Source organism: Pinus tabuliformis, chromosome 8, assembly GCF_031772625.1.
Source record: "Pinus tabuliformis cultivar Carrire ecotype Pingquan chromosome 8, CPIR1, whole genome shotgun sequence".
In the NCBI taxonomy this organism is placed as follows: Eukaryota; Viridiplantae; Streptophyta; class Pinopsida; order Pinales; family Pinaceae; genus Pinus; species Pinus tabuliformis.
Window position 1 is genome coordinate 426,344,214 of NC_142294.1, and position 144,179 is coordinate 426,488,392.

General features: G+C 38.1%; 1 protein-coding gene across 1 annotated transcript; it reads right to left on the reverse strand.

Annotated features, from left to right (window-relative positions):
- Positions 1-19,468: 19,468 nt before the first annotated feature.
- On the reverse strand, positions 19,469-92,156 carry LOC149235875 (uncharacterized). The gene is made up of 11 exons (XM_089372259.1): positions 91,818-92,156; positions 90,432-91,582; positions 69,404-69,578; positions 68,252-68,335; positions 48,349-48,590; positions 47,850-48,096; positions 45,995-46,074; positions 44,600-44,684; positions 44,286-44,414; positions 26,811-26,924; positions 19,469-19,605 (listed from the first exon to the last, which is right to left on the reverse strand). Exons 2-11 carry the CDS (start codon positions 90,650-90,652, stop codon positions 19,495-19,497), a joined length of 1,488 nt encoding a protein of 495 aa, XP_089228385.1. The 5' UTR covers positions 90,653-91,582; positions 91,818-92,156; the 3' UTR covers positions 19,469-19,494.
- Positions 92,157-144,179: the final 52,023 nt, after the last annotated feature.

Below are 144,179 nucleotides of genomic sequence, written 5' to 3' on the forward strand. Positions count from 1 at the left end.
CACGTGGATTTTGGTGGCCACCCGCCTATTGCACTTGGACCCCCACCACTATTTCTTTCAGTTTCCTTAATAGTAGCACACTTTACTATTTTTGGTAGTTTTTCAGGTCCTGAAATTTCGAGCCCATTTTGAGGCCCTAAACAATGTTCTTTTGGAAAACAGTGAAACCTGTGGCTTGTGGCAAGCGTTTGCAATCAAAAGTTGTAGTCCTCAGTTAGATCTTTCTAACGAAGTATCGTACGCGCCACATGGAGATTATATGCCAAAGTTATGACCCCAAGAAGTTGACATATCAATTTACCCCAACGAGGCCCACAGACTTTTGGCACTTCATCTCCTAGGGTTAGGTTTTTGGATGTTTATGGTTTCCATTGTTTCTCAATAATAAATAAACCTCCAAGCCTCATTGTGACACAATTTAGAAGGCATGTAGCCGCCACATCTCTTCTCAGATATAAGCTACCATCGCCCAAACTAGTTTATTTCCATTCTGCATATAACACTTTTCAGTACTTTGTTATTAACAAATTGATGTTCTTTTTCACTGTAGTTCTGTGTTTTTGTTCTTGTCTGTATTTCATTTCATTCCTGCATAAATCTAGATCACACACCTAACAAAGTAAAAGGACTCTCAAGGAACATCCCAACAGCGATAAAGCAATAATCTGCCCACTATTAAAGGGTATTATATCATTACTATTACACAATAAATAAATGAAGCTTGTTAACCAAGCCATATCAAGAAAGAAAAAGGCAAATATGTATGAGGGAAGGCAACTCAAGTAGATAAGTGCTCTCTCTACAAATGTGCTCATGGAAATTTTTTTACATAACCTAGTATAAGACTATGACACCTTTCATGAAGTAATCCCCAAGCCATAACACTTATCATTTGCACCTATCACTAAAGGGTCGGCCTAGGAACTATTCCTTGCCTTTGGATTAGAAGCACCTAGTAGGGTTACCCAATAACCCTCCCATACCTAAGTATGGTACCTGCATATAGTCATAAGCTAGTAAGACATGAAGATAATACATGTGTGAAGTACTTTGATGGTTTCTTGTAACCATGATGTTGATCTCACTTAATTCCTTAAGCATGTATTAGATGGTTTTTCTAGGTGCAACCAAGATACCTTCAAGGACGATATTATGCTTCTCTAATGCTTTAAAGACAATGTCCAACCACCTTAAGAACAATGCAAAACAGTTTGATGAGGGATGTTGGACACTTTTTAGGGGCATTGACCTTGAAGTTGACTTGGCACAATTGACAAGACCCTCCCTTTACCTTAGAATCTTGGACATTGATGATCCGGGCTTGAACGTTGCTTAGAGATCTAGTGTGCCCAAGATATATCATGACACCCCTAGGCTAGCAATTGTACCTTCTTGATGAATGGTGCTCTTCTCTTGATGATGATGACAACTTCTAACCCCTTTGGTGGGGATTTCACACCTGTTATAGTGGCATCATGCCCTAGCGACATCACTGATACATCATTTAATGCATTTGATGATGACATGGTATTTCTAGAGAATGATATTGGGCTTGAGAGGGTTTTCTTTAGTGACAAGGCACCATTTTGATGAGGAAACATGACTTTTGGGATGAGAAACCCCATGGGTCATCCTTTACACTTTTTATGTAGAGACATGCATTTTTTGGAGACAACATCACCCTTGGAGGCTTTTTTATTCACATGTGTGGCTTAATTGAGGCTTATTTTTATGTTATTTCATTATTTCCCTATCTTTGGGGTTGGCCTAATGATCTATCCACCTTGTATCATGGATAACTTGGGGATTCTTAGAGAAAATTAGAGCTAAATCAACATGGTTTCCCTCATATATATATATATAGGGAAGTCAATTTGCCTCCCACTCATTGTCACACTTAGATCATAACTTCTCTTGATTAGTGATTTTTCTCTCTTGTGCATTATGGAGGCCTAGTTGAGCGACTTCTCTTGGGTGGACTTGTGATGTGATGTGATCTCTTTTCATGGATGCTTATGGTGGATCTTGGATGTTGCATGGTGAGTAAGTCTATTTGCTTTATATTGGTAATAGGTTCAGGGATTAATGTTCTTGTGTTAAGTTAGTTTATTTGGTATTTGCTTCATCGTCTCTTGTTGAGCTAAACACTCTCACCGAGTATTTGAGGAATAAACATAACTAGGGAAAGAAAGAACCTAAATCTCAAATCCTAGAGCAAGTTAGTTTATTTTCCTAGTTTGTTTGGATTTAGTATCACTGCAATGAAACCCTAGAATTGTTTGTATCTTAGACTCCATGTGCCCTAGATTGAGAAGGAACCAACCCATCTCTCTCGTGGTATTCTTTTATTATATAAAAATCATTTATTTTTAATTTTGTGGTAATTTAGAGTTAATTTAGAACAATATTATATTTTCAGTATTTAATGACTTGATAATGTATGTCCTGTGATTAGAAATTGTGTAAAGTGCATTAGAGAAGTGATATTCAAAATTTTCATGCATTTTTCAGCCATTTTCAAATGTTGACGTCAAGATTTTATTTGTTGTTTTCAGTTTGGGGGATCTAGCAAACTAAAACAAAGATATCACAGGCTAGAAGGAACTTCCCCAAACTCAAACCTAATTGAACCAAGCATGCTTGTCAAGGCACATCATAGAAATTTTGTCTTCAAGGTGGTCACAAATAAGGAACGTAATCTCATTAAAACCTGCCACACTACTAGAATGCAAGTCTCCTATTTATAGACCAAGGACCAATGAATAGCTACAATCCCAAGGGGCATATATGTGATTAAATGTACATGTAATGTGTAAATGTATATGTCATAGGATCATTAGGATGAAGGGGCCACATGTGCAATGTGTGAATAGGTATATAGAGGATCATGTAGAAATTTTGGGGACAAGCAATTTGATGTATTATTGTATTTGGGTATTTGGCAAGTGAGTTTTGTTGAGAAATCCATGGGCAATAGTTAGGATGATTTCTTTCTCTACACTAATTGTGTGTCTTTTTACTATTTCTTACTCATTAACTTCTCTCTTTTACTATGTTCCTATCATCAAACAGCTACAAAACAAGAAGAACAATAATAACAAGAAACAGGATATAGGCTTGCAAGCCAGGGCCAAAATCTCCATGAGAGGAACACCTGTAAATCTCTTTTCTTATAGATTCTTCAATTGACAAATTCCAAGACCTCTAGTGATCTGAAAGATTAAGGATCTAGAAAGGCCAAATTCAAAGTTTTTGGATTTTAGCGAAAGTAGCGCCATCGCATAGAGCTCGCAGAAACGACCCAATGTAACTAGAACGGATGCATTTGGACTCCATGATCTCAGGAGAAATGAGCTCTTAAGCTTGGCCGTGGCACTCCACAGGCACGTGGTAGTTAAACCCATCCAAGTTAATCTCAATTAAAGTTGCAAGTACTCTACATAATACATCAAATAAAAAAAAAGTTTCTGATAGCTGCAGACATCTCATTACAAGATGATGTATCTTTTACAATCCAGATAATACAAGCTCAGTTTGTCATGAAATGATTAAAATGTCCATGTGTAGTTCAAAAACCATATATATTAAACATTTGTCATGGTATTAGTAATTCATAGCACAGCGCAAAGTATGATATATGCCACATACATATAATTATACTAACATCATTATTAACTATGTAATGTTGCAAATGAATGGGAGCGGAATTTTAAAAGTCAAAACCTATGTACATATTATAAATATGGTATATTGTTATCACCGCTCCAAGCCGCGGGTCCAAACGATGTGTCATGCTTCGAAACGTCGGACTTATCACATGCAACAGTTACAAAATGCGCCACGGGATCCACCGCTCCACCATGACCACAAAGGATTATGGCACCGCTTGAAGCCACCATTCACATGCAACTAATGTGACATCACCGTCGGGGGAAGTTGTAACTATATGTTAAGTTTGGAAACCATATAAAACGCGTCAAAGTTTAATGTATTATATGGTTGCTATTCATATATGCCATATTAACTTTGTATAGTTTCGATACCTATGTGCATAGTTTTCATTGCACCGAAAACCAAATGTAATGTTTTATATGGTGCGGTTTTGAACTATATGTTATTTTTGTAACAAATTTGCAACCAATTACCATGTATAGAGTTTCAAAAACTTATAAATTAACATTACACCGATGCACCAGAGGAGGGGAGAGGTGAGCTTGGCTCCTTGAGAGGAATTGTAACATTCTATGCAATAGAAGAGTTTTCGAGCAGCTTTGAAGACTTGGAGGCGAAACTTTGCATGCTTATTCCGGGAGTTGTAGGAGGTTTTTTTTCTTATCCATAATTGCGTTGGAATTCTGAGGTCGAGCAGAACACGGTTGGACCAGTCAAAGATCCTTTTGATGTAACTTTGATGTAATTTTATGGCTTTGAAGATTTAATATAAAGGCCTCCCCGTTGAAGACCAGGGCCCGAAGATGTATAGGTTTGAAGATAGTCGAACTTCGTTAACAATCTCGTCTCATTATTCTTTGCATGTTTTCTGTTCTTATTTGCTGCAAATTTCTTATAAGTTTTTCATGCTTAAATGTTTATGTGCTCGAAGGGGTTTTTTTTTCAAAGTCATGCATTAACATTTTCTAAAAGACAATAAATCACATTTCAATTAAAGATCTTTCAGGGATCATCTAGACCAATCCTAACACCCTTCCAAGACCAAGTCCAACCTTCTTGATGGTGTGATTTCCTTGTCCAAGTCAAACCCGATCAAATCTCTTCCAGCGACACAACTTCGACCCCAGCAACAAAATTTTTGCCTCTACTGCAATTTTGAAATTTTCAACCCTCCCAACAGCGGTTGCTTCCACACGTGTTAGGGTATTTCGGCATTCTATGACTTCTTCAGACCTTCTCTTGACTTTATTTTTCTTCTAGGGCCGGAGGATGACCTAATGAGCCTTCCTTTGATCTTATTTTTGCTCTTCTTCCAAGTTTGATCCTATAGCAACAAACCCTAACCCAACAGCAAAAACCCTAGCTTCCTTCGCACGTGTGAGGAGAGAGAGAAAATAGCCCAAACACTTGATCTTCGTCCTCCTCCTTCCTTCGCTAGCCTCTTTCTTCTTCTTCTTCGCTCACTTGATGAGAGAATGAATTGTGTCTCTAGGAGGTCGAGTTCCCTCCTATATATAGGCTTCCAAGGTGGACGAAGTTCCTCAAATTAGGTCGACTTCTTTGCTGGCAGAAGACGACTTGGTCTTGGAGGGTTTCTTGACACTTTAAAATACAAAAATAATTCTTTTTACAAGTTACAATGTGCCCGAAGGGGTCTTCAACATATGACAATGACTCTTTTGACTTCTTGACCTAGGACAAACCCTAGAAGCACTCAATGGGTGCTTGACCTCTAAAATAAAAGACCTTGAGCATGAAACCCATGCTCCAAAAATAACAATAATAAATTTTCTTTCATTTTACAATATACAAGAATCAACGTACATTTCATATTTATAAAGACCGAACCTTGTCACACATTTTTCAATAGTTAGTGTAACTTATCTCTCATATCTATCTCCGAGTTGTGGTCCACACTCACATTGGTGTACATGGTGTGTACTTATGTTTTTTTAAGTATTTGGATCGTAAAAGATACCCTATAACAACATGAGGTGTTCGCATAAGGTTCACATGGGTCTCAATCATAAAAAGATAGTCTTCTTGTAGAAAATTTGTGTCGTGTAAGCCCACCTGATTTCAAGTTGTTTTGCACATGAAGTTTAATGCCCAAACCCCATTGTTCATTGTTGAGATTTAAACTTGAATATAAAATTAAGCTACCACTACTTTTTCACAGATAAGTTAATAAATTTCATAAGCATGAACAAATTTAGACATTGATATTTGGTCACTCAGACCCCGGAAAAACCCAATGGGTAAACCAATAGGAAGTGGATTTTTATTTGGTTTTTTTCTCAAAGAAATTTACAGCATTAATTACACAAGGGTACTTATTTACCTCCTAGAAATATGGGCTAGCTCCTTAAAAATTCATGCCACAGTCCAACATCTCTTCCCTTGAGATTTGTACCATTGTACATGCTATAGACTTCTCTGCCTCGAATTTTGTCCCACTCTTCAGCACTTCTGCCATTGAAATTCGTGACACTATCTAGATTTCTCCGCCTCAAATTTCGTGCCACTTTTATCCCTCAAATTTTGTGCCACTATTCAATACTTCTATCCCTCGAAATTCGTACCAGCTATCAAACTTTTATGCCCTTGAAATTTGTGCTTGAAATTGACTTTTCTGCCCTCAAAATTCTTGCCTTAGTCTGACAATTTCATCAAAATTCCCATTATTAGATGAGCAATAAATGCGCCCTGACTCCCTCAAAATTCACATTGTCTACTCCTCAATTTTTAGGATGCTTTATCTCTTGTACCTTCTCAATTTGTGTGTTGTTGTACAATCTCTCCTAGTTGCAAGTGCTTGTTGTCTCAACCTTCACCTTCAGTTTTTCCTCTCCTCTTATCCAAATCTACAAATGAAGAAACCCTTTGAGAGAAAATTTCTTTGTGTGTGCACTTTCTCTTCCACCTGAAGTTGATTCTGCTCTAGCAACCACTGCAAAACCCTTTTGCGCCCAAAACAAGGAATTTGGCCAGCAAAAATACTAGATTGTTGGTCCCTTTGTTTGCTAGAATCACGAAATCTGGCAAGTTGAATTTTTTTGCCTACCTACACTGAAAAAACGAACTGCTCAAGCAACTCGCACTGCCTGGCTTAGGCTTTGCGCAATCCCCTAGAAACTCATCCTGTTGCTTCACCTGATAGCGAATTTCTGCTTCCGCTTCTAAGCTTTCCCATCTGATAAAAAACGCTCTAATACCATGTGAAAATTTCACCACTGACATCCTATTGCAGCAACTAGAATTAATAAATTAACAATTTATTGCTACCACAACAACGAATCAATCACACTGCAACCTTCACAAATAAAAAATATTACAAAAGATAAACTAGAATCTGAGAAAATACTGACGCATACACAATAAATTTGACATAGTTATTTTGGACAAAAGTCCGCGGAGAAACACAACTTGGGAAAACTGGTGCAATAGCTGAGGGTTTTATATTATTAAGCAACAATGAGAAATTTTAAGTACAGCTAGATGTTGAAATCTGGCAATCCTACAGAGAAAACACTGGCAAAAATCTAGTAAGGAATTTTCCTCACCCCACAAGAAATACAGGCTTTGACTGTCAACTCCAAGTGAGTTGTCCAAATAGCCTCTGCACACGCCTGCTTCACCCTAGCGCAGCCCCTTGCACGCACTGCCTAAAACAACTACTACTCAAGTTGTCATGTCTGCCACTAACTGAGAAACTGTCTCTCTGGCCCTCTTGAACACTTTCTTGACCTCTGGAACTAAAACTCAGCTTCTCTCCGGCAAAATCAAATTACCTCTAGAGGCTTCTGCACAGCTCCTGAGATTGATATTATTAAGCAACAATGAAAAATTTTAAGTACAGCTAGATGTCGAAATCTGGCAATCCTACAGAGAAAAACACTGGCAAAAATCTAGTAAGGAATTTTCCTCACCCCACAAGAAATACAGGCTTTGACTGTCAACTCCAAGTGAGTTGTCCAAATAGCCTCTGCACACGCCTGCTTCACCCTAGCGCAGCCCCTTGCACGCACTGCCTAAAACAACTACTACTCAAGTTGTCATGTCTGCCACTAACTGAGAAACTGTCTCTCTGGCCCTCTTGAACACTTTCTTGACCTCTGGAACTAAAACTCAGCTTCTCTCCAGCAAAATCAAATTACCTCTAGAGGCTTCTGCACAGCTCCTGCATCAATCTCATTGTGGCTTTTCTGCCTCTCTACAAGCTACTCTCCAGAGTTGGAATTTCTTCCTCCATACTCATTGTCCTTGCCCCTCTCCATCTTTGCTTCCCTTATCTGGCTCAAACTCTTCTAGCAACTGTTTCTGCTCTCTAGAAATTGAATTGCCCAAGGAAATCAATCTCAAGTGTGTATTCTCCATTTACCCATTGACCTCCTTTTATAATCTCCAGTTGGGACTCCAACGACCAAGATTTAAACAAAGTCGATGGCTGAGATCATTTCTAGATTGATCTGTGTGTGTTTCTAGATGATTCACACCTTTCTTAATTAATATTGATTAATTAACCCCTTTTCCTAAGTTTAAACTAAGGAAATATTTAAAAATAGGTTAATAATCTAATTAAGACACTTCTAGGTGAAATTTCCAAAAACGATATATGGGTTATGAAGAACTCGTGTTTTAGCCCCTCCACAAAATTCTGAGACTAGAATACCTTCGATGCTACAAAAACTAACAAATGGCCTCGCAACTGGCCTGACTCTCTGCAATGTACTTTTAACGTCTGTGGCACCTTTGTAGAACTCAGTGCCACTCACTGTTGATAATATCGCGATATTTTCGGCAAAACGATATATCGTCGAGAAAATATCGCGATATTTTCTGTTTTTAAAATATCGCGATATTTTCAAAATATCGGCAAATATCGGCAAAATATCGCGATATTTTGAAAATATCGGCTATATTTAAAAATTTGAAAAAATTATTTTTTATGCTTGCCAATATTTGCCGATATTGCCGATAAGATATTTTCTGGACCCTCGCCGATATTTTGCCGATACCGATATTTTCAACACTGGTGCCACTAATCTCTATTTCTTGTTGAACCACAACACCACTGCCAAACCCAACATGAAATAGCATCCAAATCAGTGTTATCAGAATCAAACCAATCAACGAATTGATAGACCCCCAGGACTGGGAACCCATCAAAATGGGACTATAACCGGTAAAAAAACGGAACAAAAATCAGGTCAACCAAAAACACATAAAATATTCAAATTTTAAAGAAAAAATTAAAACATATATATTCATGTGCCTCCATATGAATCCAAACCATTTATACACAAATAAGCAAAAATTCTCATTTATATAGCATGTAAAGGTGTACATAACCAAAATAGCATTGAGTGAAATCCATCTCTAAACCGAAAATACATCAACAAACAAGCTCCACATGGCCTCTAGCATCCAAAAAAATCATGCTACAACAAATACCTACATATCATCAAAATCATTGCCTATATTGGGATCTTCATCATCAATATCACCCTCTAAGCATTAAAATAAGATAGAAAAAGCATAGCATGTCAAGTCAAGATTTTGTTTGAGTGATGGGTAGTTCTTTTAGTAGGCTCATGATAAAGAAGTTCAACAACCAATCCCACTAACATCAAGGTAAATGGACGGCTTGGTGCTCTTGATTAAATACTATTTCCATAGCCTCATACATGACAAAATAGCCTCGTCCCATAAAAAGAAAGGTAGCCTTTGATCATGTAACATGGCTCTCATTGCCCCTACTATGGCCTTGTTTTTCGTCTCTGCAACCCTATTCTACTAGGGGTTATATGGCACCATGAACTCTCTCCTGATGCCCGCTCTCACACAAAATTCCTTCATCTCATTGGAACCTTGTGAAGACATGATCCTTGGTCTTCATGAAGAAAATCCAAGTCTTCCTAGAGTAGTCATCAATGAAAGTGACATAATAAGAAAATCCACTCAAGGAGACAGAAGACATAGGACCACATACATCAGAGTGAATCAAATCAAGAATACCTACTACCCTGTTGTCACTACTCAGGAAAGGAGTCTTAGTGTACTTTCCCAAAGCACACCCCTTGCACACATCATGATGCTCAATACTGAAATCTGGTAAACCTGTAACTATCTCCCTCAATACCTTGAATGCTCCATGGTGCAAGTGGGCCATCCTCTTGTGCCATAACTCGCACAAATCACTGTTGTTAGTCGCCAACATTATGGCTCTAGTAGGTTGAAACATGAACCTGTAGAGTTTCCCATGGCGAACTCCAATCACTCTAGCAGAAGTGATACTAGATCCCCTAGGATACATGAGTACCTATCCATCTCGGAACACCACCACATATCCCTTGTCCTCAATACTGGAAACTGAAATCAAATTCTTCTTTAGCCCTGGAACATATAGGACCTCTGTCACTTTCAAGGGAGGTTGTGACTCCCTCTGAAAGGATACAATCCCTACACCTACTACTTTGACAATGGAATCATCTCCAAGCACCACCTCCAAATCTATACCAGTCTATGTAAGACTTGTAAAGTGCTCTCTGACTCCTTTCATATAGAGAGAAGCTCCACTGTCTACATACTAGACACTAGGAGATGTAACACGAGTGGCAAGATTAACCCCTAAAGAAAACTTTGTATCAAATCTGGTGGAAAACTCATCCACCTCGGCTGATGTCGCAACACCTTTCTTCATCCCCTTCTTATTGGGGGACTTGTTAGGGTCCTATAAATTATAGGATCTCAAGGTGATTGAGTATTTTGTATTTGTGATTTCATATTGTACATAATTTCAATATTCAAATGATTTCCAAAAGATATGAAAAAGAAAATGAAAAGAGGGTATGTTAAAAAATAAATAAGAAAGAAAAAAGGAAATAAGAACCCCACAAAAGAAAAAATAGAAAATAATACTGAAAGTGTTGCAAGTCTAAATGCCACTACTGATAAGTTAGTTCTTTTAATTCATTATCAAATAAGGTTGTGTGCAAATTGTTTTTGAATGCCACAATGACTAAAATTCTGTTCAAGTCATACAGTTTAATCATGACTGAACACATTTAAATTTCTGTTAAATAGGTTAGTGAATAAAGTTTACCAAACAGTTTAATCTTGGTAAATCAGTAGCTAGGTAGAAATAAAATTGATTCAATAGTTTAATCTGAATCAATGGCGAAATAAGTGATAGGATAAGGTAGATTTTCATAAAAGAAAAATGATTTGGGTCTGCTAGTTTAAGTGCACCCTGCAAAGCAAGAAGAGAAAATGTTAGCTTAGAAAAAGAATTGAAATGCAAAAGGGTAGGTAGAAGCACTATGGTGGTTAGAGGAAAAGCATGAAGATTTTATCCTAAGTCAAATGTTAAATATTATTTTCATGTGCAGAAGAAAAAGGCAAAGGATTAAAGTTTTACTCTAAAGTTTAATATATCAAATAATATTTGGTATATTAATCCCCTATACCTAAGTTTCAATACCCTAACTTCACCCCTCCGCTCATATTTTTCATCCATCCGCCTACCCCACTACACTGCAATCATTCCCCTGCTATGCATTAAATTCATTTTTCCCTACCCCACCAAGCGCCCCACCACATCACCTTAACACCCCGCCACCTTTCCCACCATCCGCACCCACCTCATCACATCCAACAGCCCATCTTATGTTTCAGCCCCCCTCACCATCCAAACTTTACCGTCCGGGGGGGTGTCGAAATGGGCGGTTTTCAAACCCGTGCCCACTGCAACGCGTCACCACCACATGGTTTCGCACCCCCTGGCCGAAACCATTAACCGCCTCCCCCCCCCCTACAAAAAGTGGTTTCTCCGCCAAGTAAAACCACCGCCCTATCCGTTGCACTCCCACCAGTCACCCTTCGCCACATCATCCGCCCATTGCTTCGCCAATCACCTCTGCTCCCTCCAAAATTAATCCGTTAAGCAATTAAATGTCTTAACCATTAATCCAACGGACCCGCGCCACCATCAACGAGAAAGCCAGAAAACTATATAATCCCTCCTTTCACCCATTCACCGGTTACTGATCTTATAAACCACTATTGCTATGTTACAGGTGTGTCAATCCAAACTGCAAAAATTTCACCCAACCGGAGCCATTTCCCGCTAACTCAATTTCAGGCCTATACCTTTGTTTCATGTCTGCAAATCCCAAGCCTTCTCTACACATTGTAAGACTGTACCATCCATATTTTCCCAGTGATTCTCAATTTAGCCAATCATGCCTCCCAAAGACAAGGGACTAGAGGAACCGTGAGTCCTCTGATCCACCCTCCCATTGATTTTCACCACATCCCTTTGGCAGACAGAGACTATAAAATTCATGAAACCCTCTGTGAATTTGATCTATTTGAGAAGTATTGTTGGCTTGAAGAAAAGTTTATAGATAAATTTGACGATATTCAACTGTGGGAATCCAATTTGCCCCACTATATCTTTCCCCGTACCCACAGCACCACTAAATTTGTCAAGAAATGTCATGCATGTTATCTGCCTAGCCAAAGAGCTATTATTGCCCCCACTGGAGAAATTCTATTCACCGTCACTCCCCAAGCTATAGACCAAATGATGCAAGCTCCTACAGCAGAGCATGCCACTCCTTTTTCCCATGAAGCACTTGTTGAATAATATCAGACACTGGACTTTGCTAGAAGAGCCAAAACCCTTGAGCTTTTCTTGACTGAAGACGCCCATTACCCAAGAAAAATCCTCCCTATGCATCCTCCATTTTCCCTGGGAGAGCCAAGCAAATTATCAAAGTCATCTCCTACCTCCTTGGCTATTACTCAGATCAATGGGTAGATGAGGCAACTATAGGATTTCTTTCCATTTTCTCTGCAGATTCCAAGCCTTCCATCTTGTTTAACTTTAGCCAATTTCTTGCCAATTCTATCCATGAGCATTTTATCAAATTCCAAACTGAGGAAGTATTCAAATATGCTTTTGTGTTAGTTTATATGTTTTTATATTTTCAAGGAGACAACCTCAAGCTTGCTTTACAAAAGTTGGATGAAGAAGGGAATCAGCGATCAGTCATCTTCTAGACTACACTGGTGATGAAGGAACAAAAGGAATATTCATAGAGATGTTTGTACATCCAACACTCAGTCTCCTAAGCAGCAGGACAGAACCAAGAATCAGTGAGGAAATCAAGAATGTTTTGCAGTTATCAGACCAAGTCTAGACAGGAGATTGGTACGTTTATCATAATTATACAGAGTTAAGGATATTTGGGTGTGAGCTTGCCCCTTACAAACTACCAAAATTCCTCCCAATGAGGAATTTTGCCTTGGAATACATCAAGAAAATGCTCAATATGGATGAGATTCACTTTGTAGCTGCCAAAAAGAAATCCCAATTCAAAATCAAAACTCAAATAGGGCCTTTCATTTGCAACAGTAGGGGGGAAGAAGTAGACAAATTACTAAAAGAGATGCAGTTCAGCTTCAGTTTCACCTGGTCATATGATCCATTAAGGGTCATCTCTAAGTTAAGGGTAGAGAACAAGTCTATTGCTTATTTTCACACAACCAGACCAAGGATTGAAAAGTATAAAATCCAACTAGAATGGACTGAGAACACTCTACAAGAGGCAGAGGAGCAGTTGGTGTCCATTTCAACAGTACAGGCTCCCATCACAAAGGAGAAAACAACAAAGAGAAGCAGAGAAGAGTTACCTTTAGTGACTGAGATTTCTAGTGAAGGCTTCAAAATCATGTACAAAAAGAAGGCCAAGCTACATTTCAAACTAAGCCTAAACAAGGATTCAGAGCAAGAGAATATTATCACCACTAAGGAGCCACTTGTTTCCTCATTAGTGGGTGATCAGACTACACTTTCTCCTACTACCTCCACAACTTCACAAGATCAGTAGTAAGTTATGCAGACCAGCACATCTACCACAGGGGAGACAGAAAAGAGTATATTTGATCTTTTCAAGGAGATCAAAGTAAGAAATGAGGCCTTGAAGATCAATACATACAATCAGTTCTGGAAGCAGACTTTGATTCAAAAAAAGGCAAAATGAAAATGGCCTTCCTTCAAGCACAGATCCCACAACCTAAGACATCATCAGATTACAAGAAGACATGATTTGAATTTGATGTGAAAGACATACATCCCATTGACCAAATGGAGACGCACAAGCAGACTGGACAAATGATTTCATCCACTCTCACTAACACTGCTATGAGTTTGACTAAATCAAAGGTTACATTAGCCAATGTTCAATCACAATTGAAGATGGAGAAGGTCTCTGCACTTGCCAAAGACACAAGGATCAAAGCTTTGGAGGACTTGGTGATCAAAGTAGGTTATGATCCTGCAAATATCAATGTTGCAGAAGAGCTCGTAAGGAAAAAGAATATAGACATAGCAGCATTAAGAAAGCAATTGAAATTACCAGCCACAGAAGATCCTCTGGCCAAGGACATTGAAGAAACAGAGTCACAGAAAGTAGACATGATGAAGCTCATCATGGAGCAGAGTGCACAATTGAAGCAAATGGAGACAGAGATGGAAAAGATAATCAAAGAAAAGGAGCAAGCTGCCAAAATGGCTATTGTCCCTTTGGAAGCACTGCCTATCACAGCCATTCCTACAACTACATCTTCTACAACAAACACAGGGGCTGCTACAGATCAGTTGGCAAATGCAATGTAGAACATGTCTCTCCAAACTGAAGAAATCAAAAGATTGCAAGCTCAAGTCAATCTTCTACAAGACCAGAAGACAAAGACTGAAACTTTTCATGCAGTAGAGCTACAGAGAGCTCAAAACCAAATAGAAGTATGGAGGAAATCAGCAACTAAGTCCTCTATTGGCCACACACTGGCCCAAGTTAAAGAAATTATCTGAAACAATATTATTGAAGCAATGGATGAGATTTGGCCTTGCATCCAGATTATATTTGAGCAAAAAGAGTTGATGGAGAAAGCAAAGTTCGGCCATTTCCACTATCAACAATGAATTGGGAGAAATGCCTACCACAGCCAACCACATTATCAAATTTCTCAACTCTAAAAACATATATGAATTGGATGATTTGGGAGTAGATGACAGAACAGAAACAATCTTAGAAGTAAAGAAAGTTCTGACAAAGAAGAATTTGATTGTGCAGCTGACAGAAATGTCATACTTTGGAGGTAGCAGTTAACAAGTTTTTCACCAGAATAGAAGCATTAAATAAGAAGGGCTTGCCTTCTTTATTTGTAATCAATGACAAGCTGATGACCAGGGAAGACTATATGAAGAAGTTGAAATACATTGCAAAGGATACTGCCAAGCCTTCCCATATTAAAGGTGCTATGACAGGGAGAGCTTGTTACGAAACTATCCGTAGTATGAGTTTCATCCAGCATGAGATAAAGCACATTTTTGTAGTAAAACCCACATTCACTCAATATACCGAGGTAGATGAGATCTACCGCAAAGTAACAAAAATTACCATTCCAGATGAGGAGCAGTGGGATAAACTGTGTGAATTCCAGGATTAAAGAAAGGGACAACTTCACCAGCACAACACCCAAATAAGTGGCCACTCAGCAACTGTTCTCCACCAAAGCAGTGCCAGATGTCCAAATCACTTCGCCAAATTCACCTCTTTTGGTCGCATTATTTCATTTATGTTAGTTTGAAGTTAATAATAGAATGTCATGTCAATAAGGCATTAATTGTAATCTTTTTTGCAAATTATGTTTAAATACTTCATTCAGTGGAAGTATTGAGGGTCAGTTCCTGATCATCGTAACTCTTTTTATCAAGCATTGTACTTTTTCCACACTACTGGAGCACCATTAATAAAAGGACTTTCCACAATATTCTTGTGTTGCAATTTACTAGTGATGTTTTTCTTGTTGTAACTATTGTTTCCACTGTTATTCTACGTATGTTTATCATCTGAAATCTAATTGTAAAACAGGAGATGTGAAAAATCAGATATGTTATTGAATGCCTTATTTGCACTGCTTTTACAATCTGCATGTTTTCTTCTGAAGTCTGATTGAGAAATTCTTAAATGCTTTTCAATCACTGCTGAAACACACATTTTCTCCATTCTATAATTCAATTTAAAAGATCCAGTAAATGTAACTAGCTTGCCCTATGATTACTCTTTTAAACATTTGGTGCAGCGTCCAGCGTAATTTGACTCCATAGCCCAATGGAAAGAAAGTAATTTGGTCAGATCAACCAACCAACCAATCAAACAAATTCAAACAAACAACCAAGAATAATCATAACTAGCCTAAAATCAACTTAAAAACCAAGCTAAATCATAAAGAGAGATCCCTCTCTGAAGTTGGCAGGGTTAGATCCCACCGCCAAAAGTGGTTTGATGTTGTCCAATATATTTACGCCCTCAACCTCAAAAATATAGAACGATAACAGGACTAAAAGGCATAATGACCCATCTTCTGACAAGCAAAGCATCTCACTTTGCTCATGTCCTTCTCTTGTACTCTCTATTTCCCTTTCTGTTGCTTGGTCCCAATAGTGGACCCCTTCTTGGGTTTCTTCTTACCCTTAGCTGCGAGGGCAACATTCTCCTCCTCATCAACACCACCATGATGGTTGCTACTCTTGGCACTCCTCCTGATCTCCTCCTAGATGAAATCATCCCACATCCTCCTCTAATTCGGAAGGTGCTCTCTAGCCACAATGCCATTAATAAATCCATCCCACTTCTTGGGAAAACCACTCAATGTTGTCCTGACCAACTGGTCATCAAGGAAAGCCTCTCCCACTGCAACTCTAATACCATGTAGAAAATTTGTGTCATGTAGCCCCACCCGGTTTCAAGTTGTTTTGCACATCAATTTTAATGCCCAAACCCCATTGTTCATTCTTGAGATTTAAACTTGAATATAAATGCAATTAAAACACTAGAAGCTACCACTACTTTTCACAAATCAGCTGATAAATTTCACAAGCATGAACAAATTTAGACACTGATATTTGGTCAATCAGACCCTGGAAAAACCCCGAAGGGAAAACCAGTAGGAAGAGGATTTTTATTTGCTTTTTCTCAGAGAAATTTACAGCATTAATTACAATACAGGGGTACTTATCTCCCTCCTATAAATTCAGGCCAGCTCCTTGAAAACCGTGCTGCTATCTAGAAATTTGTGCCACGGTCCAACACCTCTACCCTTGAAATTTGTGCCACTATCCAGACTTATCTGCCTCAAATTTCGTGCCACTGTTCAACACTTCTGCCTTTGAAATTCTTGCCATTGTCTAGACTTCTCTACCTCGAATTCTGCACCAATATTCAGCACTTTTGTCCCTCAAATGTCATGCTAACAGTCATACTTTTATGCTATCAAAATTCATGCCTCAGACTAAATTCTGCCCTTGAAATTCATGCCTCAGTCTGGCAATTTCGTTCTCAAAATTTGCACTATCAGACTAGCAATAAATGCAGCCCGACTCCCTTGAAATTCATGTTGAGTCTTCTCCACAATTTGAGTTGCTGTACCTCTTGTACCCTCTAGGTTTGCATGTTGTTGTACAGTCTCTCCTAGCTGCAAGTGCTTGCTATCTCAGCCTTCTCCTTCAGCTTCTCCTCTACAAATCTACACATGAAGAATATTTGCATTTTTCCCCATTTTAGTCTCCATAAGGATCAGAAGACCTATCCCTACAAACAAGGGCTGAGATTAGATCTCAGCTTCTCTTAAACGAGGGTGGAGATTTTCTCACATTGACCCCCCTTCATGTTTCCCCCATCATTAATGACCCCCTCTAGTCACTTTAACAACTTCTTGTACCATGTACCTTTTGCCTAGAAAAGTCACTTTAAGAATATGACGTCACTTTAATATTATAAAAGTACAATGTACTTTTAGACCTCATGAAGTGACTACAAAGTCACATGACTTTAATTATCTCAAAAAGTTGCACTAAAAAGGTGGGTTCACTTGTTTTCCTAGGCTTAACCAAAGGCACTAGGAAACACCTCATTTGTACCTTTTTTGATACTTCCCAAGAACATCATAAAGCATGCCTAAAGAACATAATGCATAATTATAATTTCTGTGGGTGGAGATTATGGATGATGCCCGCACCCTGACGAGGCCATCATTTAGATACCCAAGGATGGGGCCACCCAAGAGGGTGAATCCCCAATCATTGCTTTGAGGCCACACAACATTACCCCTTCATCCATGAATATATCTATTTTATATTAAAATTTGCATGGAGGAGGGCAGAAACAAAATACCATATTGTGGAGGGGGCATCTAAGAGATTACATGAGGATGAGTAGGTGAAAAGAGAGAAAGAAAACTAAGAGTGAGGAGATTAATGTGAAAACCTCAGCACAACTTTCTACAAAGAGTGGGAAACCCACCAATGCCCATCTATCTCCAGCCATATGCCTTCCTCTATGAGAGGCTAAGCCATTAACTTTTCCCATAGAAAGAGCAAAGAGAGTTGATATATATATAGTATTTTGTATATTTTAATGCTTGCCAGTTCACCGATTTTTCTGTCAACATTTTCAATGTCTCTAGGTCAAGACCTTCCTCAATTGTTTTCTGATGACAATGCTTGAAATGTTGCTCTTTACATCTCAATCTTAGGTAGAGGATGAATCTTTTAAACAAAGCATGTGTTTCTAGGAAGGGAGATTTTACCTAGAGAGAACTATCTGTAAAGATGAATGCTAGTAATTGGAGGTGATACTAATTCTTAAATGTAACATGAACAAGATGATTGCATTTCAATAACCCATTGAACTACATATAAGAAAATCATAAATTTCAAACTCAAATAGGTGGCAAGTGGCATGCAAATTCAAAGGGAACAATGGATGAGACCTTTCAAACGTTTACTTACCCTATCAACTGCTCTTGTAATTTAATCAAAAGCATATTCATGTCCGCTGTAAAGTCATTGCAACTCACTAGTGGAGGGCAAATGAAAATTTGGGCTCAAACATACAAAGGCTATAGTACTGCCGCATAACAATTCCAAAATGCTTCTAGCTCATAAAACCCAAATGCATAGATTCCAAGAGCCATGAGTTCGCAAGAAGATGCATATGTATTATGCATAAATTCCGAGAGCCATGGATTTGAAGGAAGATGCATGCATTACCGTCCGTTCTGTGATATGAGCTTAACCAAATTTCATCTTTTTTGTTGAAAAATACATCATATATTTACAGATAATTATTTACCTCTGTAAACAAAAGAACGAAAGGGTATAAAAGATGTATATTGAATGTTCATCTTTCTAATATAAAAACCTGTAATGCTTAAATTATAGCCAAGCCAAATCACTAGCAAATGTTGATATCCTATTTTGTAAATGATGTCCTTCTTCGTCACTAGTTTCTGGCTCAATCCCATTACATTGAAAGGATTTGTGTGATTCATATACAAAATTACAAAAATATTTGTTTGAAATAATTTTGTGCTTGTTAACTCAACCTTCAATGAAATTTCCATCAACTGATTCTAACCGAGTAGACTTTGGCAGTTGCTTATTTTTTAGAAACGAAGATTATTCTTTCTTTAAGATATAACATGGGTGGAGCTATTGAACTTTGAACCACCTTTTTCTCAATCCCCTGCTCATCTACTTCTAGCATATGTCAAGTTTAGAACATCCTTCTAGAGCGAAAAGATCATGTGGTGCTATGCTTTAACACCCAACTATCATATCCTCTATTAGCAATTAGTTGTCATAATATGAGTAACATGGACATAACTGAGAAAATTGACCTACACACTTGTCACTATTAATAACATGCTAGAATCCAAACTGTTTCATTTACACAAGTTATTGAAAATCTTCTATGACATACTGAACACAAAATACATTTGCTCAAAGGCCATGAATGCAAGGAAACAAACTACCTTACGCCAAGGTCCAGATCTTGATGGCACCAGCTGTGGAGGCTCAACCTATGAAAACAAAAAAGATAGAGAAGATGTTTAATCATCATACAAGTCTTTGACATTTTGATGATACTGATTTTCTATAGGACAATTCAACTCCATCTAAAAATTCCTCATCATGGGAACAAATCGCAACTATATACAGAATGTAAACACTAGGTATTCAACAAGACCACAGTTGAACTATTGCAATATCAACCTGCTCTTTATTTTATTAAATATAGGATATGTTGCACTAATAAAAGAATATGGATCATTCAAAATCTCAAAAAATGGGATATTGTATATTGGATCTGATCACGAACTGTCAGTATCCAAAAGAATCCAACTAATAGCTATGCATGCACAAGAATTCAGTATAAACAATCTCTGTATAACACAATAAAAAACTAACTTCCAAATCATAGAATTCCAGTCTAGAACTCGGTTTATCACAATGTTCCATGGGGATGCGTCCCCCAGGGTCGGGTGCGCGCACCCCTCGCACCCCACGCACCCGGGACGGGGAGTCTCTTGGGGGTGCGGTTTCCCCACGCACCCTTTTTGGGGATTCTCGGGGAGACGCAAGGAGGTGCGTTTCCCCAGTGTGGGAGTCTAGACTCCCCAAGACTCCCCAAAAAGGGTGCTTCTGGGCGTCCCCCTTCAGTGTGGGAGTCTAGACTCCCCAAAAAGGATTTTGCTTTCAATTTAGATTCTAGAATGATGAATGATGAATTTAGTTTTTAAATCAATGTAGATTGTAGAATGATGAACCATTGAATGATGAATGATATCGATCAATGTATTTGAATATTTTATTATTGCTTTTTATTTTTGTTTTTTGAATCTCATGGTATGTATGCATAATAATTAATTCAATAATGAGACTTGTCACTTGAGTATGTCATATGAATGATGTATGTATCAAAATGAATGATGCGGATGGATCAATGATTCAAATTTCAATTGTCTATGTAATCTTTTTATGCTTTCATTATTGAACAGTGAACAATGAATATGAACTTGAATTATATATATATATATATATATATATATACCTCAATGACTCCCCGCACCCCCGAAATTTCCCTAAAATTTGAGGGTACTCCCATATTACTTGCAAGGCTGCTCTTTACAGACAGCTGCCCTTCCAGGGCAGGCCAATGAATTCTGAACAGCTTGGCAACTTGTTTGATCTTTTGCGCCACCCTTGATCTATTGTAACAAACCCATGATCCGAAGTCTGGTCAGGGTTAGAGAGGAGGATGATGACTGATGTGCTCTAAAAACCCAATTTTAGGAATGTACACTGCAAAACTGGTTACAGGGCAATGTTTGCAAAAAACGAACAAGGGAATCCCATCTGGTGGTGGAAACTAATGGAAGATTAGGACCCCAATGAAAACATGTCTACACCTTTATATGGCTAGCATTGAATGATAAGGTTTGAATTACGAAGCACTGCAAAGGAGTAGGCAAAAACCCAATAAATTTGCACTCTAGAAATAGGATCAGGAGACCATTCTTCATCTTTTGTAATGCCCTTTTACAAGAATGGTCTGGTCAGAGATTGAGGTTATGACAGAAGGTAAGGACTTATGGCAAGGGAATGCAGTTGAAGACTCTTTAAAGAATTGATTTGATGTAAGAGACCTAAATTACTTTGGGCTTGGCCTTTGGCTACTGCCTGGGGGGTGCAGCTAAACTCTGCTAGATATAATTAGTAATTACCATCAGATTCCTACATTTCAATGTTCAACTCAGATTAGATTAATTTTTTGGCAGTCTACTTAACCAGTTTGTTGATCTTCTACTTTTTTTTTCTGAACATCTGATCTAATTCCTATTCCTTGTCCTAGAACATTTGTTGTTTCCTTCCGTTTCTTCTCCCTCTATCTTTTTCTGCTCTCACTCTTCTCGTAAAAGCTAATTTCCTGGTATGGGCTTCGATTTAGTGTCATATATATCTAATCTGGATCTTCTCTTCTCGATTTTCGGAGAATCTCAGTAGAGGTCAAAAATATAAGGCATATATCAGAGGTGCCAATTGGCAACACTGGTTCTTGGCGATATTTTGATGATGCCAAGCAAGGGGATCCATCCCTGTGGCACTATAGGGGTACTGCATCTATCTGAAATCCGTTTCATTAGAGTCAAGACTGGATTCTGTTCAGGTTCAAATAACTATGCTAAGCCAATGACCCTGAAATTGTTGTTCAAACCTGAAGAATACAATGTTGAAAAGCTACAAAAAATAAGAAACCGGAAGATGGGACTTTTGAGGACGGAAAACCTAGTACTTGCTCAGATCTACAATCAGCTGAAAACAGCAGAAGATGTCTTTATATAAGTCACATATATGATGTGTAGCAAAAACAACACACAGGTGATAGTAGTGGATTCTCTTTCCAAATAGAGTTTGCAGGTAGAGAAGGGAATGTGGGTCCAAGGTTGGAGAATCGGTACCAGCAGTAATGTGCTCTAACTATGACACTTGATTTGTCCCATTCCATCTTCAAATGGTTCTAATTGTGTTGAAGCTTGTTAGACAGGGCCGTCATTAAAAGGAGAATTTCTCTAATTGTTTAATACGTAATGGTGTAAATAAATTCTTACAGTTTTAGAGCCAGATGAGGCTTACTATGTTGTTTCAAGCCCAGATAGGACAGTTAAGATTTCTATTCCCTTTTTGAAATTATAGAGGATGCCAGTGATATATCGTAGGTAATTATGCTCCAAGTCTTAAAAGGAAATACATGAATGCTGGAATATAGAATTTACTTTAAATATAAGAAACAATGACCATTAGAATTAATTATTTGGAAAAAATATATATGAAAGATATGAGATTTATATATTAAAAATAAATTATCTACATCAAACAAAAATATGGTCCCTAGCCCCAGTGGAAAAGCCAGAGACTAATCAAGAAGCTTCTTTCCTTCAGCCTCGGATGCTAGGGGTATTGTGATAATCTTTTTAATTATTTTCTAGAAATTTCAGTAAACCTTCCCTTCAGAATTCTTCAGAAAATTTATGCAAGTTAATTTGCAAGAGACTTAAATAATACCATGGAACTTTTGCAAAAATTGAGCAAGAAAACCCCATAAACAATAAATCAATTTTGCAATGTGAAACCCAGAAATGCGGCAAATCAAAATACACACGAGAAATAGCAGCAACTCGGCAAAACTCAGTCTTATAATATTAACTGGAATATGATATTACATGGAAACTGTGAAAACACCAGCAAGATATTTAAATGGTTGATAATAGCTGAACACCCACTCCAAAATAAACAATACAACCTCCAAGAATTTCTGCTGCAATACTGCTTTGGCCTCCTGAAACTGCAACTGGAAATGAAATCCAAATTGGAGATCTGGTTGATCCCCACTCCAATCCACAGATCTGCTCAACAACTAATGTCAATGAAGCTCTATGAGAATTCTGAATGAAATATCCACAGTAGTGAGTTGGGGTTTCCTCCACACACCAAGAAACCCAAAGGTTTTCGTCCTAGGCTCTCTAGGCCTGAAAACCAAGTTCTCAGAACTTCCCAAGAAAATATACCGAATCCGAGATGCCTCCAGTGACTTGCTCTCCCCTCTCTTAAAGAGTATGGATCTCTCTCCAACCTTCTAGAAGCACTTTTATTTTATTATTTTATTTCTATCCTAGTAGAATCCCCTTTTTATTTTATTGAAGGGACACTTTATTTTATTTTAAGTCACTTCTCCCCTTTTGGTCTTTTTCTCCAATTTAGCACTTTCCTCTCTTTTGTTTAATAAAGTGACTAATTAAAGTCATTTTTAATCGCAGAGAAAGAATAATCTGCCTCCATGCTTTCTCCGGTCACTGTAAGTCACTTTTCACCAGTGTTCCACGGGGACGCGTCCCCCAGGGTCGGGTGCGCGCACCCCTCGCACCCGGGACGGGGAGTCTCTTGGGGGTGCGTTTCCCCACGCACCCTTTTTGGGGAGTCTTGGGGAGACGCAAGGGGGTGCGTTTCCCCAGTGTGGGAGTCTAGACTCCCCAAAAAGGGTGCTTCTGGGCGTCCCCCTTCAGTGTGGGAGTCTAGACTCCCCAAAAAGGGTGCTTCTGGGCGTCCCCCTTCAGTGTGGGAGTCTAGACTCCCCAAAAAGGGTGCCCCTAGGCGTCCCCCTTTAAATTTGTCTAATAAGACTTAAAAATTCAAAATTCAAAATCAAAAATTCAAAAATCAAAACCATTAATTTTTTTTTTAAACTAAAATTAAAACTAAATAACTAAAACTTAAAAGTCTAAAGAAAAAATTAAAATTAAAACTAAATAACTAAAACTTAAAAGCCTAAACCTTAAAGTTAAAAGCTCATTTCATTTCAACCCAAAGTCATTTCCATTTCACTCTTAACTATTTTTGAGTTTGAACTTTGAAACTTTGAGTTATATAGATTTAGTGTTCAAACTTTGAAAATATACTAGTATGTTTTGCTTTCAATTTAGATTCTAGAATGATGAATGATGAATTTAGTTTTTAAATCAATGTAGATTGTAGAATGATGAACCATTGAATGATGAATGATATCAATCAATGTATTTGAATATTTTATTATTGATTTTTATTTTTGCTTTTCGAATCTCATGGTATGTATGAATAATAATTAATTCAATAATGAGACTTGTCACTTGAGTATGTCATATGAATGATGTATGTATCAAAATGAATGATGAGGATGGATCAATGATTCAAATTTCAATTGTCTATTTAATATTTTTATGCTTTCATTATTGAACAGTGAACAATGAATATGAACTTGAATTATATATATATATATATATATACCTCGACGACTCCCCGCACCCCCGAAATTTCCCTAAAATTTGAGGGTACTCCCACACGTCCCCCCTGTGCGTCTCCCCGCACCCGCGTCTCCCCGCACCAAAGTCTTGGTGGAACATTGCTTTTCGCCATCCCATCCTATAGATCTATGCAGCCTGGTTCCAACGAGCACTAAGGTGGTTCTCCAAATAATCTGCTCCAAATCACACTTTTAGCTTATATAATTAAAATTTACTTGATCATAACCCTGTTTTATGAGAATCATTAGAATGCAACAAAACCAAGAAAGAATTGTGCAGAACTGACCGTGATGATGAAATATATCAAGTGAACCCCGCCAGACCCCAAAAAACTCCTTCAAAACTCTTCGGGCCCACTAATGACATAATCTCGCTCTTGTGACTTGCTTGTCACCAACCCTGGAAGTCCATCATGACCACAACATAGGGAAACCAAAAATGGGGATATTACAAGTATCCCTCATTCCTACCCCAAGATTGTACATACAGACACCTCGTTGAATCCATAGGTCTCCGATAATGAGCCAATGCCACTATCAGCCCCATTGTCATCAACTATCAAAATCAGGCATTCTCAACCAGTTTTGCACAATCCTTCCCCCCCCCCCAAGGATCCAAGGGCCACAACCGCGTCCCATATGGATCCATGGACGATTCTCCAATGGAACTGTGGATCTGATTTTGAGGCAAGCCCGATCTGCGATTTCAGATTCCTGGTCTGCAGATCCGAAAAAGGATCTGCCTCAGATCCATGGAGGTTCTGGCACGGATCAGCACGGACCACAAGGGATCCAAAGGGAGGTGGGCAGTTCCGCGGAGTTCTAAATTTATTTTTTCTTTGACATGACTTGGGTTGGGGCTTCCCAAACACTCCCAAGGTGCTCCCTTGATGCTCCTTAGATGCTTCCTAAATGCATTTTATGTTTCATTTTCATCATTTTACTTAAATTTTTAACATTACCATAAAATGACTCGGGTTGTTTGAGAGTGGTTCCAGCTCATTGGACTTCATATGGAAAAAATGGAATTTCATATCCTATTCAATAGATGCTTCCTAAATGCATTTTATCTTTCATTTTCATCATTTTACTTAAATCTTTAACATTACCATAAAATGACTCGGGTTGTTTGAGAGTGGTTACAGCTCATTGGACTTCATATGGAGAAAATGGAATTTCATATCCTATTCAAAATTCAATAGACTTAACAGTTTTCAGGAATTCAAGATCAATGAGATTCTAGCATTTCATTAGATTATATCATGTATGAGGGTATGCGATTGACATTTAATCAAAAGCACCAAGCCCTATATGTGCTCATGTACCTAGTGTTGGTGGTGTTAATTGTTAAACTCCTTTGTCATAGCCTTAGATGAAAATTACCTTTCAATCAAGTCAAAATCATTGATCAAGCATGTTAAGCTTTTTCCACTATATTTTAAGGCTTGGATTAGGTAGTTTGATCAAAATTGGGCAATGTTGACTAATATCCCTAGACAATCGAGGTAGAGGTAGAGGGAAAGGCAACACAAGAGGAGAAGAATCAAGATTCTAGATGGTTGATGCTTAAAATAATTGATCACTGATGTACAATGGATGCCATATCTATCGTGATTTATGTACAAATATGCATGTTTTCATATCTTCTACAACTAATTTGGTATTTTGGAAATTTTTTTTAATATAAATGCAAAAAAATAAAAATGTATATATAGTAGACACTTCGCTTCCTAGAATTTTAGGAAATGACACTCTTGTGTACCTGCGTCCAAAAAAAGTCCCCACTTCGTGTAACATTGTTCTTGACATCATCATCCTCCAGCCCTGGACTTATTCACTGAGTCTTACAAATCACTAGGGGCCTTTGATCTGGTTATATACATGTTCTTGAGGTTGTCCTATTGCTGTATCCTTCTTTACTTCATTTTATCCTAGTTTTAGCTTTGGCAGTTTCTAGGAGTTGCATTTGCACTCCCACATTGTACTCATATTGGATATATCCTTCAGTCCCATTGACCTGCTTTTGTGGTCATCGTTGGACAATAATAAAACTATCTTATCTTATTAGTGATCCATTTTGAAATACGACATTTTTTAACAAAGACAACAAGATTAACAACCCCCAAAAATATTGCATTGCTTGGGCGTGTAGTAAACATATAGCAGCATATTCTTTTGTATCCACATCCATGAACTACAATTGAACAATCGATGAAAAAATAGATATCAGGCTAACCTAGTTAAACGTTATAGAAAATGTAGCAGTTTAATAAACATTAAAAAGACACTCTTGTTGTCATGTGATCTAAATTTTCTGTTCTATGAAGTATTAATTTAATTTTGAAGTAAAATATGAAATATTAAAAAGAAAAAAAGCAAACTTGACCTTACCTCATCATATTTCTCGAAGTTTTGGGTATCTAACTCCCCATTGACAACAGGTTTGAATGCAGCTTCCATCTCATACAATTTGTCCCACTGAATTCCTCTAAACCATGGGTGTGCCTGGGGTACAACACAAGAGAAAACTAAAGTCAGTCTAAATTACCATCATAAACATATTCCAATAGCTAGTTTGGTTTGGGAAACCCATTGTAGACTTCAATTAATTAAAACGGATAGGCTATACTAATCATACAGTTCATATGTTTGTACTATTCAAATGTTACAACAATTTAGTCCAATCAAATTACTGCTAGTACCAAGTTCCAACACCATAATAATAATATAATATACATCAAGATGTTATATTCAGTGCACACCAATTGTCAAATCCCTAATGTTATATTGCATGTTGATCCATGCCAGCAGAGAGATATTGAACAGTTGAACAGATTACTGGGCTGTTTCTTATCCTATAATATCTTTCCACAATGCTTAAGATCAATATACCTGTGACCCTTGAGGGCTGAAATGATCTCCGCCACATAAAACTAAATGATTTTGGTGGTTAAAGTAGTTATCTTTAAGCAAAAACTAGCATTGGTAGTAGTTGTGACTTGTGAGCTGTTTTAGGATGTTCTGTAAGGTGTCCACTTTCTCAACAACATAGTAATGCATCCATATCCAAGTACTTGTACACGGAAACCGATAAGGAATGCCCATGTGAATAATTATGTTTAATAACATAAAATAGGGTTGCCTATCAATCATGATTTAGCAGGAAAACAGAAGAACCACAGGTTAACTATGTAGTATGGTGAGCCATGGTCATCAAAATTACAATATAAATGTAGCCACATAAAATGTTATGACCATCCGGAGAATGATAATGGAAAGAACAAGACAACAAAATGCAGAGACCAGTCTTACTGCCAAGAAAAGAAAATATATTTTCATAACAAAAGTGAAGCAAAAAATAGATTATTATGTTATGATCCAATACAAGGTTGTCAGTCCATACTTATGCATGCTACCGTACATGTATTTATTACAAGGTCACCTTGTTGCATTGCAATTAATAGCAAGCTGCCTTATTTATGATCAGGCTAACCTAGAGGACACAAGGGGAATAGACATATAAACAGGAAAGCCAGCAGCCACTTTTCTCATCTTGAATCAAGCAATCTCTCACATAATTAATGCACAATAATAGTTGCAACATGTCACTCCTGAACAATAAAAGTCACTGCAATTTTCGTGATTGGGGTTTTTCAATATCTTACCATACCAGGGTAGTCATAATCACACTAAGCTGATATTTTATTGTGTAGCAACTTCATGGTTGAGACCAATTACAAAGTTGTCGCTCTTCTAAAAAGATCCATTGAAAAACTCACATACAAGGAGGAAAAAAAAAGATCAAGGGAAAGTTAGCATCTTTGACCAAGCCACCCAAGAAATATTTACAAACAGTTAATGAAATAAAATATATAAAGTACAAAGAATATAAAATGCAAACATAATACATAATTAGACTTAATTCCAATAGGAACAAGGGACTAACCCTCATCAATTTCTTGATATTAAGAGGAATTTGTACCCAATTTTCCACTCTGATACCAATTAATATGAATACAGTAACAACATACAAAATACTCACATACAAGTAAACAAAGAGCAACTTGCAAGTATGCAAGGATAAGAGGAGATTGTCAAATTATACATCTGTATACTCTATTGTATTAAGCAGTTTATTAGAAAAGTGAAGGGAAATCGTATTTGACCAAATCTCCTGATGTTACAATTATAAAATACATATTTATGAGAGTTCTCATCTGTTTTTTGGGATCAAAATGTTTTTACAACAGAAAATATATACAAAGAGTAGATACGATAATTTTATTAACATCCAACAAGTGTCCACAAAGTTGGTCAATGAGGTGTTGCACCATCTAACATTCAAATCCGCTAACACTGGCCTTTTCACAATTGAATATTCAACACCTGATTTTCCAACCTTTGCCTTGTGGATTGAAGCCAGAATGGTCAAGGGATTATCTACTGCGGCACAGTTCAGCATGGATGTAGCCCAACGTATTCATTGACCAATGTTTAATGGCACAACATGGTTCTGTGATTTCCCCTACCTCAGTCTAGAGTTGCCTCAGGAGTCGGGCAAGCTTTGTCAATCCATGTATTATTGTTTGATTGGTGGATACTAATTGGGGGTAAAATGGGTGTCGTTTTCCTCATAGGAATAAGCCTATATAGGGTAAATGACCTAGGTATTCTTGTCAGCACAATTTTGGAGATCACTGCAAGAAGGATGACACACAATTCAAAGTTTGATCCACATGCATTGAAGAATATATTCAATATAAGAAAGAAAATGCCCTCATTGGAAAATTTATGGGGATTTGGTCCTCTGCGAAGGCCCTCAATGTGTGTACCCAGCAAAACTGGAAACCAAATGGTCTGATCAAGTTTGACCACAGAGTTAAGGGTTTCTTCACCACATTTTCTTTGCTAGTATGGAAGATCCCATGAGGAGAATTTTCAAGAATGGTCCATATTTTTTTAATTTGGTTGGACTGTATTTTTTATTCTGAGCAATCCACCTTTTTTGGACTAGGAGGACTTCACAACTGCACCAATATGGATTTGCATGTCCTACCTACCTTGAAAGTTTTGAGATGAAGAAATCATCATCAATTTCAGTAATACACTGGGGGATTTTGTCAAAATCTCAGAAGCCACAAAACAGGCTAGGTGCATCTCTTATGTGCGTAGTTGTGTCTACATGAACATCTTCAAACCCCTACCATATTCCGAGTTGGTGGATCCCACATTGTACAGGCAGCTGATTGGTTCCTTGATGTATTTGGTCAACACTAGACCAGATATCTGTTTTGCAGTCAACACGATGAGTCAGTTTATGTGTGAGCCTAAGAAGGTTCACTGGGTGGCTGCAAAACACATTTTGCGGTACTTGCAGGGGACAGTGGATTATGGTCTGGACTACAGGCAGGGAGATGGAGTGAGATTGGCAGGATACACTGATTCTGATTGGGCAGGTTGTGCTTCTGATAGGAAGAGCACTTCAGGGTGTTGTTTTGGGTTGGGTTCAGCAGTAGTGTCATGGTTCAGCCGAAAGCAGCAGTCAGTAGCACTTAGTTCAGCGGAAGCAGAGTATATGGCAGCCAGTCTAGCTAGTTGTGAGGCTATCTGGCTTCGCAAGATGTTGTTTGGCTTATTTGGTCAGCCGTTGAGACCTTCAGTGATTTACTGTGATAATCAGAGTTGCATTAAACTCACGGAGAATCCAGTATTTCATGACAGGTCAAAGCATATCGGGATCAGATATCATTTCATTAGAGACTATGTTCAGAAGGGAGCTGTGAAGCTTGAGTATATTTCCACTGATGAACAGGTTGCAGATGTCCTTACCAAAGCCTTACCACGGGGCAAGCATGTCTACTTCAGAGACAAGATGGGTGTGGTGAGGAACACCTTCCTCGGTAAGAGGGAGTGTTGAAATTTGGTACCAGAGGACAGGTGGTTCCCTTAGGCTTTGATCTTTGGCCTAGGGAAAAGTGTCCAAAAGAATTTAATTTTTCTCCTAAAGTGACTTTATAATTTTATAAAGTTAAATCTAATTTAAAAGTGACTTCAAGTGATAAAGTTATTAAGTCTAATTTTAAAGTGACTTTTATAAAGTCAATGAAAAATTAGAAAGGAAAAGTGACTTTGGAAATAAATGACTAAGTGGGTCTTTATTAAAGTGGGGTGAATTAAAAAATAGAAAGTGAGATTTAAATGAGCATTTAATCTCAGCCATTGGATTTAGAGATCACCCAAAAGTCACTTGGATCACCCAAAAGTCACTTGGAGTTATATTAAAGGAGGAAAAGGTCATTCATTCTTTCATGAGTAGATTGGGAGAAGGAGAGCAAGAGAGCAAGAGAGATTTCTGAGCAGGAAGGAGAAGGAGACAGCAGCTTGGCACACATTCCAAGGCAGCAGTTGAGCAGATTTGTACAGCTGATTCAGCACATAGTGAAAGGCAGATTTTTGCACAAACATCGAGGAGCAGTTTGCTGATTTTTCTGCACACAAAACGGAGGTCGTACAGCATTTATTGCTGTCATGTTTGCTGTAATTTCCAGATTGCTGTGAGGCACAGGAAAGGAGATAAGTTGTAAATTTGCTTGCTGATTTTTTGCTGAATAATTCTCACTGTAAAAAGGCAATTTTCAGAAATAAAGAAGAGCTCTCAAACTGGTTTTCCCCAAGAGTTGTAGGGGGTTTTTCCAGGGTCAAGTTGACCAAAAATATCAGTGTTTTAATGTGTTTTAATGGCTGTTTTTGATTGCTGATTTTTTAATTCTGCAATTTCCAGCATTCTGAAAATTTTCCAGAATTTGTGTTTTCAGCAATATTTATTTTTTTCAGTCTGTTAAATGTATGGTTATGGGAATGGGCATTTAACTACATGGGAGAAATAAGGAGAAACTGAAAACCGGGGTGGGAAAACAGAAATTTCTTCAAAACAAAGGAATTTGGAAGATTTTTGAGGCAATTCAATTAGAGGCTGCTGAGGATGCTTCCTAGTGGGGCCTATGATGGCGCGCACACGTGAAGGTCTCGGCTAAAGGGTTTCACCGAGATTGATTGCAGAATCGACGCGGCTAGGGTTTTTTACTGATATCGCACAGCATCACCATCGCGGTCATTGCTCAGGGACACTCAAGCATCAGCTCCACCATTGGATTCTCCACCCGTCGCTTTCGGTCGTCGTTCAGGAGACAGTTATGGCAGACAATATGGAGCTAGAGGCGGTGGACTACTCGGAGGAACCTACACCGGACAAGGTTATATTCGGGAACCCTAGGTTCGCTGCTTGCTCGCAGTTCGCACCTTCCTCATCAACGAATGCACCGGATCTGCCGCAGTACCCGCCTACCGTCTCGCTGCCCGCTCACTGCACTCCTCAGTCTATTGCAGGAACGAACCCTATCGATTCTCCGCAATTTGAGGTGCCCCCGCTCTCGCCGGGCTCTCTGCATTTTCTGGCTACACACACTCCCCCTTCGCCCTCTTTTGATCCGCTCTCCCACCCTCTCCTTTCGGCGCCCTCACCCCCCCCCCCCCCGCCGGTACCCTCTACAGCATTTCCATCATCTTCGGGAACCCGTCCTTCCGGCTGCTTCGAAACTCCTAATGTTAAAATCAAGCCCGCAAAACCCTCATCTCTGGACGATATAACTAATCCCCTGGTCGACCATTCGTCGGCTCCTCGCACCTGCAAAAAAAAGACCAAGTGCATAAAGGCTACGGCTAAAGACATCACCATTAGGTTCGACGAATCTAAGTCTCTCAGCGATCTCATGGACATGGCCAACACTGTTCTGGTAGGGCATGTCCGGGGCAGGGCATACTCGGCGAAGCAGCTCACACAATGGGTGAAGGAAATCTGGGGCGGTGTTCTATTCGACCTTCCTGTGGTCCATGTTCTCCCCAGAGGATGGTTTTCCCTACATTTCTCCAAGGAAAGTCACACAAATCTGGTTCTGGCCAGATACTGGCATATTGAAATGGCCCCGGTCCTCCTCAAGAGATGGAGCCCCCTTTTTGATCCTGAACACGAACAGATCGGAGCCGGACCGATATGGGTGCGCCTGCCAGGCCTCCCACTGCAATTTTGGGCCGAAGAAGTCTTCATTAGGATCGGGAATGCCCTGGGGACATACCTGGATTACGATCGCACTTTTGTTGAATCTAGGAACCGAACCCTAGTGTGTATATTGGTCCATTTAGACACCCGTGATGGACTCGAAGAACAGATCACTCTTCAGTGGGGAAAATGTATCAGGGTGCAGATCCTTGATTATGAAGGAGTCCCCTTCCGATGCAGGCGATGTCACAAAGTTGGGCACCTCATCAAGGATTGTCCACTCATCAAGAAAGCAGAGGAATCTCCGAGGGTTACACCGGCTCCAACCAGAACGGCATCTCCTATCACCACTCGACCTACCTCTTCGGGACTGCCCCCAGCGACAACCTCACCTGCGGTCGATCTGGGATTGCGGCAACCCTCTCCGCCAAGGACCAGGGCTCGCTCGGCAGCAGAAGCTGGTATGGTCTCGGGTACTCTTTCATCCCCCATATTTTCTTCTTTTGATGTTATGAATGAATGTGGCTCCACCTCTCAGACCTCCATGGTTCACTGTGCATTAGCATCCCCCCACCTCATATGCACCACAGAACCCATTATTACCACTTCCTCCCCTTGGCTAGCCCCCCCCTATCACCCTCGGAACCCTCCCCTCCTCATACATATTTCCTCTGATCCAGGTTTCTAGCCAAAGAGCCACCCATCAGACATTCGGGCCTGGGCATTGCGGTACCAGAGGTTGGGACCTTGCCTACCAGGGGTAGAAAATCACATCTTTCAAAGGCTATTAAACAAGCCGGGGCAGAGGTTGTATCAGGTCGGCAATCCACCATTGACGGGGTCCTTAGAGCAGGCCATACCCCGAGAGGTGTTCCCCCATGAAGTGCCTATCCTTCAATTGCAGAGGATTGGCTAGTTCCTCCAAGAAACTAGCCATGAAGAGGCTCATAGAATCTGAACCTATCGATATTATCATGCTTCAAGAGACCCTCTGTTCCGCAGATCAGATTACTCGAGCCATGCAAGCCTTGACACCTGGCTGGATCTACTCTGCCCTTGATGCCGTCGGCCGTTCTGGTGGTCTGGCCATTGGAATTAACCCTCGCTCTATTAAGGTGGATTCGACTAAGGGGGGATCGGGATTTTTGGGGCTTGACATATTCTCAGCTGAACTAGGCACGATCCTTCGAATAGTCAATGTATATGCCCCCTGCACCCACAGAGAATCGTTCTGGCAGAATCTTCTACATCTTACCATGATGAGCGAAGACCGGGTTGTTATCGGAGGAGACCTTAATTTCTCTCTAGGTTACAGGGAGTCATGGGGATCGGCGGCACAAATTGACTCCATTACAGACTTCATGACCAATCTGCTTGAACAATCAAACTTTGTGGATATCCCCATGCAGAAAATTCTTCCCACTTGGAGGAACAGACGGGTGGGGGACGCTGCACTAGCCCGTAGACTTGACAGATTCCTTATGAAGGAGGCACTTCTTCAGCGACTGCAACATTACAAACAATGGGTTGGCTCGGGGGGTTGGTCGGATCACTCTCCAATATACCTGGAGATTCAGGGTCCCTCCAAAAAGCCCAAAGCACCTTTCAAATTTAATCATACCTGGCTGAAGGACCCATCATATATCAAGATGATAACCGATTACTGGTCCTCTCACCCTATCAATGGATTAGAATCACTGGCTAAAGGATTATGCAGGAACCTCTCGGAAATTAAGCATCTATCTATTGTATGGGCAAAGGAGAAACAGGCTCGAGACATCGCACAACTAACCCATATTGAAGCTGAATTATGCTCTCTCACCGACGAAAGGGGGTTGGGGTTCATTACAGCAGCAGATAAATGCAGGCTGATTGAATTGGAGAATCAAAAAGCAAAAATCCTCAAAGAGAGAGAGGAATCCATAAGATTGAGGAGTAGGGCATTATGGATACAAGCTGGGGATGATAACACGAAGTTCTTCCATAGCTTTGCTAAGGGCAGGAAAGTATCAAATACTATCTGGAAGCTCCCCACACCAGATGGCGAAATAGCAGACACTTTTAACAAGCTCGCTCATCTGGGCACCTCCCACTTCAGGGAACTCTACAAGTGTCCCCGTGAAGTTAATCTACCTGATATCATCAATGTGGCAAATCACTTCCCGAGATTTGTTGAGGAAGAGGATGTGGAGGCTCTAAATGATCCGGTTTCGACAGGGGAGCTGGAAGGAGTACTGAAGTGGTTCAAAAAAGATAAGAGCCCTGGCCCGGATGGATGGACCATTGAATTTTATTTAGCCTTCTATGATGTCCTGGGGCAGGACCTGCTGAGTGTGGTGGAGGAGAGCAGAGCTACAGGATCCATCTACCATGCCATCAATTCTACCTTCATTGCTCTCATTCCAAAATCTGATACCCCTGAATCCTTTGATGACTACAGGCCTATCTCTTTGTGCAATTGCCTCTACAAAATCATCTCTAAGACTATTGCAAATCGTCTTAGACCAATCCTCTCCAGGTCCATTGCCCCACAACAATTTGCTTTCCTTGAATCTAGACAGATTCATGAGGCCATAGGCCTGGCCCAAGAAGCTATACATTCTATATGGTCCAAGCACCTAAAAGGCATCCTCCTCAAAATTGACCTCTCAAAAGCATTTGACAGGGTCAGCTGGCTCTATATCAAAATGATCCGAATCCACTTGGGCTTTCCACACTCCTACATCTCATGGACCATGGCCTGTATATCCTCCCCTACTTTCAGCATCCTCATAAATAGTTCGGCCTCACCCTTTTTTCATTCCGAAAGGGGACTGAGACAGGGATGCCCCCTCTCACCTCTGCTCTTCTTACTGGTCATGGAAGGCCTTAGTCGTCTCATAGACTCTGCAAAGAGATCTGGAGATGTTCGGGGTCTTCGCATATCCGATTTATGTTTCCTCACACATCTGCTCTTTGTGGACGATGTACTTATCCTTCTTGATGGCAGTGTTCGAGACTCTCGGTCATTTTCAAAGATCCTTCTACTTTTTTCTGCTACTACAGGTATGCTTCCAAATCAGACTAAATCCTCTATCACATACTCCAGCACTTTGGTACAGGAATCCCAGCTAGCCCTTCAGATATTTCCCTATAATGTTCTCCCTCTGGATAGAGGTCTCAAATATTTGGGATTCAGACTGAAGCCTACTTGTCAAAGAATTGTTGATTGGGTGTGGTTGGTCGCCAAATTGGAAAAAAGACTCTCAGGATGGAGTTTCAGATACCTATCTAGGGCTGGCATATTGGTACTCATTAAGTCTGTCTTAGAGGCTACCCCGATCTTCTGGATGGCACTTGCGTGGAACTCGAGGAATATTCTAGGACGATTGAAACAGCTGTGCAACCGATACCTCTGGAATGGAAATCAGGACAAAAGAATATTTGCTTGGATAAGCTGGAAGAAAATCACCTTGCCCAAAAAATGGGGTGGCTGGGGTCTCAAAGACCTACACGACTTCGCTATGGCTCTTGCTGCTAAGATGGGATGGACACTATTAACCAGTCAAAATCTATGGGCACAAGTATCCTATCACAAATACATTTGGCCTCAGAATATTCTGGATTGGGCTAGATTACCATCTTGGACAACGAAGGGATGTTCATCAATATGGAAGGCCCTGATACACTCCCTTCCCCTCATCCGAGATAATCTAGTATGGAGAATAAACGATGGAACGCTGGGCAGGATTGGCCTGGATCCATGGATTGATAGTGGGGGCAGACACATCCTCAACAGAGATCTCATTTCATTTCTTCATGACCGAGACATTCGGAATTTTGCACATATTGCTGATCAACAGCGCACAGACATATTCACTCAAGCTTGGAAATCAGCTCAGCAACTTGACCTTCCACCGCAGTGGCATCAGGAATGGAGCAAATATGTTCTTGCATTAAACGAATCCCATATCCGCATCAAACAAGGATCGGACGAACTTATTTGGTGTAAGGCGGACAATGGTATCTACGCACCTAAGTTTGGGTACAGCGCTCTTATCATTCACAGAAGACCTGAGCCATCGCCATCGTGGTGGCGTGACATTTGGAAGCTGAATGCACCTCCACGCACCAGATTATTTTTCTGGTGTGTTCTCAAAGATATCATTCCCACGGGCGAACACCTTACTCGCAAATCCATCTATGGACCATCCTGGTGTTCATTCTGCAAAGCGGCATCAGAGACTTCGGTCCACATTTTCCTCCATTGCTCGGCAGTTCACACTCTATGGAACAACATCTTCACTCATCTTGGCATTACGGGGAACTGGAATGGGGATGACATTTCGGGTGCGTGGACTGCCTGGAATCACTGCCACCCGGGCTCCAAGCTCCTAAACCTTCCCCTCGTGGCAACCTGGCACATTTGGTTAGCGCGGAATCGAGTCATATTCGAGGATCAGGCTGTGTGTTGGCCCCGTACAGAAGCAAACATCGTTGCCGCGTACCAAGAATTACCTGACCCCCCCCCCACTCGAACCAGGACGATACAGCCACAGCCCATTATCGATAAATCGACCCCGTGGGCCTTCTTCGATGGGGCAGCAAATCAAACTGGATGTGGGGGTGGATTTGTTCTGCATATCAATGAACACCATAGATACTTTGTAAAAATGGGATTCGGCAGAGGATCAAATAATTATGCAGAGCTCTTGGCCATTCGAAATCTAATGCATTACTCATTGACACATCAGTATACAAATCTTAACATATACGGGGACTCAATGACTGTTGTTAATTGGATCAATAATGCCACTATATGTCATACACACACTCTCAGCAATATATTATATGATGCACATACACTCAAGGCAGCATTTAATCATTTCTCTTGTCTACACATTTACAGAGAACATAACAGCGAGGCTGACAAATTATCCAAAGAGGCCACGATACTTCCCAGAGGCGAATGGCTAATTGTGGAGCAGCAGGGGACTGAAGAATACAGGTTTTTTCATAGGCCATACATAGATCAGAGAGATCAGCGGGACAACAGTCCCGGTAGCCGACAGTAATGTAGTATTTTTGTCTTTGATGAAAAACTGTACATAGATATGGTTATCATACTGTATGCAAATAGATCCTACGTGATCTCGAACAGGCTATACAGCCAGACTCATATATGTTCTATCTCATTTTTGTATATACTCTGATACATCACCATGCGTGGTAGATTTTGTCTGAACACTACAGCATATGCCAACGGCATCTACTATATGTAATTTTCTTCATATAATGAAAATTACGGATTTTTCCAGTGGAAAAAAAAAATTCAATTAGAGGCTATCCAACAGGGAAAATTGGAGGCACTAAGTCAACAAGCCACACTTCTCACTCAACTGGAGGAGAGACGAAAGCAATAGGAGATTCTCTAGCAACAAAAATTAAGGATCTGGTGGCTCAAGGAGCGAGAAAGAAATACAACCTTCTTTCATAACTCAATGTTGCATCACAGGCACCACAATCGCATATGTCTCCCTGAATGCCAGATGGTTATCCAATACTCCATTCTTTCTTCCCAAGTGAAGACAAGAATGTAGTGTCTCTCAAGCCACAAGAGATATTAGTCTGTAGTGTCTTCCTTCTCGAATGCCAATGATTTTAGCTTGTTCTATACTTGATTCTTTACTCCATACAACAACCCTCCCATCAATGAAAGCTACTTTATCACCCTTATCTTCTAAGCTTGAAATGGAAAGTAAGTTCTTATGCAAAACCTAGAACAAATAGAATGTTGTTGAGGTGGATGTTGCTTCCATTCTCCAACTTTATAGATGTCAATCCAATACCCATTATGGGATAGCTCTTGTTATCTCCAAGTTCCACTGAATAGGTGGATTTTCCTCTTGATAAGGTCTTCAATTGTTTGGAATGGCCAGTCATGTGTCTTGATGTGCCACTATCAATTACCCGAATGTCTCCATCTTGGAATGTGCCAAACAGAGCCGAGAAGAGACCTTCATCCTTTTCCTTGATTGATACCTTCTTTGAAGAAGATGAGAGACTCCATGCTTTCTTGATACCTTCACTGAGATGGCTTGATATCTTGGAACACTTCATGGAGACAAAATACAAGACTGGCTGCAATAGTAAACACTGCAGAGTGCAGGAAGCAGTGGAAAAAACAAAAGATAGAAAAGGAGGCTAGCTGCTTAGTATAATAACTTGAGAAAGAAAAAAAAATTGATATTCAACCTTCTCTTATAGCTCTCCAAGTACCCAAAAGTGGGCAACCCAATGTTACTTGGGAGCGGGAGCGGAAGCGGGGAGCGGGAGTGGAAGCGGGAGCGGGAGCGACCATTTTCAGAAGCTCCCGGTTTGGGAGCGAATCCCGGAGCGATTTTTTAAAAATATATATATATTTTATATTTTTTAATTTTTGATACATATATGTCAACAAAAACATGTAGAATGATGAAATAGACATAAAAAACATAAAAAAACATAAATTGATCATTGAACCATATCACATCAATCATCTAGAAATTATAATCGTCATCAACCTTAGTAAAATTAAAATACATATTACAACTGCAACATATTGAGTCTTATAAATCATGATTCATCAAATTCAATATTAAAGTTTCAATTTCAAGCTTTCAGAATTGAAAATTCAATAACATTTATCATCATTGATCACCAAAGTAACAAGTTGTACTTGTAAGCCAAGTTTAACCATTACAAGAAGTAATATCGAAGATATTTCTAAGTCCTAACTTCTAACTGTTAACATGATATGAAATGTTAAAAATTTATAAAATGAAACATGAATAATGAGATGAAATGAAACAACTTTAGTCTTTCACAAAGCATCATATTCATAATTCACAATCATTACCAATGAGTTATAATTGCCAAAGCCCAACTTCAAACTTCAAATTTTCATTGTCACAGTGATATAATGTTTACAAAAAATATCATAATGTCATAATGATATGAAAGAGTCAAGAGTCAAGAGTCAAGGACTCAAAACTCAACACTGAACAGTTATGAAAACTAAAGTGACAAGTCTAATAGAAACTAAAAAAGACAAGTAAACTGTAAATCTACAAGTGGCCCTTGCCACGAGAGTCTCCAGGAGTATAAGTAGGTCGTGGTGGTCTTCTAGGAGTCTCCCGCCCAGACCGACGACCAGAACTAGAGCCTCCACGCGAGGGTGTCGATGGAGGTGGCAACAACAATGGAACAAGACTCGGGCCCCGATAACTGCTACTGGATGGTGGAGGTGGAGGTGGCATGGCTGCTGCAGCTGCTTCAGCTTCATCCCGTACAAGCTCCTCTTCTAGTTCTTCCATATGTACAATGCCATCCTCCAAATTGCCGTCCTCAGGGTGATTGTCCCAAATTTTATATGTGGGATCTTCATTAGCCCGATCACAGTAATGGCTCAACAACCTCAAGTTGTAGTGCACATAAACCAAGCTTTCTGCTCGGTTTTCGTTGAGCCTGTTTCTTTTCACATTATGTATATAACTGTAGGTGCTCCAACACCTCTCTGCAGAAGAAGAATTTACAACCTGTGAAAGAACTTTTATTGCCAATTTTCGCAAAAGTCCGTGGCCGCCATATGTTTCCCACCATGTGAGAGAATCAAATTTATCTTTGTCATCCATTGCATGGAAGTTACCATACAAACCACTGCTAGTGAAGTACCTGCCTATTTCAAGGCGCACAGCTGCACATTCCTCCCTGTCAGGCACCAACTTTTCTAATGCTTCCAGATATCCTCTAGTTACCTCTCGATCTAAATGGGGTTTGGTCCTAACACCACCCCCTGCTGCAGGTTTGCCCAACCAAGAATCTGAGTAGTATTTTGGCGTAAGGATATACGCCAAGCAATGTAGTGGAAGGTTAAGCCTATTCCACCGTTCACACACACAATCGTGAATCAGTTTGTACAGGTCGGGATCTTTGTTATGAACAATGTCTTTTATTTCCCCCAACATGGTATCCATTTGCTCATACACCTCGCCAATCACTGGTTTGTCTGTATCTGCAAACCGAATCATGTTATAAATTGGCTTGGTGAAATCCAATACCTGTCTCACAGTTGTCCAAAACTGCCCATCAAGAGCGGCCTCCTCCACCGTTTCAAAACCTGCAATGTCAGCTACATTTGTAGCCCTTTCCTTTAACACCTGCCAATGTGGACTTGATACCATGCTAGCTAATGCCTCTCTTACCTTCAAAAGGCGCCTGAAGGTGAGGTAATAGCTACCAAATCTAGTCCTCGCAATCTTCAGCAACTCCAATCTCGAGTGACTGCGGAAAAGGCCATGGGTATTGCTATGATTTGTAATAAATTTTATCATTTTTTTTCCTTTCTTGTACAAATTACCAATCCATTGGTATTGTTCATTTTTGTTTTTGACAATATCATGCAACAGAAGGTTCAATGTGTGAACCAAACATCCAGACCAAAATATGTTCGGGTATTTATCCTCAATAATTGCTCTCGCTGCCTTACAATTAGGAGCATTATCAGTGATGACTTGGATGACATTGTATGGGCCAATACGCTCAATTGTTTCAAGCAATGCTTCTGCAATGTTGATAGCGGTCTTGAACTTGTCTGAGTAATCATGTGCAGCTAGAAAGATGGGACCACTAACAGACACGGCAAGAACACTTATCAATGGCTTGCCTTTTACATTTGTCCATCCATCAGATACAATGGACACCCCATTGTCAGTCCAAGAACTTGTCATTTTATTCAAAGAATGTGATATTTTTGCTTTTTCATGATCAAGGCCAACAGTTCTTGCCTTGTCATACCCAGGGCTCTTGTATCCTTTAGGGGCATCATTTATGGCAGAAACCATTTCGTGCCAATAAGGTGAGCGTAGAACATTGAATGGTATCCCACATGCATAGAGGAACCTGTAAACTTTTGAATCCACATCATTCCTACACCCCTCATCAAGGAAATCTGATATGGTTCTACGGCGTAAAGATGATGACCCTGTGCCTCCATGTCCATATCCACTGCCTTGGGAGGATGCTGAAGGAGTTCTTTGTGAGCTTGGTTCAAAGAAACCCCTTGATCTTTTTGCTCTGTATTGGGCGTCCTCCTCTTCCTTTATGTATTTGGCTCTATCTGTTGTTGACACCTTGTCACAAGTTTTGATTCCTATTTGTTTCTCTCCATCCCATGGCCTTTTCCCGCAGAGGTGTCTTCTAGCACGGGTGTATGAGCCTGTGTAGTCAGTGTTGCAATGGGGGCAATGAAATTTAGTGGTTCCACCCCCTCTCCCTGTTTCAGCCCTGTGAACATATTTCCACAATGGAGTTTGGTCTTGTTTAGTTTTTTGACCCTCATGTTCACCCTCCTCCACATCCTCCTCACTGGGGTTTTCACCCATTTGACTTCCTCCGGCTTCTTCATCCACCTCTTCAGTTTCAGGCCCCCTCCGTTTCCTACTCTCCACCACCATAATAACCAGAAAGGGGACCAGGAAGAGGAAAATGCCAATAAAAATGCTCAGGTCCATCGTGTTTGATGTTTGTAGGGTTTGAGTCTTGAATCTGCAAATTAATTTAGTTTATTGGGATTAATTCATTTAATTTATTAATTTAATTTAAATTAATGATCTTTAAACTCAAACAGGTAAATGAAACTAACCAAATTAACTACCTAACCAGCTAAACTAACTAAATGATTAAGTTACTTACCTCTGCAAGCTTCCTCCTCGCTCCTTGGCACTTGCTCCTCGCTCCTCAGCTCTGGCTCCTTGCTCCTCAGCTCTTGCTCCTTGCTCCTTTGCTCTTCCTCAGCTCTCAAGCTCAAGCTCAATCTCATTGAAATGATTTTTTTTTGGCCCATTGGGCTTATAAACCAAAAAAAATTAGTTAAATTTTTTTGTTTTTTCGGGTCCGGCGGAATTTTTTTCCGCCGAACCGCTCCCGGATTTTTAAAATTCGCTCCCGGAGCGTTTTTTAATGCCCGGGAGCGATCAGGGAGTGATCGCTCCCCGATCGCTCCCGGGCATTAAAAAGCGCTCCGGGAGCGCGGGAGCGATCGCTCCCTAAAGCGCTCCCTCACAGACCAGGGAGCGCAAATTTTTTTACGGGAGCGCGCTCCCGAAAATCGCTCCCGTCCGGGAGCGATTTGGGGAGCGCACTCCCGACCCGCTCCCGAGCCGCTCCGGCCCGGAGCGCGCTTCGGGAGCGAGTTCGAGGGGGGGGGGCGCTCCCCCGCAACACTGGGGCAACCTGCTCATGCAAAATTCAGCTATTGTTAGGTGAATGTTGTAAATGAAGTAAACTGCTGCAAATCTGCTAGATAACAGCCATAAATAGCTCAAGCTGTCACTAAACAATGGCACTAAAGGGCTCGATGTCTCCATAAATAACAGAACTCATGTAATCACCGTGAATTCCATTAATAACTCATGAGGTCAACGTGACTTAAAATAACAAAACCGCCGCCTCAGATAAGAATTCCAAACTCAGTTGTCTTGTCCAATACTAAATTTCCATCTCACATTCAAACTAGTCAATGGGATCACCCTAATCAAAAATAAATATCTCCTAAACTCCTATTTTTCCGCAGTTATCAAAGAGGAATAAATTAAGCTAGGAAGCCTCCTTTTAAATAAATAGTGACAAGTCAACAATTGAGAATAAACCGAAGTCATGAAAAATCAATTTTAGAAAACTACCAAATATACCAAAGGAGGGTGCCTAGGGTTTGCTTGAATAGATAACGTTGGAATTAATTGCAATAATTGTTTATGTATTTAGTGTATGTGCATGCTTGATTATTACCTAGGTTGTCAGGATCTTGGCCACAAGAAATATCTAATTAACGTGAAGGGAGATGGGATTGTGCTTTTAAGTAGTAGGTGTTGATGATGTGGGTCCGACCCACTTCCCTAGCTACACTTTTTCACTCATGTGGCAATTAGAGGGAACAAAGTAAAGTCAGTATGTGCCGATGAAGATCGTGGGTTATGGAGGTAAAAGATGAGCCATAATGTGAATGATTATCCAATGCCACTAACCATAGTGAGTGTGAGAGCTATGCTCCCCTGACGGAAATTTGATCTGAACATCTTTACTATCCCTTATGGCACTGGATGATCAAACAAAACACAAAAGTCTTGGACATTGCATCCCCTGGCATTGAGTAGAAATGCCATATGAGCAGAGTTAGACAGCATTGCAAATACTAACATAGAAAGAAAGGAAGAATACTAGTACAACAGAGATTGCCGCAATTGTATATGTTGTATATTATACTGTATTTATGCATATATAGAAGTATAAAAACTGGAGGAGAGTGATCATCTTTGACAGAGTCTCCTAAATATGTAAATACAAAGCTAGGTGAGTGTTCATCTTTGACCAACTCACCTAAAAAGGATAAAATACAAAGATGATATATATTTGGAGTCTGGACTGAGCCTACTAGGATCTAGGACTAAGCCTCATCAAAATGCATGTCTTAAGCATCCATATAGAATGCTTGCTTCATTGTTTATTTGTCTATATATTGTCTTCTGTAGGTATGGCCCATGGGTCAAGATGGTAGCTCTCACCTAGTCAAGGAAAACAACACTTTACCTAGTTTAGTAATAGATAATTGTATCTGTTGAGTTGCTTGGAATCAAAGTGTCCGATCTCCAATCCACCATGAGCTCTTTCACTTCAAGCATTGTTACTATTAAGATTATCACTATTATTGCATGCATAAATATCATAAGATATTCAAACAAGGTAAACAAGCCCATAGCCCATAAGCATAACTATATGTTTTAAGAACATATTACCTTTATTTCATCCACTCCTCTTGAGCCCAACCTTTGGTCCACGTCACATAGCAATCTAGAAATCAAATCTATTGCTTCAGTGGATATCTGGACTTCAGGGAATTTCAAGCACGTCTTCCAATTAATGATCTGTTGGTTGATAAAAAGACATCTATATCAACTTACCATGTCAAATAGTAATCCCAATGAGGTGATCTAAAATAAGCATTTTACTTTCTGTCAGAGCTGTATCATATACAGAGATTTCTGGTTTTTTGCACAAATGAAAGAAGAAGAAATCACACAATTAGTAAAAGGCTATAAACATAAATTACCTTCCTACATGTGATTCGGGGGTCATCAGAATAGAAAGGAGGGTATCCCACAAGCATCTCATACATGATTGCACCTAAGGACCACCTACAAAACAACTTAACAAAGTTAGAATAATGTTATTCATGCCTTATTCAATTGATAGCTTGCCTTGGATATTAATCAAACTACTAAATAGTATGAGATCATGTTTCAAATGCACTTTTCAATTAAAATAAGATAAAGAAAGGGAAAAAAAAGTTAAGCTATACAAACACCATCTTCCCTGGTTTCTTCTACCTGATACAAATTTGCAGAAATCAGAGGCCATCTTCTGATACGAAGTTTACACAAATGTCATTTGAAGCACTTGGAAAGGATATAATTTTATAAGTTCTCTATATAACACGCTCTATAATGCATTGCTTCATAACCATTCTGGATGTCTTTTTCTCAGTAGGTGCTATACATGAAATTCTTTCTAACTCATCCAACAACCAAATTACCAGGGCTCTGTGCCCACTAGGATTTGAGCCCACATCATATGGCAACACCCCATCTCAACCACTAGACTACAGCCCAACAGACAATTTCAATGTGTTTGACCTTCAGGCAGACATCAAGTCCCTCAATCCGAAATTGCTATATCAGGTAGGTGTTTGTACCATACACCAAAAGAAAGAAGTAAAATGGCAAGGGCTGCACTTTCATAAAAGCATAGAATACAACCTTGCAGAGTGATAATCTAACTTTTCATACACAGCTTGTACAGCCCTCCTTCCAAATGATTAGAAAGGGTATGTTTCTTCTAAAGCACCTATTACAAGGCTTCCACGAATGTTATTTGAAATCCTTAGAAAGGATATAATTTCTTCAAAAACATTGTTTCTTCTAAAGCACATATTACAGGGCTTCCAGGAATGTTATTTGAAATGCTTAGAAAGGATATAATTTCTTCAAAAACATGGTCTATAATGCATTGCTTCATAACCATTTTGGATGTCCCACATCCCAATAGAAAGAGGCAAAACGGCAATAATTTCACTTTCATAAAGCCATGAGAATACAACCTTCCATTTCTTCTAAATCACAGATTCTCTTGCAAATTGATTCAAAGCCACCTTGAATATCTGTGTTCTTCAGAATCAAATCCTTTAAACCCTAACTTTATTGTCAACTTGGTGAAAATGTCATATGCTAATAAAAAGAAAGCAAAATAGCAATGTTTTCTCTTTCCATAAAACCATAGAAGCTTCCATAAGACTGCAAGTCAGTCATAAATATTGATGAAACATGAAAACAATATTTTCTGAAACTACAGGAACAAACAAAGAATAAGAAAAATGATAATTTCTAGAACTCCATTGCACAGTTCAAGACTGTTTCAAACATAGCTCTCTTTAGCTGTGAGTTCTTACCAATCACACTCCATACCATAGCCCTTCTTTAGCAGCACTTCAGGTGCCATATAATCAGGTGTGCCGACAGTGGAATAAGCCTACACGAAAAAAAAAAAGATACGTATTTCACATCAGAATACATGCTCCAGAGTCCAAACAAAAGACTATCCAAGTGTCTATTGATTTAAAATGATATCGAAGACCAGAAAGTTTCTCCTGTTTTACCATTTGCTGAAACACCGAAAGTATCCACTTCTTAAGACATCAAATGCTGACAAGAAACTCAAATGAACATTGAGAAGCTCATTCCCCATAGTAAAAGTATTTGTTTAGGAATGAAGTTCATCACCTGTTGAATATCACACTGATTTACTCATACCAAGGATGTCACAGCTTAATGCTTCACAACTATGCGAGGATTTTCTCAACACTAAATATTTCCCTCCATTTATCTTATCTTTAATAAAATCATAAATGCGACCTTTGTCACTGCTTGACTGGCCCTAATGGTCAAGAACAGGTGCTTTCTTGTAACAGGTCACAGGTCAAATCCAGAGGGTAGAGTATGTACACTTCCGTAGACATAAGTAGTCAAATTGTTGTACAGAGGCAGGTCCCTTGTACCACAACCAAGAGGATCTCATATACCAATTCGTTGTCTGGCTTGGCCATGATGTTAAAATTATATTAAATTAGATTATTTTTCTATGATGTAATCTCTTTTGGGTGCAAATCCAAGGTGTTTTTAACAGCAAGGAAACATCCCTCATGGCACTCCACTTAGCCATAGGACAATTGTAAGCAACATTTCCAATCAAAAAAAAGAGCAAATCTTACAAATTAATTTTTAAAAAGGTTGTCACCATGCTTTACAAAACAAACATTGGGAGACCAAAAGACTAGGTACAGAAATGGAATCTCAGAATTTCTAAGTGCTTCAGCGAGCATGAAGCCACTTGAATCAGGAAGTGAAATTGTAAAACCTTTCACATGACAATATGGAGATCAAGAGGGGGAAATCAGGATCTTAAGTATAAAGGCATACAGGGTCTAGAATTGCAACTCCCTATGGTCCTAAAAATGATGTCACTTACAAACAAGAGCCGAACAAAAGCTGAACCACTGAGAAACCTTAATCTTGGAAAATTAGGCACCAGCTTCTTGGAGGTTGGAAAGTAATTACTCAATCTCTAACACTTGAGAAAGTCTCTCAAGGAGGCTACAACTAAACTCTATAAGATAGTTTAGGAAAGAAACGTTTAGTCAAATCCTTTAATCCAGGAACAGTAAAAGACTGTCACCTTATCTGAACAATGGAGGACATTTAAAAGGTTAGTACTTTACAAAGCATTGTAGTGAAAACTCAGACACTGACCCTACCTACCGTTTAAAATAATGAAACGTTGTAAATTATCGAAATAAAATTTTATCCAATGCCCAGGGCAAGTAAATCACTAAACACAAATTTATGATTGTAAAAATTGTCTGTTGAAAATAAAATTACTATGGTAGTGTAAACCACGTCAAAGATGCTGTGAGTCTTGGAATACCATGCCCTGACCAAAAAATGATGGCAAGTCATCTGATACAACTAAGAGATGATTTGCAATAGTATAAGACTATTTGGGCTGTCTATCATGCTTTTCCACTATATTTCAGAAATCAAGATCAGGATATGGAAAATATTATGTAATGAGTTCAAAAGATAAATAAAGCATGGAAGAGACGGTCATCAATTGAGTCAGAACAAAGAGAAATCCACAAGCACTTTCTGATAGAAATACAACATAGTGATTTTTTCACCAGGAAATAATACATAGAGTCCAAACTCCTAAAACTTAAGAACCATGGGTAACAAATAGAAATGAAATACCAGTGTCCGCCGATTCCTTTTCCAATGCTGAATCTGCTCCTTTTGAGTTAACCAAAGGCCCCTGTTACGCCCTCTTAAATCTGAACGTCCCTCCATTTCCATTGATGTGTGCAGTTCATCATCGATAAATTGTTCATCTTCACGAAGAGTTGACAATGTGCTATAGTCCAGCGGCTTGCATAATCCAAAATCCGTCAGTTTCATGTGTCCATCTTTATCCAGTAACAAGTTATCAGGCTTGATGTCCCTGAGAAAAGATGCTTTACATGTTAACAATATGTTTCCATCTTCAACCTTTCATTCTAGTCAAGCTCAAGCTAATACCCACTTTGTAACAGCCTCGTTCTGTTAATCAGCATTTAGCGCTTACATACTAGGGCTAATATAGGATCCTCTTGTATTCAAATAATACTAACCAAACTCTGCCAAATTCCTTGCCACAAATGCCACAGGATGACAAGATAGACAAGCATATAAATTTTTCAATTGATAATAATACCTGTGAATATAGTTATGTTTATGTATCGAGTGAATAGCCAGGATACTCTCTGCAATATAGAAACGTGCAACATCCTCAGACAAAATTTCTTCTCTTATAAGAAGAGTCATGATATCACCACCAGGCAGGTATTCCATTATAAGGTACAAGTATTCTGTGTCCTGGAAAGAATAAAAAAGTTTCACAATGCACCGACTATCAACTTCTGCAAGAAGATTCCTCTCAGACCTCACATGTTCCACCTGAAAAACATAGAATTGTCACATATAATTCATTAGTCTTAAAAAAATATAGCACAGGTTAAGATCCCCGTAAAGCTAAAATTTCATTACAAAACAGTCAAGCTAGAGACCAAAGCTATGCTCCAGTTGAAACTGGCAATGAATGATAGTAATGTGTTCTAGAAATACAGGCACTCTGCAGTTGGTGGTTAAAAGGAATAGAATGTCAAAAAATCTAAGTGATCTAGACAATTTAAAATTGCATTTTCTATCATTTAACATCACGATTCCCGAACAGAACTTTGTTGGTAACGGATATACCATGTTTTTCATCATACCGCTTATGGGAGCATGTGTACCAACTTTTATGAAATGTCTCTTCTCAAGGAATACATGAGAAGCCACATGTCCATGAACTGTTATTGAACTTCAGAGTTTCAAAACGACAATAAACAAAGTTAATTAAAAAAACTGTGTGCACATGGCTTAGTAAAAATGAGAAAAAGAACAAACACAAAATCATTCACATAAGAATTATATTTATTTATGCAAAATTTTAATTTTTATTTGCAAAAGTTGTTATGGCCCCCTATCTTCTATTTTTTTTCTAAACAATTGTTGTTTTGCAAGGTTATTTTGAGGGATTTTGTTGGCAGATTTTTAAGGGAGATTTTGGAGCTGATTGAAGGGTTTATTTTCTGATTTGTGGGGGCTACTACAAAATCACAAATTTGATTTTTTTGTTGCTTGGAGCTTCTTTTCTTCTCAAAATTTACAGATCTTCTCCAGGTATTTCGTGGGTTCTATTCCTTTTTTATCTCTCTTAGAAATAATTGCCCTAGAATTTTAAAAACCCTAAGGTCTTCTATGCAGATTTTCGTTTGTTGTTGTAGAAGTTGTTATGGCTCCCAAAAACAAGAATGACCCAACATGGGTTTTTGAAATTTGGGGCAGGTATGGGATGAATTTCCCATGAGAAACCCAACTACCCCATAAAAAATCCATCTTTCCCCAAAGCGAAAAATTCAAAAATGGATAAAACAAATATTATTATTGATGTGTTTGGCAATCTTCTTATTAAGTCAAATTTGAGCAAGAAATCATTAAGGAAAATATAATTTACTATTATGAGCAAATTTGAATTTATGTATTCCCGTATTCCCTCAAAATTTGTATGTCAGCCTCATAAAATAGTCAAGTCGGTCTGCCCAAGAGACACAACTATTCATGTGGAAACAACTATAAAAGGGCACCTATCCTCCTCCATTTGAACTCGGACTTATGTGGCAAATCTCTGTGGTTTATTAGAGGTGGATTTTGGCCTCCTAGAGCATCTCTTTGCAGCCTACTCTACGGCCTATTCCATTAGATAATTTGTGGCCTATCTCATAACATTTGCGGCCTTATTATGGCACCTACTGTAGCCAATCCATGGCATCCTGTGCGGTCCTTTTGAGGCATCATTTGCGGCCTTCTTGTGACATCATCTACAACTTATGATGATAATCTATGCGGCCTATCTCCTGTGGTGTATGCAAGCTTTCCTGTGGTAGTGTTTGCGGCTAAATGTGACATTTGTTGTGGTTTATCCGTGGTAATGTTTGTGCTCTTCGATGTAAGTATTTGCAGCCTTCTTGCCCTAGATGCATGTAGCTATTCTCTATGAATAGGGGATCTATTCTAGCATGGTTATTGGAGTGTCTTTGACATATTTTGGAGTTACCTTAATGGCTCTACTCTTCTGCAATTGCAGCTCCATTTGAGTGACCTCTATGAGGTCTGTTAGGAAATCTACATGACCTACTTAAGCAGCCTTTTATGTGCCATAATCTTTTATGTTTGGGAGTAATGTTTGACAGTGGTTACTGTAGTATATGGCCAGGATGCTTGGTTGTGATAGACATCTCTAGTAACAATGATATATGACTGAGATTCTTGTACCTATATGACCTTGATGTTTGGACAATAATACCTATACTTATAACAGAGATATTCGACGAAGTATCCTTGTCGCAATGAAGATAGTGATATATATTTGTATGTGATATCTTCAGAGCAATGTATGTCAGCGATACTTGAGTTCTTGACAATGACTTAATGATGTATGACAGTGACCTTGACGTATGGCAATATCCTTATGACAGTGGCATATGCAGTGCTCTTAGAACAGTGATATATATATGGCAGAGATGTGACATTAATGAATGTCAGCGTTCTGATCTCAATGGTATGACAGTGTATGGTCCAATTGTATGGCAGTATATGGCTATGATAATTGTCCTTGTTTATGGCAATGTTATGACATTGAAGGCAATGATACTTATGACTGTAATGACAATGATATGATCATGTCAAAGATATATGCTACCGTCAATCTTGTGGAGGACTCCCCAACAGACTTGTGAACTGCCATCTTATGAGGATCATATATGACGCTGTGTTGGCCCTAAATGACCTAATGTGTCTAATGATGAATGACTAATGTCTCATTATAATTGTACATTGTATCTCTGTAGCAAGCTTTGTGGAAGCCCCTGCTGAAAATTGGTATCAGAGCCAGTAACGTCTAGTTCAAGAGGTTGGTATTCTAAATCATCACTCATATTAATGGATCCATTTAGGAAGTCTGTATCCTTCCATGAATTAGAAGAAAGAGAGTCATTTGCCATAGAGAATCCCCTCAGGGACATGTTTGCATCAAGTTCTAGTCAAGTCTTAAATCAAGCTGAACTAGAATATGAAGAGCCACAGCCCTCTACTCAATTGCAATGACCTAGTATCTCTGCCTCAGAAGTTTATGATGATTTATCTATATTTCATTTAAAAAACGCCACTAGAATTAGTATAAAGGAGTCTATTAGTCAGATTCAGGATAATTCTGACAATATTCAATCTATCCCTGTTCTGGATCCAAAAACTTTACAGGCTAAAGCTAAAAGGTTAAAAACAAAATATTTGCACTTGGGATGCATAAGGATCAGGATCAACCCTTTGATTCATCAACGGTTAAATACTTTTGTGCTAGCCACAGTCCGAGATCTTACTCATAATAAGTATACCAATTCCTTATTCCTTAATAGGAGGTATAGTTGCCCCTCTGTCGCATAGCCCAGTATACTTTGACTGTTATCCTAATTTTTCAGTCTATGTCTTTGACAAAACAATAGATCAGATCCTGCAGTTGCAGATCCAAACTTCAGGGTTTGATATGCACTAGAAAAGACATAACATAGCCATACAATCCAAAGGATGTTTCCGGCACACAAATACCTTATGGCCAGCCATACACCATACACCCAATCGGGATTCAAAAGCAAGTGTCGTTGTTCTAACAGATTCAAAGAACAAAAAATAGAACATCAGACAATTCGATGGGAAGATCTTACATTCCCTGAACACTGGGTAGTTTCTAATCCCAAGCCTCCAGCTCTTAAAAGAATAACCTCAGCTGATATCCAAGAGAACCAATCCTCTGTCGTTTTATCTTTCCCAAGAAGATCCACTATTGACTATAGAGGAATTGACAAAGCCTGTAAAAATTCTCGTTTTTATCGTGATCCATCCACTGTTGATACCGCTTGTTCTAGCTCAGTTTCTTGTAAACATATTTCTTTGTTTGAATTTGCCCAGTTAGTAAATTTCAACTCTTTAGAAGTTACATGTCCTAAATGTAAATCTGCTGTAAATTTATGTACCCTTGCTGAATCTGTCATCCATGAGAATCACCATCCAAGGACTGGACAAGCTCCTCCTTCCACATCAATTAATCCATGCCCGAACCCAAAGTGTTCAGACATCCCTTTTCCCCATGAGCCGGAGTTTGACCATGTTCTAATGATGCATGAGATTATCACCCTAGAAGGGGAAATTTCCAGAATGACGGAAATGTTCAATATAATGAGGCCAGCCAAGCCCAAATATGGACTAGGCTATCTTGAGCAAGCAAAAGGCCTGATTCCTTCATGTAGATTTGGTCCTTTTCCAGATGACTGTAAAAAGCCTGCAGTCATGGAAATGCACAAGTTCTTTACTCTGATGAATCGCTGCTTGAAATCAGAAATAAGTTCTAAATGGATGAAAGCCATGTTAAACTGGGACTTATTTACCAATCCAGAAGCAGAGCAGTTTGGCCTTAGTCATACTATTGAGGAGAAGATTAAATTATCTGAAGATTGGAAACATTATATGGAAGTCACAAATTCTTGGATTTCCTTTTATGAATGGAAGAAAAATGTTTCCCCTGAAGTTGTGTTGACAGGATCATCCTCTTCATCATCCACCAAACATGCTTGGACTGCTTTAGATGGCAGTAGAGTAGAGACTCCATCTACTTTCCCTCCATATAGAGGAATTATCATAGGAGAAAATCAGAATGCAGCAAAAGCTATTCCTCTTGTTCAAAAAGATGATAATGCTTTGGGGATTGATGGGAGAATCCAAAGGGCCAGTGAACAGATAAACTGGACTAATACAGCAATCAAGGGCCTAGAAATTAATACAGCAAAGGCTGTAGAAATAAAAGAACAGTTTGATATTGTTCAAGTTTCTCTGAATGAGGTCAACAGAAACCTCAATGATGTACAGTATACTTCATCAGTTGTTAGATCTTATGCCAAAGAATCTTTAAATAAGATAGAAGTAGAGGAAAAGATAGTAGATCATCTTGATACTACTAAAAATTTGATATCTGGTTTGACTGAGAGAGTTGAAAAAATAAGTCTGTCAAAAACTGACAAACCAGTTCCTACCTCTTTTCTCTACAAAAGAAATATAAAGATTCAAAATCTTGTTAAACCAATCAACAGGTTCCTGACACTATTTCCCAAAGAAGTAGCCACATCGTCAGCAAAAAAACCAGAGGCTACAGAAAAAGTCACCATTGCTTCCTTATTCAAGGAAGAAGAAGATGAAAAGAAAGAATCTAAGTCTCAGATCTTTCCCATATATGATCCACTTGAAAGTAGGTTCAATAAATATCCTGCACCTGATCTTGAAGGCTGCACCTAATCTTGAAGGCAAAGGCAAGCTTCCTAAAGCTCATACATTTTTCCCTGAATCACATAGAGAGTGGAATATTAATAATCTAAGTGTTGGTCAGATTAGACAATTAATTGATATGATGTTCACAGAATATAAACTCATGTGTCTTAGAGGAAAAAGTGAAATAGAAGCATGCAAGACTATTATTCAGTGTTTTACAGGGACACTGCTCAGGTGGTGGGAGACTGAATCATCTCCAGCACTATTGATAAAAATGGAAGCAGAAGTGCTTAAAGATGAAGCAAGAGATGTAATTCACAATTCAGATGGCTCAACTATAAGCAACATGATACGAGCTCTGACATCTATGATCTTGGAGCACTAGTGTGGCAGTGAAACAGAGATTGTAGATAAGAATGAAGTTATTCTCATGAATCTCAAGTGTCACAAGATGTCACAATATGAAGACTTTCACAGGGATTGGATGCAAAGAATCTATGAAGTGAAAGATTCAAAAAATCTGCTATGGAAACAAGTTTATCTTGCTGCTCTTCCATCCAGGTTTGTTGATTATATCAGGTTGCAAGAGATTTTTCAGTTGCCATTTGAATCATATACTTGGGGTGAGATTTATTCTCACATTACAAAAACATTAGTGAGCTTATGCACAAGTTCCAAAGTAAACAAATCTTTGGAAAAAAATTCAAAGCTCCCAGACAAGAAGTCCATTTGAACAAATATGGACTCACACTCGATGACCCTTTGGTCAAGAGAAGAAAAGCAAAGAAAAGGGCTAAAAAGGAGTATAAACAGAATGCTAAAGGCTATAAAGACAGAAGAAAGCATTCCCAACGATCTAAAGGTCACTCCTCCAAAGCCAGAAAGGGCTACTACAAGTATGTCCCCAGGACACATTATTATAGACCCTCTGACATTCATCTGCATACATCCAAACAAGAGAAATGGAACAATCTCACTTGTTGGTTGTATGGAAAAACTGGACATACATCCTCAAGATGTCCAGAAAGATGGAGAAATGAAGAATCAGCTAACAGAGGCATTCATGGACCAGCTCAAATCCAGTTCTTCCAGAAATACATGTAAAAAGCCATTATTTGTTGATGCTTTTTTTGAAAGGAATACCAGATCCTTCCAGCGACATCAAGAGAAGTAAGACAAGAAGCATTCACTCACCTTGGGAGAAGTAAGTAGAGAGATCCATAATATTAAATCTGAAATCTCTGCCTTGAAATCCCAAATTGTTGAAATAAAGAAAGGTAAGCATGTTGTAGAAGAAAATTCTCATTCATGGGACACAGCAGAATATGCCAACAGTCTTAATCCAAATCCTGAAATTGTTGAAGGAAAGAAAGACCCTGTCTTTGGATTTCAAGAAATGAGAATTCTCGCCATCTCCTACCAGCAACATCATGTAAAAGTGAACATCTGCATAAAGGGAGCTGATGTGAACATTTTAAATAAGAAAGTGATACCAGCAAAATATTGGGTTTCTGCAAAAAGAAATGTTGTAGGATTGGGTAATAAAACGCTCAAGTATGAAGTTCCTAAAGCTTCTATTTGTTTTGAACATCACTGCATCAATTCGAAATTTGTAGTAGCAGACATCCCAGTGGACTGTATTCTAGGAAATGTATTCCTAGCAACTGTTGAGCCGCATGGGTCAACCAGTTTAAAAGAAAACAAAGTTGGTTATTTTATTTATGTTCCTACTTCGAAAGGAATAACAAAAAGGATTGAGTTGCCTTATATCTCAAATCCTAGAGTCTCTATAATGGTCTAGACTGTCCAAGATTTGGACAAAGCAGAAGCCCAACTGATAGATCTGAAAAATCTGAAATCTACACTTAAGGTAGAAGAACAGCTGAAGGATCCTTAGGTTAAGAGGAAAATTGGGGAACTAAAGAAACAAATTGAAGATGAATGCTGCTTAGAAGAACCAAATGCATTCTGGCACCGAAAGCAGCATACTATTGAGCTCCCATACAAAGAAGGATATACAGGTAAGCCCTGTAAAAGTAGAACTATTCCTATGAACAAGGAATATAGAGATCTCTGCGAAAAAGAGATCAAACAGCTCTTAGACAGAAATCCCATCAGAGAATCCGACAATCCCTGGAACTGTTATGGATTCTATGTCAACAAAGTCATCGATGGAAACCTTGACTACAATATCTTACTGGGAAGGCCATGGATTTATGCTATGGCTGTCGTTGTGTCAACATATTTTAGAAAGATTTCATTTCCCTTCCAGATTGGAATTACAATCGTTAACCAAATAACCTTTTTCCCCGACAGTTCACAAGCTACTGGAAGCATTCCATTGATCCATGGAAGTTCCCAATCGCTTCAAAATGTCGAAGTAGGTCTCCTAAAAGACCCATCCTTAATGGGTACTTTTTCCCTCCCGCCTCCAAGTAATATAGTGGAAGTGGCCACAGTGGAAACTTGTCATATGATGTCTTCTACATCATCAAAGATTAAGAAGAAATCTGACCCTTTTGATAGTGTGGATCATCGCAAGGTGTTGCCCCCAAGCCCCATAGAATCTTTGTAGCAATCAATTTTCTGGGCCTGGGCGACGAACCCAAATCAACACTCAGCAAGTTCATACATTTAAACAGCTAGTAAAACATAATGGTCTAGTTTTGAGTGAGAAAAAGATAGAAGTCTTTCAGACTACTATCAAATTTCTTGGCCATACCATATTCATTGGCCAAATCTCTCTACAGAAGCATGCGCTTGAGTTCGCTGACAAATTTCCAGACGTTATTACAAACAAGAATTAGCTTCAGAGATTCTTGGGGTGTTTGAATTATGTCAGTAATTTTTACAAAGATTGTGCCGCAAACAAAAGTGTGCTAAATCAAAGACTCAGAAAGGAGCCACCTCAGTGGACAGGAGAACACACCAAGGCTGGTTAGAACATCAAAGCCAAGGTAAAGTCTCTTCCCATTTTATATGTCTCAGATCATAGTGCATTCAATATTGTTGAAACAGATGCCAGTAATATAGGATGGGGAGGTATCCTAAAACAAAGAAAAGATGGCACTGAACAAGTCGTCCAGTTTACATCAGGCACCTGGAATCCTGCTGAATAGAATTATTCCGCGATTGAGAAAGAAGTAAACGCTGCGTGGAACTATATCAGCGAATTTGATATTCATTTAATAAACAAACAGTTCTTGCTTCGAACTGATGCTTCAGCCTTGCAGAAAGTCTTAACTAAGGTCATCAAGAAGTCAGGAGAGGCCAAATTTGCCAGATGGCAAGCACTCTTTGCTAACTTCGACTCTCAAGTCGAACATATAAAGGGCACAAAGAACTGTCTCCCAGATTTTCTGAGTAGGGAGTTTATCCAGCCACAAGAACATATCATGGTCATAGTCACAGAGTGGGACCAAAATCAGAAACAAGAAGTCTTGCGCACCATACCAGACAATCAGGACTGGGAAGAATACAAGGACAAGTGGAAGCCAACATGGCAGTTGAGAAATACCAAGGTGTTAGATGCTAATCTGCAAGCACATACTGACATTCAGCATCTTGTACCAGAAAGAAGGGTGTATCCAAAAGGGAGTAAATGGATACATGACATGATCTACACAAAAGCCAAAAGGGATGCATTATATGCAGAAGATGCTCTTCAAAGAGACTTTCATGATATTTCAGGAATTTGGTGTCATGGAGGTATCCGCCGAGGAATTTATGAAAAATATTTCTGCATCAACCGAACCAGGAATCTGGCATGGCCTATGCCTACTCAGACTTCTGCATTATGGCCAGGAGGAGATCCTAAGCTAATCTTTCCAGACACAGTGTATGATTTTGCAGCATATAAAAAGCTATGGTGGGATTTTCTGACTGTAGATGACAAGGAAGAAACCCATTATACTAAATTAAAATTTAGTACAACGGGAATAATGCAAAGAAATCAACAATGTGAATGGCTGCAAAATTGGTGGACTGATTTCGGCGTTAACAGGACAACAATGGATCCACTCTATCATGAGTCACACTGTAGATTCCATTGTGACATATGTTTCGAACATAACATCCCAGATTGCTTCCACATCCCATACAAAACTGTCAAAGAAATGACAGCAGGAGAATGGTCACCTTTTCATGATGACAATAAAACTCTAAGAGAATATATGACCCGTCATTATGAATGGTTAGTTTTAACCAAGGTTAAGCATCAAATCATTTTGGGGAAACCTATGATTGTTTGGAGAATTTTTACCAAAGCATGGGACGAATTATTGTACAAAAAGCATAGATTCCCTGAAATCATTGTATTCTGACGGTTCTCATGGGCTTGACCGACAAAAGCATCCATTATTGTAATAATGTTGTCCAGTCACAAGGACTTAATTGTGGCTAGCTTTTCTCATGGGCTTTGTTGTACAAAAGCATCCACTATGTAAACAATACAAACAGCATATTTTCCCGTAGGATTTACTTTTCCGGACTGGAATCTTTGTGCGGATGTCACCTCGGTGTTACCCGAAAGCAATGATTCCATCCAGTGGTTTGATACTCTACAGGAATGTTTGTCCCCTCTCATTTGTTATAAATTGAGGGTAAGGCTCATTCTTGAGGCATTCGCATTTGGAGAGTCTTAGAGTCTTGGAGATCTGAGAAGCCTACGTATCAATGTGCTCATCACTGGTAAGAACCTAAAGTGGCTAGATCTATTAGCAGTCTGTATATCAGTCGAGTCTGTATATTCTTAGGCAGAGCCTATCTGTTGCCAGGAAGCCTTCGATAATGCTTATTCCTCAGTGAAAAGCAAAAGTCCGATAAATGCAACAATAGTCTATCTCTGAAAGGACTACTCTTTGTAATATGTAATCTGTGATCTGTAATCTATATCCATTCTGAGCAATAATATGAAAAGGCATTTTCCGCATTTGAATACCTGTGCGCTTTTATAATCGTCTGTTGTGTAGTAGTTGTCTCATAATCTTCACTCGAAGTTCAATAGGGGTTCGCCAAAAGTTCGAAGGGACGCCAAACTGTTGAAAGGCGAGGAAGTCGTGTGTAAGGTCACAGAGCATGAAAGATCCGAGTAGGTTCACACTAAGTTCACCAAAGGTCGATCAATGAAGACAAACGAAGAGACACATCAAGGCCAAGACAGCAAAGTGTGACAGCATAGTGCGCAGAGCGCGCGGCACTGTAGCAAGCTTTGTGGAAGCCCCTACTGTATAAGAAGAAGAACTGATTATGGATTTTCCCCCTTGTGGGGCTTTGCCCTAGTCTCTAATCAAAATCCTGGTGTCTCTATTGTGGATGTTTTTCTTATGTTGTTCCTTATTGTTTCATTGCATTGTTGATGTTACTGTTCTCTCTACATAATTGCTAATGAAGATATGAAGTTATGGGGTGAATATAATTTGAAAATGTTGAAAAGGTATAAAAGTGCAATTATCTACTGCAAAGAACAATCTAGCCCTAAAATTTTAACATGAGTTCACTGCCATTTAAATGAACAAGCGATAAAAATCTGCAACTATTGTGAGAAGAAAGTGAAGGGTGGGGGATCCATAAGATTAAAGAACACCTAGCACATTGGAGAGGGCAAGATAAAACCTTGTAAGAATGTTTTTGATGACCTTAAAGCAGAGATGCTAAGTCTAATTGAAGCCTACAAAGAAGTAAAGGGAAAAAACAAGGGTTTAAAAAAGATATACGAAAAAGTCAAAAGGATGATGTTGTTCTTAGTGACCTTGATTTTGAAAAATGTGTGGCCAATTTTAATTATTCCTCTAGTTTCCCTGTTAGAGTTGCATAAAGATCTTTTGGCCCTAGTTCAACTACTTTGAAGAGGAGAGCAACCCATAAAGGGATTGACTCTTTCCTTCTACCCCGCACCACCCCTGGTTCGCAACCCTCCATTGATGCCAAATGGAACTTGATAGAGAAGAACACTACCTATGAATGCATTGCTAGATGGTGGTATGATGCAAACATGTCTTTTAATGCTACTAATTCTGCATATTAACCTATGATTGATGTTATAGCTTCATGTGGACCGTACCTTACAGAGTTCAAGCAATCATGGCCCAAAATAGGGTGCACAATTATGTTTGATGGATGGATTGATGGTAGATCTCACACCATATTAAATTTCTTAATTGCTTGCCCAAAAGGTACTATGTTTCTCAAATCTATTGATGCATCTGATCAAGTGAAGGATGCACAGTTACCATTTTATCTTTTAGATATAGTTATGGACATAGGAGTCAAAAATGTTGTACAAGTGATCACAAATAATGCCTCCAACTATGTTGCAGTTGGAAAGATGGAGGAAAAACACCCCACCATTTGATGGTATACATGTCCAGCCCATTGTTTGGACCTTGTGCTTGAGTATATTGGCAAAATTAAGCAGGTGAAAAAGTGTGTGGATGAAGCAAAATCCATAAGTACATCTACAACCACTCGTGGGTTTCAAACCTTATGAGAAAGCACATTGGGGGTAAAGAGCTTGTTTGATCAACCATTACACGATTTTCAACAAACTTTCTTTTGTTGCAATCCTTTGTTCAAACAAATCCGACTTGAGGAAGATGTTTTCTTGTGATAAATGAAATGAATCTTAGTGGAGCAAAAAAAAGGCTCAAGGGAAACAAATGGTTGGCCAAGTATTTGTCAAAAAAATTTGGTCAAATGAAGAAGAGATTGTATTATTTAGTGAGCCTTTACATTGAAGCTTGGTTCACTTAATATTCAATGACTATTATCCTTGATGACTAGTTGCTTTCACTAGACTATATGTTGTGATTGTTAGGTGGTTCAGCAACCCATGACTTGGGCACCTTACCCATATGTACCCAGGCCCTAGAGAAGTATATTGGCACCCACAGGTGAAACATTGAGAGCCATGGGTCTCTGAACAACAATAGAAAATCATACCTACCCTTGGGCACCTCCTGCACCCAAGACGTTCTGCAACTTTGTGCTACATTTGATGATTCTTCAAGATGATACACTTGGACCCAGCATGCCCCCAAGCCACCTTAACACCTACACCTTATGAGTGATGGCAGTTGATTCAGGACCCAGAAGAGGATGGTCTCGCCTTTAGAGACTTCGGAGGGCTAGTAGCACCTGGAAAGCCCTCAACGTTGGAGTAGAGACGACACTTGTTCACAATTGGAGACCCAAGATACCCATTTCTAGAGCCCCATGAGGATTTTAGGGACCATAAAGAGCCATTGACAAAGATTTCAGGGCCAACCCTCAAAGGATGAATTTTAAGGTAATTCTACATCACACTTGGCACTCTAGGGCACCAACGCTTGGCATTTGGAGCTCCCTACATAGATGACATCAGCCTATAAGGCCTCACAGCTCACATGTGTGGGATTTGTTTTGCTTTTATGTTGAAATCTAGTGAGTTGGCTTGTTACTCAATGCATCATCGTGAATTTACTTGTCATTTAGGGGCTTTTAGGCATAATTACAACTCATCCTCCTCATATAAATAGATTAGAGGACTATTTCATTTTCATCATAATTTCTTGGACTATTCGACCCTCTTTAGTGAGATTCTGTCATCTTTTTCTTGGTGAAGATGTGATCTATTGATGATTATTGTACATTGGAGCTATTCGTTTGACTTTGGAGAAGTTGTCTTGGATCAATAGAAAATTATTCATGCATATTGTCTTGTAAGCGAGCTTGTTCATTGAAGATTTTATGATTTTATGTCTAATGTATGGAATAAAATTAATGATCTAGTGTTTTTTTAGTGTGCCTTAATTTATTGAAAATCTATTACATAGAATCTAGATCTCTTTATTGTATGCATTACTCATGTATGATATGTGAATGGCAATCCCCTTGTTGTATCTTGATTATAGCTCTCTCAAGTGGCCTTGATCCCTCACAAAGGAAATAGTTAGGGTTTGTGCTAGGGCATCAAACATCCTTACCCCTTTGCAAGGTATACCTCATCTTAATATCCCTAGACTCCATCCATCCAAGGACTAGGCACTGTCCTTGTCTAGTTTGTTATCAAACCATATTTTTCTGAATTTTCTTTCTCCTTTAATTCAGCCCTCATAAGGCCAAGTGGCCAACTAGGGCTTTAGCGTGAATTGGCTAGGAAGAGGAATTTTCAATTATTGGAAAGTCTCAACATCTAGGGTTGAGTGGTTGCCTCAAAATCATACCCCTCTGGTGGCCATTCATTCCATTGTCATCCATAATTTCTCTTATCCTAGGACAAAACCCTAGTTTGGTTATAGCTTAACTTGAGGACCTGTTGAAGGTTTCATGTGCTTTTATCTTGCTAATATTCATTATTGGAAACCTTTTCTTCGCATCTTGACCTTAGGTTTGTTGAATAATCAAGGGCGGTGATGTATAGTAGGATTCTTCTTAGACTTGATAACAACTTGTGAAGTACTTTTGCAATTTCCCTTTATTAGCTTGATCTTCTTCTTCTTATAATTAGTGTGTGTTTACTTCATCAAATTGCTACCAAAAACAAAGAACAAGAACACAAAAGTTGGCTCGCTGCCAGGGCCAAAACCTCTCTCTCTTAGAGAGGAAAACCCTTGAATCTCTTCTTATAGATATTTAGATGTTGAATACCAAGACTCTTAACAAAGTAGATTCAAAGTTACCTCCAAGATATTTGTCACTAACTTTTGCACTGCTTGATTCACTGTCATCACTGTTCTCCTTCTCCTTATGCCTTTCATTGTCTTGTCATTGTCTTCGATACTTTCTCTTCTCAACTTGTCACAGTCCTTCGTTGATTACACCTGAGATAAGATATGTCACTACTTGTTACTGTGTATACCAATGCGTTGTTCTATAAGTCATATTGATATACTGTATGCATTACAGTGAGTGTCCTTTTGAAGGATGTCCTGAGAATACTTTCTCGACTTATGTATCTTCATATTCTTACAGGCTTTTGGAAAGCCTTTCACATATAGTTGAACTGAGACCCTGAAATATATCTATCAAGAGTAGTTTTTAAACTTCTTCGATGCTCTGAGATAAATACTGAGGCTCTGAGATATACTTCGATGCTTCACCAAGACTTTTGAGACATATGTTGAGGCAAGACTTCTAAGATATATATGCCGAAACTATATACACCGATATTTCTGAGATATATATGCCGAGACTATATACATTGAGATTCCTGGGATATATATGCCAAGACAAGATACATATCGAGACTCTACTTTTGAGACATGTCCCATCTCTTGTCGTATATGCCGAGACTTCCAATGATGCAATGATGCTTGTGATCCTGAAGAATAACTTACTTCAACCATTTAACCCAATCCTACAACAAAAAGTCATTAATACTAAATGCAGAAATAAAATAAAAAAGACAAGAACAAGAGATGCATGTGAATAAGAAGTGAAAGGAAGAAAAGTAAATGATACAAAAGGGCTCTGAGACTCCTGGCGCACTTCGAGCTATAAGATTCTAAGATAAACGTCAAAGCTCTATCCTTCACTATGTATTTGAGATATATGTCGAGACCCTTCCTTGTATACTCGATGACTAGGATATATGTTGAGACCCTTCCTTGTATATTCAAAGACTTGTGATCCTAAGACTTCTATTTCTTTATTCTTTGCCACCCATGTATATATACAGGTCACCGATAATGCTTCAAGCCGACAGGAGAGTTTTCAAATCTGAGCCGACATTCCAAGCAGATATACTGCAGTTTGTAGAGTGAGTTTTTGCATGAAGATAGTGACACTTATCTTGGAGCGTTCTCTTTGATCTTTGACCTTATGACTCTTATAATATTTATGATGAAACATACGAATCCTAAAGACATCAAGAAGAAGTCTTTTATCTATGGTAAACACATCTTGCTCATGAAGCCCATGATGCAAGGAATAACAATTTTCTTCATAAAATTATCGTTCAACGTCGTAATGAAAACCGAACCTAGTTACCTTTCCTTCAACACTCCCTCCTAACTAGGGAGGTATTCATTAAATGGTACATGGCTATTCAACACTATAGAGATCTCATAAAAAGAGTCGGACTAGTAATCCATCTGTATAGCATTATTATAACCAACATTGTCACATAGCAAGGCCTTGACTAACAGCTCTATCTCTCAATAGATCAGAGCACAATGTTGGCGAGACCAATCACTTATAGACACCTTAGTCATTGTCTCTCAAGGGACATACCCACCTAGGTGTTCACTGAGTATGACCTTCTAGGACTATTCTTGTCTTGGGTTCCTAGCCCTTAAAGAATATTGGTCCTCTTGCCTACTCTTGTCTTGGATGCCCTACACATCCTCAAAGAGTATCGAATGCCAGATGATTACCCAATCCCTCCCATTCTTTCTTCCCAAGTGAAGACAAGAATGTTGTGTCTATCACGTGTCTACATTTCCATTCATGGCCTTCATCTAGACTTACAGATGTTAGTCCTGCTCTAGTGCATGACCCATGAGATAGAAAAAAATACAAATGTCACTCCTTTATAATCAAGGGTGATCCAAAACTACCTCTTGATCAAGGACTTGTCAGAGCTCCCTCTTAACTAGGGACTCTTTCATTCATCAACAACTTCTTCTTTATGGGTCCTTCAGCTGCTTGATCTCCTTCTTTTCTTTGATGTCATGAAGTCTTTGTTCGAACTTCTTCTAGGTAGGGCACCATCCATCGATCACTTTCCTTCATGGTTTGTCATGTCATTAGAAAGTGGCTTTCCTGTCATACATCAGGTTTTCTTGACATCAGGCTCCTCCTTTGTCATCTTGTCCATGCTTCAGAATACTCTTCTCATGGATGCTTTGTTGTACTTGTTTGTTTACATGCTTTGACCTAGTAGCACATCATGACTTCATCATGATATTGCTTCAACATTGCTTTTTCTTTTGTTGGATGGTTTTTCATCACGACATCTTTGTAGAGTAGAATCAGTTATCTGCATCTTTCATATCTCCAAGGCCTTCTTAGGTGTCAAGGGTCCTTCCTTCTTTGTCAGAGTTGTCAAGCTTTCTTTCGGGAGATATCTTCAAAGTATCTTTTCAAATAGTGATTCTCGATGATCATGGTGTTCTTCACATGCTTGATCTCTTTCTTCATTCACTTCTTCTTAGATAGATAGGTCAACCATCTTATGCTTCTTGTGAGAGCATTTCTTCATTGCTTGCTTCCTGGACTAGTCAGTATTTCTTCTTGCTTCGTAGTTAGCAATCTTATACTCCTTATGTGAGCATATTCTTTTGTTGACCTTCATTTCATTGTAGTACATGCCTTCGAGCATGTTCTTGGTGAAAGAGATTCTTTCATACTTGATCATGTTATAGAACTATTCCCATGACTCAATAATATACAAATGATAACATGACTAAACTTTAATGCATACATACCTCATCTTGATTCTCCTTTGATCATCTTAGCTTCTTGGTGTGGCCCTTCTTGCTTCATCTTAGCTTGCCTGCATATCATCCTTTTCTTGAATCCCATGAATGGGATTCCCAATGAGACATCTACTTTGGTTTATGAACCTTCTTTTGAAGATTCCATCATAGGATCTTAAAGACCCTTGCCTTGCAAATGTTTCTTTTCTTTTGATGATGGAGGTCTTCTAAGATTCTTTTTCATGACCAATTTTCTTTCTTAGTGAATGAGGTTCTATTCTAGGTATGCTCCTTCTATATGAATATCTTGAGTTATATCTACCATGCTCCTATATTCTAGAAGATATTTCTACCCATGCATTTTTATTCTCATTATAAATGCTACATCTTCATGAGTATCTAGAACTCTATGTACTTCATGCTTCTAGATTCTAGAAGATGTTTCTAGCCATGCAACTTTATTTTATTCCTACATGCTCCTATCCTACTCAAAACTTTGAAAGAAGACTTGAAGTAGAGAGTTTGACCTAGTCATAGTAGAGATCTAGAGAATCTTCCTTCTTTTGCTTCTTTCCTTCTTCGTTCATCTCTTGAGTCATGCGAGCTTCTTCCCTCTTTCTTTTGTTATTGTTGTCCTTCTTAAGCTTAGGACAATTCCTTTTGTAGTGTCCATATTCATGGCATCTCCTTCTCCTTATGCCTTTCATTGTCTTGTCATTGTCTTCGATACTTTCTCTTCTCAACTTGTCACAGACCTTCGTTGATTACACCTGAGATAAGATATGTCACTGCTTGTTACTGTGTATACCAATGCGCAGTTCTATAAGTCATATAGTGTATGCATTACAGTGAGTGTCCTTTTGAAGGATGTCCTGAGAATACTTTCTCGACTTATGTATCTTCATATTCTTACAAGCTTTTGGAAAGCCTTTCACATATAGTTGAATCGAGATCCTGAAATATATCTATCAAGAGTAGTTCTAAAACTTCTTCGATGCTCTGAGATAAGTGCTGAGGCTCTAAGAACTTCGTTGCTTCACCAAGACTTTTGAGACATATGTCGAGGCAAGACTTTTGAGATATATATACACCGAGATTTCCGACATATATATGCCGAGACTATATACACCAAGATTTCTGACATATATATGCCGAGACTATATACACCGAGATTCCTGAGATATATATGCCGAGACTAGATACATATCGAGACTCTACTTTTGAGACATGTCCCAGCTCTTGTGGTATATGTCGAGACTTCGTCCTTCGAGCTATGAGCTTCTGAGATAAACGTCAAAGCTCTATCATTCACTGTGTATTTGAGATATATGTCAAGACCCTTCCTTGTATACTCGATGACTGGGATATATGTCGAGACCCTTCCTTGTATACTCGAAGACTTGTGATCCGATGGCTTCTATTTATTTATTCTTCATTACCTATGTATATATATAGGTCACTGATAATGCTTCAAGCCGATAGGAGAGTTTTCAAATCTAAGCCAACATTTCAAGGAAATATACAGCAATTTGTAGAGTGATTTTCTGCATGAAGATAGTGACACTTATCTTGGAGTGTTCTCTTTGATATTTGACCTTATGACTCTTGTAATATTTATGATGAAACATACGAATCCTAAAGACATCAAGAAGAAGTCCTTTATCTATGGTAAACACATCTTTCTCATGAAACCCATGATGCAAGGAATAACAATTTCTTCATGAAATTATCGTTCAACGTCATAATGAAAACCGAACCTAGTTACCTTTCCTTCAACAAGGTTATCCCAACACAACATATCAATCAAACCCTCAGTCATATGTTGCCTCAATTTGGCCTCTACTTGGGATGTGAATTGCCCTTTCTCATAGCTGGAACCTGGTTCTTACAATGAGCAATCCTTAGTGAGCTGTTTTCTCACCTTGAACCTCTAAACCTAGAATATCTATTAGGTGACCTACATACCAGGACTCCTCCCATTGGTGAAAATCCATAAAGAGTAGGGGGTAGTAGTTGTGGTCACAGTGGACTACTACCTTATTGTTGTCACTTGGTCTAGTATTTGCCTTGTAGGGTACCCTCCTACAAGGCCTACTAGATTTTGCGGCAACAGTTCCATTTAGCACAAATGTAAATCATTACAAAACAGGATACAGTATAACACAAAATTCAATATGACGACTATTTTAGGCCAGCATTTGCACCCTCCTTTATCCTTGAATATATTTGCTCAAGTTTAGGCAAACTGTCAATTTTCTTTCGTGATGTCTTGGATTCACTCATCGGAGCTGCTGTAATAACTTGTCTTGAACTCATTCTCATGTTTCCTACATCTCTTGATTATCTTCAACAATGTGTCTCCCATCCTCATTTGCCTGATACTGTCTGATCCTCAATAAACTGATCCTCTTCCTTTATAGTCTGATAAATTGACCATGTTTCAACTGACACTGGAGATCTTTAAATGCTCACTGCTAGAATTACTCCCGTTGGAATGGAACATCCTTGTTAATTTATTCAGGGGTGACTGATCTCAGCAAAGTTCTTAATAAACCTTCTATAATACCCTGTGTATCCTAGAGAGATTTTAAAATAATCCATTTGTTTTGAAAGTCATCCATTTTCTTCACTTTCTCTTCACATACATCCCCTTTCCAGTGCTAGCCAGTCCAGGCTTCAACAATTGTTCCAAAATTACAAACACATCTAATAAACTTGGATGTTCTCACATATATCAATGACATTAACTAGGATGGCATTCAATAAAAGATACATGAATTTTGTCAGATTGCTCACAGGAACCATGCATAGAAACATTTTTTATAGAAATGTATTTTATCAGGAAATCTGTGAGATGTTAAAGGTCTATTGTTTGTTCTCTACACAACAAGTGTGCCCAAGAGGCCTAAAATAATACAAGCTGTTTTGGAAAAGAAGATGAAGAGCAAGAGAGAATGGAAATACAACATAACTAGTTGCAGAAGAAGTGGAGGTCAAATATTGCAACTCAAAGAGCTGAGCAATGGAACAGAAGGATCATTTTATCTCAAATCCATTTATCACATGCACCTAGCACTTCAAGAAATACTCCAAGTAAATCAAAACATTTATCGAGACTTAACATAAATCCAAGTGCATGTGTTCATTGATACAGGTTATTAAACAAAACTTCAACTCATTTAAGCACATATCAGAATACTTCACCCCAGATATAAAATGTGATTATATAATGATACAAACAAAGCATTCAAATTGCCCGATGTACGTAAATTTCTAAGTATTTATGGAGAAAGAAAGAGCTAGAACCTGCCCACGACTAAGCATCTCTGACTTCTTCAGCTTTTTCATTGCATAGATTTGCTGAGTAGACTTTGCACGACAAAGCCTAACCTGTATTGGAAATGCAAGTCAAATAGTCTTTGTAAGCAACAAGCTTTCAATTTAGGAGCAACAATTAAACAATGTCCTCAATAAACTACTTTAACAACATTAAGCAAGAGAATAAAAAGTAACTTGCTAATCAATGTTCCTTTCCAGCCACTAAATTTGCAATGTTATCTAACATAATTGCCTTTTGTCTAGCATTTATAAATAGCTTGCCTCTTGCCTTGTAAAATAAGATACAAGATATTGACTTTTCTCCTTGGATGATCCCTTTGAGAGCAACATGCCTGGAAGAGTGGTCTCTCAGATTTACCATTGGCAAGGAGAATCACCATAGCTAATAAAATTTGGCAACAAGATATATCTAATAATCTCCTTGTCTCTTGCCTTGTAAAATAAGATACAAGATATTGAATTTCCTCCTTGGCTGATTCCCTCGAGAGCAATATGCCAATAAGAGAGGTTTCTCACTGCCAACATGATTAGTTTGTAAAATGGCTAGGAAGGTTAGAGAGTTGGGCTTGACTAGCATACATCTTGTTTGGGAGTGCAATGATGCTTGTATATTGAGAGTGGGTTGGGTTTGAATACATGTTACTCCTCTTCATTGGAAATGAACCATCTTAGAATAGACGAGGATGATCAGACAATATGACGTAGAAATCCAAAATACCATATGGTTGTGTGGAATTTTCAATTTATGGAAAAAGAGATGATGAGGTACATTCCATGGGAGTCATCCTTGTCATCTTGGAATACTACAAACCACAAATCAATCTTAGCATCTTACATTTCACCAAAAATTATAAAGTGTGTAAGGGTGTAGACTCTCTTGATATTGGGGTTAGGAAAGATATGCTAGCACTGCTTACCTATGTAGGGAGAGGTCATTTTGTATAGTTGTTGCCTAGCTTGTTGATTTCATCTTGTAGTGTATTATAAGGTATATCCAAAATAAGTCAAAATTAGTCAAAATTATCATGACCTTTAAATCAGCATTCTAGATTCACATGAGAAATTGATGGAAACAGTTGGAGACAATATACCCAAAAAAATGGCGACTTATAACATTACCTCACCAAACGCTCCTCTACCAATGATTGTTAATGGCTCAAAGTCATCAACACCTACTTTATGTCTTTGCAGTCGCATGTATTCAGTTTCCTTACGCTCTAGGTTTTTTATCATTTCTACTTGCTCTTCTTCCGAAACTTGTGCCTCTTGCAATGTTTTCTCCAAAGTTCGACGCCTGAGCTCATAGCAAATAATGCATTACATTTCTTACAGACCAAAAAATATTCATAAAAAGTTAAAAAGAAATAATAGCAGTACGTTTATGTAACAATGGATAAAAGTAAATGCCAAAAAGGAAAAGGAAAGGTATGCCTCAATTTTTCATTTTTTTGTTACCACTTTTAAGTTTTAACCTCAATATTAGAATTTAACATACTCTATGATCTACCAATTCTCCACCCCAAAGTCAAATTAAAATGCCAAAAAGGAAAGCTATACTTCAATTTTTCATTTTGTTGTTACCACTTTTAACCTCAATATTAGTATTTAACATAGTCTATGATCTACCACCTGAGCTCATAGCAAATAATGCATTACATTTCTTACAGACCAAAAAATATTCATAAAAAGTTAAAAAGAAATAATAGCAGTACGCTTATGTAACAATGGATAAAAGTAAATGCCAAAAAGGAAAAGGAAAGGTATGCCTCAATTTTTCATTTTTTTGTTACCACTTTTAAGTTTTAACCTCAATATTAGAATTTAACATACTCTATGATCTACCAATTCTCCACCCCAAAGTCAAATTAAAATGCCAAAAAGGAAAGCTATACTTCAATTTTTCATTTTGTTGTTACCACTTTTAACCTCAATATTAGTATTTAACATAGTCTATGATCTACCATTTCTCCACCCCAAAGTCAAATTAAAATGCCAAAAAGGAAAGCTATACTTCAATTTTTCATTTTGTCATTTTCACGTTTAACCTTAATATTATAATTTAACATAGTCTATGATCTACCAATTCTCAACCCCAAAGTCGAATAAAAAACAATTGTTGACCATGCAACACATGCAAGTAATCCTTAGTAGAACACACCTATCTTTGAATTTGATAATGCTAAGTAGTAAGCATTTGTCCAACATATGCATTTTCAATAAGAACACTCATAACCATCAAATCAGATCCCCCATATAAATCTCTTTTTCACCAATCACTTATCAAAATTATATTTTTAGTGAATCTGTGAGTATAATCATGTTTCAAAAAAAAAAAATCTATTGTAACTTCACTATTTTTTTTTGCTTTTGCAATGATAATATGGTCCAATAAAACCTTAAAGAGTGATATGTAATGTTGTGCAGTTCACTACCTCATTCTAAATATTTCATAGATGACTTGCTCAAAGATCATCACTCACCTAAATCTGTATTTTATAATTGTCACCCTAGGAGACTTGGTCAAAGATGATTTCGCTCTACCAATGTTGTAGTTCCATAAATACATAATACATTAAGTGTACAACTAAGTCACATGACACGAGGACACGAGACACGGAGAACACGTAAATACGAGTATTCAATACGAAACGCAGCGACCTGGAAACAGGACACAGGGGACACGTTCTATATATATTTAAAATATATATATATATATATTAATATTATATATATATATATATATACCGAAATATAGTTTTTTATCCATATTAAATTGCAGGTTATAACTCAGTTATCTGACTTATCTCATTCATTTCAATATCACAAAATACAAAACCTTCTATATCAGATTATCTAATCTTATTTAATTTTGACCTTATCTAATGTAATCCTAACTAATCTTGATTAACTATTGACAGATGTGCTTGTGCTTCTACCTAGTTCCACATATAGAATTGAATGTTAATTAATTGCAATTCAAGCAAGCTGTATGCATGTCTGATTTCATCAAGATTGCAGTCACTAGATTTACCTGACTAAATCTCTAAATTTGAAACTCCAGCAGATTAGCCTCTCTTCTAAAATGGAAATCTGAAAGTGATATGTTACATCAGTTGAAAACTCACAAGTTAATAGGCACTCCCTGAAGGCTGAAATCTCTACGTAGCACACTTTTCTGCCAATCAGTGGAGATTCAAAATTTGTATCACATCAGTTTTCTTATTAACTGGCTAAATATGTCAATTTGAAATTCACTGTGCCCATACTTCAAAACTCACATTTCGTTGTGGCTGCTTTATATCTGACAGGGTATTATATTCCTTAAAGGCTATAGCCTATAACATATCAGCTGTTGAACCTTGATCCCATTAAGTCAGTGAGAATTTATGCATTGCTAACCATTAAGACATGTTGATCTAACATTGATTCCCTACCAATAGCTACTACTGCTAGCTTGTCTGCTTGTGGGATTCCATTCTTCAGAGCTTACTCCATTCCTTTAAGATATAACTTCAGTTATTCCTTCAATACAGAACTATGAGAAACTCGACTGCTGACAAAGCTGAGTATGATTACAAAGGATGACTCCCATGGCAAACAAGTTGATAGCTGAAACTTTCAGCTTTCCACAGAATATGAAAAACCACCTTCTATATATATGCAGGCTGTAGCTATGCTTGTTGTGTGAAATGAAGTCAGTGCTGTGGAGTTCACTGTGTATATTTCCTTTGTTACCATGGGTACTGTCACCTGTGGCTACAGTTTTTCCTAACTTTTACGGGCCGGTCTTGAACGCTGCACACTGGCACACTCTGCCCCAGACTTCAAATAGCTCCATACTTCAAATATAATGCTAACTTCAAAGACAAACACCCCGCTCGCAGCTCCACACGACAGCTCCAGACGACAGCAGGACGAAAATAACCCGGAATAGACCAACGCATAGGCTTTAAATTATGTTTTTTTCGCGGTACGTATTCAACCTGTCGAAATACGTTAGGGCAACGTACTCTACCAACCAAATACGCGCATTCGAAATTTAGGACACGACGGAAAACGTAGAATACGTATTCAAGTTTTCATGACACATTGAAAATCGTATTCAACACATATTAGGACCGTTTTCGTGTCCAATATGTAAAATATGGGACACGGGACCCTGGGGGACGTGTCCTGTGACTTAGGTGTACAAATGTGTACAGTTCGACAGACTTCTATCATATTTGCATAATTGCTCCTTTGTTTGCTTGCTTGTAAGTGGATACTACACATTGTTGTTATAGTGTTAATATCATAAGTGAAATGTTGAAAGGTTGAAGGACGTGCTTGATGTGAAACAAAACAACGCGCTTGATGTGAAACAAAACAACATGGCCATTAAAAGAGAGTCGATTTAAAAATTGATCTCCATTTTCTATGCTGATAGTGATGACAGCAGTACCACATCAAACCTCTGAAATGTGTTTATGCTAAAGAAAAATTGCAAAATTAATCAAGCAGATCTAGTCAATGCAATCTTGATAAAGTAAGGCATGCACACAATTTGAATGGATTGTAATTAGTTCAGATAAAGCTATGTAAATGATGAACACCACAAATAATTTTTGGCTATTGTAAGCAACCATTATTAGTAGTATTCTTGGTAAAGGAATACCCTCATAAAACGAAATAAGGTTCCAAATAGTGTTGCACCCCATGCCAAGATGGATGGATCAAAAAAAATTCAGATAAATCATCCAAGGGCAATTTGGCAGTTGGTAGAAGGAACAGCCACAGATAGCCATAGAATTGTCTTAGCCCTATATATACAAAATATATGAAATAACACAAACTAGACTGAGATATATGCACTGATGGGAGGAAATAAAAGTCAACTCAATGGATACAATAAAACCATCTTTGAAGGAGATTCTAATAAATTATTGACCTCATAATAAAAGACAAAAGTGTCCCCTCCTAGAAAGGCAACTTAGAGACCCCACATCCAGTAATGTCACATTTAACATTCCATTGGTGGCAAACGCTACTTCCACTTTGCAACATTAATCGCACTTTTGGCAATTGATGACAATAGCCACCTGAATTAAGTTGTGCCTTTTCAATCTGATGTAGAAGGAAAAACAAATTGAGCAAATAAGGTGGAACCGCAAAATCTTAGCTTCAAAGATGTGATAATTTTATTAATGCGTGACAAAAGAGAACAGAAATAGGTCAAAGGGACTAAACAGTGCATCCAATGTCGATACAAAGTGGGAGTGCCAAGGAAACTACTAAAACAATGCTAAAACATGAAGATAAAAATATATAAGATCTAAAAGTCAAATAGAAACTAGTAGCTAAATGTCTAGCTCAAGGTTACTTGGGATCGGGAGCGGAAGTGGGGAGCCAGAGCAGGAGCAGGGATCAGGGAGCGACATTTTCAAAAGCTTCAATTCGGGAGAGAATCGGGAGCAAATTTTTATATAATATATATTTTTATATATTTTGATGCATATGTGTCAACAAAAGCATGTAGAATGATGAATTAGATATAAAAAACTTAGAAACATGGATTGAACCATATAACATCGATCATCTTGAAGTTAGTAACATACAACATATCGAGTCTCATGATTCATCAAGCTTTCAAAATTCAAAGTATAACATTTGTCATCATTTATCACTAAAGTTATACTTGTAACCATTACCATTATGAAGTAACCAAACTATAACAAAGAATATCTAACATGAAATGAAATGTTTCAACTTTCACGAAGCATCATATGCATAATTCATTACCAATGAGCTATAAATGCCAGTGTCAAACTTCAAACTTAAATTGTCATATATTGTTTACAAAAAATACCATAATAAATATGAAAGAGTTAATAGTTATAAAAAGTACAAGAAACTAGAAAAGGCAAGTAAATCTATTATCTACCATGAGAAATTGCTAATTCCTTGTCTCGTGCTTTATGGGGAGTCTCCTCCTGCATAGTCGAACGACCTTGGTGCTCTTGATCATTGGGAGTCTCCCCCACAAAGAGGGCTTGGTGCTCTTGATTAAATTCAAGTTCCATACCCTAGTACATGACAAAATACAATGGAAACATTGCAATCCCCCACAATCCTGAAATCCTGAAAAAATGACAAATCTGTTGGATTTTTACTCCTGCATAGTCGAATGGCCTTGGTGCTCTCAATCATTGGGAGTCATCCCCGTAAAGAGGACTTGGTGCTCTTGATTAAATACAAGTTCCATACCCTAGTACATGACAAATCCAATGGAAACATTGCAATCCCCCACAATCCTGAAAAAATGAGTGAGATCTAAAATTCTACTTTCTCCATATGAAACCCAATGAGGTTGAAACCACTCTCAAACATCCTGAGTCATTTCATGGTAGAATCCTTAAGAAGAAAAAGATTGGCGCCACCTTTAGACCTCTTAAAACCATTCGTAGCTCTTTAAGATTTGTCAAAGACCCTATTGATCCTAAATGCATGAAAGGTGTTTATTTAATTCTGTGTTCTTGTGGAACCCCTTACATTGGTGAGACTAGTCGTTCCATTTTACAAAGGATTCAAGAGCACGCAGCGGACCTTAGGCACTATAGGACCCCCTCCTCTGCTCTAGCCGAACATGTTGCATTAACGAAACACCATATTTGCTTAGAGGATTCTAAGGCCCTCACAAGGGTTGATCAATTCCATCACCGAAGATTAAGAAGCCATTGAAATTGAGAAGAGGAGTAGAACTCTTAATAGAGATGATGGATGGAAGTTAAGTAGCGCATGGATCCCTTCTCTTTGTTCTTTCCCTCATTAGTTTCCTTCTTCTGTCTTGAAGATTTTTTTTAATCCTAAAATCATAATAAATAAATTATAAAATAAAATTTATTAATAACAAAATATTAGAATCTTAATTAAAAAATAATCAAATTCAAATTTTATATATATATATATATATATATATATATATATATATATATTAAATTAAATTAAATTAAAATTAAAATTAACTAATTTGACTTTGGTCCTTTAACGTTCATAAAAATAAAAATAAAAGGAAAGGAAATATTCAACCATTGGGAATTTACTGTTGCATCTCTGAGATTTTTATATATTTTGGTCGGTTGATCTTGCTCCTCAAACTGGCCCTGATGATGAACCTAGATCTAGGTTCGAAACACGTCGACCCTTTGTTCTCTATGTGATTTCTCCGGAAAATATGAACATCATTTCATGGTAATGTTAAAAATTTAAGTAAAAGGACGAAAATGAAAGATAAAGGAGAATGTTACTTTTACTGCATATGATATGAACTGCATATCAACACTAGGGCCATAAGATTGAACATTACGCTGCTACACTCAAAAACAAATTGTAATAGCTCCCTCTATCGCTCCTTAAAAGGCAGGCAGCGAAAAAAAATTAGAGAGCGCGCTAAAAAGGAGAGGAGCATAAGAAAAAGGTCTGGCTAAAAAAGTTTTAAAAGATAATAAAAGAGAGGAGCATAAGAAAAAGGTGTAGCTGTGACAATAGCTGCAAAAAAGTATAATACGCCGGCATGAAATACTATACTTGAGACAACAGCTACGTGAGGGAAAATAATTGCACAAGGGGCAAAGAGGCATTGTGCAAGGCACAAGCCCACAGACATACAACAACTAGGGGGCATGGTGAGCCATACAAAATCCTCTCCTACAAGAAGTTGAGCTCAAATTCCTCAAGGAACGATGTCAACAACAGCCAAAGTTCAATCTCCATCTTCATGTGTTGATGGACAAATTTACTGGAGGAGGATGCATTCTAGAGCATACCCACGACTGGAAGTTTTACCATTTCATTGAAATGATCTGGATGGTTCTTCCCAGAATGTGGCTCTCTTGTTGAATGCTACGTTCAAAGGAACTACCATGCTTCAGCATAAACACCAAGAAGATCGGTTGCCATTGCCTAGTAGCAATATGTATGGATCAAATGAGTTAAAGATAGACCTACAAGATGAAGTCAATTCAATCTCCTTATGGTGGAGGGCTCTTCAATAGCTTTAGAGAAGACGGTCAAATTTGAAGACAAGGGTCAAGGTCAAATTTCTTGAAGCGAGAGCAAGTATTATTACGGATGATGGGAAACTATCACTAAAAATGAGGAGGTGCCCTCTTCTTAGAGTAGTATTCTTTTCATGCCCCAACAACTGAAAAAGTTGACATCTCTAAACCCCAAACTAGCTCTAATTTTGTGGATGAAGGAGATTTCACTTTTTTGGGGGGTAGCAATAAGATATATGCAAAAGGAAAAACTTAGAGCATCATGGGATAATCCTGTAGTTTTTTCATCATATGTCGAATGAGGTGTTATTCAATAAATGGTGTATGTTGAACTAGGTCGTGAAAGGAGTATCTTTAAACTCCTACTAGGGTTTGCCCTACAAATATATTTGCCTTTCGTTCAACACTAAATCAATAACACGACAAGTCCTTTAATATATTACATGGAATATTTTGGGTTCTTTGGCATATGTTAAATCTTGGAGATCTGATTTTGACACTAGTGACTAGCATGCATGTAAGAGAGGATCCCTCTTTACGTGCTTGTTCGACAGCACCAAGTAATATGAAGAAAAGCACATTTATTAATTTAATTGATTAATGTTGGCTAATTGAGCAAATTTCTAAGAACAAATAATTTAATTATTTAAGTGACTTGGATCTAATCTCCACCACTGATCTAAATGGGTTAGGATTTAATCCTAGTCGTCTATCACTTTGGAGGTTTAGGGTTAGGGATTTTGCTCAATTTAAAATTATAAAGAGAACATAAGGGAGAGGATAAAGACACACACATTACATTGTTGAGAAAGCGATTTTCTCATGAGTTAGTGAATCGAGTGACTAAGAAGAAAGAGGAAAAGTGTGCAGCGATTTCCTGGTAGAAGAATTTGAGAGAAGGTCAAGATTTTGAAGGGGACTGAGACTTGAGGAGAGAGGTCGAGTTTTTTGGAGCAGGTCGAGACTGAGGAGAGAATGAGATTTCCAGCCAATGCCGCATCAGGAAGGGAGTTGAGATTTCCAGAGCAACCATTTTTAGGGGGGGCGAATTATTCCTTGGGCCAAAAATCATAGGGCCCATTCTAGGTTGTAATATTGCTATATTTCATGTGTGACTTCTTTGTGGCTCTTGGCCTTAAATTTTCCAAATTTCAATAAATAGTGAAGGGAGATTTATTAAGCTAAATTTATGTTGTCTTGTGGTAATTTTCTATTTATTTTTTATTACAAATTTACTGTTTGAAGGCTAGGAACATCAACGTATTTATTTTCACAGTTTCAGATTTTAAATTCGGTAAATATTATTTTCTAGGTATAAATAATTGTGACAAAAATTAATTACATCTAGTTTTAAAAGTTCAACGTATTTATTTTCACAGTTTCAGATTTTAAATTCGGTAAATATTATTTTCTAGGTATAAATAATTGTGACAAAAATTAATTACATCTAGTTTTAAAAGTTCAACGTGATATAAAAGCTCTAAAAACTCTAAGAGAGAAGGAAGATCAGAAGCACAAGGGTTTATAGTAGCATATTTTTATTTTTCAGCTGAAGGGTTTTACAATTAAAGATTTTATCTAGGAAAATGATTTCTAGCAGGTTGAGGTTTGAAGACCAGTTGGAAAGAGCTTCTAATTTCAGTCCATGGAAGTAGGGAATTTCACCGATTCTCATAGAAAACGACCTGTGGAAATTTGTTGATACTAACATACAATTTGAAGGATGTGAAAGCTAGACGCATCATCTTGGATGTTGTGAACAATCATGTGATCCCTCCCATATCAAGAAAGAAGATTGTCCATGAGATGTTGACAGCTTTTACAAAGTTGTATTAGAGTGATAACCAAAACCTAAAGATGATTTTGAGAGGGAAGTTGAGAAACACCAAGATGAATAGGTCAAACACAGTGGCATCATACCTCACTAGGATTTAGCGAGTTCGAGATGGGCTTGAAGTTGTTGGTGAAACTGTGCCAAAGGATGAGCTTATTAAGACAAACTTGAGTGGGTTTTCGAAAGAATGGGCTACCTTTATGATAGGGATCCTAGCACGTGACAAACTTCCTAATTGAGCAAACTATGGGATGACTTCACTCAAAAGGAGATTTGGGAGGAGTCAATGTATAATGGATAGTGTAAGGGTGGGGATGAGGAGAACCTTGCTCTTCTTGGTCAAGCAAAGGAGGGCAAGGCATAGGCCAAGCAAAACCCAAGTGGAGGAGCATCTTTATAGGCTGATAAGAAAAAGGACATAAGCAAAGCCAAGTGCTTTTCATGTCATAAATATGGACACTATACAACTCAATGTCCAAACAAAAAGAAGAGCAAGGGAAAAGCACCTGTCGCTGCATTTTCACATATGAATGAGTTGGCAACCAAGTTTGAGAAGGAATTCTCATTGGTGTGTTATCTTTCTAGCATCATTACACGTGGGGTGTGGTTTGTAGGCAATGGAGCATATCATCACATGACAGGATCTCGAGGTATCTTAACCAATACGGCTAAGGAGCACAAAGACCTACATGTTGAGCTTGGTGACAATGACATATACACAGTAGAAGTTGTGGGCAGCATACAGTTCCAGTTGGATTCAAGGAGTCCTATGGAGGTGAATGAAGTGTTGTACGTACCAGGGCTTGGGAAGAATTTACTCTCTGTATTGGCTATGGAGGACAAGAGTTTAGAGATCAACTTTACAGGTAGACAAGTACTTGTCACGCCAAGGGGATCTAATCCTAGCGTGAGACGAGGAATTGGAGGCAAGGCTGGTAATTTACTTGTTGAGAGGACAACCAATATGAGCACTAGTGCATCACAGTGGCAACTTGTATGAGCTCCGTGTGAGCTCTAGTACAGGAGGATGGGTCACTTGCACTATAAAGCTTTAGCATTGTTACGGAGATGGCCACTGGTCTTCCTGAGTTCAGCGTAGAGCAGGATGAAGTGTGCAAGGGATGTGCAATTCGCAAGTATGCCAAAGTTGCAATTCCAAGAAACAAAAATAGGTCCAAGGGTGTGTTGAAATTGATTTAGTGGAGACTGTGATAGGATATTTCTATTTTTTTTTAAACTGCGTTTCACAATCACTGAGTGGTCGCTACATCCACGGGAAATATCGGGGCAGATCCACCCGAAGGGATCTGCCCGTCGGCCAATCTTAACAGGCCTAACCCCAAGGGCGTCGAGGAGATTTGACCCCGTGACCTCCCAACTGGGAAAGTACTTAGCAACGAGAACTCGACCAATTGAGCTATCCCTTGGCGCTAATAGGATATTTCTATTACATGACATTTATAAATGATTTCTCATGGAGGACATTTAAGGATGAGGTCTTTAGTTGTTTACAAGATTTTAAAGCTCTTGTGGAGAACTAGAAAGGGAACAAGAACAAAATTCTTAGATCAAACAACTTGGGTGAGTGTACCTCCAACAAGTTCAAGAATTTATGCAAGGTGGCAAGAATCAAAAAGGAGTTGACAATGACATATAATCTGCAACAGAATTGAGTGGCAGAGAGTAAAAATAGGGCCATCATCAATGCAGCCAAGGCTAAGATCCATGATCAGGATCTGCCTATGTTCTTCTGGGCAAAGGCATGCAACACAATTATGTGTTTACTGAACATGAGTCCTCACAAAGCTTTCGAGGACAAGACTGTTGAGGAAGTTTTCATAGGAGTGAAACTAGAGGTGCACCACTTTCACATCTTCGGTATCCAACTTATGTCCACATACCATTTGAGAAGAGGACTAAGCTAAAGCCTCAGCAAAGAAGGGCATTTTTGTTGGAGACAACTAGACTTCAAAAGCCTACAACATTTACATTCCAGCACAAAGAAAGACAGCAATCAATGGGGATGTCAAATTTGAGGAGGATAGGCTCTTTAGGAGGTCACATGGGTCAAATCCAACAATGGCAGAGGATCAAGAGCAAGAAACTTTGAAGACTAAGGATGTCCTAGTAACACCAATAGCAGAATCAAGAAGAAGATCTGATATTCCTCCAAGTTATATCAAGAGGAGTCTAAGATGGGTCGAGCAAACTTTGAGGGATGTTGAGGGGCATATGGAGGCTCCTAGCAGCACTTTCAGGGAGAGTAGACCACCGAGGAGATTTTCTAGCTACATGGCCTTAATGAGCAACATAAGTGAGTATTAGCCTTCTACTTTTGAAGAGGCAGCAGATGTAATATTCCTAATGGAAAATTAATAATGATAATCAAGCATTTGAGACACATTCAACACAACAAAAATTTGCACAAATCAGATAACCAGAAATGGGCCAAAAATATGCCAAAATGGACCAATTTTATTATATAATTCAAGGAGTACAATATGGGTTGGAATGAGTGCACCTGGGCTTGCATAAAGCAAGCTACAAGCCCCAGGTGGATGAATATCAGCTACCCAAATAATACAGAAAACTCCCCAACAAATGTCTGTGTTGGCCCTTGGAGAAGTGCAATGTTGGCTTCCTTGGAACCACTGTTTGACCCCTCAAATCCTCTCCAAGCAAATCCCAAACAACCCCAGCTCCTCAATCCTACTCACCAATCCTCCCCACAATCAACTCCACCACCACCTGCGCAGTCTTGGGGCAAAATGACGCAGGCCCAGCTACACAATTACATTCTGGTAACAATTTGTATGAGAAAATAACCTACCAACAATATTGCTCCTCCCTCCGGCACCACACCTCCCCAAGCACTGCGTGGCTCCCTTTTTTTGCATTCCACTGATGCCAGATATTCGTGCTAACTGGGTGGTATCCTCCCAGTGTCCAAAGATGAGTGAAATTACCTACCTAGGGTGGCACTCAAAGCCCACTGAAGAAAGGTTGAGCTTCCTCCTTGGGAAACTCTTGTGCTCAACAGCACAATGTAACTCAGCTAAACAACTAGAGTAACACTTAGAAGTCAAATGAACAAAAAGCCCCAAATGATGTTGCCTTCCTCTTATTTATACTTGTTGATCCCTTTCCTCATGTGGGGCCCTCCATCAACAGTTCGAGCTCACTCCTTAGCTATTTGAATTCCTCCATCAAGGGGTGCATATTTGGCGGGAGAGTGGCCCCCACATTCAACTGAGGAAAGGATTTTGACCCCCTTTTCCTAAGTATTTACCCAAATTTTACTTTAGGCCCCAAAAATGACAAAATTGGCAAAATTGTGATTTTCCTTAGCAAAATATTTAGGAAGGGACATTACAGTCCTCCCCTCCCAAATGTTGCTTGTCCCCAAGCAACTACAAAGCTAGATGCTGCAAAATTTGCTCACTCTCCCAAGTGGCATCCTCATCTAGCAAATCCTTCCACTTGACTAAGTGCTCCCTGATGACCCGGTTCCTCAGCCTCCTCTCCCATGTCTCCAATATGGTCTCTGGTGTCAATACTAAGTGCCCCTCATCATCCAACAAAGGCAACTCAAAGGCTGTTGTAACCTGCTACCCCAATGCCTTTTTCAAGCATGACACATGAAATACGTTGTGAATCTGACTCTCCATGGGTAGCTCCAGCTCGTAAAAGCTAGCTCCTCGACTCTCGTAGCCACCCTATACGGTCCATAAAAGCATTGCTTGAGCTTCTTTGCCCCTTTCTGCTTGAGTGAAGATTGTTGTCGATAAGGCTGCAACAGTTGGTAGACCATGTCCCCCACCTCAAATTGTCTCTCCACCTTGTGCCTATCAACATACATCTTTTGTTGATTCTAGGCTACCAGCAAATTGTTCTTGAGAGCTCAGAGAACCTCTTCGCTCTCTTGAACCCAATCCTTTGCCCCTAGGGCCTTGCTATCTCCAAAGAAAGTGCTTCATATCCATAGAGTGCTCGAAAATGGGACATACCGCTCGACATGTGATAAGTGTTGTTATAGAAAAACTCTCCCAGATGAAGCCACCTCACCCACTCTCTCAGCTGCCCCGTCACATAGTTGTGTAGGTACCCTTCTAGCCACTTGCTTACTATTTCGATCTGCCCATCAGTATGTGGGTGATAGCTGGTGTTGGGTGTAAGCTCAGTCCCCACCAACCTGAACAACTCCTACCAGAAAGCCCCCATGAATCGGCTATCCCTGTCACTAACGATGGTCTTAGGGAGACCATGTAGCCGGAATACCTCTCTAAAGAACAACTCGGCCACCTGAGAAGCTGAAGATCTCGATGGGATGGCAAAGAAATGAGCGAACTTGGTCAATCGATCAACCACAACGTAGATACAATCCTACCCTTGCACAATCAGGAGCCCCGTGATGAAGTCCATGGACACACTCTCCCACTTCCTCTCCGGAATGGGGAGCGATTGAAGTAATCTTGTGGGAAGTGATAACTCCACCTTATTCTTCTGACAGACCACACACTCCTGTACGTGCCTCAATACATCCCCTTTGAGTCCCCGCCATGAGAACCTCTCCCTGATGGCACGATATGTCTTGAGGAACCCAGGGTGTCCTGCTAGAGGGGAATCATGAGTTGCCTGCATAATCTTCTCCTTGAGCTGGGATCCGAGTACCAAGTATATTCGGTCCTTATAATATATCACATCATCCATCACCCTGAACCTGTTGTCCCCATGTGTGCCATCCAGTATCTCACAAGCTTGTCTATCCTTGGAATACTCAACCAAAAGTTGAGCCTTCCAATCATGAGTGACATTCATCAAAGACAATGTCACAGGCCTCTGAGAGAGTGCATCTGCCACTACATTCTGATTGCCCTTGACATACTCAATCTCAAAGTCATAGGCCTGGATTTTGCTCACCCACTTCTATTGCCTCTCCTGCAATGACTGTTGCTCTAAGAAAAATCATAGACTGGTGTGGTCAGTGTTAGACTGGTGTGGTCAGTCTTCACCTTAAACTGGTTGCCCACCAGATACTTCCTAAACTTGGCTAGCGCATGCATCAGGCTAGCATCTCTTTTTCATAGACAGAGTACAATCACTCGTGGGGTAGCAGTTTTCTGCTCTCGAATGCAATAGGATGGCCTCCCTGTGTCAACACAGGCCAAAATTCCCTCACCAGAAGCATCACACTCCAGCATGAACGATCGTGTGAAATCTGACAAAGCCATAACAAGACAGTTGCTCATGACCTTCTTGAGGTGCTCAAAGGCCTCCTGTGCCACATGTGTCCACTCAAAAGCCCCCTTTTTTGTCAAATTCATGAGGGGTGTTGCCAGTTGTGAGAATCCTCTCACAAACCCCCTGGTAGTACGTGCAAATGAACAGGAATCCGCTCAACGCAACCACATTCCTAGGTGTTGGCCAATCCAAAATGGCCCTAATCTTCTCCTAGTGTACCTTCACTCCATCCTCCACAATCACATGCCCAAGGCACAACACCTTTGTCAGTCAGTCCAAACTCACATTTGGACATCTTTGCATACAGTTGTTGCTCCTCTATTATGCAATGTACTACCTCCAAGTGTTGAAGGTGCTCCTCCCAAGTCCGGCTATAAATGAGTATATCGTCAAAGAAGACAAGGACAAAGTGCCACACCTGACCACGAAACACGTGGTTCGTACAAGGTTGGAATGTAGTCAGAGTGTTGGTTAGCCCAAAGGGCATCACCAAGAACTCAAAGCATCCATATTGGCAGCGAAAGGCAGTCTTGGGGATGTCGTGCTCCCTCACCCGAATCTGGTGATACCTCGAGCACAGATCTATCTTAGAAAAGTATCTCGCTCCTTAAGCTCGTCCATCAGCTAATTGATGCGCGGGATGGGGTATTTGTTCTTCAAAGCCTTCTTATTGAGGGCCCTATAGTCAATGCACATGCAAAGTGTCCCATCCTTCTTCACCAACACCATGGAAGAAGCAAAGGGTCTCGAATTGGGCCTGATGTGCCCTAATCTCAACAGCTCCTATATGGCCCTCTCTATATCATCCTGATAGGCTTTGGGGTGCCTATACAGAGTAGTGTTGACTGCATGCACCCCCTCCTCCAACTCAAAAGTATGCTCGAACCCACAGTTTGGTGGTCTGCTTGGAGGGATCTCTTCAAAAAAAACCCTGGTGCCTCTCCAACAAGGCTAATATGTTTGGATGCACAGGTCATGTCGGAGTCCATGTCTCTGAAATCCTAAGCTCCACTGCCCACTCTATGTCCCCATGTCATAGATCTGCCTCCATCCTGTGAGCGGAAACTGTCTGGGGTGGATAAGAGTGCATCCCTCTCAGCACTACCAGCTTCCCATCTGGGCCTGCAAACTTCATCTCGAGCTTTTGCCAATCAATAGTGACCCTCCCCAATGTATCGCCATTGGACACCCACCACCACATTGGTGTCTAGAACGTCAACTACAAAGAAGTGAGCAATGACAGAGTAGTTCCACATCGTCACCGTCAAACTGGGAACATACTTTGTGCAATGCATCGTCCTATCTCCTAGCACCAACACCTAGAACCCCTCAAATCTCTCTATGTGGATGCCCCTCCTCTCCACCAACTTGGCATTTGATAAAATTGTGGGTGGCCCCACTGTCTACAAGCACTGACACTCGCTTCCCCTGCATAGTCCCTTGATCCGAAGTGTCAAGTACTTCGGGACTCCCCAAATTGAAGCAAGAACTCCCCCCACAGGAGCAAACGGTACTCCCCTAGGGGGTGGTGGTGATGGTGGTGTTCCCCCTGAAGACGCCCCCCCTCACCTCCCTGCTTTACACCCAAGTCAAACTCCTCCTCCAACTCACTATCTGAATACACCTCAATGTAGTGGGCCTTACCATTGGTGCACTTGTGCCCTAGTGCCCAAGGCTCCTGGCACGTGAAGCATAGCTTCCTCCTCCTGGGGTCCCTCCTGGTCTCCCCATCCAGTTGACTACGTCCTCCATCCCTCTGAGGTGGTCTAGTATCTCGGTTCCCCAGCGGAACAGTGGGTCTAGTGGGGACAAAGGCCGGGTCTTAGGCACTGCATCAATCATATCCCGGGTCCTAGAAATAGCGTCCATCAATGATGTGGGTTTGTAGACCCTCAACCAACCATAAAAATGGTAGGTAACAAGCCACACAAAACTCATATTTTCTTTGGGAGATGAAAGCCCACCTTTTACAACGAAGGACATAGCAACAAGACCTCTAAAGGTGAGAAAAATATGGTGTGTCATTGGTGAATTCAAAGCAAAGATGTATCTGGTGGTGAAGATTGTAATGATTTGAACCAACAATTCATAGGGAAAACACCAAAATATAGGGGATGCAAGCAATCTACTAGATGGAACGAGGGTAGGAGTACAAAAATGCTTCCTCGACGACTTTGGAAAGAATCTCATATTTGGTTATGGTTGCCTCATGGAACAAAATTAATGGAGGTGGGGGGGACCATTATCAAAGGTAGGAACCAAAGCTCATATTTTCTTTGGGAGAGGAAAGCCCACTTTTTACAACAAAGGACATAGCAATAAGATCTCTAAAGGTGAGAAAAATATGGTGTCATTGGTGAAGTCAAAGAAAAGATGTTTATGTTGAAGATTGTAATGATTTGAACCAACAATCATAGGGAAACCACCAGAAGATAGGGGATGCAAGCAGTCTACTAGATGGAATGAGGGTAGGAGTCAAAAATTGCTTCCTCGACGACTTTGGAAAGAATTTCATATTTGGTTGTGGTTGCCGCAAGGGACAAAAGTAATGGAGGGAACCATTGTCAAAGAAGATAATGATCCGAGGGAGAAAGAGGGTGAGGAAAGGTTCAAGTGCAAATAGAAAAAGAGAAGGGTATAAGGACATGGTTTGCAATACACAAGGTGGGGGGGGGTTACTGAAAATGTCAAATAAGGAGGAGAACATCTTGGTTGGCAAGGAAATAGTCAACCACATTACCCCGAACTATCAGGGAAACATGTGAAGCCTCCTAATACAAGGAAGCAAGATGAATATTCAATAACAGAGAATCATGTGATTCCCCTAGTTGTAAAAAGTGCCTCCTATAGGCTATGAGACCTTGTGAAGTCCCAATATGTACAAATCAATCTCCTAAAGCAAGAGGGCATCATCAAATCTATTATGAAGTAGTTCCTATAAGACCCGAAAGTGGGCAATAAAATCTTCCAAAATAATGATGTTACCAAAAGTAGATTAATGTGAAATACCATAATCTAGGTGAAGGAAAGGTTACCCATCCACGACTCTATGGAATGCAAAGTGTAATGAGGATAGGGGGAAGTAATACATTGCAATGTAAACATGATAGGATATGGAGCACTACCTTGAACCCTAATCCATATGAAGCTAGCATACTCATCAAAGGAGACCACAGAAGTGTTGTTCAAAAGTGAGTCGAATAAGGCATGCCACCCCTCCAAAACCTCTCACACTACCAAACTGACCAATCTCTTGTTTGTATTCTAAAGACCAGTGGTAAAAGATGGTATCCGCAAGGGGCTCATGTGTCTCTCCATGAGAAAGAGGAGGTCTCAAGTCCCAAGTGCATCAAAGAGTATACTCAAAGAAGTGTTGAAGGTTCTCTTGTAGTTCCAGCAAGAAATGGAGATGTTGGAACAACCCCATGGAGATGTTCTATGCAGACTGTTAAACTCTTACAAAGATTGCTTTCTTTCTATGCAACTGTTAAGCTAATAAAAAGATTCATTTCTTTCTGTGCAGACTTGACTTAGAGGTTAGGCAACGTCGGATAGGGATGATCCAACTTGCAGGGGATGGACATCAAAGAAGGTATTGTGTTTTGCTGAAATGAATCTTATGAAGCCATTATATGTATGCTTAATCAGCAGATTGACACATCAGCAATCCAGAGCTTTGGTGGGTTAATTCAACAAACCTATCAACATGTTCATGCATATAAAAACAGCACCTTCCTCAGAGGTTTTTCTCAAACATCTCCCAATTAGCATTCTGAAGAGGACACATCATCAAGGCTTGTATTGGGAGATTCTTGTGGTCAGCTGTATCCTTTTTCAAGATCCTCTTCTGACAAAAATAATGTTGTTTTAATGGAAATTTTAGGCATGATTGAGAAGAGAAGAGAAGCATTAGTTTGAGGAGAATGTTAAGTCCCACAAAGAGAATAACTTATGCCTGGTTGCAACATTAGATTAGCTGTATGAGGGACAAGCTTACCCTTCAGAATCAGATTTTTTCTCAGGTAGTCAATTTTTACAAGATCAGCTTTAGTTCATACTTGGAATGAGAATGACTTTATGTAGACAGATAGAATTTAGAATAAATTAGATTCAGCATAGATTTCATTCCTAAAATGGTGCTGCTTTCTAGGAGAGATTAGGCTCAAGATGGCATGATTCTTCCTATGAATTCATTGCTTCTTTTGTGGATAAAAGCAAGCTTATAAAAATAGGAAAAGCAATCTTTAAGTTACCCAATAACAGCACTCATAGTCAGACTAGCAGATTTTCAAAGGGAGATTTTAGGACTTGCACATATGATAAAGACAGCACATATTTTCCTCAAGTTCAGAGTTATTTCTAAGGAGACTACCTCTGCTTTCTGGAGACAAAATTAAGTCTTCAAATCATATTTATCTGAAGTAACTGCATATAGATGAATCTTGAGTCTCTTTCAAGCAGAAATTTAGAAAGATTTTAATTCAATATATGACTTACCTTTAGCAGCAGCTCTTCTTGTAGAAGAAAAAGTACTGCAAATTAAGCACAAGCAGTTGAGATTATAACTTGCATCAAACATAAGTAGAGGGAAGGGCAAGCACTTCAAATTACCAGTGCATCAAGTCCATCTACAGAAAGTTCTCTTCTATCTTTCCTCATACAATTTCTGATTCTAAAGGCTACAGTCTGTCCTTCATAGGTCACCGACGTCTTAATGAGTGACTATTAAGTTACATCTCCTTCAGTTTCTTAAGGGCAAGTTTGTATCTGAAATAGGATCAGAACCATGTACTCTTGTGGTCTCCGAGTAAAAAGAAGTTTATTTGTCTGGTTTCTAGATGATGCTTTACTGTGAGAATTCAATTAGTTGATTGCCCTCTTTGCTTTAATGTTTCAGACATAGGATTCTTTAATCAGCCAGATCAGACTTGGAATTGCTTTGCTGCTTTTCCTTCTTTCCATCTTCTTCATCACCCACTGGCACTAGTCAGTACTGAGCTTTAGGAATATTTTTAATGATTTATGTGCTGAAATTGAGATGCTATTTCACAGATTTGAAGAAATTGCTTTATAATCTGCAATCATTAGTTGTGGATTTGCATTTGATTTTAACGATTTAGGTATTTAAATTTTAGTTGCAGATCTTCAGACTTTAAATCAAAAAGATTACATCAAGCACGTCCCCTCCCAAATTCGCAAGCACTAATCTGGAGACTGGAAGTGAGAGTTTCATTTCTGGGGTTAGGGAAAGCCAACCTAAGATTCCAAACCCTGTGGGGACTGACTCCCTAGGGGGCGATTCTGTGTGATAACAAGAACATTTCTATTCAAAGAAGCAGGATTGGGTCAGACGAAACATTGAAGAAACGAAACAATTTACTCATGACTTATCAAAAGAGAATGCTAGAGGCAATATGGGAAGTTCAAGAACGAAGAGAGGCCAGGGAGGGGAAGACTTCGTGGAATAAGGCAACAGGATTTTACTAAGAATGCCTTTTTTGTACTGCAAGATGGCAACACCTCATACAGTATACCTAAGAATTGTTGGGGGTGAAGGAGGCAGTGGAGAAACATCAGTTTGGGCCTAAATGATCATGTAAAATGAAGGTCAAGGCAAAATATTTTATACTAGCAGTGTAACCTAAACAGAGGTACACCAAACCTTGGCAAGCTTAGATGGAATTCTGAGAAACATGGGCCACAATTCATGGGAAACTCTATTTAAGATTTCAAAAGGACTTGCATGGTTTTATTGGAAAAACGAGTACACCATGGAGAGAGACACTGCCATATTACAGTTGGTGTAGCTCATTATCTAGAGCTCTTTGTTTGTGTTTCGGACAATGGTCAAGGGAGACATGCAATGCAGACCCCCGCAATTTTTGTATTACAAGCATAACCTTAATAAGAGGGGAGTCAACTATGTTAAAAAAATACATATATTATCTTTAAAAAAGCATTTTTTAGTAGCCAGTTAATCTTATTACGGATTGCATGAGTAAATCTATTTGCTATATGTTAGCTTATTTGGGCTCTAGCTTCTAAGATCTATTTCTCCAACCACAAAATTGTACTACAAATATATGTGATTTTATAAGAAAACATATCTATTTGGTGAGCTTTATGGTGGGTGTGCTCTTCCTTAATAGGTTGCGGCTTTGAAATTTAACAACTAAAACAAGAGTTTCCTTATAATTCTCCTTGCTGGTACATTTTAATAGGTTGTAAAAAAGAACATGCAATGCACTCCCGAGAGTCCAAATTTAATGTTCCCTTGGCACCTTCTCAATATATATATGTGTGTGCGCACGTGCGCATGCTGTATTGTCTTTACTTTTGCAGTTTTGTGGAAATATGGATAAAACATAAGACAACAGCAGGCACACCCTGTAGTGGAAATGTGTTAACCTGTAACCAATTAAGAATCTTATATTCAAAACGGACCAAAGCCTGGTCCTGGATCTAGATCAAAGTGTCAAAAGGGCCAGCTGTATAAAGCATCCCCAATGACAGTAGGGTTCTGTGGTGCATTATAGGTATAGGCAGACCTCTACACACACAATGCCAATGCTCTCTTGTTTCAGCGTTGTTGAGTGAGAATTATTGCTAGGTTAAGTAGTTCCAATTGACACGTGAAATTTTCAATATCCAATTAAACGATCCAAAAAATCACATAGGGTAAAGTTTGAAGCATTGATCAGGAGGTTTAAAGGATGACTATTCCCGTTCTCTTTACTCCATAAAATACAAAAATAATGGTGCTTCAAGACCTTGGATGACTTCAAAGAATTCTCTATCACGTTCCACGAGACCAAATCCTCTGTTTCTTGATGTTCAGGTAAAACTTATTTGAAATTATGCATATTCAACTGCTAAATTCAGTCAAGATCTTAAGAAGACATATAGTCATAGAAAGCTAGAATAATTCAAACAACTCACTTTTCATTTTCCGGTACAACGGGATAAAAAATATAACAAAACTTTTATTTCCAAGTACAGACGAAAAAACGAAGATTCGAAAATGTCTATTGTAACTAACCTTTCTTTGCGCTCTTGAAGGCTCTTGAGATGGTTTTTATAATGATTCTCTATGAACTGCTTGGCTGCAGCAACCTTCTGTCTAGTGACAGGAGAAGAAATGTTAATATCACACGTGGACGAAGCCGTATCGACTCCTGACCGACCGCCCTGATCTGTATGATCTTCCATAACCTTGACCGTCTCAAACTGCAATCCTGTTCTGCCTTGGTGTGCCTCCATTCCGCTCAATCTCTCAGTGCCACTCTAAACTCTATAAAGATAATGGCATCCGTTTAAAGATTGAACTCCGCTCATCACTGTCAACAAATTATTATTTATTCGTTTGAGGTAAATTGTATATATTGTTGGCCTGCAACCAGGCTCACTGAATGAGCTCCAATTTGTAATTTTTTCCCAAGCCTATCGGCCTGAAGGATCTAAAGTCAAGGCTGAATAGATCTTATAGATCCGCGCACATGATTGCGAAACCAAAATAGCAGTGACAAAAACCTATGTTTCGGCAGGGAATTCGAGAATCCGGATAACAGAAGTAAAATAAATTTCCCTGTTGAAGCTTAGCACTCTGGAAAAGCAAGAGAAGATGTCCCCCGGGACCGTTCCGGATCCGAAATTAGTAGAATTCTTCACTTTAAAGCTGCGATTAAACAAAATAAAAGCTCTCCCAACATAATTTTAGAAAAGGCTTCAAGGACAGCTGTCTTTACTCAGGCGGAACTGTGTTACGGCCAAATCCCCGCTTCTCGCCAAAATGAAAAACAGCAGGACAATTCGAACTCAGAATCGCTTGGTCGGCTGAATCGATCCAAAGCTTTATAAACTATAAACTTCTACCGACTCAGACTGATGTGGCAACAAGTTGAAATAAATAAATATTTGACAGGACAAGCACAATCAATGCAAACCAGCAGCCAGGTAGATGCCTGCCGTCTTTTGACCTAGTACATGACTGACTGGTAAGTAAACAAGGAAACCTTTTCATCGTTTACTACGGCATTCACAGCTCCAGCCAGGAAACAATATCATTAATGACCGTTTCCGTTCCCACGGCAACTGGTACAATAACCATATGTTATCTTTTACTAAATCGGAAATTTATTTGCTCCAACTCTAGCTTCTGCTGACGTGGAAATCGATAATTAAACACATTCGCTGAAAATGAGAACAAAACGGATTGTGTCAATAGTATTTAACTTCAAACCTCGGCCCTCGGCCCTCGACACTCATAAGTCTTCAACCCTAAAAGCCTTAAATGACAGCCAATTTCCAATTCTAAAAGCAGTGAATGCAAACAGCCTGGCTTTGGAATATTTCCGCTAAAGATCTGTTTGCAACGTTCTCCATTTTCAAATTTTATATACCCTAGCCAAGGGAAAAAGCGTTTTACCTCTTAATTCACCGCTTCCGGCGCCATGAAATACTTCGCGTCGACCGAAATCTATACTGGACAGGTTAATCTGGCCTCAACTCCCGCCGATACAGCTAGAACTCCGAAAAAATCTACGACATGTTCCTGATTATTCCGCGATGGCTTTGACGCACCAGAGCCTTTAATCTTGAGATTGAACTCAATTTCTATCTAAACATCACTATTTTAGCCACTCCAACTGGATCCAGGGGTCCGTCTTGTCCACGTCAGATTATCATGTTACGGCTGGCACTGATTGTCCGTCACTTGAAACACAGCAGGGATAACCCTAACTTTTGGCTAATTCCACGGCGCCAAAAAGTTAATTAATGCAAGACAGATCACGTTTTGATATTTGACAGAAAGCGAGGGAGCTCCGTATTTAAAGTTTCCCATAAAACTGAGGTCATCCATACGTACCAGATTCTGATGGCGATTACAATTAAAATTTCACCGTCGACGAGTCCAATTCACGAAGAAAAGAAATCGCTGGCCAGCCTGCATGTTCTGGTCAATCCATGGCTGTGAGCGGGGATTCCACGTCAATAACTGTCCGTGGGTAGACCGAAAACGCCATCACACCGAATGACGGGAACACTTCGGTCCTTGCAAAGGATGGTGGGTGTACCAATATTTATGTTGCATATGTTAAATCAAATCGCACGTCTATGTTTTATTTGTGCTTAGGTGGGGACTTGTTAAAGCCAAAATAATTCTTCCCAGAGGCCTAATCTTCGCTTCTAGATAACATATGGACATAATTGTCCAGCTCCATCTCTGGAAAGTGGTATTGATCAACTTTTTGTTATTATTATTTAAAATAAAGAATCCGTCAATTCCGTCTTAGATTAGCCGGCCGAAAGTTTTGTTAGTTAAATATATCTTAACCCTGGTTTGGAATTACGATTTTATTATAAGTTTGAGTTAGCTTGTTTAGGAATTTAAAATTGTAGTGGTTCATGTATTTAAATACGTGCAAAAAATTGTATGTTTTGGTCCGGTCTTCAAAGAAGATAGAATATATATTTATTTATTTAAATAAATTTAAAATTAAATTAATATTATAATAATTTAGAGTCCCAAGGGTTAGTTCAGGTCGAGTCTCTGTTGTTAAGTACTTCATCGATTAGGAGGTCACAGGGTGAATTTTCTTCGACGCCCTTGGGGTTAGGCCTTGCTAGTCTAGCCGACGGACTTTAAAAGATTAACTTCAGGTTGATCTGCACAAAAAAAAAAAAAAGTCCCAAGGGAGGTCGAGTCCCCGTTGTTAAGTACCTCAACGATCGGGAGGTCACAGGGTCAATTCTCCTCGATGCCCTTAGGGTTAGGCCCGGCCAAAAGGCTTTAAAGAGTCCCTTCGAGTTGATCTGCCTAGATTTTCCATGGATGAATTGGTCACCCATGAACCACCTCTAAAAAAATATTATAATAATTTATTAAAATTAATTAATTTTAATTTTAAAATATTTAAATTAAAAGTATATTTCTAGTTCACATGTTGGACCCATATTTTTATATAATTTTAAATGATCCAGCGAATGTGCTTATGAATTTACTAATTTATTTATAATTTATCGAAGTTAATATTTACTTTATTTTTATCATAATTTTAAACTAATGAGTCAATGTGGTTTATAATTTATTATAGTTAATTGTTATGGTTTATTTATTTATAATTTGAGTTGTTTTTAGTGTGATATTTTGGAAAATTTTCTGGTGGGTTTTTCGGTTTAATTTCTCTAAAATCTAGCAGGAATTTATTGAAATCACAAGCTTGATGGGTAACCCTGCAGAATCGAAGTGCTCTAAGGATTTTTCAGGGTGTTAAATCCATATATACAATCAAAAAAAGACATTTAAATAACACAAATCAAAATTTCACCTCAATTTTTTCCGCTGGATTCCGGCACCGGAAAGTCCAAAAAGTCGCACTAAAAACAACTCCCTTATAATTTACTAAAGTTAATTAAAATGTTTGGGGTAGTATAATTAATAATTGAAATGAATTTTTCTACATAGGTAATACAATTTTAAGGAAGATTGTGATTTCTTATTATTTAAAATACAGTTTTGAACTTTGCATATTAAACAACTCAAACTTGTAATTCTTAAAAATCATTACATTTTTGGCAAAATCTACTAGAAAAAGTAACAAATCTCGAAAGATGTCCCCCCATGGGATTTAAAACTGGGTTGAAGGGATAACATCCCATTGTGCCAACCACTTAGTTGTCTCATGAGAAGACTAAATTTGATATTGAATTGGTATATGAGATTTCCTTATTTGAGCAATTATTAAAATTTAGAAAGGCATAATACTCTACCCCATTTTGAATTTGAAGTTGTGACATTTTAGGAAAAAATGCATGCTCTTAACCATAAGGCCCACTCAAACTACATACATACTTTACCCCATTTTGGATTTGAACTTGCAATTTTTTAGGAAGAAACACATGCTCTTAGTCATTGGGCCAACTCAAACTATATATTTTATGTATTCAGGCTTTTGTGATCCATAATGAATTAAGCAAAGTCTTTCGGTAGAAATCACATAAGAGAAATTTTTGGCCGACATGTTTCGAACCAACAAGTGTGGTTCATCGTCAGGACCAGATGAAGAGGCAGACCATGGCAAAGGCTTAAATAGAGAGCAATGTAAAGACAAAATTTGAAGTAACGGCTATATTTGAACAATAATTGTATTGATATGCTTGTCTATTTTGATATTTATAATGGATTGATGCATATTGACGTTTATATGCCATTTGACTTATATGGTGGCACCAAGAATGATTTAATTTTAAGGTCACATCCAAGTCAGACACCAAATTAGTATATGAGACCCCCTTATTGTGGGATAAGGAACCTGCCTCTGCACAGCGATTTGACTACTAAATCTACATATGTGTACATACTCTACCCCTATGAATTTGAAACTGTGACCTCTTAGGAGGCAACATATGCTCTTAACCATTAGGTCTACTTAATTGAATTATATATATATTTATTTATTTATATAATTTTGGAATAGTATGGGTTGGTAATAAAAAATTTAATACCGTAGTTTAAATGTTCTATATTTTGGTTATATGGTTGAAATTCGATGATACGATTCTTAGTAAGATTGCAATATTAAATTAGGTTTTTGAATACACACAGACACACACATATATATGTATATACATATGGGTTCAATGTTTTGAAAATCCTACATAGCTTAAATCTACATTTCCAACAAATTGCTTTCAAATATTGGGCAAATTTAACCCAAAATATATATACAATGCCAAAATATATAATAATTAAACTAATCAAAACTAAATTATACACAAATTAAATTTTAATTAATATGAAAATTGAAGGGGTGGTAGGAACAAGAGGTGTCTTGACCGAAAGGAAACTTGGTCAAAACATTTACATGGGGACTTGGCTCAATCACAAACAATCAAGCAGAAATGTACAACTTGTTATAAGGTCTTATCTTAGCCAAAGATGCACAAGTGTCCAACATCATAATTTTGGGCTACTCGTTTATTACCATTCAACACTTATTCAAAGGCACAACGCCTCGTGATAAACACCTGAGGAACCTTTTTAAACCGAATTAGGAGGATCCTTGATGACATTCCACAAAAAGCATACTTCCATATATTTAAAAAGCAAAACGAAGAAGTGAACGAATGTGCTAATCAAGAATATCAACTTCAGGCTAGGCAACTAGAGGTCAATGGCGCCTCGGGATGATGGTCTTCGTCGTAATCCAAATGCTAAAGTCAATTATCCAAAATAAAATTTAAATTTCAATAATAATCAGGATCAACTAAACGAATGGGACAAACTCCAAATAAAAAAGGGAGCAAGGAGCCTGACGGTTGTCGTGGCGCCTAGAGTAAAGTCAATGCATGCAAAAGGCACAAGGCTTCATTCTCCTCGTATGCAGGATGCAAGCCCAAGGACACAATATCATTATATCTCATACCCTCACATTTGTTGATGATCACAATGGGATTCAAGGCCATTATGAATAGGTATGTAGCACTAAGTTTTGCCTCATGTTGGATTTGGGAGAAACACTGTAAATTGTCGTGGATATAGAGTAGTATAATGTCGTGGGTTGTTACTTTGAGAGGTACACAAGGAGTGAGATTTTAAGGGAATGTCGCAGAGTATGGCAGGTCCCCTGGAGCCATAACCTATTCATTGTGCCCTTATCCTCTATTGAAATCTCCAAACCCCGGGTTGGTCTTCATCCTTGCTTGTTGCTTGGCCAAGTATATGTTTGGGCAACATGGGTGGGTGCAACATTCTGGGTGTTATGGCTGTAAAGTCTTGTGTTTTCATGGGATACGTTTGTTCAAGGTTGTTTTGGTTTGAATTACATCACAGGAATGATTAATGAACCTCTATATAGAGTTTGGTATTGGTCTCAACATTTGGGAAATTTGTGGCTATGTGCAGCTCGGGATTGGACTTACCTATTTCTCATGGGGGCTCAAGTTGTCTTATGGGTTCGCTCTGTGGCCCCGACTAGTAATCATGGTGTTAATTCAAGGAGCATTGATCATGGACAGAAATGAAATACTAATCCGTTGAGAGGATGCCAAATTGGCTTGCCTTGTGTCATTTGGTGACTGTGGAGGATAATGGAACGTGACCACTCTAGACTAGCCAACTAAGAGCTTCACTGAATCATGGAGTTTTGAGACGCCTAACTGCATTGGAAGTGATCAAGGGGAGAAGTTATGGTGTGTTGAGGATAGAGACTTGGGGGAGACAATGTCGACCATTGAAGAAGGAAGCAACTTTCTAGGGCTCGGACAGCGGACGATGCGGAGTGGTAAGGGGACAACTTGGGGAGACAGTGGTCGTGAAAGGCCATCTATTTGCAAATGTAAGGAGTGAATAGCTCATTTGGCTGAGAAAATGGATGTCATCCAAATTGACATGATGGTGATGAATATGCAACAACAACATACAGAAACCTGTGTAAATGTGCTTGAGGAAATTCAAAAATTGTAAGACAAGACAACCAGATAGATGGATGAGATCAAGGCACTTTGCCAATAGCTTGCAAATCTACATGAGAAACTCAGGATACTGAATACAAATCTAAATGAATCGAGTGTTGGCAATTGGAAAGAGGTTTACATGTGTCCATACCTCAATCAAACGCCAATGAACGAGGGTGAGGATTTTAAATGAGTCATGAACTGTAGCAAATTTTGTTTGTTATAAGGAACCTATTGTCGGATATATCCATATTGACATATAATGTAAACTGCGAGACTTTGTAGTCTCTTTTAAGTTCTAGAAGTTTATAGTAAGTGTAAGAATAAGCAGCAAGATGAACAAAGTCAATGTATCCCCTGAGTTTTTGTTGTGACTAGGGACAAATTTAATGCAATATAAATACTTATTCATGTTTAAAAAAAATATGAAAATTTAATCATTTTTTAAGATCTAAAACAATTTATATATAGACCAAAAAAAATGAAACATCATTTTATTACGCATAAAGCTTGGATCGTAATAAAATTGATGATGCTTTAAATTTCTATCAATTTTTTTGTTAAATTTATGACAAAAACTCTTTTTATTTAGATTTGTGGCAAAAACTCTTTCATTAAAGCAAAACTTTTTGGAATATCATTCCATTGTGCATAAAACTTAGATTATAATGAAATTCATGATCTTTAAATTTGTCAAAAATTCTCTTCATACGTGATTAACTTATTCTCTACCAACATTAATATTACAATCTAATATAAATAATTATGTTACTTATTAAACACATATATTCTCGACATTACTTTTAAAAATATGTTAACTCTTCTCTTCATTAAGAAATTCAATACTTAAAAAAAAACTAACTTAACCCTTATGCTCTTGCATTTGTATAATAGTTTGGAAATTTTCTGAAGAGAACCAACTCTTTCCATACATGTTAGGAAGAAAGGTGAATACTTATCTTTACAAAATGTATAAGCATCTTTCCATTGATATATGTAACCATTACTTATTTAAGCACCCATATCACTTATTAAACACATGCATTCTCATCATTGCTTTAAAAAATATGTTAACTCTTCTCTTCATTAAGAAAATCAAACTTAAAAAAAGAAGACTAACTTAACACTTATGCTCTTGCATTTGTATGATAATTTGGAGATTATGTCTCAGGAGAACCAACTCTTTCCATTGTTATATCCTCATCCTTACAAAATGTATAGGCCTCTTTCCATTGATATATCTAACCATATACTTATTTGAGCACCCATATTAATTATTAAACACATGCATTCTTGCGGCAACTCCTCTCTACTCATTTAAAAATAAACTTTGCATGCTTTCTATGAAAGCTAAGTTTTTTATTTCGTTAATAAATATAACATCACATTTATTAAGTATCCATGTTATGATTAATTGTTGGGAATTCTAATATTTGTATTCATTGAGAAATATAAGTTTATATTTAATTAAATTAAACTTACTTAATATTTATTTATATGTTTCAAAATAGCACAAAATAATAAGTTATTTTTAATAGTGACTGGTTAAGTAAGATATTATTATTATTTTTTTAATATTTAAGTTTCTCAAAATGTATATTTATATTTGTGTTTGTTTGTTATAGCAAAAGCAATTGAGGTTTAGTATAAATTTTAGATTAGTTTGATATAATAATCTCTATTCTATAAAGTTTTAATTGAAAGAAACTTGAATAGTTAAATGTTGTAAATCAACTTTTTTTCCTATATATATGGAAGGCGCATATGGATTTCTAGTCAAAAGAAATTTATAGAATTGATAGTACAAGTTGGCTTTACTTCATTGAATACATCTCCCAAGATGCACACGCTACTATATGAGAAATGTTTTTCAAAACAAAAAACAAAAGGCAAATCAACTTCTCTCTATATATGTGTGGGTGGGTGGGTGGGAAGAAGTTGCACATAACTTTTAGTTAAAAGAAGCTTAAATAGTTGATGGTACAAGTTGACTTCACTTCATTGAATACATCTTCATATTGAAAAGATGCACATGCTACAATATGAGAAACATCTCTCAAAACAAAACAAAAAACAAAAAAACAAGTCAACCTTTTACTAGTTCCATTAAAAAATCTGATTCCATACTTACTAAGCAGCCATGTCCTCACCATAGTTTGGGAACATTGTTGACTCATTTCCTCATTAGTAATATACCTCATCTTTTCACCTCTATGCAGGGTTGGAATTTGACGGGCAAAATGCCCGTCACAGGCCATTTTGGTCGTATTTGATGTTCAAAAATTTCGTATAACCGTCTTTCTTGATGTGTTCTGAAATTTACAAAACGTATTTTTGATGGGTTATTATTTTCCAAAAATGTTCTTAATAATGTATATCAAGCTGTGTTTCATTTGGACTGGGCCCTGTCATGGTGTCACATCCATCCATTTATTCACCAAGTATGGAGTAAGACTGCGAGTAGGTAGACATCAATGTTGCCTGTCCTTGCGCCTCTCTTGTCTACTAAAATGTATGATGGAAATTGATTTGACACATTACATTGGAGAATTTATGATCTTCAACTAATGTATCAATGGAGTACTATTAGTGAAATTGACTAATTTATTTCCAAATCATGCTTGAATGTGCCCAACTCTGTAATATTCTTAAAAAAAATGCGTAGGGGACAACTTACAGTGACTCCACACGGAGAGCACCGAATCATGGATGGGACATGCAATTGAAGAATCACGTGTATACCAAACTTTTCGTGCCTTGTAAAATCAAGGCCTCCTCCATCGATTTGTGCTATGCTAAAATCATTGCACTCCATGTGGGCTTACTTGTTTGGTTGCACAACCTTGGAGGCAATCTCCTCCGTCTCAGCATGGCCTTAATACCTTCGTGGTTGGATGGAGGCCATTAAACCATTAAAAAATGTGCTTGGTTTTCTTTGCATATATTCTTTTTTGTCTGTTAAAATTATGTAGAGCATTAACGCGAGTGGGTTTTAATCAATTTTACATTTTTTATTTTGAAAATTTTACTATGCAATAAAATTCCAAAACAAAATTATGTTAAAATTATGTAGAGCATTAACGTGAATGAGTTTTAATCAATTCTACATTTTCTATTTTGAAAATCTTACTATGCAATAAAATTCCAAAACAAAATTTAAATGAAGAAACCCTGCCACTCCAATGTTTCAAAAGAGTTCCAGAGAATTCCATAATGTTGGCCCACTTTGCAACCTTTACAAAATGGCGAGTAGAAAATAACTCACGACTAATGAATTTGTAGGAGAAAACTTAGGTACTCACTTCATTTTTATTTTTTTTGGGTAGTGTATGTAGTTATTTTTCACTAGCTTGTGAGTTATTTTCCACAGGTCACTATCATTCTACAACAAATCATTATATAATATAAAGATTGCTTTTACTTTGTTTTATGACATATTTTAGTTTAAAATTATCCACTATCTTTTTGCTATACTATGCCTCAAAGCACTTTTTAATTTAAAATCAATCAGTTATTTTTCTGATTTGTTTTAAGTTTAAAATATATCAAGATTGCCAAAGTAAGCCCCATTGAATGGTCTTTGCTACTAAGAATTGTGTATAGTTTTTTGAACAAGACTTACAATCATGTAGTTTCAATTTTTAATATGTACTTTTAATCTTTAACAATTAATTTTAATATTAATTTGATTGTGAATTTGGTTATTCCGAAATTTTGATATAAAATATATATTTTAGAAGATAACATATATTATCATTATTAATTATAAAGGAATAATAAGATTTAGGGTTCAATAAGTCATTTGTGTATTCCAAAATGTCAAAAAAAATTGATGGAAATGTAAGTAGTTATTTATTAAGCATTATATTAATGAAACGCTCACATCACATTGCGTTTGGTATTTTTTATTCTCTCCATCAATTTATTCACATGTACTTAATACTTATTAAGCAACCACATTATGTCCTCTGTAGTACACGTGTTTCACTCGAAAATGTAATGTCGTAGTCTAACCAGACTGTTTTTTTGCCCTGAAAATCATGCAAATTCCCGCAATATTTTGATAAAATCCGGCAAGGATTTTTGTAAATCCAGCTTATAGTTGTCAAATTTCAAGATTTTGGGTGCCCCAAAGGTTTTTGATGCTGCTGAATCCATTTCCACTATCAAAAATATGATTCAAATACTAATATTACAAGATTTCTTGAAAAAAAATTGCCCGGATTTCGACTTTTTTTGGCCGTCCAGACAATTCCTCCACCTCAGTAAACGAAGCCAAGTGTAATTAACTTTTTATTAATAATTGTATTAACTAAACACTCATATTACATCATGATAATTTTTAACTCTCACACTTAATTTGTTCATGTAGTAGTAAGTTGAGTGCATTTTCCATGATTCTATGTCCTTCAACTAGTAGAGTCTCTCAATAATTTTTGAATTTAGTTAATTGTGTTTGAGTTAATAAAGTCTCTTCATAGTTAAGTGTGCTCCGGCTAAAAGAATTTTAGAAGAGGCGACATTTTTTAAAAAGCATAACTACCAAAAACATTATTTAATAAAATGAGTAGCTTAATTTATTAAAATCAATTTTTATTCTCTATTAACTATATATGTCTCATTTTAAGTTATAGAATGTGTATAATTTTAAATATAAAATCACATTTATTTTATTAATATTAATGTGATTTTATATTTATTAAATAACAATATTATGATGCTATGAACAATACTTCATTTGCTCATTAGTTTAATCGAATTTTCATATTTATTAATTAACCATATTCTTTTTTCCAAATAAGATAAGAAAGTGTAAATAAAGTTTGCATTTAATGCTTGCATCATGGCTCAAGAGATATAGTGATTTTGCCATCACTTTTCTTTTAAAATACAAGTTAAATTTATTCAAAATGAAGATAGCAACCCATCATTAAAAAAGTTTTTACATAAAATTTTCATTTAATATTTATAGCATGGTTTAGGAAACGTAGTGATTTCACTATCACTTTTTCTTTTAAATACAACTTAAATTTATTTAAGTTTATTAATAAACTATAATGAAGATAGTAAACCATCATTAAAAGAAATTGATAAACAGACTTTATAAATTTCACTATTAAAATCACATAAAATAAATATATTTCTATAATTGAAATAATACAAATTGTATATGGTCAATGAAATCTCTATCAACTATATATTATAAATTTGATTTAATAAAAATGAAAATGCCAAACGGTGGCCAAGTCAAATTTGTGATATATACATATTTAAATAACCCTAATTCTAAATATGCATCACTCATATATTTTGATATATACACATGTGACCAAGAAAACTAAAGCAAAAAATAATAATATTTAATTTTAATAAAATGAATAGAAGGGCCTAAAGGTGAATAGATCATGATGACCTTTGAAAATATTTAATGTCTTTCCACGAAGGGTGTGTTAAAAAATAAAATGGTCCCACTCTGTACCAACAGCGAGAATGTGATAAAAAGACAAAGCGACCTTGGATCTCTTTTCTCGCCTTTTAAGTAATGACGAAAGTGTAAGATTGAACATGTCTTCCACTCCTTTCCATGTGTTCCCGGACTTCGAATCTCAGAACCGTCGACATGAAAACCATAAGTCAAATTTCGATCAGATTAACGTATATGAAAAGGAGTGTAGATATTACTATAAATGGATTAAAATCTTTTGGTGTTGCCTTATATAGTTGGATTAGTGAATGAATCTTTGAGACTTTACTAATGTTTGAAACTTATACACGTTACTAATGCTATACACTTAACTAATGTGTGAAACGTTGCCTTGAAATTGATATTTTTTAATTTACAATTTATTGTTTTAATTATGGTTTTTTTTATAAGTTTTAAAATATTAGGTTGATGTAATTGATATAGGCTTAGTTTAATTTATACGCGTAATAGTTTTTTTTCTTCATAAGAATTTATTAAAATTTGACCATACAATTTCAAGTAAGAAAGTGATTATTTTTTGTTTAAAATATATTTTTGAATGCATAAATAGATTCAATACCTTAGAAATTTTGCGGCACGAATTATACAGATTAAACAATTTACACTAAAGTTTTTAAAAATCTCTAAATATTCGGCCATACAATTTCAAGCAAGAATGTGAATTTTTTGTTTGTTTAAAATATATTTTTGAATACATAAATGAGTTCAGCCTCCGAGAAAACCTAAGGGCACGAATTACACAGATTAAACAATTTAAACTAAAGTTTTAAAAAACTCCATCGGATTTTGATTAAAATTAACTAGAAAAATGTTGTGAAAAAAATCATTTCGTATATAAGTTAAACTATGCCATCGATATATATCAAACAATGGGTATATGTATATATAAAAAATTGTAAACTCATATTTTATTATTACATATGTGAAAATTATATATAGATTATATTCAAATTGAGTTTCACAATATTGGTTTTATTATTAAAATAATAATGTGGATCTTCAAATATTTGTTTGTTGTTTCCAAAATTTGAAGAATGAAATCAATCATAAAACTTAATTTAGAGAGTTTCAAAACTTAATCAACATTATTCCCGAGGCATCACCAAGCTCCTAGTAGAAGGAGATTCCCAAACTGTCATAAATTTGCTCCAAAAACTTCAGGAACAATACCTCGATACATAAGGTTTCATTGAGTTGGCAACTAGAATCCCTCCTTAGCCAGGTCTAGTCCCTCATTATCATCATTCTGACTATTATTCCAACACATGTTCGGAGGTCCAGTAATATAATAGCATACCTGCTAGCTAATTATGGGTGTTTATATTCCTCTCCCTTTGTGTCATTCACTTGGAATATTTTACTGGACTCTCCTCTAAAGGCCATGCGCTGACAATTTTCTTAGAAAGACCTTCCAACCCCAGATGGGGTGATTATCGAGATAGAAAGGAGGGCGGGGTATTGTCGTCCCACCTAGCCATTGGACTGGGGGGACATGGAAACATGCCCCCATGAACAATTTATGGCTCTGGTATCTGGCATGCAGACCATCAATCTAGCTAGCCACACCATGGATGTAATGTATTTGAAAATGAGTTGGTCACCATTCCGCTTGTTCATCAGTCGAGCTGCCACTCATGTGGTTCTAATGCGAGAAAGTACTTCACCCATGGCTCGAAGCCCACATCCACATTCTGAGCTTAGTTTTGAGGAAATTAGCAAGTAGTAATACCCTAGTTTTAAGCTCGCAGGGACTGGGAAAGTCTTTGCATGGTGTTATCTACAATTATGCTCTAGCGTGAGTCAGGCTGCAAAAAAATACTTTCAAATTCGGGGACTCAACAATCCAAGGGAAATACTTCACTCTTTGGTCCATTGTAACACAATGAACTTAGTAATCTTGGTTTTCTATGCAGAATTGTTATTATTCAATATTCATTGTTCTCTTGCAGGTTAGTCAAATCCTTAGTAGCTTTGGTGCTAAGGCTCTTTACTTTTCATTTCCTCCCCCCTCATTCCTGAATGCATCCTTTGGGCACAACCACCTTGGTTTTTGCTTGGCCTTGACTCCTTTCTTGGAACCCCCCCTCTTGTTCTTTGCCCCTCTTTCTCCTATATTGTGCTTCCCCTCTTTCTTTCCTTTTTTTGCTCCATCTCATTGCATGCTCCTCCTCTTGAGGTCGTTCCACGTAGGCTCCTACCTTGGGTTATTCTAATTTGTTTCTTATTTGGACTCACCTTTTATCTTCCCCCTCCCTTCTCATTGATGCAACCAACAAATCTTATTGGATGTTCCTTTTGCTGTGGTGATTCTCCACCCTATGTTTGACTTACGTGGCACTCTTCCTGGTTATTTGAATCCTTGTGTCTATTATGTTTATTGCCCGATCCTTACCTATCCTCTAATATTTCCTCCATGCCTTGTCAGCGAGCGTGAGTTCGTAGAGGTGTCACCTACTGCCTAGAGTGGGCCCACAAGGGTAGTACATGCATGCCTCATCATCTAGAGGAAGTCGCCTCTCACTTTCGTGACCTTGTGGTGGGGCCCATTTAGGAATAGCTCACCCATGTTGAGGGAGAAGCCTCCACTCATAGAATTCACCTCTCAAATATGGAGGTTCTTACTGAGTTGGCAAATAGGATTTCGAACAAAAGGCATATGAGAGGTCGTTTTAATTAATATATGCACACAATTGATTTCTATTGGCACATGAAATTTATACTAGGGCACACTCTCTTGGACTGGCACGAGCATCACGCAAATATTCTCTGTTGAAATATGTAACTAGGTTTGGTCTTCATAGTCACATATGTAATCATGATTTTATGTATTTAATGAAAAGAGAAAAATAAATTTATTATTGTTATTCTTGAGGCATGGGTTTCATGCTCAACGGATATTTATTTTTAGGTCAAGCACTCATTAAGTGCTTCTAGGGATTGTCATTGAGTCTACAAGTCAATTGAGTCATTGTCATGTATGAAAGAACCTTTTGAGCATGTGACATATTGTAAAGAAAATTTATTTGAGTCAAAAGGCCCTCCAAGACCTCGTCATGGTGAAAAGATCAAGTCAGCCTACATTAAGGGACAAGTCGACCTAAAGATAGCAATTGGTACCACTCAATAACCTATAAATAAGAAGGAACTCGACCTCATTTGGACATACTCTCAAGCAAGTTCGATCTCCACAAGATAGAAGCTAGAAAAGGATGAAAAAGGATAAGAAGAGCAAGATCAAAGTTTTGGGCCTCTCTCTCTCTCTCTCGTGTTAGTGTTGTTACAGTTATTGGGCAAGACGAAATTCTAAAGCTGCATCGAAGTTGTGAAGCTGCATGAAAGTTGTGAAGTTGCATCAAAGTTGTGAAGCTGCATCAAAGTTATGAAGTTGCAGCTAAGTTGAAGTTATGAAAGGTTGAAGCATTGAAGTTGTTGGGATCGAAATTGCAGAAGTTGTTGGAAAGTAGAAATTATTTGACTTGGTCTTGGAGGGTCTTGTTCAAGGGTCATAGGTATTGGGATTCATTAATTGAAGATCTATAAGAAGAGAATAATTCTTACGGGTTTTCCTCTCGGTTGGAGAGGTTTTGGCCCTGGTTAAGTGCCTATATCTTGTGTCCTCTTATCTCATTTTTCTTCATTGTTTGGTAGCTGTTTGATCATAAGAACACTAATTATAATCAACTGAAAGAAGAAGCTAATAATCAACTGAAAGAAGAAGCTAATAAAGTTAAGTAAAAATTCATCACAAGTAGTTATCAAAGTAAGAGAAATCACCTATCTTGTTGCCCCTATATTTATCAACGTGGTATGAGAGCTACGGTGACTACATCAAGGAAGGGTGGCTTAAAGAAGGATACGCAAGGGTCGAAGCACAAGAAGATCATTCAGCATCAAGGTTCAAGTCATTAAGAAAGGATTCATAAGGGTTGAACAAACTAAGAAGCATTAAGAAGGACTACTCAAAGCAACAACAAGGAGAAGACCTCAAAACCCTAGCTCACTCAAAGATAGGGTTCTTCAACTGAAGCATTCTTGGGAAGCTTATAATCTCCATCACAAGGAAAAGAATACCTCAAAGACCCTACATCAACTCAAAGAAGGATTACACATTGAAGCATCTTGAAGTCTCCAATTCAAGGAAGCAAGAAGAAGGCATTGTCATCATCATCAAGGATTCAAGGTGATCTCCCTCTCTTTGAGTCAAGGATAACTTTTGAAGGAATACATCTTCTATTATCAACATCATCATCAAAAATAAAGAAGGCATCAAGGTGAAGATATTATCCTCAAGGAGTATCTTCACAATTAAGTATCTTTACATCTATGTTTGAAGCTATTAAAATGAATTCATTTTGCAAGGAGAGCAACAAATTGGTTGGGTCAACAAACTATCTTGCATGGAAAAAGAGGATAGATTTGATCCTCTTAGAAAATTAATTCATTGGTAATGTTAGGGGTTTAATTATTGAACTACCAAAAGAAGAAGCTCAAGCTCTACAAGATGAAGATATCAAATGAAGAAGAAATAACCTCATAATTCATGAGGGTGTCAGAAACATGATACCAACTAAAAGAGTTGGGGGAAATCATGTCAGATAGATAAATGACCACTGTTGTACTAAATGCACTACCTAATGAATGAGGCAACTTAGTATCAAGCATTTTTGGAAAGAAGGAAACCACCTCATTCAATAAACTTTAGTCATTGTGTAAAATTGAAGAAAACAGGTTAAAAGCAAAGAGCAATGTGGGACCAGGTGAACAAGTTCAATCATTTGCTTCCATAACTAAGAGGAAAGGAAGGTTTGGAAAAAATGGTCCTCATAAAAAGAAGAAGAAGGATATGTCGAAGATCCAATGCTATGGCTATCAGGAATATGGGAATCACAAGAAAGATTGTCCGAAATTCAAAAAGGACAACAAAAAGAAAGAAAGAAATGAGGCTCATATCACTAAAGAAGTAGAAGAACCTAATGAGAATAAATCCAAAGGGATAGAACTTCACTATTATGGTTTATCTAATTCATAGACATGAGAATTGGGAGGTGAAAACACCTCCACCACGGTAGTCAAGGTGAGAAGCATTATGATGAGATACATATTAGTAAAATATGGCATCATGTTAGAAACATACGATTAAAGCAAGAGCTCGAGACATCCTTCTAAAAGCTTGAAATCTAGTTGAAGTAGAAGTCTACATGGTTGTAGAAGTCATCATAGAAGAAAGTAGCTTGTGGTAACCTCATTGAAAGCAAAAGTAGTAATTATGGTTAGAAGAAAGTCATCTAGTGTAAATATGATCATACATCATTAGGAAGAAGCATTTGCAAGATGAGGATAATCAAGACCCTCCGTTGGAATTTTCATTCGAAGGTTCACCTCTTATAAGAAGCAAGTGCCTCACTGAGAATTCCACCTTGTATGGCATTCATTGCTTGGAATAATGATGGTATGATGACAAAGTAAAGCAGCATGTAAAGATGGTTGAAGTACTCTCAATCAAGGAAAGGAAGTTGTTGAAGGAAGCCTAGGTGACCAAAAGAAGGAAAGAGGTATGTATGCATGTATTTAATTGAGTCATGTCGTTATATGGTTGCATGGGTAAATGTTCTATCTCAAGGGCATGATCAAAGAAAAGGGGTCTTCTCATATGGAATATGAGGTGGTTGAAAATGATGAAGGGACTATGAATGAAAGTTCCTGGGGAGAAATATGTGAAGAAAGAAAGAAGATATCATGAAAGATGCAATTATGAGCACATAAAAAAGGAAATCAACATCTGATGACTAGGAGAATTGACCATGACATCTCCATGGAAAAGGTATAGAGACTTTGATGAAGTTTGGAAAGAAAGGAGACCCTTGACATTGAATATATTAGAGATGTGTGTATGCGGGATGTTAATGAAGGGCCATCACAAAAAGTAACTTTGATTTGATGTTCATTTTTTTTTAACAACATTTGGATGGGTTAATGCAAGGCTACTAGAAAAAGAGTTGTAGATGTCACCTACAACTAGCACTCATGTGACATGGAAAAGGTAGTCGTATGACAGAAAGCCAGATGTGGACTAAGAAGATCACTTTCCGATGAAGAAAAGGATGACATGACTGGCATTGTTCGTGAAGGGAAAGTGATGGATGGATGATGACCTACAAATAAAAGATGAAGGCTCCATAATAATGAAGAATAAATTCATGACATTGAAAGGAGGAATCCTACAAGCAGTTATAGGTCCCATGATCTCCACCAAAGAATAGATAGTTGTTGTTGGAAACAAGTCCCTGGCTAAGAGGGAGCTTGGAAGAAAGTGCCTAGTTAAGAGGGAGCTTGGAAGCAAGTGCCTAGTTAAGAGGGAGCTTGGAAGCAAGTCCTTAGTTAAGAGGTAGATTGGACTAGTCTCGGGATGACAAGGAACTTGGGCACATTCCTTTTATAGGATGGATACATTCCTTTATAGGAATAGGTATATCCTCCTAGTTGAGAGGGAGAGATAGAAACATCATTCTTCTCTTCCCTTTGGGAAGAAAGAATGGAGGATTGGGTAAGCATTTGGCATCCGATAATCTTTGAGGATGTGGTAGGGCATCCAAGATAAGAGTAGTCGTAGAGGACCAATTTTTTTTAGGATTGGGAATTAGAGATAAGAATAGTCCTAGAAGGACATACCCTATGAACACCCAGGTAGGGTATGCTCCTTAAGAGACAGTGATGATGGTGTCTATAAATCATTGGTCTCGCCAGCATTGTGCTCTGATCTTGTGGAGAGATAGAGTTGTTAGTAAAGGCCTTGCTATGTGACAATGTTGGATGATATGATGCTAAACAAATGGGTTACCAATCTAAATCTTCTTATGAGAATTATTCAGATTGAGAATGTCCAAGTACCTTGTATGGATTATGAATACCTCCCTAGTTAAGCAGGAGTATTAAAATATATAACTAGGTTTGGTCTTGATAATGACATATGTAATCATGATTTTATGTATTTAATGAAAAGAGAAAAATAAATTTATTGTTATTTTTGAGGCATGGGTTTCATGCTCAAGGCAGATTTATTTTTAATTCAAGCACGCATTGAGTGCTTCTAGGGCTTGTCATTGAGTATACAAGTCAATTGAGTCATTGTAATGTATGAAAGACACTTTTGGGCATGTTACATATTGTAAAGAAAATTTATTTGAGGAAAAATAAAGTCAAAAGACCCTCCAAGACCTCGTCATGGTGCAAAGATCAATTCGGCTTAAGGATAGAAATTCGTACCCCTCAAGAGCCTATAAATAACCTCATTTGGACATACTCTCAAGCAAGTTCAATCTTCACAAGATAGGGGCTGGAAAATGATGAAAAAGGAGAAGAAGAGCAAGATTGAAGTTTTGGGCCTCTCTCTCTCTCTCTCTTGTTAGTGTTTTTATAGTTATTAGGTAAGACAAAATTCTAAAGTTGCATCGAAGCTGTGAAGTTGCATTAAAGTTGAGAAGTTGCAGCTAGGTTGAAGCAATGAAAGGTCGAAGCACTAAAGTTGTTGGGATTGAAATTGCAGAAAGTGCTGGAAAGCATAAAATATTTGACTTGGTCTTGGAGGGTCTTGGCCAAGGGTCACAGGTATTCGAATTCTTCAATTGAATATCTATATGAAGGGAAGAATTATTGTGGGTTTTCCTCTCAGGTGGAGAGGTTTTGGCCCTGGTTGATCACATATATATTGTGTCCTCTTGTCTCAATGTTCTTCATTGTTTGGTAGTTGTTTGATGATAAGAAGACTAATTATAATCAAATGAAAGAAGAAGCTAATAAAGTTAAGTAAAAATTAATCCAAAGCAATTATCAAAGTAAGAGAAATCTCCTATCTTGTTTCCCCTAGATTTCTCAACATTCTCCACTCCCTTAAACATTTGCATTGGCATATGAAGTACTTAGATCAAAGGATGGAGCGTATTGAACAACATCTCGACATCCTTCCCTTAGTTAGAGGAACCTCTGAAGAATACAAAGAGCCTATCCAGGTTGTTGTCTTGGACTTAGGCCCTTCTGCCTATTTTTTATTATGTGTATGCTTTATTGTTCTTTTGTTACTATTGGTTTTATACATTATCGCTTAGGCCAATCTCTTAGTTTTTTATTATGTTAAATTGTGTATCTCCCAGTACTCATTTACCTCTCACCTCTCTACGAAGAGTCAATTTTAACAGCTGGTTTGGTCTCCCCATTGATACACTGACTTGAATTTTTAGTTTATCTTGTAATTTCCAATTTTTAAGGCAATACAATTTACCCTACAAAAAAGAAGAAGATAAATGGTGACTAGGTGTTTGTTACCTCCACTACATGGCTTGGTCATTTTAATTTGTGTGGTAGTGGCTTGCATTTGAATTTACTCCATTATCAAATCCGCAGTGACCTGTGTATCTCTCTGATATCTATCTTTCCTATTTCAATTCAATTATGCTACTCAATTGTGATGGAGGTTGATGCCACAATTGAGATGGTCAGGCAATTGTGATGGAGGTTAATGCCTCATTTCTACTATATGTAATCAACCTTCACTTCATTTATATGTGAGCTCTATGTTATTTACCTCTCACCTCTCTATGAAGAGTCAATTTTAACATCTGGTTTGGTCTCCCCACTGATACACTGACTTTAATTTTTAGTTTATCTTGTAATTTCCAATTTTTAAGGCAATACAATTTACCCTACAAAAAAGAAGAAGATAAATGGTGACTAGGTGTTTGTTACCTCCACTACATGGCTTGGTCATTTTAATTTGTGTGGCAGTGGCTTGCATTTGAATTTACTTCATTCTCAAATCCGCAATGACCTGTGCATCTCTCTGATATCTATCTTTCCTATTTCAATTCAATTATGCTACTCAATTGTGATGGAGGTTGATGCCACAATTGAGATGGTTAGGCAATTGTGATGGAGGTCAATGCCTCATTTCTACTATATGTAATCAACCTTCACTTCATTTATATGTGAGCTCTATGTTTAGAGGGGCAAGGAGGGACACAAATTAACAACTATGAACCTTAATGTATTGGGCTATAATACCATCCATCAATTCATCAACCTTCACTACATGTTACAACTTTGCTATAGAGGTTCACGTGGTATCTCCATAAGTAGTTACAAGTATCATACAACATCCAAAAATGTCAGAGGATCTTATATATCTAGTAGTAATTGAATGACTAACATCTTGTATATACCTTATATGATTGCATAAATACTCATATTTAAACCTATGTTAATTAAGTCTCATAGATGGTAGGAAATTGCCATCATTCTAGTCTTCATCATTTTGAATAGCATCACACCTTCTCTCGTGAGTGAGGAGCATTTTCCATTCAATGCTCAATTAATTCATATTTTTATTCTTTATGAAAAGATGTTTAGATCTCACAAATACCTCAAGCACGAGTCAATCAGATCCTTCATCCCGGATAAAGCTCCAAAAGGAACGTAAGCCTGGAAGCTATGCAGCAAAGGCATCGATTTCTTCAGAACTCACCTGTACAAAATTCCTGGGAACGGCAAAAACACTCTGCTATGGAAAGACAGAGTCATGGGCCACCCTCCTCTGAAAGAAAACAGTGAAATCGCAGAGATTAGAACATGGCTACAATCAAAAGGAATTAGAAAGATCGAAGACATCTCTGGCTGGGATAATAAAGGAGAATGGCAACGCTGGATTTTTCCCAAGGCACCAGCGCATTTAATCCCTCAACTACACGCCCTCAAAGAGGCAATTACAGACTTCGCTCCAGTTCATAAAGAGGAAGAAGACACCTGGGGATGGGGAAAGACGGGGGTATACACAGCAAGACAAGGATACCTACAGATGCAAAGCAAAAAGGATTCGCCTCATCCGAAAGAAGTGTGGAAGCAGGTTTGGGACAGTTTTAGCATTCCCAAGATCAATTTTTTCTTTTGGACTCTGTTCCATAACAAAATCCTGACCGGAGAAAACCTGTGTAAGAGGAATATAGCAGGCCCCCATCGATGTGTTCTATGCAAAAATGCACTGGAAACTTCAGATCATATGTTTATTAATTGTGAATACGCTAAGAAGGCTTGGTCTATCTTTCTGACCAGACTAAATGTGAGACCCTCAACTCACAGTACAATTGCAGATATGTTCTCCACTTGGAAAGCCAGTTATTCTCACAATATCGCTGGCAAATCTCTATGGTATAAGGTTTGGATTGCTGCCCCAAAATATGTATGCTGGAAGCTATGGCTAGCCCAGAACGAAATCATCTTCAACCAAAATGAAATACCAGCAGAAAAAGTGGCAGAACAGGCAAAGAAACTCCTTTTAGAAACCCTGAAACATTCTTCAGTCAAAAATGACAACTCCCTTCGAACAGAGGAAAGGGCATGGCTGGATGACTTCTCTTACAACACCAGACCTTCAGCAATCACTCGGCCAACCCATAAGGAAAGATGGCAGATTCGAGAATCCGAGGATAGATTTCAGCAGTGGTGGAAATCCCAGGGCAAGTGCACTATCTTCTTTGACGGTGCCTCAAAAGGCAATCCAGGCACATCAGGAGCAGGAGGGGTAATCTTCTATCCGAACGGAGAAAAAGAAGATTTCAGTTGGGGACTAGGAACGAAAACCAACAATCAGGCTGAAGTTCTTAGTCTCCTAAAAGCCTGCCAATTAGCCAGAAAAGAAAGCCAAAGAGAAATCCTTATTTTTGGGGATTCAGAATTGCTGATAAAGTCATTAATAAGCAAGAAAAGGTTTAAGGATCCAGCGTTAAACAAACAGCTCTCAAGAGTGAGCATAATCCTGAAGGACTTCTCCTCAGCGCGAACATTTCACATTCTTAGAGATCTAAACAAGGAAGCAGATAGATTGGCAAACATAGGATGCACTCAGCAAAGTGGAATGATCAGCATAAACGCAGGTGCTTTGAAAACGACAACCATCCCTTAACTGGGAGAGGAGCTCATGTAAAATCCATGAATTGTAATTTGGTTGATTATGCTTTGCCCAACCTGGAATATTCAATAAAACACAACCGTTTTAGTTAAAAAAAAAAGATGTTGAGATCTCTCGTTTTCTCATTTTATCGAGTATTAATATGCATGTGTTCAAGGTTTGGGATTTTCCTCTTTCTAATATTTTGTTACTTTTTATAGTTAATCTTTGTTCCTCTCAACTCTATAGCTTAGCTTATATATAAATGATGTTTTCGAAGTGCCTTTTTGATTTGATAATGAAGATTATTATTATGTAAAGAATTTTAACTCAATGAACATAATGGTTTTTTAAAACTAAAAATGATTACATTTCGTTCAAGGTTTGGGATTTTCCCCTTTCTAATATTTTGGTACTTTTTATAGTTAATATTTGTTCCTCTCAACTCTATAGCTTAGCTTATATATAAATGATGTTTTCGAAATGCCTTTTTGATTTGATAATGAAGATTATTATTATGTAAAGAATTTTAACTCAATGAACATAATGGTTTTTAAAACTAAAAATGATTACATTTCAATTGCTTGCTAGTTGTGTGTTTCATTTTATTTAATGATTAATTTTATTTGGATTAAACTTAACATATTTTTTCAACTTCAATTTTATTTGGTGAATGAAGCTTTAAAATTTCTATCGAATATTTAGTATGTATTAATTGTATTATCAACCACTGAATATATATATATATATATATATTCAGTGGTTGAGATATGTTTATAAATATCGACTTTGAAACCTCACGATAAATGATTTGATGTTGATAATACAATTAATACATACTAAATATTCACTGAATATATATATATATAACTTTTTAAAAAAACTATACTTAATATTAGATAATAAGGTATATCAGAAATTTAAGATTTGTTCTCCTCATGTGGTATCATTAAAAAGATCCTTTAAAATTTATGATATTTTTATTAGAGAAAAATTATAGTCTCAAAATTATATTATAAGTTATGAATTTTAATATGTATGTGTAATGGGGCTTTATGGGGATTTTTGAGTATGATTTGAAATCTTGAGTGTGGGGTAAAGAAAATTGCACTCACGGAAGATTTGTGTGGAAAGTCATGTAATATTTTTTTTTTGAAGGAATATAATAGCCATAATCTACAAAAAGAACATGCATCTACGAAAAGTAATAATATGACTAGTGAAGAGGTAATTTTACAATTTTTCTATCTAGGTCCAAATTCTCAATGAAAATTGGTTTATTATGATAAGGTTAAAAGAATAGATGTCCCTTCGAGTAAAGGTCCATTTGGTGTCTGGAGAATATCTAACTTACAAGTATCAAATATATTCTTAAATTAGAATGATAATAAATTACTTTAACCCTAAACTTAACTCAAGTCACTCTTATAAATTACAAATTCTTGTGATCTAAATAATAATAATCATACTCATAATAATATTCATTATGATGATAATATTTTTATCATGAAAAATAATTAAAAATTTAATTATTAAAGCTTTATAGATTAAAAAAACAAACAATTTTTTCCCATTGTGCATTGTTTTGAAGCCTGCGCTCGTCCTCCTCCCTTGGAAATCGGGGCCTCCTGCTCCCGGTGGGCTCAACCCTGCACAAGAGCTCTAGATGGTCCCTCCAAAGCTTCCTCTGGATGGTCACTCGGTCCCTGTCGACTCCTCAGATGCTTCAGCACAACAAGATGAAAATGCAGGAGCCTTTGCTTCACTGCTCTCCTCCATTGGACCTTCTCGACCCAGACCTTCAATCTCTAAGTTTGTGAAGAAAATAGAAGACATTCCTGAAATAATACTACCACCTTCCCTTCCACGTTTTGCTTCTCTTCTCTCTCAGAGCGAGGCCTGGTTGGACAGTTCACTGGCCTTTGGCCATCTCCCCGCTATGTTCTTAAGTGGGTAGAAAGAAATTGGGCCTCCTTCATCAATGGGAAAATATCAATAAGGTTTTGTGGCAGAGGATACTATACATTTCACTTTGAAACAAAAGAAGACAGAGATCTTATCTTCAGAAATGGCCCATACTTCATGGACACAAGGGGCCTTTATCTAAATAGGTGGACTCCAGACTTTGACCCTGAGATGGATGTGCCAAATGCAGTGCTAGTTTGGGTGAGGCTTCCTCATCTCCCACTTCATTGCTAGGGAGATGAATCAGTTAAAGCAATAGGAAATGCAGTGGGAAAATACATTGACAGAAGCGAGCCAAAGGAGAATATGCATGCATGCGCAAGAATATGTGTGGAAGTTGACCTTGGAAAAGGGCTACCAGAAGCAATCAAGATCAAAGTAGACAATTGGGTGCACATTCAACAGCTTGACTATGAACAAATACCATTCAAATGCAAGGTATGTCACGAATACGGTCATTTCGCTAATAGATGCTCTAAAAAACAAGAAAATGAAGAAACAAAAACTCAGGACCCAAAATGGGAGCAAGTAAAGAAGAAAAAGACAACAAACAAATCTTCCATTCAACCCTCTCCTTCCTCCCAACTTCCTTCTCATATCCCCCTTCAAAACCCCTCTATTATTCCCCTTATCTCAGCTCCATCTCTCTCAGCTCCCCTTTCTTCCCCCTCTTCCCTAAGGCCTGTGTCTATCCCCCCTCCTCCCTCCTCTACTCTCTTGGTTTCAAACCCTTTTGGTCCTCTTGAGGATTCTGATCTCCCCTCCTCCCCCCCCATTCTCCCCTTACCCTCTATCCCCTCCCCTTCCTCTCGCCTTCTTTCCCTGAGCCCCCCCGCCCTTCTCCTCTCCCTCCTTTGATCGAATAATCACTCGAACCCTATCCAAAGACCCTCTCTCGACCATCCAAAATATTAGAAAGGAAATCCAACAGAGAAATCAGAGATGAAGTGGCAACCAAGGAAATGGCAATGGGCACCCAACAACCTTTGACACCTTTTTAGAAAAGAGCAAAGAAAAAATTATCCATCCTACAAGAGGGAAAGGTCCCTCTACCCACAATCAAAAGTGATAATGAATATAGTCTCTTGGAATTGCAGAGGAATGGGAAGTGCTCTAAAACATAATGCAATGAAAGATTTAATTGCATTGGAAAAACCTAATATTCTCATGGTCCAGGAGACAAAAATAAGTGAAAAGGAAATGGAGAAAATGATTCAAAAAATAAGAATTTATGAAGGCACATCAATTCCAACAGTTGGAGCTTCGGGAGGAATATGTACTCTATGGAAATCAGAGAAATGGGAGATGGTTCAACAACTGAAAGAGCAACATTGGATAAAAATAGACATAAAAAACAAAATTACAAAAGATCAATACTGCATCATAAATGTTTATGCCCCAAATCATTACAGAGACAAGGAAGTATGTTGGAATAATTTAAAAAATCATCTCTTACAGGTACAAAACAACAACATAATAATAGGAGGAGATTTCAATTTAGTTCTGAATGTAGAGGAGAAGTTTGGTGGGAAATTTCATGTTGATCCTTCAAGGGAAACTATAGAAACAATTATGGATTCTTGTAATCTAATGGATCTACCTCCAATCAATGGAAAGTACACATGGAGTAACAAAAGGTTGGGGAAAAATAACATCAAGGAAAGGCTGGATATAATCTTAGTTCAAGACAAAATAGTCACCAACTTTAGCGATATTAAATCAAGGATTATACACAACACAACCTCGGACCACAAGCCGATGGTGATATCTCTAGGGAATATGGGGAATCTAGGCCCAACTCCTTTTCGATATAGCCCAATATGGAACGAGAGTGAGGATGAAAAAAAATATAATAGCTGATGTGTGGGAAAATCAGATAATAGGTTCACCAAGCTATGTATGGGAGTCCAAATTAAAAGCTTTGAGAAAGGAACTGAAAAAATGGGCAAAGAACAATCAAATAGAAACTCAAAAAAGGAAGACAAAGATATTAATTTTTTTTAGAAAGTACAAGAGGAAAAATAACAACAAGAAGAGACAAAGGAAAGACAATGTCAGGAAAAGCAAGCATATTGGGAAATGTACAGGCAAAATAGAACTGAAGAAGAGGAGTGGAGATTAAAATCTAGAAGTCTCTGGCTGAAGGCAGGTGACAAAAATTTGCAAGGATGAGGAGAATTCATAATCAAATTGACAGTATAAAGGATAATGAAGGCAAAGAAATCAGAGGACAAGAGGAAATAAAGGAGGCATACAACTATTACAAAAATCTTCTAACAACTACAACAACAAATTCTGATTATGAAGCTTTTATACAACACATTCCCAAAAAAATCAGCAAAGAAACAAACAAAGAACTCACCAAAGAAGTCGAAGAAAAGGAAATTTACTCAGCTGTGTGGGATCTCCATCCGGACAAGGCTCCAGGTCCAGATGGATTTACCATTTCATTCTATTGAAATAATTGGAATATTATTAAAAAAGATCTGATTAGAATGATAAGAAATGCATTTGGAAAAAATAAGGTAGGAGGATTCACAAATTCCTCCTATCTAGCATTGGTACCAAAAGAGGCAAGGGCATCTACATTCAACATATTCAGGCCTATATCTTTGTGCAATTCTTCCTATAAAATCATTACAAAGATAATAGCAAACAAAATAAAAGCTATCCTCCCAGATATAATCTCAGAAAATCAAGGAGGATTTGTTCCAAGTCGACAAATTCTTGATAACATCCTGATAGTGCAAGAAGCATTGCATACTAGTTTACTGAAGAAGGAAAAAGGAATGATAGTAAAGCTAGATATGGCAAATTCTTTCGACAGGGTCAACCTCACCTTCCTCTTTGATGTTCTTCAGAAATTTGGATTCTCTAAAGGGATAATTGACATAATAAAAGCATGTACAATAGGTCCTTGGATCGCTCCTCTGATCAATGGAAGACCAAGTGATTTTTTCCAAAGCTCAAGGGGACTAAGACAAGGTTGTCCCCTCTCACCTTTTCTTTATATTATCATGGCTGACTCTTTGAGTAGAAATCTTGAGAAATGCAGGTGAGATCGTTTATTAATTGGTCTCACAATCTCCCCAGAAGTAAAAGGTATCAACCATTCACTATTTGCAGATGACACTCTAGTGATGGGAGGTGCCTCCTGCATTATAGCAAGAAGGATAAAAAAAAGTTCTCAATAGCTTTATGGAAGCCTCAGGAGGCCTTCTAAATAACAAAAAATGTAGAATTTATGGGTGGAATACCTCATCTCGCTCTCTACAAAAAATATCTCAAATACTGGAAATCCCCTCTCAAGAAAAATGGAGTCATTTTCACTACCTCAGCCTCCCAATATCCAAAGAAAACTTGAAGGCAGAGCTTTGGAATAAATACATAGAGAAAATGAAAAAAAATGTTCAAAATTGGGGCATGAACTGGCTTAATTTAGCGGGAAGAGTGACATTAATCAAGTCTATGCTCACAACACTACCAATATATTAGTTTGCAACAATCTTAGCACTAGCAAGTATTCATAAGCAAATAGAGTTAGTAATAAGGGGGTTTCTTTGGCAAGGTGGCAAAGTTGACTCAAAAAAGTTAAGTCTAGTTAAATGGGACCAAGTAACACAACCTTATGAGAAAGGAGGACTGGCTATAAGACTCCCAGGACTCCTGAACTTGGCACTTGGAGCTAAAATAACATGGAGGCTCATCACAGGAGAGGACAGTTGGTGGAAGAAAGTATTGGAAGCAAAATATATGAACCATGATAGAGCTCTCCTTCTAGAAAAAGGCTTCCCAATAAGGCCCTGCTCTCAAGTTTGGAGCTTGATTAAAAAATCTCTTCCCCTCATCAAGGAAAATTCCTCTAAGATTCTAGGGAATGGCAAGAGCATCAAAATTTGGGAGGACAACATTATGGGAAACCCTCCCATAGCCAACCAAGTAAATCTCCAAGACTTAAGAGGTTGGATGAAAGAAAAAGGAATCAACACACTTGAAGATATCTCTTAATGGCTAGATGGGGAGTGGGCAGATTAGAGGATCTATAACCTTCCCCAAAACCTTAAAACTCAATGGAAGTCCTTATTAACTCTTCTCAAGGGAGCAACTCCCCTGAGCCATGACACCAAAGATTCATTCAGATGGGATCCGGATGGTGGAGACTATACAGTAAAGTCTGGTTATATTACTATACAATCTCAGCAAGTAACTCAAGAATGGGATTATTGGAGGAATGTGTGGAAAATCGAAAGTCTGCCAAAAGTCAAAGTTTTCATATGGACCCTCCTTAAAGGTAAAATTTTAACAACTGACAACCTTAAAAAAAAAGGATTTGCAGGCCCATCTCATTGCCCTATGTGTCAGGAAAGTGAGGAAAGTATCCAACATCTATTTTTTGAGTGTGCCTTTGCACAAGAATGTTGGCACCTTCTAGCAAGTCCCTTGGAGGTCAGTATACAACTATCTCAACCTTTTAATGAATTCTTCTCTACATGGAACAAGAATTACCCATACTCTTTAAAAAACAAGGAAACAATAAAAAGATATTGGAATAGCCTTCCCACATTCTTGTGTTGGCAACTATGGTTGGCCAGAAATAAACGAATATTCAAAGATCGACCTCCAAGTATTAGCAAAGTATTGGCAAGGACATGGAGTCTGACAACAGAATTTTTAACATCTAAAGGAGAAAAAATAATAGATACCAATCAAATCCAACAAGAGGAAAGAGATTGGATTGAATTTGCTCTGAGTAAGCACAAAAGACCAAACATCATCAAACCAATTCACAACATATAGAACTGGAAGATCAGATTAAAAAGAGAGGAATTCAAATTGTGGATAGAAAATCTAAAAAGACCATGTCTTCTATTTGATGGTGCATCCAAGGCAAACCTGGGCAAAGTCAGAGTTGGAGGCTTCCTATTCGACCCATGTGGAATTAATCCAATTACATATGAATGGGGGTTAGGGGAAATCTCAAATAACAAAGCAGAAGCTTATGGCTTATTATTAGGAACTGTGATATTAAGACAAAGAAACATGCAGAACCCAGTAATTCTGGGAGACTCAACCATTATTATTCAAGCAATGGTTGAGAGAAATACTCCCACGAACAAGGCTCTGAGTCAAATTATTAAAAGGATAAGGAAAAATCTGGTGCATATGGGAAATGTCACATTTAAACATATATTGAGAGAAAACAATGGAACAACAGACAAACAAGCCAATTTGGCAGTATCTTGTCCTACAAGAGGATCCCAAATATCGAATGAGATTGCACAAATATCAATTCCATAAGTGGCCAAGCTGCCAAATGCAGTGAATGTCTCGTCGGCCATGGGAGTCGAGGTTGGAAAAAGTCTTATCAATACAAAATCCACTGAATACAAATCTATGGAAAATCCTCATCGACATCCATATCTGTCAAATTTCACATCCCAAGCAACCTGATATTGCACATGACTCTCATGATCTCTCAATTGTCATCCTCTCGATTTGGTTTATCGCTCTGCTATTTAAACAACCATCCCCCTTGAATTATCTCACCTCTGGATGCAGTAATCTCCCCTCTGGCAGTGTAGTGTTCCTATCTCATTTTGAAGTTTTGTCTCTGCTCCTTCAGTTTTCTCTAAGCCCTCCCAAATCCCCTCTCTTCGGCCTCCTAGGATACCTCCCGATCAGATCCTGGTCCACTATTTTTCATTGTGACATTATCTCTCTAAGTCTTCTCCACATCGGAGTTACCAAGACCATTTTGATCTTCTCATCAACAATCAAAGTCCTTCAGTGCGTTGTGTCCTCTGCGCTCTATTATCCTCTCAGAATCTCAGACACCTACCCTCACTCGCTGTGCATCTTGCATAAGAGTCATTTCACTTGTTGCTTCTCGACAATCTCTTCCCTGTTGTGGAGTGTAAGTCTAAATCTTGTTGTTGTCTGCTATTTCCTCTTGTTGTTGCTAGTTCTTGTACTCCTTCCCTAGAGTGTTGGCACAAATATCAGTTTCGACATGGAGATGAACCCTCTGGACAGAGCATCGCAAAACGAGAAGTGTGTTGTATGCAGGGCTAATAAATATATGATAGACCAGCTCAGAGAGACAATCAAGGATTACAGAATCCAGTCTAAGTCTGAGAACTCTTTTCTCAAGAAGCAACTGGATGATCAGAATAAAGAAATGGTTGCTCTTAAAGATAAGTGCAAGCATATGGAAGAATCTGTTAACTACCTTAAGGGATTGATCTTCAATCAGACAGGAGAAAACTCCAATTATCAAAGCAGCAAGATTCAATCACAATAGGATCCCTCAGTCAATAAATATTAGAAGACTCAAGATCAAGCCTTCCTTTAGCTCTATGTCACAGTCTCTAAAAGTTATATATGCACTGTAAATGTAAATATATGTTAAACCAATTTGTCCAGATATACAATAAAAATATACAAGGAAATCCAAGAAACAATGGAGGTGAGGTATGGAATTCAAGGACTGTGCTCCCTCTCCTTTCCTTTTTGAATGCCTACCTCCAATATGCTTTGATGTAATGGGAGCAAGCTCCCTCTTGTTCTTGTTTTTGGAATAGAAATATCAGTAACTGTTCTTGTTAAAAAAAAAAAACAAATAATTGAAATATAATACTTTACACACACACACAATATTTGAATGCAATATATTGTCAACTATGAATTATAAGAGTGAGTTTCTTGGGGTAGATCAATTGGCAAATCCATGTTATAAAGTGTTTTGTAAACTATGAGATCTAAAGTTCAAATCCCCTCAACTAATCTATGTCTGTGAAAGGGGCATACATAAGCACTTAGAAGTTATGTTGGTAGTGGTTGAAATTAATAATGTACCACATTAGTCATGAGTAAAAACACAATTACTTAGTGGTTATCAATTCCTCTAATTACTAAACCAAATTATAATTATAAACTCCTTACTAATAATATATAATAATTCCAAATCCCTCAACCAAATTGTGACTAACCTCTTTATTAATAATATATTTTTAACAAGGGGTGGTAGTGGACCTCAATGGACAAGAAGAAGCTACTTTCGAATGGGGGTTGGACAAGGACACAATAATAGGGCATAGACACTTTCTCTTCTTATGGGAGTTAGGATCATCAAAGAAAAACACATAAATTCGACAATTACCATTGAAGATTCAACAATATTAATAAATCTAATGATTCGAAAGAAGAACTTCAACAAGGCAAATTTGTACAAGACCATCAATCATATTAGATCCATCCTCAAAAGCATTGAACATGTTCATTTTTTTCATGTTCTTAGAGACAATAACCATAGGGCAAGCCAATTGGCCAACAATGCGTGCACTAGGCCACAAGGAGAAGCTAAAATTAATGAAACCATTCAGGAGATTCCCATTCCATAATTGATAAAAATTTGATGGGACCGAACCCAACAAAAGTGGAATACCAAATTACAACTATACAATTCATGTAACTCATGTTATGTAAATTTTTGTTTTTGCTAAGACAATATGTTTATCAATATAGAATACATAATACTATAATAACATTATAATCAAAATTTATCCTTTTTATCACGTAAAGAACTCTAAGACTAGATTCCCTTATATTTTTGTGTCAACTCTCTTTTACTTCAATTATTTTTTTAAACAATACAAACAACTAAATAATAATAAAATATTCTAATTAAATTAATCTTTAAATATTATTTAACTCTACCATTGTAATATTATTAATAATGTAACCTATTATATAAATATTTGATCGAATTACCACATATTTAAACACATTAAAATTTATGATATTTATTTTATATTATCACACATTTGAAATACATTCACTGATATCTACTTTATATTAAATATACTATGATATCTACTTTATATTAAATATCATATTTGGAAAAAAAATGATTTTCCACTTAAAGTATAAAAATATTTAAAAAAAAAATATCATATGATATCTACTTTATATTAAATATCATATTTGGAAAAAAATAGTTTTTATATTAAATATCATATTTGGAAAAAAATTGATTTGCCACTTAAAGTATAAAAATATTTTTAAAAAAATTATCATATGATATCTACTTTATATTAAATATCATATTTGGAAAAAAATGGTTTTCCACTACTAGTATAAAAACATTTAAAAAAAAAAATGACCCATGCCATTTTCAAGACTTTACTCAACATAGTGGTAATGCTTCCATGATGGTATCTAAAACCTTTGCACATAAAATTGTAAAGTCCCTACGACCATGGTGCCTCTTTTGCACTTATTGCTTTCTTAGTGGCCTAACGCTCCACTGTGGTCCCTGGAGCTTTAGTTGATGGCCACGCAACTCCATAACTTACAACACATTATGAGCACTTTAATCACTTTATTTTCTACTTTCTTTTTCAAGTTTTACTCTATGGTCACTTTGCGGTTAATAATTGTATTACCTCTTTCACTTTTAATAAAAAAATGTTGGGCTAAGATTTCAATCTGCTAGACAATATTTGTGAGAGATTGAAAATACAAGATGATCGATGCACAACACCATAGTCTTTGTCTCTTTTGGCATGCCGTGTTTCTGTTTTTGATAAAAAAAAATGTTCGGTTAAGATTTCAATCTTTTAGACAATATTTGTGAGTAATTTAAAATACAAGAGGGGTCGGTACACAACACTATAGTTTTTGTCTCTTTTGGTAGTATTTGGTAAAAATGACTAAGGTAATATTCGAAAACGATATTTTGTAAGTGTTGTCTTTATGTTTGGTGCAATGGATATTGGTTGTGACATTTTTTATTTGTTTACACAACAATAATCATTACAATGTTTACAATGTTTTTATTTCTTAGTAAAGTATCGATTTGCCTAATAAATGCTGAAAATATTTACATTTACCAACAAGGTATCTTTTGTTAATTGTAAGACTAAGTCTTGATTACTTCTTTAATATGCATTAATCTGTATCACGGAAGGTTGATTGAGTTTATGTGACTTTTTGTGAAAACGCTATTGTGGAATAGGAAAATATCTATGTCAAATAACGTGAAAATTGACGTTTTACAATTTATGCGAGATGGAAGTGTGCGGTGGGCAGAATGTGTGCATAGGTGTGGAAGTGGGCATATAATTATTGGTAAGAATGACTAAGGCAATATTCAAAAAAATGACTTTTTGTACATGTTGGCACGTTGCATTTCCGCTTATTGCAACAAATACTAGATATGGCATTTATTTATTTATTTACACAACAATAATCATTACACAATGCTTTAGAGTAAATGCTCTTAAGCACTGGAACAATATCATGATCATGTATCGATTCATCCAATAAATGTTGAAAATATTTACATTTACCGACAAGGTAGCTTTTGTTAATCGTAAGATCAAGCCTTAATTATTTTTTTTAATGTGTTAATCCGTGTTGCGGAAGGTTGATTGAGTTTGTGACATTTCGCGAAAATGTTCTTGCGAAACGGGAAAATATATGTGTCAAATAATGTGAAAATTGACATTTTATAATTAGTGTGAGATGGAAGTGTGTGGGGTGCAAAATGTGTGCGAAGGTGCAAAAGTGGGCGTATAACTATTTTCACACACATATTGCATAATAGCTTTGAGATGAAATCTAATTTCTCTGGTTAATAACGATCAATGACCCTCACTTATGTGTGAAAGAAGAAGTTTATGTAGGGATAGTTGCATATCAGCATAATCCCTGACTCTTTTAGTAGTTATCGCTATGCTAGTACAATTAAGGTAATGCGGAGTCTGTGCTGGGAATCCACAAAACATATTTTACATACATAGAACTTTTTTCCATGTTTACAATGTAAAAATGGTTTGTGTCATTCGTTAGTCAACATTTTTAATCCGCTTGACCGTGATGACGAATTCTTTTTTATTTGTTATAGGAATTTTTTGTTTCCTACTTCTCGTTAGATGCACTTTGCCTCTATTATGGGATGTGAAAGGTTCTGTTAAATGACATAAAGATCTTCGTTTCATTCATATGTTAGGTCTGTCAAAAAAGAAGGGGGAGAAGGCGGAGTTGTATTTTGTCCTTACTCAAAATATAGTTTTTCAAAAAACAACATTGCATGTTGATTTTTACTATTGAAAACTATGAAGAAGCATATAGGAGCTCGACAACTCTCGCTATTTCAAATTTTGCCTGAAATTTTGTATCTGGTAATTTTATTTCCCATTGCATTTGAGTCTATAAATTGTAGACATGAAGGGAAAAGTTTTTAAATCCTTACCCAAAACGTTTGTTAACTTTGACTGTGTAACATCGCCTCCTCTCACATCTACCCACTTTCACCATCTTACCCGGGGTAAACATGAGTTGAGGGGTTACTATGATATGACTCAACCTCATAAATGACCTTAAGGAAATGGAGTCGACACAACAAGACCTTACTGACTTCCCTTAGGTGCCACAAGACCTCCAGGAGTAACCCAACCCCTCCAAGTGTCCAACCCCTGAGACAACTCACATTTTCCCTGACCTAGAACCCTAGTCGATCCCTTTCCAAGGCCTACATGCGACTATGGGTTCCCAATCGCTCCCATAGGCCTACATTAGTGTGACTGTGGCCTTTTTCTGCTAGTGTTTTGCCAGTGACAACGAAAAATAATGCTACTTTCCAGGGCTAGGGCTTAGTCTCTGCCTAGAAAGCTATGAAACTTCCAGAACTCATGAAAGACATGAAGACAATGATTGTAAACCAAAAACTGGAACCAAGACTTAACCTAACCATCCCTAACCGGGACTTTCATTATGTCAAACACTTGGTAGATATGCAACCTACAGGTCATGAATGCAAGTCTGAACATAAGGGACTGAAAACTTATATGAGGTTTAACAAGAAGGGTCACTACCTTCTCTCATTAGTTGTCTTAACACCAATTAGGTCTTGCATTCATTATTTATTCAGTTATGAGTGAAAACATGAAAAGAGCCATGACTAAGATATTTCATAAAACCATGCTTATAACCAGCATATAACCAGATAAATAACCATAAGAGAACAACCATTAAAGCCACATAATAACCAGTATGCAGAGATCAGAAAAGGTTAACCACGCATTTGTACGCATAACAGAGTGGAATTAAGAGTTTAATTAATCGATTGCAAAGAGTTTTAAAACTAATAACTAGTCACACTGTCATTGTGCCGAGAGACAGGGTTTATAACCTCCTTTGTTAAATAGTTTGGAGAATTCTAAGCCTATCCTTCTCAACCGATCATCTTAAAATAACATTACTTAAATGAGATAACAGTTCTTCATGATTTTCTATCGAAGAAGAAAATCATGAGGAAAAATATCAGCTTTAATCCACGATCTTCTCGCTCGCCTAATTTGTCTTTAGTCTTTTCCGTTGGGTTGAATTCCACATTGATCAACTCATACAACATCCTTATCACTTTACCAGATCAAAGGAATAGGTGGATATTAGTGTGCTAGTTGCTAGTTACTTGTTCATATGTGTCACTCCTCAAGCGATGTTTCGGAACCTGTAGATTCTTCAAGTAAGCTGCAGAATTAATTATTAGCGGCAAAATTGATTATTAGCTGCAAAATTGATGCAATTTGGTAACTTGTGCAAATATTAAATCAAATAATAAAGAAACAATGAAACTATGAATACAATATGATTAAACACTTGTTTTTTCCAATAACGTTGCAAGCTAACACTTAATTGGAATTATTATGGTCACAAAGGAAGCGAATGGAATTTAAGGAAGGTGTAAAAAAGGAACAATTTTGGTCTTCAACAAGACACATATTCCAAGCTGAATGTTGGGAAAATCATCCTAGTGGACATCACTTGTTGTTTATTATGGCTAAGGGGAAATTGACAAAGGCATTGAAAAATGATTTGAAAAGGAAAAAAGGCAATATTTGTATTTTATTTATGAAAATAAGGGAAATAGAAGAAAAGGAAGGTGAAAGGTCACAAGTTGCATGTGAGGAGGAAATTGAAGGAGAATAGAGGAAAAATGAAGAAATTATAAGCATCAATAAAAAAAATGATTCAAAGCATCAGTTTGGAGCATTTTGTCAGTTGAATTTCAGAATTAGTTTTAGAGAGGAGAAGAGCACCAAGAGGAGAAAGCAAGCAAGCAAGCAAAGGAAGGACAAGAAAATCAAAGGAAAGCATATGAAGGACAGGGAAAACAAGGATCAAGCAAGGAAAAGTTGGATCAAATAGCTTCAAAAGGAATACTTGCAGGTAACAGGTTGCACATATGCTTTCCTAGCTGGTTTTGGCATGCGTGGTATATGCATGTGAGTATTTGGTTCATTTGTTGTCATTGGCATGGGCTTTGCTGGATTTTGATAGTGATTTTAGCCTTGCCTTGCCATTTCCAGATAGCCATGGTGTGATGGGATTCATTATTAGTTGAGCTTAGGATTGCCAAAAGGTTTTTGATCCAGGTGAGGTGGTCTCAAGGAAATCCAAAGGGTTGGGGGTGGAGATGGTTTTCTGAGGGAAGACCTCAACAGGTGGGTGGAGACAAGAAAATTCTTCAAGGGGTGGTGAATGAATTCTGAGGCATCCAAGCTCAGTTTCGTTTTGTGATCTCGGGACCGGCTTAGGTGAGATCACAGTAGTGTGAGGGTGGAGGTGGTTTAACCTCTGGATTCCCTTGGTTTCTTTTCGATTGGTTTATCCCATGAGATCCCACATTCATGCTTGGAATATGGAATGAGGGTGATTGGTTGAAAGAAAGATTTGGTTCAACCTAATCTATGGTCGGTTGGTATGTAGAAGTCCCTGACTTGGTTGGATTTTGCATATGGTTAATAAGAGCTAAGTTCCTCTTGTTTTAATGAGTAAATGTACTTGTTATTATGTGGCTTTAATGGTTGTTCTATCATTGTTATTTATATGGTTATATGCTAGTTATAAGCATGATTTTATGACAGATTTAAGTATGATTACTATCACCTTTTAATAGATGAATGATTGATTAATGAATGCATGACCTAATTGGTATCATGGAAACTAATTTGAGAAGGAATTATTCCTCCTTGGTAAACCTTAGATAAGTTTCAGATATCTATGTTTAGATATGCATTCATGCCCTGTAGGTTGCATGTTCATCTTGTGCTTGACAGATTGACTGTCATGGTTAGACCATGTTAGGTCAAGTCCTTGAGTAAGTTTGGTGTTAGAGGCTTTGTCTCTATGTTATTTATCATTTTTGGAAGTTTCATTAAGTTCTGGGCAGAGGTCTTGATCCTAGCCCTGAAAAGTCGCCTAGATTTCGTGGTCCTTGGCACAAAACTGCCTGAAATAGATTGTAGTCGCTGGGAAGCAAGCCTGTGGGAGCGACTGGAGGGTTATAGTCGCTTGGAAGCCATGTCATGGGGCGACTGGGGGTCTAGCTCATTGAAAAAGAAAGTTATCTCAGGGGTTGGACACCTGGAACGATTGGTTAGTGCTTGGGGGTCCTGTAGCACTTGAGGGTAGTCAGTAAGGTTTTTTTTATGTCAGATCTATTTCCTTAAGGTCATATAGGAGGTTGAGTCATGTCACAGTAGCCTCTTAGCTCATGTTTACCCTGGGAAAGCTGGTGAAAGTGGGTAGATAGGAGAGGAGGCATGTTACACCCCATAAGTTGCAAGTGGGCAACAAAGTTTGGTTACACTTGAAGAAAGAGTGCCTTGTTGGAGCCCATCATAAACTCATATCACTCTGACATGGGCCTTACACCATCACCAAGGCTATGGGAGACAAATGTTTTGAGCTCAACATTCTCCCATTCCTTGGCCCGCACCAAATGTTCGATGTGGACTTCCTTCAACCTTACTTTCCACCATTACCAGACACATCAAACATTTGTAGAACAACTCACACCAACAAAGATAAGTCCAAAATGCACGAAATAAGCCACAACTGACTGGATCATTGACAAACAGATCAAGAACACTCTCCAACAGAAGATCCATTTGTATCGGGTTGTCAAAGTTGGCCAACTCCTGCATTAAGGCAAGTGGCTCACCAAGGACCAAGTTCAACAGAAGTTTCCTCATCTCATGGAGGTACTCAACGCAATGGGGACCATTGCTTCTTAAGTGGGGAGGACTGGTCCAGGTGGATATTGGTGGCCACCCACCTATTCCACTTGGACCCCAACCATTATTTATTTCAGTTTCTTTACTTGTAGCATAGTTTACTATTTTTGCTAGTTTCTTAGGTCTTGAACTTCCGGAGCCGTTTTGAGGCCCTAAACAACGTTTTTTTGGAAAACAAACAAACTTGGGGCTACCAATAGGGGTCTGTAGAGGAAAGTTGTAATCGTTAGATAAATATTTCTAATAGGGTGGCGTACACGTCAAACAAATATCATATAGCAAAGTTGTGACCCTCAGAAGTTGGTGTAGCAATTTACTCCAACAAGGCTGACATACTTTTGGCGATTCATCTCCTAGGGTTAGGTTTTTGGATGTTTATGGTTTTCCATTATTTCTAAATAATAAATAGGCCTTTGAGACTCATTGTAACACAGTTCAGAAGGCATGTAGCCGCCACATCTCTTATCAGAGATAAGCTACCATCATCTGAACTAGTTTATTTCCTTTCTGCATGTAAATATTTTCCAATACTTTGTTATTAATGAATTAGAGTTATGTTTCTACTTATCTTTGTGTTTCTGTTTATATATGTATTTCATTTCATTCCTGCATAAATTTGGGTCAAGGGCTAATCTTATTAATTCACTCATTGATCTTTTTCTAGATTTTATTCTTTGCATTAGTCTCTTCCTAATGTTGTATTTTGTATATATGTTTGCAAGGACTCTAGTTCTTTTTCATTCTCCTTTAATACCAACTACACTCCTTCAATGGTCTCATATTTATGTTTAAGTTCATTCATCCAACTCTGCACAAGTTATTCCTTCTCCTCTTCTTGATTTTTAATTTGTTCTTTCAATTCAACAACCTTTATTTCAGATAACTTAATTTTATTTGCATCAATATTACCCATTATTCCTTGTTGAAGAACATAATCAACATTTGCTCATGCATTCACTATATACTCTTCTATTTCACTTTGATACCTTTTCTCCTTTTCCTCCAATTATTTATTCTTCTTAGCAACTTGTTTCTCTAAATCTTTAAGCTGTGCTTCTTTTATATTGAGGTTTCTCTGTGTGAAAAATCAGTTACTCAATTCCTACTGCAACAAACTGATAATATTTCTCCTACTTGTTAAATTACTTGAACAAGTTACTTGCAATTTTCTACGACAAATACTGAAATACATACATTGGAACCTACACAAAGTAAAATACTGCGAAAACTGAACACTGCACTGGAGAGAAATAAACATACACATCAACACAATTGTTTTTGGACAATGTCCCCAGAAAAAACCAATGTGGGAAAACAAGTGCAGCAATTGACGATTTTAATTATTATGCAATAGTAAATTTGAGTACAAATCATTGGATGCCCAAACTGGCTATCCGATACAGAGAAATGATGGCAAAGAGATAGCGAGAAAAATCTCACACCGATTCGGGAGATCCAACACTTATCAAGGGCTGGCTGGCTGGCCCCATGCTGCCTTTGTGCAGCTTCTGTGTCAATCCTACGCAGATCTGCATCACTCTTGTTAAGATTTCTGTCACCTCCTTTGTTGATCTCCTGCTGTCTGAAAATTCGACCTCCTAGCCCTCCGATCTCACACCCCGACTTCTGGCACTGAATCTCGACTCTCCTAGCTGGATTTTGAACTCCCTCTAAAGATATGTGCTGCCTCACTGAACTACTATATGCCCTCTCTTCTTTGCACTCTATAAATATGGAAAACTCTCCTCCAGAATACTATCCCTTCCCTTCACTGTAAGAAGATCACTTGATCTTACTCAGGCAACTCAATGTTGCTACTCTTGAGAAAGTCAATCTCTGATCTCTCCTTCAATTTGTCCTCCAAGTGCCCATCGAACTCCTTATAATCTCTTGTTGGTGCTCCAATGGCCAAGATTAAAAAATAATTAAGGGATAAGATTAAATGGGAGTTGATCCTCGTCTTCTTCTAGAATATTCACACCTGATTTAATTAATACCCTTTAATTAACTAGATTACCAAAGTTTAGACTTAGGGAACCATTTAAAAAAGTTAATTATTTTAATTAAATCATCTATAGGTGGAATTTTCCCAAACGATTTCTGGGTATTGGAGAATGCATGTGTCTTAGCCTCTCTGTAAAATCTTGAGGCAAGAGCACATCTGATGTTGTAGAAATCAACACTCCCTCTTTGCAAGGAATGTGCTTTAAGGCTGCAACCTGCTTAAGCATTAGTTTATCTCTGCACCATCTCCTTTTGCGCTACTGATGTCTGGCTCTATTTCCCACCAAACACTATGCAACTCTGATATGAGCTGCATCTGTGTTGTTGCTGACCTTGCTAAATTATTGTCAACTACTGCATCTGCACTACAACCCATCCATCTCTATTTGTTGTTGTTGCAACTGCAACAGAAAAGCATCCAAAATATTGAACCAACTGTGGTCAGTATGATGCATCTGTCTTCCAAGTTATGAATGCTGACTCTGCTTTATGCCAACTTCACTGCTTCCAACTTTGCTCTCCACTGATCAGTCTTTGACCTGCTACTGGCTACTACATCTGTCACTTTGGCAGCTGACTACACCAACTATCGCTGGTCCATCCTGTTACTGCATGTCTTGGGCTCCTATAGCAAGGTACTGATTCATGAGGTGGAATTCCTCAAGAATCCTGTCCATCTTGTAGCTCTGTGGGGCTACAACTCTATATCACCCCACATCACCCTTGGAGGCATCTCGACAATCATGGCAAACTCTTCCTCCAGTCTGGAGGACAACCTGTTGACCTTTACGGATGTAGCTTGCTGATCCTGCTTCTCCTTCTTGTCCTTCTTTTTGAGAGGACATTGAGTGTTGTAGTGGCCCAACTCGCCACACCTGAAGCACTAGATCTTTGAAATATCCTTCTTTCTTCTGCGCTTCTCTTGCTGTCCCTTTGATGCAAGGGCCACATCCTCCTCTTCCTTTACTGCTTTAGTCCCATTATTGTTGCTTCCATTGATGGTGGCATTCACTAGATCATGCCTCATCTCCTCTTGCTGAAAATCAACCCATAAACGTTCCCAATCTGAAAATTTTTCTTTGCCCAAGATGCTCTGGACGAAAACTTGCCAATCTTTTGAAACGTTATTCAGCACAAATCATACAAACTCTGAGGGCTGGGGTGCTGATCCTACTAAATCTAGTTGGTATCGGGCATCCTAAAGCCTCGTAAGGAAGGGGTCCACTTGCCCCCCCTTATGCAGCCTTGTGCATCTCAATTTCTCCTCTAAGTACATCTTTCGCTGCTTAGAACATCCTTCATACATCGTAGCTAAGGCTTCCCACATCTACCAGGCAGTATCCTTGTCAGCTATATGGGATACTACATGATCTCGAACTCCGTCGAGAATGATCCTCTTAGCTCTCGCCATCTTAGCCTTGTACTTCTTGAGCGGATCTGCATCGACAGGTACAACTACCATGCTATCGACATAAATTTTGAGATCATGCTTATCTAGAAGGCAGGAGATCTTAGCCTTTTAGATCACATAGTTGGAAGCTCCTTCCAACCGATCTTGATCGCTCAACCTAGTTGATGGCATCTCTCCTAAAAAAATTTACTTTAAAAAATACAAGTGCTCGACAATCTTTTCATATTTTGGGAGTCTGAAAAGATTTGAAAGAGAAATACTCCTGGAAGAATGAGTGGTATAAAGGGTAGCAACTAGTTATTGCTCAAAACACACAAAGTTCAATAGGTTGGTTAATAAGACTACTCATCGCAGCAGTTCCTCAGGAAAGGGTAAACCAACCAAGTGAATATGATAGGCCAAGCAGATGACGACGATGGAATGAGAAAACCAAGGCTCATATGGCAGAATCAGGTTGATAAAAATGGAAATCATGAGAACGGGATGAGAATGGTTTCATTTTTACACATTATTAAAACATGGGAAACTATTCTTGATATTGGTTTCATTTTTACACAAGATTGAAACAGAGACAAACTATGCTTGAAATAAGTTTTCATGCCCCCATCATAATGACTCAATTAAAGGCACATGCTCCCCAAGCTTCATTTCATTCACCTATGTAAACTACTAGTTACTAATAGGTGGACGAAATGAAGGTTCATTTACGAGATGAAGTGAAAGACTCGATTAGGAATTTACATGATCTAATCAAAGATTCGAATTTCAAGGACATTTGTTTCATTTTTAAAGAGATTGACACAACAAAAGAACTATGCTCATAGACCTTGTTTCATTTTTTAATGAGCTTGACAAGAGAAAAGGAACTCTGCTCTGACATCTTGATCATGACCTCCAAGAGGCCATGGCTTCCAAGAGGTTCTCATCATATGGGAGAACAATGCTTTGGAAGGGATACATATCAAAGGATCCAATAGAAAGATCAGGCTCCAATGCCCCCAATACATGATGCACTACAACACCTACTAGATCATCAATAGACTTGGGCATGGAACAAGTTTCCACATAATCAATCTGTGGTGGGGGATTTACCACTTTCATATAAGGACCATTTAGGGAAGCTGGTTGATTAGGAGTCAAATTAGGGCCAACAAATGAAAGTTGTTCAATGGTCATGATTCTTCCTTCGTTCAGGAAACACATCACACAAAAGAGTGAGGAGAGAAGAGCTCCCATGTCATAAGAATAGTCATGCCTAAGAAATAAATTAAAATCAAAAGGGCCTTGGACTACTATCACATCTTTATAGATAGTCTTCCCTCCCAAAGTAATAGGAAACTAAGGAAGGATCCCTAACAGTTTTTTGGTTCCTCTGTTAAAGGCCAACAAATTCTGGGTAATGGGCACAAGCTATGGAGAACCAAAAATATTACCAAGTAGTTGAGGAAAAAATACTAATAGATGCACCTTTGTCTATCATAGTGCCAGGTATGGACACATTATGAGCCTATATTATGATCTGGAAGGGCATGTAAGGAGGAAAATGATACCATGTCAGTTGACTTCAATCAAAGGAAGTGATCATGCTACTTGGAGGGGGTGTCGTGGGAACGAGAGAATTGCCCCCTTGTGTTATGGAAACGGGATAATTTCTCCCCAGTGTTGCGGGAAAGGGAGGATTGTACCCCTATGCTATGGGAATGGGAGGATTTTCCCCTTGTGTCATTAGAATGAGAGGATTTCCTCTCAGTTCATTGGAATCTAAAGAAATGAGAAGAACCTGAGCAGTATGAAGTTCACTCTCTATGGGAAAGCTACGATAAACTCAAGGCATAATTGAGTTAACCATTTTCTCAAACTATGGTTGTTTGGGAACAAACTCATGGGATTCATGTTCAGAGAGAGTGGGATTGACTGGAGATGGATTTTGATCAATCACTTCATCAACTAGTTGAGGATTAGGTGAAAGATTTTGATAACTGGCTGAAAGATGAGGCTGAGAAGCTATAAGGTTTTCCAACACTTTTGAGCCTTCATATATATAAGGAAAAATGTGAATAAGATGATTCCCTTCACATAAACTACATGAAAACTTAACTTTACCCTTCTTCTTGTGGACCTTACTATCACTAGTTGATGGTTTATCATCGGCATGATATCTAAAGGCTGATGACAAGGGTTGACGTGGGCCTATGGACCACACTTCTACTACCTATGGAATACCATGACAATCTATAATAAGGTGATCATCATTACATAACATGAAAGAGAATTTCATTTTACGGGGCTTTGAAGGTTTGTCAACATCAGTTGCATTAGTAGTAATCGCTGCTTGGTTGCCCCTTTACTTATTTTTCTTCTTCTTAATCTTCCTTTTCTTCTTCTTCTTATCCATCTGGTTACTAACTTTGAGGCTTTCACCGGAAGAAGAGGAAAAGGAGGAAGAAGACCGAATAGGTGAAGAAGGTAAAGGGTCAACTTTAGGATCAACTTGAGGTTGATTTTGTGTTAGGTTGTGTTATATTCTTTCCACGACTATCCCACGTAGTTAACCAGGGGGTTAGAGGGGGGCGGAGTCCCCCCTTCATTGCGCTGATTGCGTAGCGGGGGGTACGTAGGGGGTTTGAAGGGTGCAAGTAACCCCACTCTATGGGGTCTGGGGCAGCGCCCTGGAAAATTTTGGTTTTGGAACCTATGTTAGGTTGGGCAGACCCACCAATGGTTTTGTGCATGATTTTTGCACATGTTTTTGGATGCGATGGTTTTCAGTCCATGATCCATGGTATTGGATGCTTCGGCATGTATAAATATGCATTATAACATTGAAAGGAACATAAAGAAAAATCACGCTGGTAGTCCCGGTTTTGGGATCCAGGGGAAAATATTTTTGTATATGTGTTTTATGTGTTATGCTCTCACATCGTTTATTTTCTATGTTTTAGAATTCGTATGCAGGTAATTTCTGTACGGGGTTAAAACCTACACTTGGTATCAGAGCTGTTTTGGCTTCAAGGGGACGCCTTTGTTGCTGAGGGGTTTCACTCGAGACTGTGGTAGACCCTATTCAGTGGGAGATTTGTGGTATCGATTCTGGTGGTGAAAGAAGATGGCGAGCAGTGGAAAGATAGAGATCGAGAAATTTAATGGTCAGAGTTTTGAGTTGTGGAAACTCAATATGGAGGATCTGTTGGTGGATAAAGATCAGTGGATCGCAGTAGATCCGACTACTAAAACAATGGGAGTGTCTGATGAAGAATGGAAGCAGTTGGATTGGAAGGCAAAGAGCACAATACAATTGTGTGTCTCAGATTCAGTATTGCTGAATGTATCAGGGGAAGCTATGGCAAAGGCTTTGTGGGACAAGTTAGGGACTTTGTACCAATCTAAGTCTCTGGTGAATAAACTGTTCTTGCGAAAAAAGTTGTATAACCTGAGGATGAAAGATGGAGACTCGGTGACAAAGCATCTGAACGCATTTAATACTGTGGTAAGTCAGTTAGCATATGTTGATATTAAAACTTCAGATGAAGATAAGTGCATCAGCTTGTTGTGTTCTCTACCAGATTCATGGGATAGTCTGGTTATTGCAATAGGTAGCAATGCAACTACCTTGCAGTTTGATGAAATAGTCTCATCCTTGCTGACGGTGGAATAACTAGACATCGATATGAAAAGGAATTTTGGAGAGAGTAAAAGTGGGAATGGAGGAGATTATAACAATAGAAAACCTTTCAAACCTTTCTATTGTAAGAAGACAGAAGGTGGTCATGGTCAACTTGTGTTTCCTGCTCCACCCAATGAAGGGAATTTAAATACAGAAGAGCTGGATGTTATCAGATCGCTCCTTAACAAAGAAGAACCTATAGTGGAGCTGGAGCCAGAACAAGAAAATGAGGAAGAATACCAAGTAGAAGAGCCCTTGGACGAAGAATCTCAAATCAATGTACTGTGGGATTTCTATACAAATGAGAACGATGACGACGAAGGAGATAGTATGGCAGAAATACACACTAATAAAATCCATACACGAAGTAAAGGACCACTTGTGGGCGTGATGAATCCTGTAGAACAAACAAAGAAATATGTTCGCCCTTTGAAGGCATCCTCTCCCAAAGTTCCTATTGGGAAGGGTAAACCTAGTGGAGATTCTAAGAGTATTCCAGTTGCAATCTATCTAGAGAAAGATAATACATCTCTGACTACAACGAAGGTGAATCAAAATGGTAAAATCCCATCTAAGAATGGAAATACAGGTATGTTTACTCTACCCTACCTTGTTTATAACATTTATTACAATATTGTTATGATCTTAATAAATCCTGAGCTAATATTACATACTTTGATTTGTTAAGGTTAACGCAGCAAAGATAATTGCTTTTGAAAGCTATGAATGAACGAAATTGCAAAACTCCCACCATCCCGAGCAACCAAACCAAGAAGTAGACATCTAGACCTGTTAGTACCCCAAGTACAGCCCAAACCCCATCAGCTATGGAAGCCACTCTGTCCAAAATGAATCGAACCCCCCAAGATGTTAGTGCGGCCATGATAGGAAGGAAATCAAAATCCATGACTTCCCCTTTCCTTATCACATTTGAAAATTTCAACATGAATGTCCACAGTTGCTTGGTAGACTCAAGTGCCTCGTCCACTGTGATGCCTTACACTATTGGTAAAAGACTTCATGTGATACCTGAGAAAACTGGAACTCGAATTATCCAATTGGATAGGACAAATGTGAAAGCAATTGGGGAATTGAAAGATGTGTTGATTCGGATGGCTACTAAACCACAATACACACAAGTCATTGATATAGTTGTAGTTGACATACCTGAGGCTTATGGAATGCTGCTTAGTAGGGATTGGTCAGCAAAACTAAATGGATATTTCTCAACTGATTGGTCCCATCTCTTGCTGCCTCAAAAGGGAAAAGGTGATATGCTGAGGGTTGATCGAGAAAGATACATGAAGTATGTGGTGACGAACTAAATCGCCCTAATGAACCTGTAATGCTTACCAAATCTATCCTTGGGAATTATAGTTTTGACGTTTGTGCCATCGAAACCTGTTTCGAAGAATTCCATGCAGAGATAGTTGAAGAAACTGCAACAAACACACAGTTGGAATCTCTCCCCTACAATCCAACTGATGAATTATCCTATATTATAGTAGATGATAGGACTAATTTCATAGAAAGCAGTTCAATTGATGTAACATTAGATTCTATATTTTGGACACTCTATTTTGATGGCTCTAACTGCCTTGAAGGTGCAGGTGCTGGGAGCATTCTCATTGACTTGCAAGGGAACCAACATCTGATGGCCAGCCAGTTGGAGTTCGCATGCACCAACAACACGATAGAATATGAAGGCTTGATATGAAGGTGAAAAATCTTAAAGTTTTGGGTGACTCACAGATAATTTTTGACCAGGTAAGGAAAAGGATACGTTACAATTCGCCACACCTGGTGAGATACCAACATGAGGTATGGAGCTTAATTGACAGTTTTGATTTTTTTAATATCACATACATACCTCGAGGGAAAAACCAAGATGTCGATCTGATCGATGGTATGGCTGCAAAAATTTTGCTTGATTTTATATTAAAGAAGAATAAATGTTATGTTGAATTGATTTTCAGACCATTCGTGCCTGATAACATCTCAAATTGGCAGGTGTTCGAAGATGACGAGCAAATCCTTGAGTTCTTGCACTGTGAGAAGACATTCAAGAATGAAGTCATTGATGAAAAGGAGCATGACAGGCTTATGAACGAGAGGGAAGATGAAGAAATGGATCAGTCCAATATAATTCCCAAGTCAGTTGTTAAGATGGAGCACTTGTATGACTTGCATGATGAATTCAAGAAGCCGACCAACTACAAAACCCATAGCTCATCCATGAAGTATGAATCGGTCAACCTTGGAACCAAAGAAGACCCAAAAATTGTTAATTTGGGCTTAGGATGCTCTCCATAAGAAAGGGTTGTGTTTGATAAGTTGTTTAAAGAGTACATGGATGTCTTTGCATGGACATATGGCAACTTAAAAACCTTTGACACCAACGTTATGCAGCATGTGATTCCATTGGAGAAGGATGCTAGGCCATACCAACAAAAGCTTCGCAAGATACATCCAAGCCTGTAACTATTGGTGAAGAAAGAATTAAACAAAATGTTGGATGCCAAAATCATTTTTCCTATCAGGCACACCCGCTAGGTAGCCAATCTCATGCCAGTAAGAAAGAAAAATGGAGACATCAGATTATGTATCGATTTCAGGAACTTGAACAAAGCATTGCAAAAAGATAATTATCTTGTCCCTTCTATGGAACACATTCTTCATTGTGTTTATGGGTCTGAAATGTTGTCCCTATTGGATAGATTTTCGGGATATAATCAAGTGTTGGTGGCGAATGGAGATCAGCTCAAGAAAACCTTCAACACTAAATGGGGCACTTACGCATATCGTAAAATGCCTTTTGGACTTATTAATGCAGGTGCCACATTCCAGAGAGCTATGGACATAGCTTTCTGAGGATTGATTAACAGATCAGTAGTAGTGTACATGGATGACATTACTGTGTATTCATATCACAAAAGGCATCATATCTATCACCTGAAGTAAATTTTCGAAAGATGCCGAAGGTATGGAATATTGTTGAATCCAAAGAAGAGTGTTTTTGCAGTTATAGAAGGGAAACTATTGGGTCACATCCTCTCTAAAGAAGGGATTGTTATTGATCCCAAAAGAATAGAGACCATCATGAGAATACAAACCCCTGCAAATAAAAGGGCAATGCAATATTTCTTTGGGAAGATTAATTTCATTAGGAAATTTGTCTCAGGTTTCGCAGAAATACTGCATCCCATGCAACTAATGAAGAAGAAAGATGTTGTGTATAAGTGGAGCGATGAAGCTAAGAAATCGTTTCAGCGAATTAAGGAGGCCATCACGAAAGCTCCTGCGTTGGTCAGCCCCAATTTCGACAAGGAATTCTTCTTGTACACATTTGCTTCTGATGTTTCATATGCCGCAATCCTCACTCAAAAAAATGATGACAGCAACGAAGTCCCTATTTCTTATATGAGCTCTAATCTTCAGGGAGCAAAACTGAACTACCCAGACGTGGAGAAACAAGGCTTTGCGATTTTTAAAGCCATAAAACATTTCCGCCCTTATTTATTAAAGGTCAAGGTTAAAGTAATCATTCCCCATCCTTTCGTAAGAGTCCTTTTCATGCAGAAAGAAATGGGTGAACGAAGAGGGAATTAGATAACCACACTTCAAGAATTCGACCTCGAGATTAAGCCGGCGAAGATTGTTCGAGGGTAGGGATTATGTAGGCTAGCAGCAGAAGCCTTAGCGGATAAAGAAGGGGTGTCCGAAGAACCAGAAGCACAGAGCATGCAAAATGCACAAGTAGAATTCAGGGAGGAGCCCCTATGGATTAATGATACATTGATGTGTGAGCACGAAACGTCAGAAGCCCTTTTGGATCCTGAGTCATGATATTAAGGAATATGCTTTTATCTCACACAGGGATCATGTCCTGAACACATGGATGCATCATAAAGTAGAGCGCTCAGATTGAAATCTAATAAGTATCACTTGGCCAATGACACATTATGCAGAAAAATTATGATGGAATCTGGCTAAGGTGTTTGGAAAAGGATGATGCCGATCATGTCTTGAAAGAAATGCATGACGACCCAACAGGTGGTCACTATGGCAGAGAGACCACTGCTCAAAAAATATTAAGAGCTGGATATTATTGGCCCACAGTGTTCAGAGACTCACATGCCTACGCTTGGAAATGCAAGGTATGTCAAATTGCTGCAGGACACGAGAAAGGAAGCCAACCGTTCCCCTCAGGCCCGTTATGATATATCGCCCGTTCCAGCAATGGGATCTAGATGTCATAGGCGAGATCACTCCGAACTCCTCACATCAGCATAAGTATATTCTCACTGGGACCGACTACTTCACCAGATGGACCGAAGCCATCCCGTTTCGGAAGGTAAACGAAGGCGAGGTAATATCATTTATTGAGAAATTTATTATCAGCAAGTTTGGCATACCTGAAGCTCTCATATTTGACAATGCTTCTTACTTTTCATCACTGAAATTGACTGAATTTTCTATCGACAAATCAATTAACATAAGGTATGCATCAAACTATTACCCCCAGGGAAATGGAGTTGCACAGTCCTCAAATAAAAACCTCATCCGCATAATCCGTAAATCTCTCGCCGACAACGATAGGAATTGGCACAATGCTCTGAAAAAACGTCCTTTGGGCCGATAGGGTCACTCCAAAAGTAGCCTTAGGAAACTCCCCATACTTCCTCGTCTATGGATAGGAAGCCATATTGCCTCCCAATGTTACCCTTCCCTCTTTATAGCTCTCCCAAGCCTCAAGAGGGACCCCTTCAGCCTTACTTCAAGAAAGGATCAACCAATTAGTGAGGTTGGAGGAATTGAGAGATAAAGTTAGAAATAAATTAGAAATCACCAAATGATTGTGAAGAGATGGTTTGATCGCCATCTGGTAGGAGATAAAGATTACCAAATAGGAGAGCTAGTCCTAAAATGGGACAAGTTGAATGATCCAAAAGGTAAACACATGAAAGTCCAACACTTATGGCTAGGCCCATTCCAAGTTGAGGAGAAAATTGGTCAGGGAACTTACAGATTGAAAAATTTACATGGAGAAAATAAAAAACTCCCTGTTAATGGCCATCATCTTAAGAGATACTTCCAGTAGCCACCACATGGTGGTTACCTCTTGATTAGGTTAGGATTCATTTTATTTTTGCTGTTAGCTTAGTTACATTTTCGTCTTTTCCTTTCTTGTTTTATGCAAAGTTTATTTTCCTTTTGAATTTTAGTTCTTTTTAGTCAATTGATTTTAGTCCTTCAGTCTCGTCTTCACCTTTACAACTCTCTTCAGATTGCCCTCATTCGCCACCTTCAGCTTTTTGCCTCCCTCATTAACCTGCTGATGAGTTGGCCAATCCTAAATTCATCGTTACCTTGCAAATCAAGAAAACTTTCAATGAGCCTATGAGAACTAGAAAAATCAGCGGTGGAATTTAAATCGAAGCCAGTCATTTGCATATGTTGGGAACTAGGTAGGATCTGTTGATAACATATATACCTGGAGCATGTAGGAGCATCTTTATAAAACGAAAAAATGTGTAACCATAGCTGGACTAGCATGGCAGAACACTGCATTTTAAAAATCCCACTTAGACCTAGGCTATACTTGCCTGTAAGGTTTGAAGTTATTCTCCATTGGTCTCGTCCACCACACTAAGTTTTCCAATACCTATCATCTACAAGTAAACCTCCTTTCATGGGTTAAGCTCACTTTCATATACCCTATGGCAAATCCAATTGTGCCCTAGTCCTTGCGCCTGAAACTGGAAGGACTTATGTAAAAAAAATGAAATGTTTAGTCCTTGTGCCAATCTGGAAGGACAGGTTGCTTGGGAAGCCAGTTAGAGTAGGGACTATTGCTGGACTCAGAGTAGTAGTTGACAAAGCAAACCCAACCTTGCTTAAGCGGTTTAAAAATATGGCATGATCCATGACTACGCCCCATTCAATCACACGAAAGTATAGCACTAAAATGCTTACATAAAGTGCAGATAAACATATCTACATCAAGTTTGATGATGCAATAAAGAGTTGAGGTACGCACCTAAACAGGTATTGGCAGACCGGTGATGGCCCTAAAAGGATTTTGAAAGTAGAAAATAGTTAAAGGAAGATCAATATGTTGAGATTTGCGACAAGAAATGCTAAAAATAGAAGATGCTAAAATAGCACTGGTATAAATAGCTGGGCTATAAATAGCAGTTCAGCCATTGGAGATCTTAGCTACAATGGGTGAAAAGTGAAAGTACTAAAAATAACATTTTGGGATTCCTTCTTATTTTAGTCAATCTCTGGACTAAACATGGGAAGTAAAATTCGAATTTGATATTAATAGGTTTGTAAATTGATTAATTAATTCATCTTGAGTTAATTAGTTAAGGAATTATGAACTTGAAGTCTATGTAAGGACATGCAACAGTTTCTCCTTTGAGTGAGGGATTTATCCATCAGTTAAAGAGATAAGAGTGAGTTGTAATTAGTTGGCTCAGTTAACTGAGTCAAGTCCAGCTAGATTAATTTGACAATTTGTTAAATTAATTAGAGTTCAGTTAGTTAATGTTTGCATGCATGTAACTATTGTATTTCAGATAACTGAAGATTCGCTCATGGATAACTCATGCATGTCAGTTCAATCAGAGACCCAGTTGAGATCAGATGGAGGGATAATGTACTATCAGTTGTTAGGATATTCCTTGGTGAATATTCCTTGCATGTAGAAGGAATAGTATTCCTTGAGGATTGTGCAGTTGGACCTGAGGTTACAGTGAGTGTGATGAGGCCAATTCACACATGTGACATCATTGGACCCCAATCAAAACTGTGCAAGGAAATAGGAGGCTTGGAGGGCTTGAGAAAGACATATACTATGTCTATTTAGTCTATGAGTAGTATTGTTTGATTGCAGAGAGAGCAATATAACTTGAGAGCTGATACTTTTTGTAAATTGAACAAGATTTCCACTTGTATGATAATACAGAGTTGGGGTTTTAGGCTGGTGCTTTCCCCAGTGATATATCTTATGTGTTATGGTTGATTACTTCTCATTCTCAGTTATATCTGTTCATTCTTGATGTTGCTCATGTTCGATTAAGCTTTCGCTCAATTGTTTGTAGAAGTAGATCAAGTGTTTTGCTTTAGTACATTGCATTACCAGGTGATATACAGTGGGAAAATCTACATGGTATCAGAGCAAAGGTGATCAAGGAAGAACAGTATACAAGCAGGAGAAGTTCGAAGTTTGGTTTTTGAATATTGAATTGAGTTCTTATCACATCTATTTCACTGATGGCGTTTAGTGGTTTGAGACTCGAATATGCCCTTGATGGCAGTTGGAATTATATAGCCTGGAAGGATCACATGGAGGCAGTATTAGAAGATAACGGCCTAAAGGACTTCATTGATCAAGAAGTCCAGAAGTCGATTGATGCTACTCAACTGGCGAAATGGAAAAAGTGTGTGGCTAGAGCTAAGAGAATCATCTTCGAGGGAGTTCGAGATCACATTGTCTCGAGCCTCCATGGGAAGGAGACTCTGTTTTCAATGTGGAAAACATTGAAAGATCTTTAAGAATAACAGCGATCAGAGGAAGCTGGCACTAAAAGATAAACTTCGAAAGATCAAGTGCGAAAAGGGCAACACAATCTCTACGTTCCTGAACAAGCTCACCATGTGCAGGGATGAGCTTGGAAGCATAGGGAGCATGACAACTGATGATGACATGGTGAGTCTTGCACTCTTCGGTCTTCCTAAGAGCTGGCATAGCTACCAGGACTCTGTTAATGGAAGAGAG

Excerpts from the sequence above, each read along its gene's own strand:
- LOC149235875 (XM_089372259.1), bottom strand. The coding sequence starts at position 90,652 with ATGGAGGCACACCAAGGCAGAACAGGATTGCAGTTTGAGACGGTCAAG. Across the intron at positions 46,075-47,849 it reads AAAGGAATCGGCGGACACTG|GCTTATTCCACTGTCGGCAC; the intron begins GTATTTCATTTC and ends TTTTTCGTGTAG. Across the intron at positions 26,925-44,285 it reads GAGGAGTGGATGAAATAAAG|GCACACCCATGGTTTAGAGG; the intron begins GTAATATGTTCT and ends GTTGTACCCCAG.